We start from the raw sequence: 144179 nt of genomic DNA, 5'->3' as shown, positions 1-144179 counted from the left end.
CAACTCAGCTGAGCTGGCAGCTGGGTTCTGGGAGGCATCCTGCACAATGCACAACTTCAGATGGCAGCCAGCCAGCCCCTCTTGGCCAGAGGCTCCTAAACACTAGTGCTGTCCCTTTTCCCAGGTAAGCAAAACTCATCAGCCCAAGTTCCTGGTGACATATTGCTCGAGGCGCTTGAGACTCTCAAACGAGCTCAACTCGGCTGAGGTGGCAGCTTGGATCCGGGAGGCATCCTGCGCAATGAAGAATTTCAGCAGGCAGCCGGCCACGAAGGGCCCCTGGGCTCTGAACAGAAATGCTGCCCTTGACACAGGTAAGTGTAACTCACCAGCTCAGGTTCTTGATACAAGATTGCTGGGGCCATTTGGGACCCTCACAGCAGCCTGCCTCTGCGGTGGTGGCAGCTTGGGTCGGGGAGGCATCCTGTGCAATGCAGAATTTGAGCAGGCAGCTGGCCAGTAAGTGCCCCTGGGCCCTGGGCACCAATGCTGCCCATTACACAGGGAAGTGTAACTGAGCAGCTCAGGTTCCTGATGGCAGATGGCAGGAGACACGTGGCGAGGCAAAAGAAGCTGGAGTGGGAACTGGTGCCAGCTTGGGTCTGGGAGGCACATTTGGCAATGCAGAAATATCAGCAGGCAGCCAGCCAGTCCAGGCGAGGCCTCCTGAAGACCAATGCCAGCCCTTTGCCAGAAGAAGAAAACTCAGGAGCCCCAGGTTCCTGATGGCAGATTGCTGGAGCCCTTTGGGACCCTCAAACCAGCCTGACTTTGCAGTGGTGGCAGCTTGGGTCCGGAAGGCCTCCTGCACAATGCAGAGTTTCAGCAGAGAGCCGGCCGCTCCGGGCCACAGGTTCCTGAACACTAGTGCTGACCCTTTTACCAGGTAAGCAAAACTCAGCCCCCCAGATTCCTTGTTGCAGATTGCTTGACTCGGCTGAGGTGGCAGCTTGGGTCTGGGAGGCATCCTCTAACCCAGTAAGAATCAAAAAAAACCCCAACCCTTTCTTCTAAAAAATATTTAAATATATATATCCTTATGTTTTCATATTTACATTCACATTAATATGCATTATAAATATAAATGTATATTGCTTACTTATACATTTATCTTTATCAATGTCAATTTATAAATAAATTTTTATTCTATATTATATCTACTGCAAGCACTTATTTATCTATTTCATACATATTTTTATATATTGATTATCTATTCCCCTGTCAAGATTTTTACTTCTGTAACACTTAGGTTTTATTTTAAATAACATCTGCCTCTACTTAATTAAAAGCCTAAAAATTCCCTTTCCTTTGAAATATATTTACTTATATTTATATTTATATTCCTATTTATAATTTATAGTGCCGTATAATGTTATTTATATTCTATATTACAAATCTGCATTTTACTTACTTATGTTTATATTTAAATTTATATTCATAGTTTAGCAATTTCTCTTTATATAATTATTATATATTTCTTAAGATTCACATTTTTATAAGACTTATAGTATTTTAAATAAAACTCCTGCCTCTAACCAAACAAAAACCGAGGACACCCCTTGATTTAAACAATAGTTAAAATTCTATTCACATCTACATTTATAATATTTATTTATTATATTTATAGAGATATATTAGATAGAATACCTTTTATTATAATAATAGATGTATTATTTTTATATTATGTATTTCTTTTACTTATATTTATTCATATTAAATATTTATAGATATCGGTATATAAATTATATATTTGTATATCTGGATTTCTACTTTTATATTATTTCTATTTATATTATTTATTAAAAAAAAAGCCTACAACCTAAAAAAAATGAAAAAAATCTCCAATGTATTTTAACCTTTTTATATTTACATTCTATGTTTATATATCTTTCTTAATATATATAAATTATACTCCACTCTATATATAATGTTACAATTATATACCATATATTATAGTTTTATGTATGTATCTGTTATCTATATTTATGTCTACCACTCTAATTTCATATTTATTTTGAAATTTATATTTATTTCTATTTTCATGTATATATTAGACCATATAAGTTCATTAACCCGACACATCAGAAGCACAACAGTACTGTACCTTTGGTAGCACCTGTACGCAGCCCACGCTCATCCCATCGCAGCATATCAAAACAAAACCTATTTCTATTACTAATGGAACAAACATCCCACAACATTGAACCCTAATAAAAACTCAAATAAACCTAACTGTAAATAAATTTTAAATCCCACTATAAGCAGCCCAAAGCCTCCGTACATTCTCATCATAAACTTCCTCCTAAACCAATACCTCAAACACCCAAAAAACTCAAATACACCTTGAAAATGACACAACTGCTAATAAAAACAAACACCCATTAAAAATTAAATCAAACCAACTCACTAGACTCAAAACTGTACAACTGACCCTAAACAGTACTAACAAAAAAAAGCTCTACGTTTATGCACTAATAATAACCAATAATCTGGAAAAGTTATTTGAAAAAATTTTACAAATTAAGTAAAAGCATGAAAATAAAAAATCTAAACTATTAAAATACTAAAAAATATCACTAACTAAATTTAAAAAGTATTGCCTATAAAAACCCACCATATAAATGCCCCTCTCCCCAACAATAAAACTAAAAACACCTAATGAACCAGAAAGAACTCAGAACTTAGGAACACTAAAACCATAACACTCAAGACCTCACACCACATCCCTTATCATACACCAACTACAAACAACAGAAAACAATACAATGGATTCTTAAAAACCACCTTAAAACCACTACATTGAAAAACATTTCAAAAATTAAAAACTGCACTTAACAAAAGCCATCTAATAAATTCACACCCAAAACTCCAGCAGCCCAGCTGGCCCTACCAAAGCTGTATGTTTATACATACATTAAACAAAACCAAAATGCCAGTAATACCTATCAGAAGCCTATGAAAGAAACCTCTTGAAATTAATCCTACCTCAAATACAAACCAACCCATCCAGAAAGTCAGCTTCACTCAAAAAACAACTTACACAGAGTTAATAATACCAAGAAATAAAACAACACACCATATACCACCAATGAATATAATAGTGAAGGAAAAAAAATACTCCACGTTTTTTTTCTTTTTTTTATTTAAACTAACTTCTTTTATTAGCTAGAACAAAAGCTTTTGCCAAGACTGTAACAACAACTTCTTTTTCTTCTTCTCCTTCTGAAATATCCCTTCTCACTCCCAAATTCCTCATAACTTCTGAGTTTAAATCCAAGCAAAAAGCAAAATTCGTGCACTTGTGCGTTCGATGCTCCTGCCAGATTCTCTGTTTCCCTCCACATCTTCTTACACTTTCAGTCGTCAGGCTGTCCTGCCGTGATGAGTTTGGCGGAAGAATTGGTAAAGAGAGGATTTCCCTGCCTGCCTCCCCAGAGCTGGTTTCCTCATCCATTTCACTCAATCCCAAACCGGCAATGATGCACGCTCACCTGAAGCAGGGGAATAAATCTCTAAATGTCACTAAATACATAAAATGTACATAAATAAAAATACATAAATGTCACTAAATACATAAAAGCGCATCCCCATTGTTCCAACACTCAGCAGCCCATGCGGCCAAGGTCAGAACTCTCAGCCCCCCGAGGACACGGCAACCAGCAGGGCCCTTTCTCCCACTCTCCAGCATGGACCTGTGAAGCCAGAGAGGAGCTTACAGAGACCGGGAGGCAGCGGGACGGGGCGGGCGCACGGCCCGACCTTCCAAAGCTGGCGGCAGCGAGGGCGGGGAGCGCCACGGCCCCGCTCCGCCGCCTGCCCGCCGCCCCGGGGCCGCCCCGCCGGGATTGTCCGGCCCGCGGTCGCTCCCAGCGCCTGGAGCGGGGCGGGCGCGGGCTCGGGGGCTGCCGCCCTGTTCCGACGCCGCTCGTCCGCCCCCGCCCGCTGCCCCGGCCCGCGGAGCGCTGCGACCGCACCTCCGCCGCCCGCCGAAACCGGCCCCGCCCGGCCGCCCCCGCCGCGGCCGTTCTTCTCGGCCATCGCATCCCTTTGCATGACCGAATGTCCTTCACCCGTCCCCGCCATTTACAGACCCTGGGCCGACCGCCGCTGGCTCCCGCCCCTCGCCCTTCCCTCGCTCGGCAGCCGCGTCCTTGCCCCGCCCCGGCACTCAGCGGCGAGGGGCAGGGCGCTGGCTCGGGGGGGTGCGGTCCCACTCTGTGGCCACAGGGGGAGGAGATTTATCGGGGTGTGCGATTTCCCCGCCCATTTCACCGCCATCTTGAGAAGGTCAAAAAAAGTCCGCGACATTTGCGACGCGCCCTTCCCAAGATGGCGGCCGTGAGAGGACCCTCGGAAGAAATAGGGGTTGACGCAGATGCCTCTCAGCAACCCGCCTAAATCTGCCCACCCACGGCGCCGCTGACCACATAGTCCGTGTCTTATACACTTAAAATGCCACATAAAAATCCATCGGGGCCGCCATGGCGTCGGTGTTTCATGCAGGCAGCCGATTAGACCGAGGCAGGCCCTCGACTTCCCCGCCCTTCTCGCTGCCATGTTGAGAAGGTCAAGGAAAAGTCCGCGACACCCGCGACTCGCCACTCCCAAGATGGTGGCCTCGAGATTGCCGGTAGCGACAGAGCTGCAGTACCGCGCTCTGCCCACAAGGCGGCAGCACTGCCGCCCGCCACAGCCGGGGGCGCCGCGCGCTTCGGGGCTGCGGGCAGGGAAGGCGGCAAAAAAGAACAGGGGCGACCCCCGCCGAAAACTGCTCTGAAATAAATGCCCCAAAACAACCGGGAAGAGGAAAAAAAAAGTTCTGCCTCTAATCTAATAGGATAAAAGACAAAACAAAACACAACACAAAAAAAAAAAAACCAGAACATCAATTTCTTTTAAAAAAGATTTAAATAATATTTAAATATTTAAATAATAAGTATATATTTGTGTTACGATTTGTACTTCTGTAACACTTGGATTATTTAAAATAAAACCCCTGCCTCCATCCAAATTAAAGACAAAAAGAACCCCTTTCTTCTAAACTGTATTTAAATATTTTATAAAATTCTATTTTTCAGGTTCATATTCACATTTACATTTAAAATGTATACTTATGTATACTGTTATTTGTATTCTTATTGCATCTCTTCCTATTATTTGTATTTATTTGTATTTTGTGTTTATATATATATATTTATATCTTGATTGTGTCTCTCAATATTTAGAAACATATGACAATAATATCTACATTCATATTATTTAAAATAAAAACCCTGCCTCTAACACAATAAGAATAAAAAAAACCCCAACCCTTTGTTTTAAACAATATTTAAATAGATTTTATCCTAATGTTCAATTTTTATATTCATATTTGTATTTATAATGTATATTAATGTCTATTGCTTACTTATACATTTATCTTTACCAATGTCAATTTATAAATAAATTTATATTCTATATTACATATGATGCGAGTAGTTATTTATATTTTTTATATATTTTTATTAATATTTTTTTATATTTGCTTAAATATTTCTGCGTCAAGATTTTTACTTCTGGAAGACTTATAATATTCAAAATAAAACCCCTGCCTCTACTTAAGTAAAAGCCAAAACATTCCCTTTCTTTTAAACTATATTTACATATTTTTATATTTATATTCCCATTTATAATTTATACTGCCGTATAATGTTATTTATATTCTATACTACAACTCTTCATATTACTTACATATATTTATATATAAATTTATATTCATACTTTAGCAATTTCTCTTTATATATTTATTATATATTTCTATCTTAAGATCCACATTTCTATATTACTTATATTATTTAAAATAAAACTCCTGCCTCTAACCAAATAAAAACCAAGGACACCCCTTTATTTGAACCAGATTTAAAATGTAGGAAGTAAATTTATTTTTCAAAATTATAATGATATTTACATGGATATTTTTATTTATTTTATTCATAGATATTATATATATTAGAGAGAATACCTTCTAATATAATAATGGATATATATTTTCTGTATTATATATTTTTTTACTTATATTTATTTAAATTAAATAAATATATACAAATATATATACAAAAACAACCTGATAAGAGACTAAGAACTTTTTCAACAGATAACCACAGTACTAATTTCAGACTTGGAAAAATATTTAGGCGTAATCAGTACCACAAAATTAACCCAAAGTAGAAAAATTACCAGAAAACCAACAAAACAAGCTAAACTCATTTCTCAGCACCATAGTCCTTCCTCACTCACAATATGCAATTAATTCTCTCCTGCCATTTACATCCCCAGCATCATCCCCTACTGAGCATTCCTGGCACCAGAAGTCACTCGGAGCCAATTAACATCCAACTTTCCCTTCCTCAGGACTGTGTGCTTTCTGTGTCTTTATGCACACAAGGAGCAGCTGTCAGACCCACCTCTCAGCAGCCTAACAAGCACTCAGATGTTCTCTCCAGGTTCAGGGGCTGCTCACAGTGAGGCAGCTTTCAATCCAGCCAGGATTGTCTCGCTTCTTCCCTGGCAGTAGCCTTGCACAATTACCTCAGCTGGAAGTCAGACCCCACTCCCTGAATTCTCATCTCTGCCTTTAAGTAATGCGTTGTGTGGAAGACTGTGCAGCAGTTTCTGAAAGAAAGTGATTTCAGGAGAAATGGGAAATTCATGGTCTCCAGTTTCTCAGTTAGTTCCTGAGTGTCAGGGGTCATCTAATAACAGCACCATCAACAGTTTCAGCACTACCTCTGTGCAACCAACACTTGTTAGGACATGAAGTGCAGTGCTGTCATGGCTAAAGTGAAGAGAAGTGTTGTCATGGCTAAACGCTTTCAGGGATCAGGGAAATGGGGAGGAAGCAGGAAGGCAGGAGATCAGGAGTTTCACAGTGCCTCTCACCATAGCTCCGTGCCAAGTACTTGACACTGGCAGGGGTCTGTGCACAAATCACAAACAGGGCAGGGCTGCTGGGAACTGCCTTGAGCCGTTTGATTTTCCAGCATCAGCCTCATTCCATGGTTATGGCAATGGGAAGATGCCACCAGCTCACATCCCAGGCAGCAGACCAAGAACTCAATGTCACAACTCACTTTATCAGTTTTTTGCCCAATCACACAAAGCAAAAGCACATTGACAGTAGCTCTATCCAACCACTGTAAGCACAGGTACCTTTGGTTAAACAATGCTTGCTTATTTCAAATACAATACCTGCTTGTGAGCCTTAAACACAATGCACAGAGCTCCAGTATTAAGCCTAGAACTTCCTAATATCTTGCTAGATAAACTTTCTGTAGCTTAGGGAGTTATTCCAGGCAAGTGTTAATACACAGACCATTGTTCTATTTGTCCTTGCTTTTCCACAGTTTAAATAGTTTTTCTGCTGACCAATCTCATGGCTGCTGCTCAGCTGTGATCACAGTTCTGCTGTCTCTGAGGCCTGCCTTTTGCAGCTTTCCCAAACCCCTCTGATTTTACACATTCCCACAGTACTCAGTGCTGGATGAACCCTAGTGCAGAAACAGAGGAAGCAGGATTTAGAGTGAGTCTACTCACCCAAAGTACTGGGAGAGAAACTCCCTATCAGATGAGTTCTGCAGATCACAGACAGGAGGAAATGCAGTTACAATGGGTTACGCCTGAGAACTGTGCTCACATGCAGTTTCCCTGGGGGTTTTTGGCCCTGCTAGCAAACGTCACCCTTGGAAGCACATGAGCAGAAACAGATGGGTCCCCCAGCGAGCACCTTGCTAAGATAACCCTCACAAAAAAACCATTCCATCCCCTGTGGTAAATTATAACTGCTGAACTGCCAGCTGATGGCATTGCTGCCCCAGGGCTCTGTGTTTGTAACTCTGCACACATTGGGAGCGAGAGCAGCTGAGCTGACACCTTTCTATGGGGAAGAGCCTTCAGTTTGCACGTCCTTTTCAACCATTTCAAGCAAAGACACCGGCCCAGGGTTACAAGGAATAACAGCTGTGGAACTTCTCCTTGAAAATGCTACAGCTGAAATAAAGCTGCCAAGGTGTGCTGATATGGGCCATTCTTGTTTCTCACACAGAACCTGTCACAAAACTAAATGCTGCAACAGGAGCAGACAGCATGCCAAGCAGGCACTGCTGATCTGAAATGTATCCAAAATAACTAAACCTCCTGAGCCTGGAAATCCTGGCTTGAAATTCCATTACAATAAACTTTCCAGCACTGGCACTCTGGGATTTGGAAAGTAGAGTCTGTTCTCTTGGTCTTGTTAATTCCTTGATTTATCCTCACTTTTGTGTTCAGCCCCAAATAAGTCAGATTCTACTCAATTACAGTCTGAACTGGACAATATTTCCCTACTCAGCTGAGTGGTGTTCCATCACAGTGAAATAAAAAAAAAAAGGCTACAAAGATGCAGCATAGGTCTTTTCTTTCCTTAGTTTGCTATGCCTACTTTTTTATTACTACTCCATCTTCCTAGAAACCTACTTAGACTGGGAGAATACTACCAGTTACCTGCCTATCTGTGAAAGTTATCACAAATCCAGAAGAAATCATCCAGATTAGGACCAAAAACAACCCCCCCAAATTGCCACATCTGCAGAAGAGAATTCCACCAATAAGCCTGTTCTGGTGCAGATATAGCAGGCAGAATTTTTTTCCAAGCAAAATACAGCTGGACCTTGACTAATCCTTCACATTGAAATGAAGTTGTATTTTTGTACCTGGGAAAACTCTAATAAGTATAGTCAAAGAAACTATTCTGATAGAGAAGGGAAATACCTCCTGTATTCACGTTTAAAAGTCTTGGATTGGTTCCTCAACATTTTGGAATTCACTTCCAGTTTTCTTGCCCAGCACAGCAATCACTGCCAGTCTCAGTCACAGGTGCATTGACAGAATCCTAAAAGATGCTGAGGACCAGTCCTAAATTCATTTATGAGTTCAGTTCTGTTATCAGAAGGATAGCATCAGTTTTCTTTGTCCCTATCTAGTTTTCTTCCTCAATTTTCAATTTCCCAGAAGGGAAGCCCCAGACTCCCACATTTGTCCTTTCCTTACTGGAAGCCTCCTCAGGGAAGATGAGGCATTATCAGATGTCATTTCTTCCCTTGTCCTGGGGACCCTCAAACACCACCACAGTCTGATTACTTGTTTAGAGACAAAACCATTCGAATTAGTGCTAGGAACCTTGTCCCACCTCTATTGGACCTCTATTTCTGCTTCTCTTGTATTTTTATTTCACCAGACTGCAACTTGTTCAGATTTGTTTGTCAGCAAACCTGGCATGTCAAAAAATTGTTCAACTGAGAAGCTCCATCTCAAAGTGCTTAGGCTATCAGATAACCCAGGCAATGTTTTACTCACACCCTGATAGTTAAAATTATTAAACTTGCATCCCACCTAGCATGTTGACACAGCATTACCAGGAAACAAAGTTCATTTTGTCTACACATGCAAAAATCATGAGGTGAAAGACGTGGCAGAGCATTTTGACTGATACAGCAAAGTTCTTACGACAGAAAGTAGTGTGTGTGGTTTTCCTGGTTGGGTTTTTTTTTGTTGCTGTTGCTGTATCTTTATTTTTTTTTAATAATACACAAAGTTCAGTCATTTGAGAAAATCATCAAAGAGTAATTGCCACACCAGCGCTATTTAGCATGTTCCTTTCTCCTTTTTTCCCTGACTGAAACCCACATCAAGTAATTACATGCAATTAAACATATTCTTTCCAATGCTTTTGCCTTGTTTTCTTTTTTCATTTCACTACAATTACTGTGAATTCTCTTTTACTCATCAACTTGCACTTTTCAAGCAAATTTTCATGCATTTTATGCATCAAAAGGGCCAATACCTCAAAGAGGAGGATCTTTGTAGCCTGCCCTGATGGAGGGCCATTTCATCCAAATCTCATCATTTTCATCCAAATCTGTTCTGCGCCTCATCAAGGCTCTGATAATGGGCTCTATGCAGCAGAAATAGTCAAATTGCAGTTTGAACCAGAGAAATTTTTTTTATTTGCTGCAAAGTAGCAATTACACGAATCTTCAGCTACAAAAGGGAACCTCTTAAACAACAGTGCTGTAAATCGAGCAGTTTGTTCACTTGAGATAGGAACCTAATAAGAGAAAAATATTCTCCAAAAGAATTCATCCCATCATTGAATTTTTAGGCTGTTTGAGATACAGACTGTGTCTGGATGCCTAAGGGGGTCTTAAGAGCTACACAGGCAGTGGTATGGTGCAAATAACAAACACATGTGAGTCAGCACTGACAAACAGAAAGGGCAGGATCCCTGTCCTTTATCAAATCACTATGGATAGGATCTTCCTTGTCTCAAATATTTTAGGAGCACAAACACTCTTCAGCCTCCATTAAATAACATGGTATTGACTCCTCTCTATGCCAAGGATTGAAGAAACATGCTACAGCCTCACCTAGAGGAGTTATAACAACTCCCAGTCCTATGCACAGGTGACCTGTCCAATTACTAACTAAAACAGATTAATAACAGAAATATAGTCAGAGACCAACAGAACTAATAAACCTTCTTCTACAGAACATCATACTTGTTTCTCATCCTCTCCATGAACCAGTCGCCACCAAAAACATATTGGGAAACCAGAGAGCCTGAAGGAAACCATTCCTCCATGCACTCCATGTTCTTAGCACTCAAAGCTCCAGGGAATTTTCCTTGAGCAGGTAAGGATATGGTGACAATGCACTTTGAGACTATTACTGCATGATGCTCCCAGGCAATCCATTCAAACAGACTGATTCACCTCAGCCCAGCTGAGCACACCACAGGAGCAGAATAACTCTGCTAGAGCTGGTTTCTGTATGGAACAGGCTGATGAGCTCCAGCCACTGTGCTGTGCCCAGTGATTCCAGCTCATCTCTCCGAATTTCTGCTGAAATGGGAGGGCAGGTTGCCAACACAGGCTGGGATTAGACAGAAGGCAGCACTGGAATCAGCTGGGGGCTCAGGACTCAGGAGCTCCCCACCTGAGAGCTCACATGTGTTTTGTTCTGCTGAAAATCCAATTTTGTCACTGGTCTGGAAAGAGGAGTGTTCTTGAATCATTTTCATCTGAGAAGCAGTTGAAAATATGTATAGAAATATATAGTATACGTAGAAATATATGTCATATAGAATATATACTTTATATGTAATATTATATCTATTATTATATATAATTATATATTTTATATATTATATATTATTAATATATATTATATCTAATTCTATATATCTAGAGCTATATCTAGAGCTATGTGTTAAACCATCCATTTTTGCCTGAACATCAGTTCCCTGTCTGAAGTTAAAATCATGAACAGTGAACATGTTATGGACAGTGGAAGCTGAAAGCCAAACTAATTTACAGATGGATCCTGAAAACTCAGCAGAGTTAGACTACTGAAGTCAAAAGGCTCCAATATTTTATTTTCTATTTTAACCTAAAAAGGATAGTCTGGTGACATTTCAGGTTCAAATTGAGGTTGGGATAACAATTAAAATTGTAGAAGTAAAATGCCACAAGTTCTGTACATGACTGGAATCAACTTAGTCCACACAGCTATGAAGGGGGTGATACCAGCAGTAATCAATTCCTAATGTTGTTTCCTGTGAGTACAATGAATTGTATAAACATAAATGCTCAAGAGTTAAGTTTATGTTTGGATTCTTCAAAACACAAACTTTTAGGGATTATAAAAATGCATGGCTTTTCCTTCTTCCTCAGAGAATTCTCACCTGGTATTTTGCTTTGACAATTTATGCTTCTATTCTGAATCTGAAAATAATCATCAGTAACTCAAACGGGCATAGGAAAATACATTATTTTTTCCCAGTCAACCCATGATACCACTGCACAGTTTTGTGAGGGAAAGTTTCATTTGCCTTCCAGCCATCAGGCACTGGCCAGCATTCAAGCAAGCACATCCATTCAGATGAAGGACCGGCTTGTTGCATGACTGAGCAGCCAAATTCAATTCATCCTTGGAGTGAAACCAATTAATATTTGTAAATAAAATCTATACTTTATATATAGTATTATATATATTATATAGAATTATATATTGTATGTATTATATATTATGAATATATATTAAACATAATTCTATATAACATAGAACCATACCTAGAACCGTATCCAAAACCATACTTAACATATATCTAGAACATATACAGAACATACATAGAACTATATCTGGAACTTATCTAGAACATTCTAGAACGCACCTAGAACTGTTACTAGAACGTACCTAGAACTTTATCTAGAACATATCTAGAACGTACCTAGAACTGTATCTAGAACATTATCTAGAACATGCCTAGAACGTTGTCTAGAACGTACCTAGAACTTGATCTAGAACACACAGAGATCGTTGTCTAGAACTTACCTAGAACTTAATCTAGAACATACCTAGAACCACGCCTGGAACATTTTACGACAGTTGTGCTTTGCGACACCTTTTACGACAGTCGCGCTTTACGGCACCTTTTACGACAGTCGCGCTTTAGGCCGGTTTTACGGCAGTCGCGCTTTACAGTACCTTTTAGGACAGTCGCGCTTTACGGCCAGCTTTACGACAGTCGCGCTTTACGACACCTTTTACGACAGTCGCGCTTTACGGCACCTTTTACGACAGTCGCGCTTTACGGCGGATTTTAGGACAGTCGCGCTTTACGGCCGGTTTTACGACAGTCACTCTTTACGACACCTTTTACGACAGTCGCGCTTTACGACACCTTTTACGACAGTCGCGCTTTACGTCACCTTTTACGACAGTCGTGCTTTACGGCACCTTTTACGACAGTCGCGCTTTACGGCACCTTTTGCGACAGTCGCGCTTTACGGCCGGTTTTACGACAGTCGCGGTTTACGGTCGGCTTTACGACAGTCGCGCTTTACGACACCTTTTACGACAGTCGCGCTTTACGTCACCTTTTACGACAGTCGTGCTTTACGGCCGGTTTTACGACAGTCGCGCTTTACGGCACCTTTTGCGACAGTCGCGCTTTACGGCCGGTTTTACGACAGTCGCGCTTTACGGCACCTTTTACGACAGTCGCGCTTTACGGCACCTTTTGCGACAGTCGCGCTTTACGGCCGGTTTTACGACAGTCGCGCTTTACGGCCGGTTTTACGACAGTCACGCTTTACGACACCTTTTACGACAGTCGCGCTTTACGACACCTTTTACGACAGTCGCGCTTTACGTCACCTTTTACGACAGTCGTGCTTTACGGCACCTTTTACGACAGTCGCGCTTTACGGCCGTTTTTACGACAGTCGCGCTTTACGGCACCTTTTGCGACAGTCGCGCTTTACGGCCGGTTTTACGACAGTCGCGCTTTACGGCACCTTTTACGACAGTCGCGGTTTATGGCACCTTTTGCGACAGTCGCGCTTTACGGCCGGTTTTACGACAGTCGCGCTTTACGGCCGGTTTTACGACAGTCACGCTTTACGACACCTTTTACGACAGTCGCGCTTTACGACACCTTTTACGACAGTCGCGCTTTACGTCACCTTTTTACGACAGTCGTGCTTTACGGCACCTTTTGCGACAGTCGCGCTTTACGGCCGTTTTTACGACAGTCGCGCTTTACGGCACCTTTTGCGACAGTCGCGCTTTACGGCCGGTTTTACGACAGTCGCGCTTTACGGCCGGTTTTACGACAGTCGCGCTTTACGGCACCTTTTTGCGACAGTCGCGCTTTACGGCCGGTTTTACGACAGTCGTGCTTTACGGCACCTTTTACGACAGTCGCGCTTTACGGCACCTTTTACGACAGTCGCGCTTTACGGCACCTTTTACGACAGTCGCGCTTTACGGCCGGTTTTACGACAGTCACGCTTTACGACACCTTTTACGACAGTCACGGTTTACGGCACCTTTTGCGACAGTCGCGCTTTACGGCCGGTTTTACGACAGTCGCGCTTTACGGCACCTTTTACGACAGTCGCGCTTTACGGCACCTTTTACGACAGTCGCGCTTTACGGCACCTTTTACGACAGTCGTGCTTTACGGCCGGTTTTACGACAGTCGCGCTTTACGGCACCTTTTTGCGACAGTCGCGCTTTACGGCCGGTTTTACGACAGTCGCGCTTTACGGCACCTTTTGCGACAGTAGCGCTTTACGGCCGGTTTTACGACAGTCGCGGTTTACGGCACCTTTTGCGACAGTCGCGCTTTACGACACCTTTTACGACAGTCGCGCTTTACGGCACCTTTTACGACAGTCGCGCTTTACGGCGGATTTTACGACAGTCGCGCTTTACGGCCGGTTTTACGACAGTCACGCTTTACGACACCTTTTACGACAGTCGCGCTTTACGACACCTTTTACGACAGTCGCGCTTTACGGCACCTTTTGCGACAGTCGCGTTTTACGGCCGGTTTTACGACAGTCGCGCTTTACGGCCGGTTTTACGACAGTCGCGCTTTTCGGCACCTTTTGCGACAGTCGCGTTTTACGGCCTGTTTTACGACAGTCGCGCTTTTCGGCACATTTTACGACAGTCGCGCTTTTCTGCACCTTTTACGACCGTCGCGCTTTACAGCCGGTTTTACGACAGTCGCGCTTTACGGCACCTTTTGCGACAGTCGCGTTTTACGGCCGGTTTTACGACAGTCGCGTTTTACGGCCGGTTTTACGACAGTCGCGCTTTACGGTCGGTTTTACGACAGTCGCGCTTTACGGCACCTTTTGCGACAGTCACGCTTTACGGCACCTTTTGCGACAGTCGCGCTTTACAGCACTTTTACGACGGGTTTTTCTTGCCCATCTTGAGGTTTTTTTCTGGGTTTTTTTATTGCCCATCTTGGGGTTTTTTTCCGGTCTTTTTCCCTTTTTTTTTTTTTTTTTGGCTTTTTTCTGGGTTTTTCTGGTCCATCTTGGGGTTTTTTTCTGGGATTCTTCTTTCCCATCTTGGGGTTTTTTTTCTTGGTTTTCGGTGGGTGTTTTCTGGGTTTTTTCTTGCCCATCTTGGGGTTTTTTTCTGTGATTTTTCTGGGTTTTTTGTTGATCTTTTCCTTGCCCATCTTGGTTTTTTTTTTTTCCTGGGTTTTCTTGCCCATGTTGGGGGTTTTTTCTTGGGTTTTTTTGGATTTTTTTTGCCCATCTTGCGGTTTTTTAGCTTTTTTTCCTGGGTTTGCTCTAGCTCCTCTTGAGGATTTTTCCCTGGGATTGTTCTGGGTTTTTTCTTGATTTTTTCTTGCCCATCTTGAAGTTTTTTTCCTGGGTTTTTGTGGGGTTTTTTTGTTGCCCATCTTGGGGTTTTTCCTGCATTTTTTCTCGGTTTTTCTTGCCCATCTTGGGTTTTTTTACTAGGTTTTTTGGGTCTTTTCTAGCCTATCTTGGAGTATTTTTCTGGGTTTTTACTCGGCAGGGACCAAAAAAAAAAAAAAAACCAGCCAGGGTGGAAGGCGGCTGGGGATTTCTTATTCTCAATTTAACAATGAGTTGCAAAACCTGAAAAGCAAAAGTCATATTCACAAGGTTAAATCCAGTCAGCATGCGCTCACACACGCAGAGATGAGCAGATAGACACAGCCACGTGCTCTCACACACCCTCACACACTCCTTCCACTTACACGCTTGCTGCGGCCCTTACCTGAGATGCTGAAGAAGGTGCTTTGACACATCTTCTGGCTGCCGCTCCTTGAGGTAAATGGCAGATCCTGGGGAAATCAGCAGCCTCGGGGACCTGTGAGACGACAGGAAGGGTCAACAAGTGGCTATTTGACAGCTAGGACTTGTCCCCACTCTGGACTGATACATTTTCTACCCAAAATCCCGCAAAACACAGATGAACAGTAAAGTTGTTATAACTGTTCTACCTAACTGTGACTACAGGCCAGGGCAGGGCAGCTCCGATCATAAGTGGTACAGTGTAAGTACACACAATATAAGCTGACGCATACAGCACAAGTGTACATAGAGTGTAAGTACACACAATATAAGGCGACATGCTTACATACAGTGTAAGTACAGACAATATAAGGTGACGCACTTACATACAGTATAAGTACATACAGTATAAGCCAGCATAGGTACATGCAATGTAAGTACATACAATATAAGCCAACATAGGAACATACAATATAAACCACAACTTAAGATAACTCTCTGAAAGATTACTTATTGAGCCCTATACCCTTGGAGAAGATGGAACCTATAGAACTACTGCAGTCACGTGAGGAGGGTGTAAGATGCTCCCTCTAGAAGTCCAAGAAAATGGAAAAAAAGGCACTACCAAAGCTGGTATTGAGAAGGAAGATGGATGAGAACATCTTGTCCCTGTGAGACATTCCTGTCTCAACGAGTAAAAATGTAAAGATGCTGGAATAAGGGATATCTGGAAAGGAATGTGAGTAGAACACGGCCTATATGGCACAGAAGAGAGCCGATAAAGCATCAAGATGTAACAAAGGCCTGTGACGTGGAAGACAATGGACACGCACTACGTAACACAGGCACCATAACATAGACACAGATGACATAACACACAGACAAGTTGCAACTGCTTGGCACTTTCCCCTTAGGGACCCGAGAGTCCTAGCACAAGACAAGCCAGAGGCCAATGAGGCCAAGGGAAAGGAAGCCCTATGATGACAGCACGTGATGATGAAATGTAGCTCATTAAAGGAAGTTAGGGCCAAAGCAGTTAAGAGGATGCCCTAGAGGCTCGGCAAGCCTAGAGAAGGAAGCGGACTGCCGGGTGACCGCGGCTATAGCTCTGGACCTGAAGGCAAGCTCCTCGGGGGAAAGAGCCGTGACAATGCTGAGTCGAGGAAGGCTGACGATGCAAAGTTCATGACACTGTGGGGATGGGTCGGAACTGCCCTGCCCAGCAAAGGCTCTGGTGAGGCTAAGGAGAAACCCTCTCCCTTTACTTCCAGGGAGCCCGTCTCACTACAGACCTCTCCATTAAGCTGACATCAGATTGCCTCCTGTGACAGTAAAGGTTTTTCCCCTTCTCCCAACCACTGGCACCGACACTTAGCTTTTGGAAGACGAGCGGACAAAAGCCATCGTCGGTCAGACAGGGACGTTGAGATGTTCTCAATGTGTGTGCTTTGGTGCTGTCGCTTCCAAGCTGTGGCTACAAGCCTCCCCAGGGTACCTAAGGCAAAACAGAAAAGGTGACTATTGCCCTCAAAAACAGTAGTCCCCGGGACTCCTCCGCACCCCTGCCCCAGCTCACCTCAAGTCTTGATTTGACTCTGGAGGCTGCCCAGAAGGTATCTGCAAAAAGAAAAGGGACACGCTTAGCATGCTGCTGCATAACACTCGCCTATGAGTCAGCCTGCCTAAACCCCGAATCACCTGCCCTCCTCTGTTCCTTGGCATGCCTAGGGCAGCGACAGAACCTGCAAAGAAACAAAGCAGAAAAGCATTATAAGATACTGTGAAAACACAACCTCCCAACCCTGACAAGTATGCCACACCAATACCTTAAGCTTGCACCCACCTGGCATGGGCATGCTGGGCTAGGATAGATGGCAAGCAGAAAATCTAAAATAAAAAGAAGAATAATACATACTTAGAGCAGCACCAAAAACTGAGACCTCAGAAATAACAACAGCTTCAGTACCCTACTCAATGCTCACCTTGCCCACTCAGCCTTGACAGCTGCTCTCTGCCTTGACTTCCTAAAAATAAAGACAAAGAGCAGAGCGGAAACAGCCACCATTTATGCTTCCTCTGCAGAGACAAACAGCGACTGACCTCCACGGGGGAATCCCCTCACCCAGGATGGGTGGATGGGTGGCTCTGCCCTGGATTTTATCCTTCTGCAACTAAAAGAAAGTTAGGATGAAAGTCAAAGGGCTGCAGGATACCTTATGGGCTCCAGATATCCTGTGTCCATCTACAAATCCCATCTAGAGTCCACCTGCACCCCACATTACAAATTCCAAGTCCCCAGGACTTCTCCTATTGCACCAGGCTATGCGGCAGGGCAGAGCAGCCCCGGCACAAATGTGTGCTGACACCCGTGACACAGGACAGACAGGATGTGACAAACAAAGGGCACAAGACACAGACAGAAATCTCTTTGCAAGGAAAACAGCTGCCAGGACTGAGAGAATGCAAAAGGAGATGACCGAGCTGAGACCGATGGTGAGCTGATGAGGCTCAGAGAACCCTGGTGGAATAAGATGATAAATGAATAATCTCTTCCAAGAACTGCAAAGATGGATGCCTAGGAATCCTACAGTCAGAATCCTCTCCCTAACCTCGCATTCTTACAAGTCCTAGTCCACCATAATGGATCCTGGTGGGGCATAGCTGTCCATACAGCTCAGAACAAGAACTGACAAGACACCTGACTGGATGCTTCCAAAGAGAGATGGAAGTCTGATACCTGTCTGAGCTCCCGAGTCAAAAGTTCTATGGCCTGGGTGCCAGGCCAAGGAATGCAGAGATCACAGATGCTAACAATGATGCAAAGGTTTCTGACAGACCCCTCAAAGGGCTAAGGAAAAAGACATGAGATACACAAACAACAAAAAATACACAAAAGACAAGTGACACGAGACACACCGGGACTGCTCTGCCCTGTGGCACACCTCAAAACTGTGACCAAAAGTGAGACTTTGCTTTTATGGGGCCTAAGGGGCCACTTCATGAACACTCCCCACCTCCAAATTGGACTCAAAAACCCCTCCCAGTAATTCCCAAACCAGCACCATGCCTTCATCCCCTCTGTGGGTCACAGCCCTCTACTTATCTCTCAGACATCTGGGGATGCCAGTCTGTCTCAGGTGCAAACAAAGGCCACCTCGTCAGCTGGGAAGGTCCTGCTGGCACCGGGCTGGTGTCTCTCAGACAGCTGTATTAAAGAGAACCAAACATCAGTGCCTGAGCTTGGCACCGCATGGGCCAAAACCCCACCAGTCTGCTACTCACAGTGCTCCTTAGAAGGCCCGGCACCTCCTAACCCTGACCCTCTGCCACACATGGAATGCATCTGCACCTGAAAGAAAGTGAGAACATATGTCAAACACCACCAGGATAACTCACAAGCTGCAAACACCTTATGTCAATCTAGGAATAGCATCTAGAGCTCAAGTACAGCCCACATTACAAATGCCAACTCCCCAGGCCTGTCCCCATTGCAGCAGGCTATGGCAGCAGGGCAGAACAGCTCCGGCACCAATGTGTGCAGACACCCGTGACACAGAACGTGACAAACAGGGGGACATGAAACACGACACATCATGCTTGTGGTGAGGGCCTCGAGGGGAGAAGGCAAAAGGGACCCCAAAGACACACCAGGGAACACGGCACACCGGACAACACGACACAGACCGGAGCTGTTCTGCACTGCCCGCCTGAAAGCTGCCATCAAAAGTAGAGCCTCTCCCTTTAGCTGTCCTAACAGGCCCTTGGAGAAGAACGCTTTCCCCTCTGCTCATTTTTAAATCTGCCCCAAGAACTCCCAACCTGCTACTCTCCCATCTCCAGGCCACGGCCCCCGACTCATCTTTTGGATGGTCGATGATGGGAATCCACGTTGCACCTGAAATGAGTCTGCCTCGGAGGGCCCCGTGATGGCCTGTGAGCCTCTGGGTCAGCTACAATAAATAAAACCAAAAGCAAAGTATGAGTCCAGAGTTATGTGGGCCAAATCCCCTCAAGGCAGCTACTTGCCCTCTCCTGAGTGGGCCTGGCTCCCTCAGGCTCCAGCTTCATCCTGATTCCAAGGCTGTGGCCTTTATTAGGAGTGGCACCTGGGTTAGAGAAAGGCAAAGTTAAATGGCATTCCTGTGAGTGCAGTGGATGACCTTGTGTGCTGTAAGACATGGGAATGCCTCTGCTAGGCTTCTGAACAGACTTGTGTGGGGGGGGTCCTCAAATAAAGAAATAAACACCCTTTCTCACCCTGCTGCCTGCAAACCTCCCCCTGCCCACAATAACTCCTAAACTGGATACCTGATCACCCTCCCTCTCCCAGTCACAATCCTCAACTCACCTGAAGCCTCAATCTCAAACATCATCCTTGACACTGGGCAGATCCCTCTTGTGATATGATGAATCTGCTGAGAAATTGTTGTGCTTGACACAGCTTGGAATTTCAGGGAGTTGCAGTCATCAATTAAAAAAAAAAAACCAAAAAACCAAAAACAATCCCAAAAACAAACAAAGAAAAAAAAATATACAAACAAAAACCCACAAAAACAATAAAACCCAAAACACCTAACTCTCCACAGAAACAAAAAAACCACAGAAACCATCAAAAAATCCAAAAAACCAATGAAAACCAACCAAAAACCCCCAAAAGAAAACCAAAATAACCAAAAATTCCACCAAAAGAAATCCAACCAAAAAAAAATCAGAGCAAAACTAAAAATTACAAAAGCACCTTACCACTCCTAAACACAAAACCCAAAATCACAAACCTAAATACTCCCTGTATTCCATGCTGTTTACTACACAGAATCTTCCAAGCCTCTGTGCTTTAGATGCCCAGAAACACCTGCTGAAAAGAAGCTGAGATCAGCTGAAAGAGCCTCTTCTGGCTCCTCTGACTCACATTCAAGGGCAGTAAAGGGCTTGTTATAGAAGAAAACTCTTCAGAATAATTACAGTGCTTTCTTTTTTGCAACAACTCCTTGGAGCAGAAGAACAGAAAAGTGGCAAGATATAAAACTTTGTGGTAAGGTTACATAGCTGGATCAATTGGGTTATTGGGTAATTTGCTGTTACCTTACATAATTATTCTGTGTTTAACAAAAGCCATCTAATAAGTTCACACTCAAAACTCCAGCAGCCCGGCTGGCCCTACCAAAGCTGTATGTTTATGCATACAGTAAACAAAACCAAAATCCCAGTAATACCTATCAGAAGTCTATGAAAGAAACCTATTAAAATTAATCCTACCTCAAATACAAAACAACCCATGCAAAGTTAACTTCACTCAAAAAACAATTTACACAGAGCTAATAACACCAAGAAATAAAACAACACACCAAATACCACCAATGAATATAATAGTGAAGAAAAAAGAACCCACTTTTTTTTTTTTTTAAATTTAAACTAACTTCTTTTATTAACTAGAACAAAAGCTTTTGTCAGGACTGCAACAACAACTTCTTCTCCTTCTTCTCCTTCTGAAATGTCCCTTCTCCTTCCCAAATTCCTTACAACTTCTGAGTTTAAATCCAAGCAAAAAGCAAAATTCGTGCACTTGTGCGTTCGATGCTCCTGTCAGATTCTCTGTTTCCCTCCTCATCTTTTTACACTTTCACTCTTCACGCTGTCCTGCCGTGATGAGTTTGACGGAAGAATTGGTAAACGTTAAGAGAGGATTTCCCTGCCTCCCTCCCCAAAGCTGGTTTCCTTAGTGCATTTCACTCAATCCCAAGCCGGCAATGATGCACGCTCACCGCAAGCGTGCAAGGCTCACAGCTGCTCGGCTAAATTCGGCTGTAATCGTCTAAACTCAGCTATTGTCGGCTAAATTCGGCTGGACTCGACCCTTCGGCACGGCTAGGCTCACTTCGGCTGAACTCGGAGCCGCTCAGTGCGCTCGGCGCGGCTCGGCTTCATTCGGCCGAACTCGGAGCCGCTCCGTGCGCTCGGCGCGGCTCGGCTCGCTTCGGCCAAACTCGGAGCCGCTCCGTGCGCTCGGCGCGGCTCGGCTTCATTCGGCCGAACTCGGAGCCGCTCCGTGCGCTCGGCGCGGCTCGGCTCGCTTTGGCCGAACTCGGAGCCGCTCTCCGTGCGCTCGGCGCGGCTCGGCTCGCTTCGGCCGAACTCGGAGCCGCTCAGTGCGCTCGGCGCGGCTCAGCTTCATTCGGCCGAACTCGGAGCCGCTCCGTGCGCTCGGCACGGCTCGGCTCGCTTCGGCCGAGCTCGGAGCCGCTCTCTGTGCGCTCGGCGCGGCTCGGCTCGCTTCGGCCAAACTCGGAGCCGCTCAGTGCGCTCGGCGCGGCTCGGCTCGCTTCGGTCCAACTCGGAGCCGCTCTCCGTGCGCTCGGCGCGGCTCGGCTCGCTTTGGCCGAACTCGGAGCTGCTCCGTGCGCTCGGCGCGGCTCGGCTCGCTTCGGCCCAACTCGGAGCCGCTCTCTGCACGTTCGGCTGAGCTCGGCTCGGGTCGGCTCCCTGACGGCGGGCAAGCGGCGCCGCCTCACGTTAAACTCGCCCAGCTCGGGGCTCTCCTGCTGCCGCGCCCCGCGGGCGGCCCGGCCATCGCACGGACACGACCGGGAGCGCGGGGTGGCACAGGAGCTCATTGGGCTGTGACCGCACTCGCGCTAATTAGCGCGCACGAGAGCAGCGGGCTCGGTTCGGCTGAGCTCGGCTCGGTTCAGGCAGCCTCACAAGCCTGGCCTCGGTTCGCTCAAGGCCGTCAGGTTCGGCCGGTCTTGCCTTGGTTCGGCTGAGCTCCTTCCATTCGGCCGAAGGAGGCGTCGTTCAGTCGTGTTCTTATAAATACCTTTCTTTATTGATTGTATATTTCTATATTTAGTTTTATACTTCTATAATACTTCCATTATTCCAAATAAAAACCCCATCTCTAACCAAATAAATTTAAAAAACTCCTTCTTTTAAAGGATATTGAAATATTTTTTATTTATACTTTGTATAATTATATATTCATATTTTAATTTATCGTTTCTTTGGATGTATTACATTAATAATGATATATTATATATATAAAATTTTAAAATAGATTTAAATTATTATTTAAATTATATATATCTACTGCTACAACTAATTTTTTCTTATATTTTTAATTTTTATATTTATCTGTATGTATTTATTATATATTTCTAAACTTAGATTTCTACCTTTATATTATTTGTATTTATAATTTTTACAATCAAAACCCTGTCTATTGACAAATAAAGAAAACCCGCTTTATTTAAGTATTTTAAAAATATTTTCATGTTTATAATTTTCATATTTATATTTATAATTTGTTCAATATTACATGAGAACACACCTGCTCCTGCACCGCAGTGGGGCTCCCTCTCCTGGGGACCTTGGGGTGCCCCAATGGCATCAGAGCCCCGAGTCTTCACCCCCTTCTCCTCTATTTAGAGAGGAAACAAAGACATTTTTTACTTTTCTCTGGAAACAAAGACATTACCTAAATCCTATCCCCGTGTCCCAGACAGATGGATATTCAGTTATTAGTTGGCTGGGCAGCAGTTTCTTAAATAGAATGATAAACAAGATGTGAACATTTTAGCTACAAGCAAATAGGCAAATCTGAACAAGGTACCGATGGCCAGCCACTGAAGTTATTTTGAAGGAATTTTTTAAACAATAAAATAATGATACCACAAAAATTAAGCAAAAAGCTAACTACTGGCTAAAAAAGAAGGAAAAATTAACTTTTGACAGCAACAACATTCCAACCACACAGGCTTTTTCCCCATGTCATACCTTGTAACTACCTCTCTTGGGAATTCTCATCATGTATCCCAAAAGGAATAAATACCTCAGAGCGTCCTAAAGCAAAAAGTAGCACACGTGAGCTCCTCACACTCCCGGGAGGCCGGCACAGTGTGCACTGAGTCTGCAACAAATTCTGCTCACTGAGGGTCTGCAAACAAAGGTTCAACTGATGAATTGAACTGATTTTAAAGAGAGGTTTTCTAAGCGCTGAAGCACAACAAAGAACAAGCAAAAACAATTCTTAAAAAAAACCTGCAAGTTTTGTTTAGCATATATGCGACTGATTTCCACCCTGTGGCTTCTCACTGAGATTCGTCTGTAGGTTCAGGAAGATGACAATGCACACTCTGCCTTCCCTGAGCCCCCCATGGCAGCGGAGCGCTGCTCCGTGCGCTCAGATCATCAGGAACTGGATTACACGTGCCCGGATGGACCGGAACTGCTCTGCTGCAGATTCAGGAGACGATGGCAGAGAGGGGCTGGCCGAGGCGTCATCCCAATTCCGTTTCTGTGTGACGAGAAGCGGTTTGTTCCCAGCAGCTGCAACAATCCCCAGCTCGCTTCCATGGTGAGTGCCGATGGCACACAAATGGCAGCCCGAGGAAATCGTGTTCTGGGCTCTAAGTGGTTGGGACAGGGTCCGATTTTTTGTTTTGTATCTGTATGATGATTAGTACGACAGGGCCCTGATCGATGACATGGCAGCACAGAATTAAAAACTCCTTGATAGGATTACATTGACTTCTAGGAAAAGACAAAAGCCTAGGACGCTTCTGAAATCTACTTTTAATGCGAAGCACATGGATTGTCACTATGCTGCGCCTTCCAGCTTTTCAAAGGAGCTTACTTCTGAAGACCAGGAAACATTTATTTCTACAGAAACAATGGGCAACCCCCAGGCTAATCTCAGCACTACTGTTTAATAGGGGATCTGCCAGCGTGCCAGTCCAGCTTCAAGTGTACTTTATTTCAGTCTAACATCCCCACAAAATTCTTCTCACATCTCCCAACCCTGACATCTTATTTTCCCCTAAAGCTTCTCATCATTAGCAATTTCCAAGTAACATGGTATTTTTACAACATTCAAAAATGTCATGCTGGACTGTGCTAGAGAGTAATCTGCAAATATAAGCTTAGCAAAGTTTGAATTGACTTGTCCAGAGAAAAAACCTACAAGTGTACACCTGCCTACAAAGAGCTAACAAGCCCCTGGCAGCTGCCAGCATCAAAGCACAGTGGATGTTTCTAATACAGGGTAAGGATAACAATATCACCTTTTGTTCTCTCCAGCTTGTTTTCCCTGCAGTCATATTTTGCTTCTTATGATTTTTTTAGTCTCTGTATCTTCGTGGACAGCACCGAGCCTGACGACAAGGATACGAGAGTCTTTCCCTGCCATAGGGAGAGAACCAGGAAAACAGTTAAAAAAAGAACAGAGTAGTTTGAAATTCATACTTCCAATGAGAAGCAGCGCCTAACAAACAGAACAAAAGTAAACAAAGCATGATACCTCCCTGGGGACAGAAGACTTACAAACTCTCCAGAATTTACAATTCTAGCGACCAACCCCTTCAGGACAGCAGCCAAGTGTCCCATGAGGTGGTGCTGCACCAAAGAACGATCTGAGAGGTTCCAAAGAGCGAAATGCACAATATTTTGCAAAGACATAAAATCTTGCAAAATAACAAAAATACAATAGATGTAAACTACAGGGTAAGAGTACAAGTGCTCACATTAAGAGCTGGAACCATCCAGGTGAGCACCTGATAACTGGATCCTCAGCAGAGTTTGAACCCTTCAGGACACAGAAGGGTTTTCCCCAGAAATTTCACAGACTGAGTTTTGATAGAAGTACACTTGCCAGACCCTCAGAAACGTCACCCATTCTCCAGGTGTGTGGAGAGAACTGCAAATGGCTCTCACGTAGTTTGAGCTAGTTCTGTAAGGTCTCAGGGTGAATTTCACCAGATGCAACCAAACAGGGCAACTCCCAGTGGGACAGAAGGAACCCAAAGCTTGGGTTCGCAGAGCTGCAGCAAATACTGAGGAAATAAACATAACAGCGTAAAAAATAATAAATCATCCTTTTTTTTTTCTCTTGCTTTTGCTTTTTTCTCATTCAGATCAGCATAGCAATTAAAGAGAAGGTGAAAAACTCACCATTACTGAACATTTCATCATCTGTAAGCTGAGCATCCTTAGCACAGAGGACTCCAAAGTTAAAATTCACCGATCCCTGGGAAATAAAACCAAATATTGTATGATAAACGTAAAAATTTGTTTCCTTTAAGGACTTTCGGGTATGTATGTATCTTTGCATACATCCTACACATTAGAACATACACTTTATACCATCTCCTAATAGGTAAAAATTTACCTTTAAACAAGTGTCAGCGAAAAAACAAAGAACACTCTTTTCAATAACAATTCTCATCACGACAGAAAAATGGAACCAAAATAAAAGAAAATCCTATAGAAACACACACAGCAAATTACAAAAAGTACTAAAAAAAGTCAAACCAATCTACTAAACTCAAGACAGTGCCACTCACCCTGAACGTTACTAAAAAAAAAAAAACCAACAAAATTCTACCTCTACACTAACTCAAAGAATAAACAATCCTCTGTAAAAATAACTTTAAAACCTGAACTAATTAACAAAATGGAAAAACATCTCAACCACTAAAACCTAAGAAATTAACTACCCAAATAAATAAATACTTTAAAAACCCACCATAAAAATACCCATGTTCCCAAAAAAACACTGATAAACAATACTCAAATACATTAAAAGACAACAACAACAAAAAAAAGGAAAATAAACAAACCAACAACAAGAATAATACCAAAAACCAGATAAACTTAAATCTGCAACAAAAAAATTATTCCCAACTGAATAAACCCATAGTGCCTCAAGCTATCAAAATAAAAATACCACCTAGAAACAAACACAAAGCCTAAAGACAAACGTAACCATAAACAATGTCTCCCAAATTACCCGTAACCATAAAACATACACTACAATCAAACAAACCAAACAAATAAAAGCCCTGGAAGACGATAAACACACATACAATTACCGAGATTAAAAACCCGCTGCTGTGAACGACACGACGCTACCCCAAGCCCCCCAAAACAAACACTACACACTCACGCTAATAAAAGCCGCCGCTACAGAATTAAAATCCGAACCGCTGCTTCACGCTACGACCCGTAAAAACCATTGCACGCCGGAGAGCCCCGCCCGCTGCCCCTGCCCGGCGGGGCCGGCACCGGGCCCGGGGCTACCGGCGGTGCCCGAGCCCGCGCCCGGAGCGGACGGAGCGGCCGGCACCGCCCAGGCCGGCGCAGCAGCGCCCGCGCCGCCTCTGCCGCCCTCGGCCGGCCCGGCACGGCTCCCCTCAGCTCCACACGGCTCGCACCGGCGCGGCTCCGCCACTGCCGCCCTCGGCCGGCCCGGCCGCGCCAAATCCCCCGTGCGCCCCGGCAGCTGCCCGGGCCGTGCCAGCAGCGCTCCCGAGCGGGAACGTTCCAGGCCGGGCCGCGGGCACGAGAAGCGCCCTCCAATGCAGCGGCACAGCCCCATTGCAGCCCTGCAAACGCTGCCAGAGCTGCGGCTTCCCGCAGCCGAACCCCCAAACTGACGCCGCAGGCGGGGCTCACCTCACTTCAACAAGGGCAAAGAAATGCGTTCTCCCCTTCAGTTTCGTCCCCTAGGAGAGCAGAAAAGAAGGGGCGTTCCTCACATGAAAACCTTCGACTCATGGGAAAGGGCGATTTCAACCTCCATTCAAACCCTTGAAAAGGAGGGACACCAGGGCTGCCCCCTCCATTTAAACCCGAGGGTGATGAAAATGGGATAGGCTGCCTTCAAATCAAACCCATAACACCACAAGAATACTTTTCCCATTCCCCTTAAAATAGAACAGAGGGATTCCCTGTCACCCCCGGGATACCCCTAACAGCCTGGAAAAGGCAGGTTTTCCTGCAATCAACACCCTGAAAACCCCAAGTGAAGAGGGATCCTCTCAGTTCAAACGCAGACAATAAAAGAAGAGTAGCTGCTTCCTTCTCCTTAATCCCTTTTGTCCTCATAAGCTCCATTTTTGTTCCTGGGGATCCGGGGAGGGACTGGCAAGATGAAATTGCAAAGGGGAAGGACAAAATTCCCCGCTCCAAACCCACACGGGCTCACCTGTTCGGCTGCTGCTCCCCGGCACAAAGATTCATCCCTCGGCGCCTCCTTTAAGCAATGCTCCACGTATCCAAGCGCGGATCCAGGTGTTCCCCCCGACCCTGTGAGAAGCTCTCGCAGTCCTTCCATGAGACAGCGCCGGGAGCGCCTCATAAACCCCTCCACTCAGCAGCTCCATGCAAAGGGGAGCTGAGGCAAAGTCTCCCCCTAAAACAGCCTCGCCCCGGCTGGAGCCGGCCCCTCATCATCCTCACACTCACACCTGGGCTACTCCGAGCCCCCATCATCCTCACACTCACACCTGGTGCTGATCTGAGCCCCCATCATCCTCACACTCACACCTGGGCTGCTCCGAGCCCCCATCATCCTCACACTCACACCTGGTGCTATTCCGAGCCCCCATCAAATGCCTTTGCCATTTTAATTCAAAGTGCCAACCCTGCAGTCCACTTCCCAGCCCCACAGTGATTTCAGCTGCGCCTCAAGAGGTGCCATCACAGGCGCAGGCAATATTCTAGCATCAACAGGGTTTTCAGGCGCAAGCTGGCAGCCCCTTTTTCCCACTCCACACATCCTGTTCTACTGTTAGTCGCAATACCCAGCCCCTGCATCCATGTCACAGGCCTACAGTGATTTCGGCGCAAGAACACAACAGTCCCTTTACCAGCCTTAAGGTCACTGTGATATGTTAAGCCGCAATTCCAGTCCCACATAGATTACAAGTCCAGGCCCAGTGATTTCAGCCTTTTCAGATCTTGACCCACAAGCTTTATTTTACTGCCAGCTCTTTTCTTCCAGCTCCAGCTCTGTGTTTCTCCAGCTTCAAATGGCAGCATCTGGCTCTTGGCTCCAGCTCAGCAACAATTCAGCTTCTGCACGAGCCTCTGGAAGCCCACCCCAGCATCCATATCCGAGCCCTGCGGTGATTTTAGCTCCCACCGAGCAGTCCCCAGTCACTTTGCCAACCCCTGCATAAGTCCCCCTGGATGTCCACAGCCCTGTTCACAGGTCCAGTGCCTTTGCCATTTTAATTCAAAGTGCCAACCCCGCAGTCCACTTCCCAGCCCCACAGAGATTTCAGCTGCGCCCCAAGAGGTTCCATCACAGGCGCAGGCAATATTCTGCCATCGACGGGGTTTTCAGACACAAGCTGGCAGCCCCTTTTCCCACTCCACACATCCTGTTCTACTGTTAGTCGCAATACCCAGCCCCTGCATCCACGTCACGGGCCTACAGTGATCTCGGCGCAAGAACAATACACTGCCTTTACCAGCCCCAAGGCTGCTGTGATGCGTTAGGCCGCAATTCCAGTCCCACATAGATTACAAGTCCAGGCCCAGTGATTTCAGCTCTTGACCCACAAGCTTTATTTTACTGCCAGCTCCAGCTCTGTGTTTCTCCAGCTTCAAATGGCAGCATCTGGCTCTTGGCTCCAGCTCAGCAACAATTCAGCTTCTGCACGAGCCTCTGGAAGCCCACCCCAGCATCCATATCCTCATCCATATCCTAGCCCTGCAGTGATTTTAGCTCCCACCGAGCAGTCCCCAGTCACTTTGCCAACCCCTGCATAAGTTCTCCTGGATGCCCACAGCCCCGTTCAAAGGCCTGGTCCCTTTGCCATTTTCATTCAAAGTGCCAGCCTCGCAGTCCACTTCCCAGCCCCACAGTGTGCCCCAAGAGGTTCCATCACAGGCGCAGGCAATATTCTGCCATCGATGGGGTTTTCAGACACAAGCTGGCAGCCCCCTTTTCCCACTCCACACATCCTGTTCTACTGTTAATCGCAATACCCAGCCCCTGCATCCATGTCACGGGCCTACAGTGATCTCGGTGCAAGAACGCTCCAGTCCCTTTACCAGCCCCAAAGTTGCTGTGATGTGTTAGGCCGCAATTCCAGTCCCACAATGATGACAAGTCCAGGCCCAGTGATTTCAGCTCTTTCAGCTCTTGACCCACAAGCTTTATTTCACTGCCAGCTCTCTTCTTCCAGCTCTGTGTCCCATTCTGTGATTAGTCCTCAGATCCACAGTGAGTATCCCTTGTAGCAGTGACTGTTTCTGCAGCACTGCAGTCCTCACCCCGTCCCCAGTGATTTCAGCTCCAGTCCCACAAGCTTTATTTAACTGCCAGCTCTTCTCTTGCACTTCCTGCTCAACATCTTCACAGCAGTGCCACACAATACTACTTTACTCCTTCTCAGGACTGGATCTTTGTTTTAGCTCTAGTTCTTGAGCTCAGATCACAGCCCTTACAGCAATTTCAGTTCCAACCATGCAGTTCACCTCCCCGCTCCACAATCCCTATCCCAGCCCCACAGGTGTTTTACACCAAACCCTACCATATTTCTGTCTCCTCCAGCTCCGCTGCCTCAGCCCCAGCTCCTCAGCTTCCTACTGGCTGCAGCTAAAAGCTGCTCATGCTTCTCACTGCACCTTGGGGCTGTTGATAAGGCCACAAATCAGTTACTGCCATCCTTTCAATTTCAATATCTCTAGAAGCTGTCCCATCCACCCACCCACCCACCCCTAAGTGGCAACCCTAAGTGGCATCCCAACTCTGGGGACACTGGAGGCCTGAAGCTCAACATCCACCTTCCCCCTCACCCTGGCTCTCAGCCCAGCACCTGCACAAGGGCTCCCTCACCTCCCCTCAGGCAGCTCCAAGGGCTGGGAATAGCCACTGGACTCCTGCCCTCCCATCCCAAAAGGCACTCTTGGGCTGGTTCTTGGGCCCTAGAACCCTCTGAGCCCCCACACCCTCAGCCCCTCGTGGGTACCACAGGGCAGGAGCTGGGAACCCCCAGGCATAACCTGCAGGCCCTGTGCTGCAGCTCCATGCCTTCCTCCCATGGCATTTATCTGGCCTCAGCATTTCCACCACTCCACATTGTTTTGGGCCTGACTCATGCCAAAATCATTATTCCACACCCTGGGGTTTTATGTCCCCACTGCTCTCACAACTGGTGTTTCAGCCCCAGTCCCACAACCCTTACCGAATTAACATGAGATATCTAATAAAGAAAACAAATCAAACTAAAAAGATGTATTAAAACGGGCAATAATACAATAACACAATTAAGAAAAAAAAATTACAAGTAAAAACAAAATAAAGTAACAAAAATACAAAAAGCAAGCTTTATTCCTCGTATTCTGAACATATCTTTAATTCCAGAAACCGCGAAGCGGTTACTTCCCAGCCCCCAGTGACAGCAGGCGGTCCGTCCCCCCCCGCGCCACTCCAGGCCCCACCCCAGCCGCCGGCTACCCGAGCCACGCAGGGCGCGCCAGAAAGAACTGGACACGGCCGGCCTCCAGATACCGCCGCAGGCGTCGCGTCCGTGCTCACCGGCGCTCCCCCGATCAGCTGCCGCGGGGGGCCCGTCCTGGCGGAGCGCCGCTCCTCGGATCGCGCATCCGCAGCTCCCGTGACTCCCCGCTTCACCGCCCAACTGACGCCATTGCCGCCCCAACGCACGCTATTTATGCCCACGGGCAGACAGCCAGCCAATCACAACCCGAGGCAGCGCCTGCCGCCTCCACCAATCCCAGCCCGCCCATTCCCGCCGCGCTCGGCTCCGCGACTCCCCGCGGTCCTCTCAAGCGCTGCTCCCGCCGCTGCCATTGCAGTGGCCGCGTCCGCCCGCTCCCTGCCGCCTGCCCGTTTCCCTGGACCAGAACCTGATCCCGACCAGGACCTGAACTGGAAGCTCCCGGCCGCCCTTCCCGTCCGCAACAGCGCCTGCCGAGGCAGCGGCAGCGGGGACACTGCTCCGCCGGCTCCCAAAGCGGCGGTGGCGGGAGAGGCGCCTCAGACGTACGGGCGAGCGGGGCCAGTCTGAGGGGCCGGGCCGCGACTGAGCGGCCTGAGATTGGCGGGACCGCTTCCGGATGAAAAGGGCGGCTATGATTGGACAGGGCGGACGGAGAAAGGCGGGCCGTGATTGGCAGGCTTGGGAGCCGTCAGGATGCGGCCCGTGGGAGCGTGGGGTGGAGCTCGGGCTGCCCGAAGGGCTCGCAGGCGGCGGCGGTGCCGCTCGCGAAACCCCCGTCCCCTTCTCCGGCCCTCTCTCGTGCCCAGGTCCCGGCGAGAAGACCCCCGCAGAGCCCCTACCGGAGCGCCCCATCGGCACTCGGGGCAGGAGGCGGAGAGCAGTGTAGCCCGGGAGGGGTTCCGGGTCGTCTTTGCGACAGCAGGGCGGACCGGGGAGCGGCGGCGATTTGGTGAGGAGAGGGCTCGGGAGCGGGGAGGGCGTGCAGCGCCCGCTGCGGGCTCTGGGTGCCTCTTCTACCGCAGTGCTTCCGCTTCTGCGGGGACTTGGCCTGCCCCGACTGGCCGAGATCAGCACCCTGGCCAAAGTGAAGTGCCTGCGTCCCCCTGCCCGCCCTCCGCCTGCTGCGGGCTCGCTGCTCACCCTCGTCGTCGGATGTTATAGATGATAAAACAATATTGGCTTTCACATTCATAGATTAGCTTTTTGCATTACAAGTATTTTGATATGGTAAAATTATACTTACTTTTATAACTGCTTTGTATAGTGTAATACGCCAGTTTATGTATGCACTGTATATTTCAAATGAATAGTAGCGTGATAAATATATCGTAGGCTTTAGCAAAATGTTGAAATAGAAACTAAAGTACTTCTATGTAACTAACTCAGAAAATGGTGTAAAGCAATTATTCTGTTTCTTATAACTGCAGACTGCCCCTACCAAGTGATAATAGTGACAAAAAGAGCTTAAGCATCCAGGAAGCATTTATCGACTCTTATCGGTGTTATCAGGGAGTGTGAAGCAACAGGATAAAACTACAGGAAGAAATAAAATACGTAGACCTCATTTACAGAACGTTCTGCAGACAAGTCAGAGGTTAAAACCAAACAAGAGAGTTCCTGGAACATCAAAAAGTCAAAGGAATGCTTGAATAATGTGTAAGTTAATGAATATGCATATAACCTCAGCAATGTAACAGTATATAGTGAACATGATTTTAAGCTACCTCTGTGCTCTTTGGCTGTGTGCTAAAAGCATCCCAGTGCCGGATTATTTTCTCCTTTTATCCTTTATTAAACTTTTAAAAATTTTAAAGAAGGAACTCTGTTTATCACATCAGTGAAGCTTAAGCTGATCTGCATCCAGGTGTTTTGGGACCTGCTGGGGGAGGCCATCGAGGTAAGTGTGGGGCTACTGCAGTGGAGGCCAAGTATTTCAACACAATAGCATAATCAGCAACGTTAATTAATTTTGTGTTCTTCATGCAAGCCTCAGCATTAAGAACGCTACCAGCCTCTACTAGGATTAATAATACGCATAGTAAGTGTTACTAGTATTAATATTTAGGTAAGAATTGTTAGTGTTAACACTGGTAGTCAGTATGTTAGCTGGTGTTTACTGTGAAGCTCTGCTCTCCCACAGTATGACAAGGTCCTGAAGCTGTCCTCAGGTGCAAAGTTAGGTGAGCACTGCTGTCCTTACCACAATCCCCTGATGGAGCCACGCTCCAGAGACGGGCAGCAATGAATCTGCAGATGCCTTCCCAAGGTGACAGCGCTCGCCCTCCCTCCCACCTGCAGTCAGGGGATGTGAAGGCAACCATTGCTGTCCTCGGCTTCATCATCTCCAGTGCAGCCAAGCACAGTATAGACAATGAGTCTCTGTCAAGTGAGCTGCAGCAGCTGGGACTGCCCAAAGGCAGGGGAAGCCCTCAGGGTGGCACCATCAGCCAGACCTGCTGGGATGTTGCTTACAGTTCCCAGCCCTGCCTTCTTCACACCCAGATGGAGGGCAGGCTGCCTGCTGTGCTGTCCTCCATCACCTCCCTTCTGTACCATCAGTCCCTGGGGGCTCCTCAGGTGCTTTGGTGAGGTTTGGCAGCGGCAGGTCTGGTGTGAGCAGAGGGATTCTTCTCTTGTCTCCCCTCATAAGCAAAGCATGTCAGCCAGCTGTGCTGTTTTACATGTGACTGACCCACAAAATTGCAGGAGACTGAGGACTCGTAACAGGTGCAGGACAGGTTCAAAAGGAACTTGGGACAAAACCTCTGTCTTTGTCAGTCCAAAGGGACAGCAGAGCTTACATCTGCTCACAGTAATCCTCTGGAGAGTGGAGCAATGTTTGTATGGAAAGATGACTGGGGGTAAAATCAGTGGAAACCGAGTTACATTTGTATCCTAACAGGAGCTATAATGGGACAGAAATTTTAGGGTAAAATACAGATGCTGTTCCCAGGATGGAGCTGGGTTGGCATGCTCCACGATGATTCCCCATACAACCATAAGGACCTGCGAATGGGGGTGGAGTGGAATGGGGCACCACAACCAGGCTCTGCCAAAATCTTTGCAGGGGCAGCAACTCCATGGTACTTTGAAGCTTATTAACTGCATAGCAAGGGCTATTTGGCATATGTAGGAACACTTTCCAACCTAATTGGTCTGAAGACCAATTTAGAGGAGGCACCTCTAAGTTGAAAGCCAGCCAGACCTTATGTTCTTAGCACCATTCATTTAGAAGAAATCCTGTGACATTTGCAAATTTAAGAGGTGACACCCCCATTCAGACCATGGCTCCTGGATGCGAACAATAGCTCTTCAACAGCAAGGAAATCTGCATGCCCTAGTGTCTCAAGGTCACTTCACCTGCGAGTCCAGAGACCCAAATCCAGCCAGAGTCCTAGTTCCCAGAAAACTTCTGCTATAAGAAATCCTTCAAAGTGTGTAATTCTAGGAGTGGAAATCCTACAGGAAACACGAGGCTTCAGGCTGCAAATGGGATCTCTTTTCCACACAATGGAAAACTCAGCAAGCCCTTCTGGCAAGACCAGTTCACAGGAGGCCCACAATTCTCAAGGGCCAGGCTTGAGAGATCCGACTCCATGGAAGCTTTAATCTGAGAAAAATCCTGTGATGTTGGTACTTTTAAAAGGCAGAATGGCACATTTAGACCCTGGCTGATGCTTTGGAGAGTGATTCTTTTACACAGTAAATAATGATTTCATTCCAATGTCTGTAGGTCACTTTGGAAACAGCCCCTGAAACCCAAGACCAAGAAGAGCCATACTTCATGGCAGCTGCCATCTGGGAGGAATCCTATGCATTTCTATGAAGACAAAGAGGATTTCACCTTTCAGAGAAGAAGTATTTTTCACAGCTAATTTTATTTCCAACTACACCAAAAACAAGTGTTGACAATTAGTGTCTTAAAAGCTACAAAATCAGGATTTCAACCCAGCAAGAGATTTAGCATCAACTCTATGTTCGATTACAAGTCACCATCCAACAGGACCTTCTCTAGAATGTTGAATGTTAGCAATTTTCACTCTACGTACTCAAGGTGTGCTGTATCTCAAGTATCAGTGGAATTTTGTCTAAGGGACTCATCAATAAATGAAGGCATTTGTATATTTAAAAGAACCACAATTATGGTATTACTGGTATCAATTACTGTGAGAAGAAGCAGCTGTTTCTCAGTATAGAAAAGTGATGGCAAATGTGAACAGGAATAATTAAATATGTAAGTGTGGTATTAAGTGCAGGCCTCAGGTAGGATTTTAGTGGTTTGTGGGTTTTTTTGGGGGTTTGTTTTGTTTTGGTTTTTTTTGGTGTTTTCTTTTGTTTGGTTGGTTGGTTGTTTTTTTTTGTTTTTTTTTTAAAGTGCTTTGCATGATCCACCATCAAAAGAGGCCTGTATGAAGATCAGTACTAGCATGGTTGATATTACAGGAATAGAAAAGTTAAGCATTCACACAGTCAAGCTCTGATTTGAAAATTATATTAAAAAAAAAAAAAGCCAAGGCCCATACATTTAGATACAGAATTGAAATGTTTCTACACATCTTAGAATACAACAAAATAACGTTACACTCAGATTAAGAGAACGAGCCTGTTCTGAAACAATTTATAAAGTCCACAGCAAAGCTATTGCTTCACTTCCATAATGTAAACACATCTGAAAGAAGAATATGCTGACAGTTTCACAGATGAGATTATAAGTCAGTAAAACCAAAAAGCAATTGGTCATACAAAGCTTTTGTCTTTTACAAGGCTTAGCTTACAAGCTCAGGCTGTACATTTATTCTTCGAAGGACGTCTTCTGGCATACAAAAGACAGGATTGACAGCCTTAATTTGTTCTTCTCCTAATAAAGATAGTCCAGCAATACCAAATAAGGTGTGAAATGGATCCACCTGGAAGAAAAATGAAAGCTTGTGTCTGTTTCCAAAAGTCAACTTTTATTCACTTGTATGGAATGAAATTTTCATTTGCCAGCAAGACAACAGAAAATCTCCATGGCTTCTCTGGGGAAGACAATACAACTGAATAAATTTTCATTTGTGCTAACATGTGTTAGGCAAGAAATTTCCATAACCAGCAAATACAATACTGTGATTTACTCAGGCATGTTTGTCAATTATCTGCTGCTGATAATTGACAAGCATGCTGAGATGATTTTCAACTCCGCTGCTGAGATGATTTTCAACTCCGAGTTAAAAAGCACTCACATTTGTCTATTAGCATGCAATATCACAGGGTGGTAGACGCAAAGACAATTAACATTTTAAAAGTAAACTGGATCATCTACAGGTACCGCTTCCATAAATTGCCCATTTGTTCTTCAGAAACATCATAATGCTCTTTATTGGTCTCCAAATACAGAGCCGAGGTGTAAAACCTTGAGAGGGAAGCAGCAACCTATTCTGCTAGAAAACCTCCCAGAACTATAAATAAAAACAACCCCCTCCCAAACCTCTACTCCTAAACCACAGGACCACCACCCCCTCTCCCCCCTACAAAACAAACAATGAAAAAACAACCCAAACACAAAATACCCCAAAACAACAAGGTCTGTTAGGACTGAGTTTCTGCAAGAATAAAGCAAAAACCTGGGAGCCAACATTTCTTCAGGAGTAGAAATTTCTACACTTCAGCAATTGAAGACAGGTAAAAATAATATTAAATGACTGTTAATGTAACATAGAAAAACTGTCCCAAAGGTGCTCTTAGTTATAGAGAAAAGGCTCTTCAGAGATGCTCTTCCAAGAAGATACACATAATTACTCAAAGATAGAAAAGCATTTAAACTTAAAATTCTGGAGATTTCTTCAAGAATTCTGAAAACAGAAAAGGTCTTCCTGTAAGCTCCTTAGAAATACAAAACTCTTCCTATTTTAAGAACACAAAAACACTTTCCAAATGACAGACTGGAGTTAACAGATTTCTCCCCCAACTGGGAATAAAGTAGCTGCTTGCAAAAAAAATAAAAAGTTCCTTTATTCTTTAATGCGTTTGTGGAGAAGGGAGCAGACATGGGCATCTGCAATAAAAACCTTTCAAAAACCTTTCAGCTGCAATAAAAAGCCAATACGTTTCCAGACCATTAACAAATAAGCCAAGTGTTCAAAAGGAATGAAGTCTCACAATACTTTTTATTTTATCTGTCCAGCACTCTTGAGAGATAAAAACTTTATTTGCCATTTCACTGGGACAGTATCAGTTACTTCCACTTGAAACCAAAGAGAACAGACTGGCTAAATTTGAGAACTGCTTTCTCAACAAGCAAAAAATCCATAGCACCAGCCTCTTGACAATGTTATCACAAAAGCTTCTTCCTCTCTCAGCTAGACAAATGTCAGCTACAAGATTTATTCAGTGGCTGGGCTAGCAAAGAATGAAAGTTAGTGTATAGGGATTCTTAATAAAAACTCTTGATTTAATTAGATCACACAAAACCACCAAGAGAGCTGAAGACTATTTAACCTACACCAAATTTTAGCTTGCAGACCATTTCACAAAACAAAATAATAAACCCAAAGAACCCACACATGCACCAGAAAACCCACCATCAAACAGAGCGTTTTTACATACATCTTCCAAATGGTCTTGTGAGAAATGGTTTGTGTTGAGTGTGTTATGAGGGACCAAACCAGATTTTGTAAGGAATGGAACTGACTTCACTGGGGGATACATGTGCGTTATAAAGAATGTGCTCCCCAAGTACGCCTTCAATGGCAATTCTACACTATTCTTTCTTCAGAGTAAACTGCAGCCTCTGCAAAACCCACCTAGACCATGAGCTGAGTTACACTCAAACAAAAGTTGATATTTCCAATTGAAATTTTCATGTGTATTTTATTTAGAAAAAATATCACTTACCATATCTCCTGGTCTGTCAGCAAATCCTCCAGACTCCTCATCCTGGCACGCCAAAATAAAGCAGCGCAGTTTCTCTCTGTCAATCCACTGTATCCTACCAATCATCTTCAAAGAAGCTAGCACCCACCATGAATAACATACATCAGGTAACTGGCAAGCAGAGAGGCAGATTAAATATTTGCCTGGGTTTTAAACATAATGTTGCAAATTTTACTGGTAATTCTGCACATTATCAGATGTGCTATCATAATACTCTTGCAGACACAACACTTTAGAGTGTCTTTGGAGTAAAAGAATTTCTTGACAGAGTCTCTTTTCAGCGGACTTCTGTTTTCAGGAAAGGAAACTATCTTTTTCAAACTTCTTCAAGAAACAAGATGACAAGAATGTGATTTTTAAAGACTTCACCTTCTGTGAGAGAGGCTGAAAATCCACAGCATTTCTTTGAAGAGGAAATACAGAGAAGTTCATATCAACTATTTGTATTTTGGGGGCAAGGGGGGGAAGCAGGGAATCTGTTGGTTGATTATCTATTTGCCAGACATTATTCTAGGTTACACAAATCTCTAGTGTGATGTGGAACACTGTGACACTCAGGATTTACATCCAGTAGAACAGCAATGTTTATACAAATCCTACAGAAAGCTTCCCCAAGTCAGAAAATATTAAAGACCCAGTATAACAGGATAATGGTTCAAATGGCCAGCAAGATATCCTTCAACATGTGTACTTTGCTATACTGAGGACTCAAATGAAGCATAGCTAAGGACTGCATAACAGGTGTTAGTAACAAGAGAAAGAATCAGGATGAAGGCCTGACTTCTTTGAAAAGTTTACTAAATGTTTTATAGAAGTCATAACATTTTGCAGTAGTTCAGCTTCAGAAAAAGCAATCTCCATTGAGGTTTGAACAAAGAAAAGAAGCCATGAAATACCTTCTCTGGTCGTCCGTTGAGACCTCCAGATGGTAACTGACGTTCACAAAGCCACCAACCCAGCAAGTCAACATTTACTTGATGCAACTGGTCTGTTATAGCCAGAAATCCTGTGCAACAATAGATCTAAAATTACAGACATAAATTTTTTGTGTATTTAATAACTAAATACAGTTTAGCAGACTAAATGCAGGAAGATCTCAAAGCAGCAATACAGTCATATAAACAATGCAAAATAAGCTCACACACATTTCAACTTTTAAAGACTTTTCCTTTAGAAAACCATGTTATTGTTATAGTTCCTTTTGTAAAAAGGTACCAGTAGCACAATTTGTAATATTTCACTAATATAAGACAGTAATGCAAGGTTTGGAACGTAATCCTAGGAGATTCTGAAAGAGCCATATGATTTTATTTTAAAAACACAGACTCTCAAGCCAGAGTAGTCAAACCAACTTCTGCAGGCTGGATATGGCATTTATAAAAATTTTACATCCAGTCTATGGTTTGTTCCTGTGTACCTGCCTTCTACCCTAATGCTTGCAAACAGTAAACAAAAGACCAAATGAACTCCCTAACAGAAACAGGCTAACTCAGATCATTAACTGTCTTTGCAATTCCCTATGTGTACGGTCAGGCTTACTTTCAAAGTGCCATGTAATGTACCTGCATTGATTAATCCCCTTTTAATTTTATTAATCTCCTAAATTAATTAGTTAATAGAATTAATTGATAAAATTAATTGTATTAATTTTAATTTAATCCACTTTTAATAATAATTTTAAAATTAATAGCTTTTTCCTGGGAGATACATTTACGATGCAACAGCATATTTTGGTCACATTTTATGCAGTCGCTAAGAAAGCAGTGAAGCACAAAAAGCCAAGAATCATGGAATCATTAAGGCTGGAAAAGGCCTCTAAAATCATCAAGTCCAACCTTTAACTGAATACTGTGACTGTGGTCACAAGGGTTTGCAGGTGAAGAGAGAGGCAAGAATGTTGATTCTATGATCAGAAGGCTTGATTTATTATTTTATGATATACATACTACATTATAACTATACTAAAAGGAATAAAAGGAAAAGTTCTCAGAAGGCTAGCTAAGCTAAGAATAGAGAAGAAAAGAATGATAACAAAGAAGCTCTCTCCGACTCTGTCCCAGAGAGAGCTCGGTCCTTGATTGGCCATTAATTATACACATCCAACATGAGCCAATCACAGGTGCACCTGTTGCATTCCACAGCAGCAGATAACCATTGTTTACATTCTTTTTCTGAGGCCTCAGCTTCTCAGAAGGGAAAATCTTAAAGAAAAGATTTTTATGAAAAGATGTCTGTGACAGAATACCACCAAATAACACTACACTGTATCAGGAAGTGCCACATCTACTCATTTTTTGAACACTTCCAGAGATGGACACTCCACCACTTTCCTAGGGAGTCTGCTGCAATGCTTAACCACTCCTTCAGTGAAGAAATTCTTCCTAACATGCAGCTTGAATCTCCTGCAGTGCAACTTGAGGTAATTTTCCCTCATCCTGTAACTTAATGACTGTGAGAAGAGGCCGATCCCCCACCTTGCCACAACCTCCTTTCAGGTAGTTTCTCCTGAACCTTCTTTTCTCAGGCCTAAACACTCCAGTACCCTCAGCTGCTCCTCACAGGCCTTATGTTCCAGACCCTTCTCCAGCTCTATTACTCTTCTCTAGACATGCTCCAGCACCATAATCTCCTTTTGGAAGTGATGGGCTCAAAACTGCCTACAGGACTGGAGGCGCCTCAGAAGTGCCAGCACAAGGGATACCACCTGCCCTGGTGCAGTGACCACACTGTGGCTGGTACAGGTGCCAATGGCCTTCTTGACCACCTGCGCACACCTGGGCTGATATACAGCTCCTGTCGACCAGCACCCTGAGTCCTTTCCTGCTGCTCCAAACCTGGAGCATTCCACAGGGTTCTTGTGACACAGGACCCGGCACTTGGCCTTGCTGGACATCACACAGCTGGCCTTGGCCCATGGATCCAGGCTGTCCAGAGCCTTCTGCCCATGAATCAAAACTCCCACACAAACTGGTCCTTCCTGTGACTTACTGAGGATGCACTCGATTCCTTTTTCCAGACCACATGATGAGGATATCAAAAAGGACTGGCCCCAAAACTGAGCCCTGGAGAATCCCATTTGTGATCCTTCACCAACTGGATTTAACATCACTCCCCAATACTCCCTGGGTCTGGCCATGCAGCCAAGACTGCACCCTGTCCAAGCCATGGGCTGCAGCCTCTCCAGGAGAATTCTGTGGGAAAGCATGTCAAAAGCTTTACTGGAGTCTGGGTAGACATATCCACTGCCTTTCTCTCATGTACTAGGCAGGTCACCCGCTCATAAAAGGAGATCAGGTTTGGCAACATTCCCAGAAAAATACTGAACCTTCATGGAGGTGAAAGAGAGAGCTTTTTAAGGGGTATGTGAATATGCATGATAATCCTAATCCTCACAGAAAATGCCAGCTGCAAACAGAGTGGGTTCAGCTGTGGAACTGACTTCCTCAAACACTAGAACATGGTCCAGCCATTTAGACTATATGGGCAATGCTATTGTACATTAAAACTATAAGGTAATTACATGTAACAGATTTAACTTTTTTCCTGATTTAAAACTAAGAACGGGCAGGAAACCCAACACTTATCAACAAAATGCCTTTAATATTTTCATGTGATGAGGTGAAGCCTAGATATGGCATTACTCACCCTAATTATGCAAAATTAACAGGTAACTGCAACAGCATTTAAAGTTGATTTTTTTTCACATATTCAGGTTAAGTGCACTAAACTTTTCTATGAAAAAAAATACAGGAAAGGTAAGTTTAAATTTATTTCCATTATGTAAATTTCTTGTTGAAAGAAGTTATTTAGATTGTCTTCCTCGTGAGATCCCTTAATTTTTTCTAATTATACTACTGCATTTTTTTCTCAAGTGCGCTTTATTGAGCTATTTTCAGAATTCACTGTCACCAGTAACAGTGTGTAGCACTAGTGATTCTAGCTGAGAAATATGCCCATTACTAAGTTAGGTATGTCATCTAAAACTGGCTTTCCTCAAAAAATTAAGTAATTCTTTACAGGATTCATGTCTGATTTTTATTTGGGTTCATTGGCTGATAAATTTTAAACAGACTATACAATTAACGTTTATGTCTCATTATGACTTCTGTCAGAAAGAAGTGATAAATCTTGTTCACCGTCTCCATTGATACCCATTTCAAATTCTCTAAAAATCCTCATGCTAGCAATTTCAAAATCACTACGTGAAGACTCAAATACAGTCCTAAAAGCTGTTCTATTACTGTCTTTTTTCCTACCTAAACTCTCAAGTCTCGACTCACCTTCCCAGATTAGGTTACTTATCTGTTCATTTATTTTAACTAAGACACTAGAATCAGGCATTTGGGAAACAAGAGGTACATCCACTGTCATCACTGATACATGTTGTAAAGAAACATTTATAGCCAGTATGTGATGCTTGCTAATTTAAAGTATTTCCATATAAAGAGAAACTCACCTGTCCTGCATGTGATTCAGAACCTGGTCTACAACCAAATCCTCCATCGAAGTTCATACAGGACAAAACGAATTCAACTGCTTTTCCCACATCAATAGCATCCAGCTTTCCCTGCAAGTCAGAAAATAATTAATGCACTTGATCTCCTATCAAGCTGATCTTCTGCAGAAACTTCAGCAGTACCAAAGAGCAGTACCAATTGATTCTCTACTTATGCAGGTGATGGTTTAGGACTTACCAGAAGTGCAAGAGTTGCTGCAGCACAGAAAGAGAACCTTGTATCTATTTCTCCTATAATGTAGGGGATAAGGAATGAAATAAATTATTTTTTCAACATACATTTAAATCACTACTGAAAGTACAGAACAAAATGCTAAAATCCTAGGTTCTACATCAAAAAACAAAAATCAGCTAAAAAAAATCTCCCCATACAATTTAATTTTCCAGCTTACCAATTATTTCCCCAGTAATTTAGAAAATATACATTACCATTTAAGTGATCTGTATGTTTTACTGTGCATAAAAGTCAACTCATTTACAGCTGGACAGCTATATATCCAAATCAATTCAGCTAGTGGTAATTTACAAACAGCTGTTTAATTTTAGAGCTTTTCTGTAGTGCTCTACAGACAGTTGCAGAGCAATGGAAATAATGCAAAAATAATCAGACAGCTCTTGCTTTGCCTTAAATCCAGCCGGAAGTAGAAGCCATTTCTTGTTTTAGGGGAAATCTAATAAATGTTACAAGGCTTCTTTTGCATATTTGTACCTGGAAGAAAAACCTAAGCTCCTACACCTTTAACAGAATGATTGCTTGTCACGTCCAATATAACTCTTTTAGCACAAACTCTAGGCAATTAATACTTGAAGTCACAATTTAAAATTCAACTGAGCTGCAAACATTCTGTTTCTTGGTCAAACTTTTGCAAGACTTCTGTTCTTAAGAAATTCACAAGCTGAAACACAAAAACCAAGTATCTGCTGCTCCATCCTACATCAGAGATCACACTCCCTCAGCTGCGCCTCTCGGAATATTTCAATAAAAAGGGCGCAGCAAACCATGAACAATTTAGTGCACAGCATATTGTCTACCTTTACAGTAGCATACATATACTGCTAAGATCTCAGTTGCTGAATTTTACCTTAACAAGAATGATACACAATAGATTTTCTTAAAATTTAGGTCATCCATGGTGATAAATACCTTGAGAGTGACTAAACATTTATGCCACAGCTTAAAAATGCTGTATTTGTTCATAAAGAATTTATATGCAGAAACAAAATCAGTATTAAGGGAAGTTAATGAGTACAAACCCAGTTTTTCTCACTCGCACAAAGTGAAAAATCCTTTCATATTTGACATGGATATAAGTCATTACTAACTACCATCAAATAGCAAGTATAAAACTTTCCTTTATGAAAGAGTGTATCTAGTATTTCAAAGTACTGTTAAGTTAAAAATGCCCGAAAGTTTTCTTCGTCAAGACATTTTATTCGTAATACAAGAATGGAACTGAAGTTGAGAATATTTAGAAAGGAATGAAACATAATTCTGTCCTTCACAAACTCTTCTTTTTCATGACTCAGAAAATAAAAGTGTTCTCATATAATACTTATGCAAAAAAGACCATCCAAGAAAACTTTAGTTTATAGACTTACACAAGTCAACCTAGACACTACATTTAGAAGATCTAAAAATTACCCCATTCATCTCCAGCAAACGATCCATCTTCTTTCTGCAAGCTCTGTATATATTCAACAATTTTATTTACATCAACTACATGGAGACTATCATATAAAATAAGAATCTGGGAGGGGAAAGAAAGGACACAGTAATAATCAAAGAGGAGCAAAAACTTTAAAAACTTATTTCTTAACAAAAAAAATCAGGGATTTATAAAAGACATGATTTAATTAACTCTGAATACTATTTGATAAGGTTTATTAAACATTTTTCCCACTTTGGTAGTTAATCTCTGCACTGCAGATTATCTTTGTCTAAAACCTTTAGGACATTCTCAAAGGGAGACAGAAACAATTCAAACTGAACTCTATCACGCTTTGTTACTTTACAGTGTTGAGGTCTCCTTTCAAAAGCACAACCAGGTTTATTTATTTTATGTCAGCAATATGTAGAACAGATATTTGATTTTGGTCAATATTGTGATGGGACAATGACACCTAGGATACACCATTTTGTAGTTTTGCACTGTGACTACTTGGATATGTGTATGTTAAGTTACTAACTCCACTTACAGGGCAAACTTATCAACAATAACTTGTTTCAAATTATTAGATTTTTATTTAGATTAAAATTTTAAATTTAATTAATAGAACCAAAATGCAATAACTTAAGTATGAACAATATGATTATCCACCAACTGTAGAGTGAATATATTCTGGAAGAAAAATAAAGGTTATAGCAGGGAATACAATTTTCCAAACCAATTTCCAATTTCCACCGCTGATTTAAACCAGCAAATCTGTATGACACAATATCATGTGAAAACAACAGTACTGTTCCTGAGCCCATCTGACTTTATGTTTTTACTCATACCTTGCAAATCAGTAAAGACAGTAAATAAGAATTTATTATACAGCACAAAATAGAAAAAAACCCAGCTGAAACGAAGCAATATTATAGTACCAATCTGAAAAACACTAGACACTATGACTTTAAATCTAGTTAGCTGGGATCTTTCAATTGTTAGATAAAATTGAAGTCAAATAAAATATAAGTCTTACGGAAAATTCCAAAAACAAGAACCTACAATTCCAACAGAAAATATGTAATCACAACATGCACCCTAAATGCAAACCTGAACAAATTACTATTGAGAGAGATCACAAGAACATATGATGTGACCCTTTAAACATCCTGGATACGCAGACAGCACTAAATGCTGTTTGTTCACTAAGACCATGCATACTCATTAAGATACACTGGTTAGGTTTGCCACAAAAACTTTACATCAGCATTTGTCAACACTTTTTCAGTTTGGAGAGCTACAGCTCAATTTAGTTAACATGAAAATATCTCCTAGTAAAATCAAGTCCATATTTAAGAACTAACATATCTAATAGGTAAGGTAACAACCTCAAATTGTATCCCCTTTATACTGAATTGGAATTTGTGAAAGGAGCTGGATTGGACAGTTTGGAAAAGTTCAAACATCACAGCCTGGAAAAACTTTAGTGGCCTGGTTCTCACAGTGTATTCAGAGTAATTCTAGTGCTAAAGTGGTAATAATGATCAACCTTAGAGCATCCTGTCCTACCTAAGGGGTTCAAACCCAATATCTTAAATCCATCATAGTTTCTGCCTAGAAAAGAATGCCATTTTGGTTTTTTTTGTAATGCCATTAAAATACTTCATCCGTAAGACTGAATGAGATGCACCCTGCAAGCAATCTAGCTAATTGTTCAGAAGTGTTTGAGCCTTTTCAGTACTTTTTCACAAAATTATTTGCATCAGCAGAGCAAACAAAAACAAAAAAACAAAACAAAATAAAGGAATGAGCAATAGTGAAAAACAAGTCTATAATGGAGATAGCTGCAGTGAAAAAATAAGATCGAGAGTTCCTTCTTATCAGGGGGAGCATATGCACCAAATAAATTAAATGTTCAGCACACTAGTACAATTTTTAAATTACACGCCCCCAAAAAACTCATATAAAAATAAAAAATTTTGCTCTCGTTCTGGTCATACTTACCTGTCACCTCAACGTACACTAAGAATAATTTATAAAATCAAAAATTATCTATAAAATGCTCCAGTAAAGCCTGTAGCTAAGTATACCAAGACAACTTACTAAACTGGCAACAATGCAGTAACCATTAATTGACCGTTAAAACATTCCCAAATATGTCAATTTTTAGAAAGTAATACATCTAAATCCTACAGTTTTGTCCAGTAGATTCTTTTCTTATTAAGAAACCGAAATAATTTTTGTCACGAGCCTCCAACAGTAACTGCTTCATAAATCTGCAATCATCAAAATCTTAATCACAAACACTTTTTTGTAAAATTACCCTCCAACATTTACCTGGACAGCACTGAGGGTATACAGAAGATGAGGATCATGACCTATGCTGGCACTTATTCCACCACACTCATGTTGACATGATTTGATGAATGACAGAATTTCTTCTTTGTTCATTCGGTGCAGCTGCCCCATGAGATCCATTGCTGTCAGTCCCCAGTACACACCACTCATCCTCAAATACTCCGACATACAGTATTCCTAAACAGTGCATTATTTTAGTTCTTGATCAGATAAGCACACCATCAATGCAGGGTAATGAAAATACATTAGTTAACTTTCACAGATAGCTTCTAATTAGTCAACCGTTTTCCAACCATTTATCAACTACACATCAGCCACTCACAGATATTCTGTACATCATGCACGTGCGTATATACACGTACATACGGAAAAATGCACACGTAGATACCAAAACATACTACACTCCCTCCCTGTATTTTTCTAGTTCAAACCATCAAGCTCAATGTCAAATTAGCCACAAATAGTTGTGCACCAGTTCACTTCACATCACTTATTATCTTGACATTCAAAGAAGCCCTCAAATTGCCACCCCAACTAGTCTCAAAAAATAACAAGTCTATTTCCAAGTGCCAAAACTCACACAATTTAAAGTCACACTAGGGAGAGAAATTTCACATTGAATTCTCTTACACTGATTACATCACCCGCACTACATAAACTTTTTCACATGCACTACAATTGAAAGCAACGGTGCTTGGCATGCTCTTGTGAACAGTTAAGGTTACTGCAAGTTTTCTTCACGTACACAGTTATTGACAATTTTTACTTGCTGGAAGTGGAATCCCATTGTTGTGGACTACATCCAACCACTTACGACTGCAAGTTGTCCCATCAAAAGAGTAACATGCAAATACAACTCTACTTGTGCATTCTAGTGAATGAAGAAGCTAGTAGCTTGTTTCTCAGGTCTCAGAGTAATTACAGAGCTAAAATGATAATCTTCAAATTTATAGTCAGATAATACATGCCAAAACTCATCACAGACCTAGAGACATTAGCAAGAGCACCTTTATTTCACACTTTGGATTGCAGGGTAAAAAACTATTAGCTTTTTAACATGCATCTAACCCTTAGCTCTGAGCCAATAAATAAAGGTTATTACTGTTAACAAAACCACAGCTGTACTGTAACAAACTGATACCTACATAATCATCTTTCTTTGTTCCATATGAAGCTATATAGTCCGCATGTTTTTCTGAAAGTAATGTGCTTGGGGCATCGGGTTTAATTATAACATCCTTTTGCGGTGTCCCCTGTAAAAAGCACCAATAAGTCAGTTGAAATGTCAGGTCAAAACGTTTTAGCAACTTGGCATAAAATAGCCAACACCGGTGACTGCGACTCTGGGAAAAAACATCTCTCTAGCTATTTTGAGCCTAGGTCAGGTTGCGCATCTCACGCCATCACCGTTCAGCCTGGCCAAACCCTTCCCCAGGAAAGGCTACGAACCGAGCCTTGCAAGAAAGCTAGGAAATAACACCAACTCGCCAAGAGGACCCTGAAGCGCCGGACGCAGGAGCCCTTCCCCAGGCCCAGCCGTGCCGCCCCGCGCCCCCACGGCCCGGCCCAGCCCGAGCGCTCCCGCGGCTGCCGGAAAGGCGAGCGCCATTCCCGTCCCCCCGAACGGAGCAGCGCGACTCGCGTCTCTCCAAGGCCGCGCGCTAGCAAACAAAGCGATCCCGCAGGCGAGAGGAGCCGCAACGCCGACCCCGCTACCCACCATGGTCTCCGCAAGCACAGGAACAGGGGAAGCGGCAAAGCGGCAAAGCGGAAGGCGGCAGCCGGCGGGGCCTCGCTGTGCCCGCCCGCCGGCGGCTGCGCAGAACGGAGCGGCGCTGCGCACCCGGGGCCGCGGGGCTGCGCTGTGCCCGCCCGGCCTCGCTGTGCCCGCCCGCCGGCGGCTGCGCAGAACGGAGCGGCGCTGCGCACCCGGGGCCGCGGGGCTGCGCTGTGCCCGCCCGGCCTCCCTGTGCCCGCCCGCCGGCGGCTGCGCAGAAGCGAGCAGCGCTGCGCACCCGGGGCCGCGGGGCTGCGCTGTGCCCGCCCGGCCTCGCTGTGCCCGCCCGCCGGCGGCTGCGCAGAAGCGAGCGGCGCTGCGCACCCGGGGCCGCGTTCTGCGCTGTGCCCTGAGGGCGCGCCGCGGCGGCTGTGGCCTCCTGGCTTGCCGCAGGTAAAGTCTACTCCGGAACCGATAGTTTAAACTACACTAACTCCACCTGTGCACTTTCTTGCATCACATCAAATAAAACAGCGTTTAGAAATAACTTCGGTTTCCTTCCTCAGCTCTATGAAAAAGCAAATCCAAGAATTTAGTCGCAGGTAAAATGGGTAAAGATAACTGTGCTTTTGCTCAAAACCGTCTTTCTTGCTTCCTAATTAAAACTGCCTTGGGTGATTCTGTTTATGATTACCAGCTTTTGATTCCCCCTGAACTATACCAGGCAGAAACATCAAAGAAGTTGTAGTATGTATAATGTTGCACAGGACAGTCAAAAATAAGGTCTTACATATGTCAAATACTTACCAAAGATGTTGCATTATGACTCTTCCTGGAGGAAAGTCAGTAATTTATAGACACTAAATGCTTTCTTTACAGAACTGATTTTCCAGCTAGCTTACCCAATAAATAAGGATTGCAGAGCTTATACCTGATGATAGCATTAGTACCATCCAGTAAATTCAGATTAGATATGAAAGATACCAGACACAGGCAAGGACATTTTGGAGTGAAATTGGAAATGACTTAATAGATTAATTGAGGTTTGAAGATACCTCTTGGAATCATGGAGCACAACCCACCTACACCAAGTAGGCTTAGCTAGAGCAGGTTATTCGAGACCACTACCTGTTGAGTTTTGAGTGTCAAATGGAGACTCCACCACCTCTGCCAGCATATGACAGCCCTCACAGTAAAAAAATAAGTTGTGTTCCAGTGGAATGTCGTGTATTTTAATTTGTCCCCGCTGCTTCTTGTCTTGTTAATGAGGCTGGCTCCCTCCTCTTCATTACATCCCATCAAGAATTAATGCACATAGATAAAATTACCGGAGCTTTCTCTTGTCCAGGCTAAAAAGTTAGTCTCGTCTCACATGACAGATGCTTCAGGTCCTTACTAGTTTTCTAGCCATGTGCTAGACTCCCTCCTTTAAGTCCCCATCTTTCTTATACAGGGGAGCCTAGAACTGGATGCAGTATAGCCTCACGTATCCAGTAATTTGTCCAAAAACTCCAGGGAATGTCTATTCTGCCAGCATTGCCAAGAAAGGTCTATCCAAGGTTAAAAAAATAAATCTCCAAATTCCTTCTTCTTGGCTGTTCTTGCTGCAAGCATAGTTAAGTATATGCATTGATGGAAAGGAATAATAGGTTTATATATACAAGACATGAAGCTATTAGACAGCATCCTAAGGAGGGCAGTGAAGATGGTGAAGGGCCTTGTGGGGAAGCTGTATGAGGAGCAGCAGAGGTCATTTGGTCTGTTCAACCTGAAGAAGAGTTGGAGGGGAGACCAGTCACAGTCTACAACCTCCTTGTGAGGGGAAGAGGGACAGACACTGATCTCATCTCTCTGGTGCTCAGGAACAGAACCTGAAGGAATGGTTGGAGCTGAGTCAGGAGGTTTAGGTTTGGCGTTACGGGAAGGTTTTTCCCCCAGAGAATGGTCAGGCTCACCAGGGCAGCGGTCACAGCTCCAAGGCTGTGAGAACTCAAGCAGCATTTGGACCATGCTTTTGGGCACAGAGTGGGATTTTTGTGCAGGTCCAGGAGTTGGATTTGATGGTCTTTGTGGGTCCCTCCCAACTCTGCATACTCTCTGATTCTGTGTTTAAATATACTGGATTTTAAATAAGAAACATATTGTAAGTAATTGTTAAGGGAAAGCTACACATTCTCATTTGAAGTGATTCATCCTCATGTAATATGTACATGCTTCAGAGTGTAAAGGCCAGAATCTGACTAGTATATAAATCCCCAGCACAGACAGTAGCAATGCAGGCTTTCCTGCTGCTCAACTGGAATGGCTGTTCAGCTGCTTGGGGCAAGAGCATAGAGAAACTGAAATACAGCTATTACTGTACTTCAGAAATAGTATTTTGGGTTAGTTGTCCAGTGAAAGTGATATGACAAACAAAATTAATACAAACCAACCACACTTCTCTTAAAAATATTTTATTGAAATGCAGCATTGACTGTCAAAAATTACACTCTGATTATCTTATTTTATACTGAGAACAGAATCAGTGCTTAATAATGAACAGAATAAAAATATTATGAAGGAATTTTATCTCTTTTTAATTCTATTGAGAAACACATTAAAATCTTCTTCCATAAGAACACAGAACACTACAGCAGCACCAGACACACTTTATACATTTCTTTAAGCCTTATATTTGCCAACATGTTCACGAGCTATGATCATCCTTTGAATCTGAGCAGTTCCCTCATAAATCTGAAAAGAAGAATTGCAATAATGTTACTGGGTGATTTTTAAAAAGGTTTTAACGGGTATACATTTGTAAACCTCCATGGCACTAATCCAGTGTGGATTAGGATGTGCAGGAAGACAGAAGAAAACAGAGGAAATTCCAGTGTACCGGAGTAATCACAGTGGGCTAAATTAAATGTAAATCATACAAGATACTGAGAAAGTCTTGTTCTCTCAGGTGCACCTATCTAAAGCCAGTAGGGCTCTTATGAAAATAGGTGACAACATTCCTCTTATTTAAGGAAGAAAATACATTATTGAGATTTTTTGAAGTAGGATCTGAAATCATGGGTAGAAGGGAAGAGATGATTTGTCCTAAAGTGTTTTCTTTAACTAGCCTTTCAAGGTCTGTTGTCTTTGATCCATTTATTTCTATTGCTTCTTGTCAACTAGTACTCTCTCCCACACAGTTTTGTTTGTGGTTTTCTTTATTCTTGCATTTTCTTCTAGAAACAGCCTGCATCATCCCTCTCTTCTGTTTGTTTGCTGGCAGCAAAGTCAAAAATAGATAAAAAAGCACCTATAAAGTTCTAAAGCCAATGGAGGACATATGCTCCACAGGCATACTGCAATGTAATGCAAGGGCTGAGGCAACATAGTCTAGAGATTTTAATGTTTCAGCTCCCAGTTCTGCCAAAACTTGGTTTGGCAAAATGCCGGAAATCATGCAAATTCACTTCTAGGAATAATCTTTCCAGGAAACTTAAAGAGCATTTTAAAAATAAGAATCCTATCACCTGTGTTCACATTAGTGTTCTGGTTCAGAACAAGCTGTTGATTCCCTGCTGCTGCTTACCCTGTGTTGATCCAGTCCACAGAGCAGACTGTGTTTTGTGAGTACCAGGTGCCTTCTGAAACCAACTGAAATAGAAGTCTGCTTTCTCTCTATACTAAACATTCACCAATCCCTAGAAAAGCCCTAATGGTACAAGCCTACAGCTGGCCCCTAACAGCTGGATGCCTGTCAGGGACACACATCCCAAGGGACGAAACAGGCTTGCTGTGAACCCGGCCTGCTCAAACTGCTCAGAGTGCGGCTGTCAGAGTCTCAGCAGCTGCTCCTGCAGTCTACCAAACTGCTCCTACTGCACTACACTTGCACTTGCTGGTGGGCACAGCCATGGAAATCAATCAAAGATATCACAACTCACAATCTCAGTAAGTTATTACAGGAAAGGTTTTGGCTTGTAAGCTGATGGAAACAGTTTCAAGACTCTCTGACAATTAAAGAAAGGAAGTTTTCCAAATTTAAGAGTTTCCAAACCTAAGAGTTTTTATCAAAGTAGCCAAGATTTCTACCCGGACAAAACTAGGGCACAGTAAGGACATGTAAAAATGTTATCAGTAAACACAATAAAAGGATTGTGTAATACCAAAAACGATCAAACATATGAAAGATAATTTGAAAAATCAAGTTTTTCTGCATGCAATGTATGGCCAAAAGTATATACCATCTGGAATTGAGCAGTAACACAGCAAAGCACAGTGAAGCGTAAGATATAATCAAGAGACATGGACAAAATGATTGCAAGACAAAACCCCTTCCTGAATTCTTTTGGGGATGAAATGGAACTGACAAGTCATCAAAAATTTAATACTACATCTGATTAATTACAAAAACAAACCTACTTAGCCATGCATTTAGATCACTGTAATGAAAAAACTACGTAATAATGGAATTTTGTCAAATCAGTCTCAATCAATCTGAGTTTCAACCCTTGCACTATCATTCTCTAAAAAAGCATGCAATTTGACAGGAAAAAAATCCCAATCATAGATTTCAATTAGTCATTCATTTCCTCACTCACAGAAGTGAAGTTAGTTATAGGGACCTTTGGATACCAACATAGCAGTTGTCTTTCCTTAAACTGAGAAAAATAAATTCTTGGCTAGTGGCAATATTAGTTTGCATTTGCAAGTCAGCTGTAAGACAAATATTAACTGCCTAGAATCTTGGACTGACAGCTGTTATAGCTAACAATCATTAGAGGTCATGGTCTATGTGCATTTCTTGAAATCCTCTACTTTGGATTTCAAGTAGAGGATTTCAAGAAATGCAAAATCTTGACATCTAACACTGACTACAAAAGTGTAGTCAGTTTTGTAGTCAGTGTTAGATGTCAATGAAGATTACTGGTTTTGCTGAATGAAATTAAAATATTCTTGCTGAATTAAGAACTGCAGCATAGTATATGCCAATATACTAGTTACAACATGACATGGAATAATTTCTTGACAGTAACACTGCAGTAAAAAACCTGGGTGATTACAGCGAACTATGGGCTAAATACGAGTACAAAAGGGTCTTGTTAAAAAAGTGGATGATCACTCTAGTTTGTCACACTTCTATTGATACAACACATGCAAGGTAATCATTTTACATGTCATATTTCCAGCTAGGATAGGGTTAATAGTTTTTCTAGTAGCTGGTCCAGTGCTGTGTTTTGTGAGAATAGTGTTGGTAACATGTTCATGTTTCAGTTCTTGCTCTGTAGTGCTTACTGGAAATTCAGGACTTTCAGTTTCCTGTGATCTGTCAGTGAGGAGGTGCACAAAAAGCTGGAAGGGAGCATGGCCAGGAGTGCTGACCTGGAATGGCCAAAGGGGCATTTCATGCCATAGAGAGTCACAGCCAGTACATAAACTTAGGGGGAGTTGACCAGGAGGGTGCTGATTGCCGTGGGTGGACAAGGTGGGCATTGGTCACCAGGTGGTGAACAACTTTATTGTGCATCTTGTTCTTCCTGGGTTCTATTCCCATCTGCCTCTCTCTTTTATTATTATAAGTTACTTTATTTCAATTATTAAACTTATTATTATTAAATTTATTTCAATTATTCTCTATGCATGAGATTTAGTTTTTTTTTTTCAAATTCTCTCCACCATCCCTCAGGAGCAGGGAGGAAGGAGAAGGGAGTGTGCAGCTTCCTTGTGTGGCAACTTAGCTGCCAGCTGGGTTTAAACTACACAACCATGATACCCAATACTGTTCATACATCAGCCCCAGCATTCTACAAAGCTTTTAATACCAAAGTTTCAAACGGAAAGTTTAATGGAAAAGTAAAACAAAAACCCTAACCAAACAAAAAACACCTCTTCCCTCATAAGTCGTTGGGGTAAGAAACTGCTTTAGTGTTCAGGCTAAGAAGACAGCTGAACTATAAAAAGACATCAGTCCAGGGCACAGACAGATGGTCAAAAGTTTTGCATCTCTAGAGATTTTCAAGAACAGTATGATATGTAAACCAATTCTACTTACAGAATCCCAGAGCAAGCACTGGTATTTTGATCAAGATTTTTTCCCTAAGAATTCAAAGACTTCAAAATTGACAATCCAAGAATTGCAACGAGTTACCTCATTAGGGAGGAAAAAAAACCCAAAACCCACAAAATATGATTTATTTCTCTTAAGCGGTTTCAGTTTTTATCAAGTGCAATGACTTTAGTATGAAGTAATTTCCTGATGTGAATGATTGTTTCTTTAAATGGAAGGATTACTGCTTTAATTCTCAAATTATTTTTTTTTTAATATGTGCATATCATGATTTGAAGTAAGTAGTCATTACTTTATTCTGTATAAAATCTATGCATTACCACTTTCTCTTTTACTTACCTGATAGATTTTAGCATCTCTCATTAGTTTTTCTACAGGATATTCAGTATTAAATCCATTTCCTCCAAAAATCTGTACTGCATCTGCAGCTACTTGGTTTGCAATGTCACCAGCAAATGCCTTTGCAATGGAAGCATAGTAGGTATTCCTGCGACCGGCATCAACTTCCCATGCAGCTCTCTGGTAAGCCATCCTAGCGAGTTCAACTTTCATTGCCATTTCAGCAAGCAAGAAAGACACTGCTTGGTGCTGTGATGAAATAACCTAGGTTAATATTGCCTGCTTAAAATTCTATGACATGAAGGAAAGATAAAATCTTCTTAATGCAGTGATCTTTTTCAAAAAACTCAGTAAGTCGTACAAGAGGAGTTATACAGAACATGCATCACGCTCTCGTATAGGTATGTTGAATTATACTCTTTAAGTTTTCGATTTCCAAGTCCATTTAGTCATAGGGATTAAATACTGATGAAACAATAGCTGAAGTTGTTCTTTCCTATTTGTTGGTATTTCTCTTGTTGTTTATTCATATTTTTTCAGATCTGGTAAGCAGCATGATGGGCAATGTATTCTATTGGTATTCTAATGTACTCTAATACAATATATCTTGTTCCACACACCTCAGATGTTTTCTTCTTTCCTGAAGATCCCTCTTTATTAGTGCTGAAGAACTTAAGTATGCCCAGTTGGTATGTAAGTTCTGAGCTTTGGGGCAGAGTTTTCTTTCTGGTTTTCCTACTATCATTGATAAATTACCAAAAACTCTTGAAGTTACCACATAGCTAAGTTTACTTATAGTGCAACCTATATACTTGGAAACCACAAAATGGCTGAGGTATAATATAAAAACAAAGGAATTATAAATATATAAATATTAAGGAATAACCTTGAAAAATCAGTAGTAGTACATCTAGTGTGAAAACATAAGCTTTTATGCATTGTCTGCCCCCACACTTACTTCAACAATTGGTTTCCCAAAGGTTTTTCTCTCCAAAGCATATCTAGTAGCTTCATCAAGGGCTCTTTTTGCCAATCCAACAGCACCAGCTGCTACCTAAATTTAATACAGGCCAGAATAAAAAATCAGAAATTCCTGCTATATTTTATAACCTATTTTTTTCCTGATACTTACGGGTGGTCTGGTCTTATCAAAAGCTCCCATTGCGATTTTAAAGCCAGCTCCTTCAGCTATCAATACATTTTCTTTTGGGACTCTCACATCTTCAAAGACAATGCCTCTTGTATCTGAGCAGCGTTGACCCATATTCATTTCCTGAAGTGGGAAATTTACAGATGTGCTACTAATTTGGATTATTCAAAGGTACATTATATTTTCATTTTTTTGTTCACTCAAAGCATAGTTTTTCTTCCCCAAAACAACTAATCTAAAAATTACCACGTGCCAGACACATACTAGTTTTGTATTTGCAGACCAGCATGCCCTTAACTTGTCTAAGTTGGGCAGCTTACTTTCTCCTTAATATGAAATTAGTTCTGTCACTGTAATCAGTGTTCTTGTGTTCTTCTAGTTCAACTATCTTTTAGATGCAAGTGGAAAAAGGAAAGAATCTAATATGCAGGAAGTACAGGTATACTACAAGTGAATAAATAAATGAGTTTTTCAAGTTTTCAGATTTCTTGACTAATGTTCCACATTCAGTTTTACCTACTATTAAAAATAGCAATTTTTGTAAAGAGAGAAGTAGCATCAGTATCTCTAAGGTGTCTTCTTTGACCAGCACTAGCTAAAAGTAAAACTCACTAGATATGTATTTGCGGTCAAAATTGTCCAGCTTGCTTCTTAGTTTTTCAAGGCATACTACTTCTCATTTATTGGCACCTGCCAATATAGTCGTTCTCAAAGACTCTTTGCAGACGTTCAAAGTAGTCATCTTACTTTAGACCATTCTGAATAATTCCTTTTTTGAATTAATAGCTTTAAAATTATGTTTCATGCATAGTTCCTCTCTGTTTTGAAAATTAAAAGATAAGCATACATAAGCACACAAGCATACATAAGCACATAAGCATATGAGACTGTTCAGTTGTGTAACAGTCTCTTTTCTTTAGTGGTACATTTGTTTTATTGTTGGTTTAGAACTGAACAACAGTTCCTGACTTGTCAAACAAGAAATACAGTCTTCACCTTTCTTCCAATTTGTATCCCTGGGCTATCTGCTTCCACAATGAATCCAGTAAAGGCTTTGCTTGCAGGAGTTTTTGGATCTGGATTTGTACGTGCTAGCAAAAAATACCTAGTGTAAAACAAAGTAGATGGATGCAGTTTATCTTCACAATTAACAAGATATATTTATCTAGCACTTTAAACATTTTTATGTGCATTTCTACCATATAATAAATTTTGTCTGTGAGTTAACAGCCTTTCTTTCTTGCCCATCCTGAAAATAAAATAAGAGGGAGCAAGAGAGTAGAAGTTTTAAAGATTCAATATTTCATAAAGTTACTCAGATCAACATGCAAATATTCCCTACCTTTTCCATGTATTGTAAGTCTGTATGATATTAACAGATTCCTATATAGTACAAAAGAAACCTATTCATACCATGTACATAAAAATTAATGCTTAGAACATAACTTCTTGGATGTAAAAGTTATAATCTGACTTCAAAGATCTTGATTTTATTTTTCTAAGTATAAGTTGTAGATAAGTATCTCTCTTAAAAATTAAACAGCTGTAAATCACTTCTGTGGTATTTAGTAAGGTCAAAAGAAATCTGACAGATTGTCTTTGGTGGGTGGTCTGCCTGCAACAAGAAAATAACAAGAAAATTCCATTTCTGGGTAAATGTATAAAGTTTCTTCCACTTGAATTCAGGGAAATTTCTGTGTTGTGAATCAACATGATGTAAGACATGATTTAGGAGGTTTACATTGTAAAAGCACACTCCAGACAACACAAGACATATCTGCAATCTTTGACAGATGGAAAATATTTTCTTTTCAGAAAATAAAAAGTAACACTACAATATAACAGCATTTCTAGCTTCACTAGGAGTCAGAGGTGTTTCTAGTAGAATCACATTTAATTTTGATAGCCGAAAGATTCAAGAGGCTATTACTGAGTGTGGAGTCATAATGTCATCACTCATTTTTCTTTTTAGGCTTTGCATAGCACTCAAGACTGCATTTTATATGCTATCCTGATAGCGATCCTCATAAACTGGGCAGAGATTAAAATGTAACACAGAGAAACATTCAGATTTGTGTCTGAAAGATAGGTTTTTAAAGGATGGGTCTTTAAACAATTTAACTGAGGCTGCAGGGGTGGGGTAAAGACACGGCATAGAACTGTGACACCAGTTAACATACCAGTTTGCTTTCCCCCCATTTGTGATCCACATCTTCTGACCGTTAATAACATATTCATCTCCTTTCTTCTCAGCCTTTGTTTTTATACCAGCCACATCAGAGCCTGCTCCAGGCTCTGTTACACAGTAAGCCTAAAAGAAATTAAGATGCAAATTCATGTGGAATAAAAGTTCTATCTTTAGTCAGCTACAAACTCATGCAGATTATGTGCATCAAACTAACTGTTGAAGGTTTAAGTGAACTGCATGGTAATATCCAAACACCAAATAAACAAAACTCCCCAATAAAACCCCAAAACAACTCTACACTTGGCCCCCTCCCCCCTTCCAACAGCTGGCCAAGTAAGGGTTAATTTTCTTTATAAATCCATAATAATACATAAAATTGGCTTTTAAACAAACAGAAACATTCTGTAATCCTTAAGTTACTACTTCCAGGATTCAAAAATTCTGATGTGAAAGCTGAGGATCTTCAAAGTCTGAAAATAGGAGCACTGAGTCGTTCAGTTTAGGAGGCTTAGTTGTAAATTGATATACATGGCAGACAAATCTTTACTTCTTTCTACATAACAAGTACTATTTATATAATATTTGAGATCACAAATCGGGTGTCATTCCCATCCAAGTTGAGGGTCTCCTTACATAAAGCTTGTATTTTTCTTAAACATCTACAACCCTTCTTGAAAGGGAAAAAAAACCCTATTATTTTTGGTAAGTGACTTAGGATGAGGATAATTTAATATCTTCTGTTTACTTACTGGATGTATCTCATTAGGTATTCGCTACCTTTCAGTAAATGTCACTGTTTACATATAAATCAAACAGGGCTAAGTTGTGAGTACATATAAGTGTTCAGGAGAAAAAAAAAATCGCAAAAAAAGGAATTAAAAAAAAAAAGGAGTAATACAATTAAAGTGGTTTAGAAACATTCTGCAATATAGCAGTTATACTTACACACATCATTGGTTCTTCTGTCATTCTTCCTAAGTATTTTTTCTGCTGATGCTCATTTCCTGCAATGATAACTGGCATTTGCTGAAAAAAAAATATTTAGACTGTTAATCTGGCTCTTTCAAGGGTAGAGATTATAGTTTAAGGGATGTAAGAAAAGACAGAACTTACCCCTAGGGAATTTGCTTCGATGGCGGTTTGAACCCCTGTACATCCGTAAGCTAACTCTTCTGTAATAAGGCACGCTTCAAAACTGCCAAGGCCAAGGCCACCTATGGTTGAAGTATTTAGGTTACTCAAGGGGATTTAAATTATAATGTATTCATATTAATGATTTATACAACATACTTATGAAAGTGTACTATTCCATATACGTTTGATTGTGTACTGGGTTTGGTTAGGCATTCTCACACAAGCTTTTTAAATAAATCTTCATCAGAAGAGTAACGGGCCATTTGAAAATTACGTGTCATGTGTCCAGAGTTATTGTTTGATTAACGTGGGACAACTTGCACAAAGTGGCAAGAATGTACCACTCACATTTTTTTACTACTGTACATTCAAGAATTAAGAGTTCCTAGGAAGCAGAGAAAGGGCCCCTGAGCCAAAAGCATTTGGGAACAAAAAAGTGTCCATATTAGTAGACAGCCAACACAGTAATCTGTTTCTGACAGAAGCCAACACGACGGGAAACTGGCCAACATTACATACAAGTACAATAACAACTACCTCAAAAATATTTTCCTGAACTTTCAGGTGACTTCCTCGGTCAAAGAAATAATTCTCTTTGGTATCTTTCTTATGCCAACCCCTGACAGACATCTGTTATATGCATTTAACCAGTGTCTTTTTGAATCTATGTCAAATTTTAGCACCTATATCCTACAGGGGCAATAAGTGGCAAATTAACTCCACACTGCATGCAGAACCATCTCCTTTTACTTGTTTTGAATCTAGCATCTGCTGACATAATTTGATGCCTTCTAGTTATATTGAAAGGGACAGTGAACCACCAATCCCTTTTCACATTCTTCCATGACACTAACATTTTAGTAATTTCTCCTATAGAGTTTACATCTCACACAGAAGATAAAACTTCTATATTCATTGTCATCCTTTTAGAAACCTTCTCCATTTCCCTAATACTCTCTTGAGAAGGAAGGATCTGACTATATAATGAGTTAAAGAAGCAAGTGCAATTTGCATTCAGGAGGCAGCATAATTATGCCTTCTTCTTTTTAATTCATTCCCTTAAGAGTCCCTCTTGACCTTAGATTTTACAGTTTTGACCACTTCTGAGCATTATGCTCATGTTCACAGGATCCAAAGATGTCTTTTCTGAGAGGCAGTATCTAGTGCACAGCATACCTTTCCTCTGTGAAGTTCAGATTGATTCTTTCCCTTCACACGTGCATCACTTTTTCTTTTTGGAATCACATTGCCATTTTAACTCTCATTCTCTTCTGTGACCTTTTCCTGCAGCTGTCTGAACCAGATCATCTTTTCTGTGCCGAATAACTAAGTATTACCAGCAAACTCTATCACCTTTGCATTTATGCCCTTCTCCGTTTATTTATAGACATCCCAAATAGCACAAGACCTAGCAAGGCTGTGCTGCTAATTTTGCCAGTATGAAACCTGACGATCTTTAAAACTTATTTTGGAAGTTCAGGCATTCTCTATCACCTGCTCACACATTTATTAGCTACTTCAGAGAACTTCAATGATTTTATGAGGCATGAGTTCCTTTCACTAAAACCCTTCTCTAGCATATCCTGTTTGTCTGTATCACTCATACAGCTTATGAGTCAGGACTCTGCTGTACTGCACTTAATCTAAACTAAAAAACTGTCCTTCTGGAATAAACTCTTAAATTGCTCCAGCCTGCATCAGAGACTAGAACAAAACATGACCTTCTAATTTCTCTGCCTAATCAGCTGACACTGCACCAGGGGAACATTAAGCAGCTGTAATCACGGTAGAAAAATCTGGTCATAAATTACTAAACCATAATCTGCCTAATTTGTCTCCTGATTACACCCATACCTAGTACCACACTTGTATGTGTCAACTTGCCTACTGATTAAATTTAGATTATTCAAATATGCAACTATTAACGCGACAGTACAGAATCCATAATTACACATAGGAATCTCATCTAATGTCTTTTCATTGTTTTATTTTACAGATTAAAAAGAATGTTTACGTACCACAGCTTTCTGGTATGTGTGAATTCATAAGACCAAGCTCCCAAGCTCGCTTTATAAGTGGAACAGGATACTGAAACAGACATGGTAAAATCATCTTCTGATTCATAACAACCAAAACTTTAAATTTTATGCAGGTTAAGATAAAAGTCTGTTTTTCCCCAAATTTTCCCTTACACTATGGTAGAATTTACCTCTCCAGTTTTGTCATATTGTGCAGCAACAGGAATAATTTCCTCCACAGCAAATTTACGAGCAGTAGCTTGAAACTCTTTCTGTTCATCAGTAAGTTCTATTTTAAAAGAGAGAAAAAGATCATAAATCCTCTGCTGTCTTTTATTTTGCCAATTGTCAAGACTATGATAAAAAAGAAAACAAGAGCATCCTTCCAGGATAACCCAAGCCACCACTGTTTGGGGCTCTCCAGGAAGCAAAAATGTTCAGATTCCTCCTCCTCCTGGGAGAAAACTTCTATTGTTCTCTGATCAACCCCTACATGCACTTACTTGTCTGATGAAATTATCCACAAAATACTGAAAACGAAGCAGAGAGGACTGTGTAACATAAAATGTATTACCAAAAGAAATAAGTAGAATTAAAAATGTGCTAATTAAAAGCATAAAAATACAGAGGTTGCCCAAAGATCCTGACTCAATTTCAAACATCTAGCTCTGATCCTCTAAATTTGCTTGTATATATATATTATACATAATATGCCAAGATTAAGATAAATTTCTTTTTTGCATTTCTTGACAACCAAGTTCAACTATGACTACATTTAGGTAGTGTAACATTGAAAACAGCAATATGAGGTAAGTATTCAAAGCTAAAACACTCTGGCAATAAAAAAAACTTATCATAGACATGAGTTAAAGAAAGAAGAAAACCTTAAGAACACTACAAACATATCTGCCTTGCCTCAGTTAAGAATAAAGTTACTTTGCTTTTCAAACTATTTTTTTACTAGAAATATATTTAGAACAAAGACCTTCATCTTAAAATCACGGTGAACTACAATACAGGATATGATTTCTTTTTAACTCTGCAATTTGCCCGTTATTGTTACATTTCTTTCAAAAACGGTACTACTTACCAAAGCTGAAGCCAGCTCCAGGTTTGCCTACATGTAAGTTTTGAGCAGGTTTACTAGAATAGGACCTCCATCCATGCCCTGTGATGGTTTGAAGCATTTTCTAGAGAGGAAAAGAACATGAGGTGTAAGATCTTTACAGCTCAAGCCTCCTAAACCTACTAACCTATCTGCAGCCCAACTTTAGACTCCGTCTCTAGAAACTGTGTCACATCAAGTAAAATACAATTACTACCATGATAAAACAATTACTGGCTACATTGTGTTTTCCTCCTGTGGCAAGCAGCACTTACATGAACTGACACCTCTACCAAGAATGTCAGGCTTTGACGGGACGAAGGATGAGTGAACTGCTGCATGCACTTTTAAGTATTGTGCAATTGAGTATTTAAAAATTATTAAGTATAATTAAAATGTATGCTCACAGAGACACAACAATATATATTTCTTTCATTTATACACACACTCATCAAACTTCATTTTCTGGCCCTCTAGTGAATATCCTATTACTCAATGCTTACCTACATTCAGATTTGGCAAGATTTTAAAAACAACCTACCTATTAGCCAATATATCAGAGTATTTTGATAATATCCTACACTAATCTCTGTTTTCTTTTAATAAGCTGCTGCCACTGACACTTGGTGATTATTACTGTCCTCCAACAGGAGAGACAGCTATCTGAAGTTTATTTTTTCTCCTAATACTTACCACAAATTCATTCTTTTTCATTGTAAATACTTTCTCTGCTTTTTCAAGTTTAGAGCCCCAAATATTGTGGCTACATTTTCATAATGTCTTAATACTGTGCAAAAATATGTCTGAATTTAAGAGGATGGTTTACTGTCTTCAAGAGCTATGAATCTCTGAAATGTTTGAAAATTAGTGAAAAATATGAAATTGGATAATTTTTAGGATGGCCCAAATCAATATTGCAAAACCAAATTTGCCTGAACACTAAGGAAAGGCTTCTTCTTGATCTTCTTCTGTGAAAATGTAGACCTCTTTTTTTTTTCAATTGTGATCAGAGCAGTCACTTACTTCCTAGCATAAAAAAAAATTATTGATAGTAATGCAAAAAAAATCACAGAAATTTTACTGGGAACTCTAGAAGACAAGGACATTGCAGAAAGTTACACAGCTGGGGAGGCAACAAGTACTTTCAAAAAAGTTATAGTAGATAAACTGTGCTCTTAATAATAATGCTATATGATAGATGGTTATAACACAGCTCAAGAAGCATGATGAATACTGCCAATAATAGGTATCAACACAGTGAAAAAAGTATTTCCAGAGGATACTGAAAACATCTATAAAGTTCAAAGGTGAAGAAATGCAGAAGGAACATTTCCAGGCAGGGAAGAGGGAGAGGCTATGACATATTTGCATACTGTGCTGGTACTGTCAATTTATTAATAATTCAGGATTGCATTTTGCTGTAGGTAATATATTATTAATTTCAAGTTTTTAGAAACAATAGACATTGCAAAAGAGTATCTTGCTAAGTTTTCTGTTACTGCTACCTCTCATATTAAAAGCCAAAACAATACCACAAAAATCTAGATAGACCTTGATACTTCAGAAGTATTTATGCCTTATTTTATCTGGAAAAAAGACAAGATGAGGTTGAAAAAAAGTCAGATGATTGAAAATTTTTTCTTTTCTTTTTTTAAGGAGCAGCTCTTGATAGACTAATGCATAGCTTTGCCACCAAAAGGTTTTGTTTACACTTGGAAAAGTGGATTCAAACTAATGCTGAAAGTGATACCCTAAAATTTAAACCAGTGAAATTATGTCTATTGTAATATAGTATGCAAGATAACACTTAAGATTACTCTGGAAAAACTCAACAATACCCCTGCCAAGAAATATGGACAGATGGGACTCATACCTGGAAGCTGCATGACTGATGAGATGACAAAGGATGAGGGTTTGCTACATGTAAAAATTTGGATAACCATCTGTCTGCTTGTCAACTTTCTCACTGCTTAACTCTGAGGAACAGTTAGATTCAGTGACAAACTACTGCTAGTGATGTTCAGATACAACTCCTACTGCATTTCCTTGCACTACTGTATAAATTCTGTCGCAATTACAAATGCAATCATCAGTGTAGCAAGACTAACACTGGAAGAATGTGCTGCCAGGAAAAGGGTATGACAAAGCTACTCACAAAAGTGATGCAATCTCTTTATTACCTTGATGACAAAAGAGCTATAGAACCTGTTTGAAAAGATGCACGTCACAGAAAACAGTGGGACAACTATAAGCTAAGGGTCGCTAACCTTGATTCTGCCTCATGTATCTCAGGGCAAAAAGGAAAAGAATTATCAAGAGTTTGTCGCAGGGGTAACATGACAGGAGGCTGAACTTGAAATAGTAATTTCCTCCCTATGGGCTTCCTTTGCCTAAAGCATTACTTTTGAGCCACAATATACCAACTTCAGATGGAGACTTCTTCCCTCACTGACTTCCCTCACTCTCACAGCAACACTCGGGACCAGCAGCCAAGCTGCATCAATTTAGGGCAAACCAACACTGCTACTAGGAGGCTGTGAAGGGCCTTTCAAGTAATTCAGACTCATGAATGCCTCTGGAAATGGGGAATCTAGAAAAAGGCATGTGCAGTGCTAAATGAGTTTTGAATGGTTTTAATTTTCTAGTTTGAAGCTGTGAGGTTATTGGTGGTCCAATACAGTAGAAAGTTTGTACTTTAGAAAACCAACTATTATATTTCACACATATTTTTTAAAAATAACATACGTAGTACAGCTAAGTACGCTAAAGGAAATGCATTGGATAAAATACTCTGAACTCTAATCCCGGTGTTTTGAAGCCGTCTCCACCGTTAAATGGAGAGGTGCCAGACACACTTGGCACGACGCGGCCTTTGCCCCATGAGGATCCCCAGGGCTGTGCAGTATCGCCAGTGAAGAACATCAAATGGCAATACCCATTCGAACCGTGAGGATTACGGCCATAAACTCGGGTAATACTGCGAGGCAGGAAAAGCGGCACAGCGGGTGGATTCCAGCCCCGCCAGCTCTCCCCACCGGAGCAGCCCCCATGCCCGCAGCCGTCCGGACAGTCACGGCGGGCGGAACGCAGGTTGGCCCTGCCTCTTCCGCCCTTCGCCCTCTGCGATCCCGCCGCCCTTCCCCGCCGCCCGGGCTCCCCTGGCCGCTAGCACCGGCAGCGCCTCGGTCCGGTCCGGTCCAGTCCGTCCCGTGCCTCTCCCTGGGTCCTGTGTCCCCCGAGCGTTCGCCCGCCCTGGCCGCTCACCCGCGTCGCCCTCAGCGCAGCCATCTCGGCGGGAGAGCCCGGCGGCCGCAGCAGCTCCGGCGGGGCGGTGCTCGGGGGCCGGGGCGGTGCCACGCGGGCCCGCCCGTTGGGCCGAGGCGCCGGGACAGCCCTAGGCTCGACCGCCCCCCCTTGCCTGGCTCTGCTCCTGCGAGGAGAGCCTCCGGCGAGCTCCTATTGCTGCCCTCGCTCGTGGGAGGAGCGCCGTGCCCCGCGACCGGCCCGCCCCGGTCCGCCGGCCCGAGCGTGGGCAGTGTCCGTGCCCCGGGTTGTGCTGCTTCGCTGCCTGTTTGCTGGGTGTCCTACGCTGGTTCCAATCGCCTGCATCATTCACCTGTTAGCAGAAAAGCCCGTGTAAGCATTTTACTGTAATTTGTGCTTCAGGGAATCATAAACTCATGTTTCGGAGATGTGCCAGGAACTGGAGAGTGACTGGGCCTGGCGCACGGGAGTTTTAAGTATTGACTGTATTGATAGTTACCTAAAATGTGCTTCTAAATGCTCTTAATTCCAGTTGTATTTTAAAGGAAAAGCAATGCTTTTGGAAATTATCTGTGGCGAATAAAATATATGCTCTTGAATAGTACTGTTTCAAAGCGGTGTTGTTTAGGGGTTTATTAAAACAAGGATACCGAGAAAAATGGCAGCCATTGATTTCTCTGTGAATTCCTTATTTGATGTGAAATTTCAACAAAATTAACAAAATAAAGTATTTTTCTGGAAGCTAGATTTTTAATAACATTTTATTTTGCATAATAATACAAAATAGTATGCAACAAATATTTTTGTGTCATTATTGCCTTTTTATATTTGGCTCTTAGTTGCTTGTTTTGTTTCTGACAGTTGACAGTATTGATTTTGTGGTTAATACAAAAAGAAACAGTTTGATAGAAAACTAGCCATATGAAAGTTATTTACAGACATATTTATCAGTTGTCTGAAAGGAGATGATTGTAATGTTTTATAGACTTCATACTGTTGTGATTGCAGGTGATTACCTAAGGAAGGCAAGTGGACAGCTTTGATTCAGTGTATAGGCTGCTGCTTTTTCACTCTAAATCAGGAGATTTTTTTTTCCCTGTACTTTAAGGGCAATGGAGTAAAAGACATAAGCATAGCTTAAAACTCTGTGTTGTTTAAGTATTTTTGAAGATTCTGTATGTTCCTGTTTCAAGTACACCATACCTTTGAATGTAAAGCTGCAGTGGGGCTTTAAAATACCAGCACTCAAAGTTGCATTTTTGTGTTCCATTTTATGTAGGGTTCCACAGATCATGGTTCTGAGTATAGAGAGGGAATTTCATGACTGAGCAGTCCATTTTCCACCTATAAATTATTTAACTATTTGTGTAGTATGTGTGTACACAATATCTTTGTATTCTTCAGTTTATTTCTCATCGCAACACTGTGTTGTGATCGTATATAAGGAAATATGCTAATCTCATTTGAAAGCTTTAAACTTTTAATTTTTGATTTCTGGCATGGATTATACTGTGCATATTCTAAGATGGCACACATCAAAATCTAAAGATGCATAGATGGGTTCAGAGTATGTATAAAAAGCTGATGATGTATGTAAGGCATCCTGTCATATGTAACAAGCAACTTCACCTGACTGATCATGATTAAACACCTGTAAGAATGCTATATAATAAACATAGTTGCTAGCTGCAGGAAGTGCTTCAAATCCTACAGTGATCAGAAATGAAACATTATTTCTAGATGCTTTTGAGATTTAGAGATTTAGAGATTTTTGAGATGCTTTAGGATCCATACCCCTTAAGTAGTGAATGAGGTCCTTTTTGAGGTGAAGAGACAGCTTTGAATGGGGTTGAGGACATCCCTAAGGCAGTATACTGAGGGAATGTTGACATCAGGAAGTAATGCAAAACACAGCTATTTGGTTTATGTAGTGAAATCTTGTATTCAAGACCTCAAGAACATTTTGGAGTGTTTTTAATCCAGCTTGACTGAGTGTTCCCTAGTAAGGGGTTGGAACACTTTGGGTGCACTCCTAGACCATGTCTTTGAGTAAATTTCATCCAAAAATCAGTCCATGTGCTTTGAGATCTCTCTGTGAATCAAGTAAGACACCGTAAGTAGGGACAATTTGGAAACTTCATTCAAAACTACACTCCTCACCTGATCTGAACCGCTCATGTAGACAGAGACTGAGAAAGTTGTTGTCTGAAACTGTCAAATTGAAGAAATTGAGTCAGGAATACACAATAACATTTGATGTTGTCCTGGTTTGCCTTACACTAGAAGCATCTTTGCATGTGAAATTTGCTACTTGCTTCTGAAGACAGATGTCTGTACTTCCTGGAAGCAAGCTTCTGTAGTAAAAAGCTGCTAACCATCTGCGATCTCCTGCAGGGTTGTAGACATTAAAGAAAAGAAATTGTTCCACAAAAAGGAAGGAAAGAGTGCATAGAGCCAAGACAAAGGTATTCCAGGACATTTCCACTAAATGATAAGGTTAATGTTCTAAAATCAGCTGCTCAGTATGCAGCTTTCACTGATAAAGCTATACCTTTGCTTACCTTCCTTCTCTCCTTCAAATTGGTTTTTTTTTTTTGCTACCTCTCTTCACATCTCCTTGGGTAAACAAATGAGAATTCTTTTGGCAATATGTTGTCAACATAGTTTTCCCAAGGCCAATCTGGAGGAGAAAATTCAAAACCCAGATGGTCCATTTCTGCTAAGTGCTTGGGATTAGAGGGGTATGAAGGATGGCAAGGTTATTGTCAAAGCCTGAACTAGTAGAACTTTGAGGTTCAAGCTTATTTACATGAGGAGTGAGAATAGATAAAAATTTCCACAAGGTGTAGTTAGATTTTTTTGCCTGTCTCTCTGAAGCAGGAAATACAGCATCTGCCTTTCATTTTTCAAACGCTTAATACTGTGTCGTATTTCTTAATTCATATTCCTCTGATAACTTTTACTGCAGTAAGAATTATATACTGCTCAGTATGTTTCTTTATTAACCTAGAATACTCTCTTATATATTAACCAGCAGAATGCATGATGCTTATTGCTGAAATGCATAATTTAGCATTTCAGTAAGTAAATGTAAACACAGCATTTACAGTAAGCACAGTAATATTATTACATTACAAACTACTGCTCATTGTCATGGTTTAGGAATGGTGTTCCCCAATATATTGCTGATGCTGAGAGTCTTCAAACTATGCTCGCTCGTTCCTTCTTCCCCTCCTCCTGTGGCAGGCTGAAGAGAAGAATATAGCATCTGTTTCTTGGAAGGGTATTCAGGGCAATAAATCCAATGATAAAACATGGAGGGAGACACATTCTTACAGGAGCAAACTAAATGGATTATGTGCACCAGATTTGACACTGCTTATTCATAATCTGAGTTTGTGCAGTCAGTTAATAACCTGATCTCTGAATTCCATTTCTGCAAATTACATATTTTTCCATGCTCCTCCACTAAACATATAAAAGTATAAATTGTATTGTGTAATGTTAGATATAGGGTTGCTTTGTAATGTTGTGGTTCAGGAATGGTACTCCCTGATTTACAGCTCCCTCCGTGACTCTTCAAATCACTCTCACTCCCCCTATGGCAGGCTGGAGAGCAGAACTGGAGACACATAAGGTCATGAGTTAAGACCAATTTACTGGAAACTGCAATGGGATAAGAAAAATACCAGTAACTGTAACAATAATAATAAAAGTATGCAAAAGAGACAGAGTGATTCATATGCAAAATGCTCATTAATCCTAACTACTACAACCAGAAGCAGCCCCTTCCTCCTGCCCCAACAATGGTGAGGTGGCAAAGAATAACCTCTGGGTCCTGGCCATGTGCCTCCTGGCCACTGCAAAAATGAACCTGGTCCTGGCCAGAACCAGGATGCTTATCCCTTAAAGTTAGCAACTGTATTCTAGGCTGAAGTGTTATTTTTTATTAATTAGCAATTATTACTAATTAGTAATAATTAAGTGTTAGTAATTACTAATTACTAATTTTAAGTGTTTTACTGGTTGGGAGTTTTTTAAATTGTTAACAACAAACAGGATTTTACCATTTTTTAATGAACTTTTGTTTTAGAAATGGAAAGCAAATGAAATTTTTTTGCAGTGATTTATATATTAAGAGTTACTGAAGTTACTACACAAAACAAACGTAGTAAAATTTTGTGTGTAGGTTCTGAATTCATGATCTCTAAAGTAGAATAATTTTTGATGTAGTGCAATGCAACAAGCATGGCAACTTCTTCATAGTTATGACCTATTTTGCTTTTCTTTGATCCCTGATACAATAGTAACTTAAAACATCTTAAATCAAACATTTTTTTCTGAATTTCTGTTGCAAGCTCTTGTGATTTTTTTTAGTTTGTCTTGAGTTGTCTTGGGATTTAGTTGAGGAGCTCGGGGTGGGTGGTTAGGGTTTTTTTCCTAGAGTTTTCATGGTTTTTAAAACAATAAATTTATTGGGGAAAAATAAAAAAAAGGAAAGCATCTCTGTGGAAAACTCTGAATGATCTAAATCAAGACAATGTGATACTTGAATTGAAGTATTTTGAGGTATATTTTAGATTGTTTAATTTCTGGGTATCACAAACAGTACTTAATGTCAAATTTTCAATATCATTTAATCACAAAGTCATAGCTGCTCTAAGTCTTGAAAGTTTTATATTTAACTACTATTTGTAAACACACCAAATATTTTTCCTTAATGTCATCAAACCACACTGGGTTACACTTATGTGACTATCAAACATGAACCATAAGGAAAGAGAAGGGACAGATGTACAGAGCTTGAGAAAAAATAAAAAACAATCTGTGGCATCCTGTAATAATTTTGCTCTCTATTGACTTTCTGAAGAAAAAGAAAGTCAGTAGAAACCTGAGAAGATAATTTTTGAACCATGCCTTAATGTAAAAATCACCTGTCCTAATTTTTTTTTAAAGTACGGTGAGACTTTTTCAGGACTAGCTGCGTTAAGAAACAAGTGCTTAGTTAGACAAGCACGGCTTTTGCTTGCATGAAATATGAAAACAAGTTGATCATTAAGAAAGAGAGGTAGGCCTAGCCGTGTGTAAAGGAAGTAACGAGGAGATTTTTGCACTAAACATGCTGTAGCTGGCACTTTAGTAGCCTAAAAATCTTTAAGATACATTGTTTGGTACATTTCTCCTTGTAGAATCATATATTAGTAAAAGTCCAGTTGTAGTGAACATACCTCTCGCAAATGAATTTAACACTTGCTTGTAGGTTAGAACCCAGAACAGTGAAATTACAACTCTGCCAGCCCAAGCTGACTAAAGGTGAGGTACCACATAAGCACCACCGTGACACTATGGTAGGTGGGATTTTAATAAAGATTTATATTGTAAAACTCCATTTGTGGCTCTGCAAGACTATACCAATGCTATTATTTAATACTATACAAGAACCAAACCATGTGTGTTGATACAGTGTTGACACTAATTTTATAGTAAGACATGTATACTGATTTTTAGTAAGTGCAGCAAATGACAAAACACTAAGCAAAATATGCCTTAAATCACAAGAGTTCAGTTTCTATAACAGCTGACAGAATTTACGCCTGCGTAATAAAGACAATTCAATAATTATGATAGCTGTTGCTTGTTGTTGAATTGTACAAGGTAGAATTTAGAAACACTAGCTGAGGTATAGCCCTATTGAGGCACATGCAGTGCAAAACGAAAGAAGGGGAGATATCTTGGGTTGGAGATTCTGGAAGAAGAATGCTGGGATTGAGAATATGAGCACAAGAAGGTGGCAATTGAGATTTTCATCTGACCTTCATGTGACAAACAGTGAGGCTCTTTACAACATGAATAGCTGAAGCTTATTTTTCCGTGGAAGTAACAAGACTTGTACTAGGTGAGACCAAAGATCCATTTGACATAGTCTCCAGTTTATGGGAGTGCAACAAAGAATGGTCAGGAAATGGTTCCAGGTCATTTACCAATAATGTAGTGATTTTATAAAATTTTTTTTTCTAAATTTTTTCTACCCTCCAAAAATTTTTCAATTTATAAGTTTCCTGAGCTGGAGGTGATGCCTTTTTGTGTAATAATGCTTCATAAATGTCTCTTCCATTAACTTGACTGGTTGCTTTTTGAATGTGTTGGGAACCACAGCTTAGTTTCTGCAGTATGAAGAACCACTCCAGGTTGCTTCTTTTTAATCAGACATCTGATAATTTCATTTGTAGTCCCTACTAGTTGAATTCAAACAGGCACATTGAAACATAACATCTTTGAGGCAATCATCCTCTTTGGGTCTAAGATTTGATTAAAAAGAAGTGTTGATATCCAAATAGCAATTTTTTTTCCAAGCTGAATAATCATCTTTGAGTACTTCCTGCAATGTCTTAGCTTTGTGTCAAAGAATCAGAATCATAAAGTCACTCATGTTCTTGCAAAAAGATAACAGTGTAACTTCCATGGTCTTTTTGAGTGATTTTCTGTTACCCTTTTTTAAAATTCCTCTGAACACCAAAGTGAAAATTTTCGTGTATTATCTATGATAACAGGATGTGGGATGTAATGGTCAACTCAAAGCTCATCTTTGTATGTACTTATTTCTCTTCACCCCTTTTTCCATGCCATTTTACATTTTATTTGTCCTGAGCTTCTCTGAAATTCTTTCAGCCCCATAACTATTGGCATAAAATTTTCCTTCTTCAGTATTCCTCTCCTTTTTAAAATCTTTGATGAGTATCTGGAACAAGAGTCCCAACATACAAGCCTTTGAGAATCTATGGGTGACCCCACCAATTAAAAAACATTTTCATGAGGTTATGTGGAAGGAAAATGTGTGCTCCTTTAAGGATATCTGGTCATGAACCTTTTCAGTGCAGAAATGGAGGAAGCCATAAACAAGAACATGAAAGACCTGACTGACAAATGATGAGGGAGTCAGGGATGACACACAAATCAGTCGTACTAACTGATGAGGAATGTTTATTTCAGTACCATTATCTGATCAAAGGTCTTGTCAAATGAGATAACAACAAAAGGTGGAAAGCCATAAACAAAATGTGGAGACACACACTTGACAGTCAAAGACAACAGTGATAAAGACAAGAAACAAACTGCCTCTCAATAAACTGCAGACAAACTGGGACTTTGCACCTGATAAGATGCAAATGTGAGGGTCCATGATGTTGGAAATGGATCTGTGGAGCTATTCAAACTAACGAAGGAATGTGCAGGGGAACTGCACCTGGAGGAACAGAGGAGAAAGTAAAGAATGGACTATTAAATGGACCAGTCAATGTTAAAAAGGGCAGTAGGTACACTTGTCTGACTGAGCCCAATCTCACTCTCCCATGTGTATGTGTGTTGTAAGGATAAAGTGGCAACTACTGAGGGTCCTCTATGAGTGGATTTGGTACCAAGGTTACATTTGGGGATGTAAAGTGCCCACTGGTGCTGCTGGTGTTGGGGAGGTCTCGTTATCTGCTGCTGGAGTGGTTGGAGGTCTCAGCTGCCAGCTGCTGAGGTGGGCACAGTGAGTGCGTGTCCTGAAATTCTCCTCCTGGGAGGGGCTGCTGTGGGTGAGGTGAGTGATGGGTTCAGCACCAGTAGCTGGAGTGTGACCACATGTCACAGCTCGTGTGTGGTGCTGGATTATCTTCTCCATAGTGGGTGTGTGCATTTCTCATTTCCTGGCAAACTCCAAGCTGGACTTGCCAATGAGTAGGAGACATCAGGCCGTCAGACAGGCAGGGATCCATTCTGCCCTCCATGGCAACCTGTGAGTGTGGAGTTCCTGTGGGATATGTGAGTGCAATATGTTTGCAGCAAGCATCAAGCTGAACCAGCCTGGAAATAGGCTCTCCTGAGGCAGGTAAGGAGCCTGGGGTCTGGCCAGGAGTACTGGGGGAATGTGCTTGGGCATCCAGGGAGTCTTGTGCGTGCCTGCACTAGTGACCCTCTGTCTCTGCCAGCCCAGAGGAGGAGAGGACGTGTCTGCCTGTGCTCTGTGCTGGGGCTGAGGGCGAGTGCTGCGTGTGGGTGCTGCTGAACACTGTGCACCACAGGCAGGGAGGCAGCAGCAGCCACGTCCCTGCCTGGCAGGGACCCTGCGTCCCCGGGCACCGGCGTGGCCTCCAGCGGCAGGGCAGGGCAGGAAGGGTCCTGGTGCTGCAAGGAGTGATAGGCCATTCTAACACCCTTTAACAATTTTCAGCCATAAAATAACTTTTCCCTCTATGGTAGATTATTTTATTTAAAACTTTTTTCATGAGGAGCCTTGTGGAATGTTTTCAGAAATCCAAATAACTTGAAAATCAGCTGTATGCCCTCATTTTCATGGCTCCTTGGGAAGTCTTCAGTAGTTCTCTGAGCCTTGACTTCTCTTTACAAAAATTATACTTTTCCAATATATCACAGAAATCTTTCTGCATTATTGTAGTTTTCATTATTTGCAACATTCAGAGGCATGGTCAGCAATTTTATGGATTTTTATTGGAAGTATTTTCAAAAAATTGTGAAAATGCTTATCACCTTCAAGTCTATATGTGCATAGAAGACTTAAGGAAAATATCCTATTAACTCTACATATTCTTTTCCTCCTCTTGGCCTTTAGACAAAATATTCTTTTTGGCATCCTTTTTTGCAATTAATAGTCAAATTCTTTTTTGGCCTGCCTTACTGTTCTTTCACACTTAACATGCCAAATTTAGTGATCCTTTATGATTTACTCACTTGATCACAATTGTTCCCTATTTTGGTAGGTTATAGGAGTATGGGTATATTACGCCTTGTTTGTAGCTACTGCCCTTTTCATTCTATCTAGTCCTGGTGACTTCCTTCTGCCATATCTCAGGCCCTTCAGAGAAACATGAATATACAAAGATGATCTGCTATGTCTCAAAGTGGTCTCCTTACATAGCCTTCTATCTATCTGAATAGCTGTCTTGTAGTTTTTAGCACTATTCTAACATTTTGAATGCTTTTTAGCAAGTTTTCTCTTTATTTTAGTGTATTTTTTAGTAGTTCCTTGGTTCTGGTAGTCAGAACCAAGTAAAAATTTACTTCTCCTGGAGGATATAAATACTATATTATATAAACTGTATAGTATAGACACAATATAGATATTGTATAAGCTCTGTATTATATATATATATAATATGTGATACTTATGTATCATAGATATTTATTTGTAGAACAGGCTATACTACCTGTATTACCTATGTTTGTTTTTGTTGAGATTCCAATATCCATTCTTGAAGGTAGGCTGTTGTTGTGGTTTGACACTGCCCGATGCCAGGCACCCATGAGGCCATGCCAAACAATACAGCTATATACTATATATCGATACATTCCCCTGCACAAGGGGTACAAGCTTCCTCAAGCATGCCACTAAAGCTCTGACGATCAAATCCGGTCATGCCTGCTACCTTTAGGTTGCCATGCCTTATCAGAATGAGCCAGAATACATTAATACACTTCCTTCCTTCTTACAAAGCTGTCCTACGCTGCATTTCTCATGTTCGACTCAGTCTTTGACACAAGAAGATCTTTTTTCTGCAGGTGAGATTGTCAGAATTGTTTTCCTAGTCAGCATCACTGAGATTAAATAAGAATTTCTTCTTAGCAAAGTACATCAACCCTTTTCCACATCAGGTGTTTACTTGAGGTCCATTTCCTGGAACACAAACAGGCATCTTGGGTAGCTAGGCTAGGTAAGTGGCCTAGTGGTTAGGGAGACAGGTTAAGAAGGAGCTCTCAATAAATTTGTAGACTATAAGCAGTGCACAGAATCATAAACCTCTGCCCAAATTTATGATCATGAATCAAAATCATAAACCTCTGCCCACTGTGATAAAATGGGATGAAAGGAAGGAAGCAAGTACTCATTTGAAAATATATACTTAAAAGTATAAATTCTAACAATTCTATATATGAGGGGGAGGAGGAGTGATTCCCCCAAGTATTTCCACTACTACCAGACAAAACTACATCAGACAAAACTACATATGTATTTTTAATATAAAATTTTAATATGTCCCATTTCCGGTCAAACCACGACATACATATACTTCATATTGGAGTGATTGGCCTGAACTGAGACCGCTAGGAGGATAGATAAGGTCATAAATATGCCTGATTTAATTTTCTTGAAACTAGCCAAGGCAGCTACCTCTACAAGACCTGATGATGCACACACCTTGTATGTAAAAGGCACATACTCTCACTAATGCACAGATGATTGGTTTACATTTCCATACAAGCAGAGCAACAACTTCCATGATCTATGGACATTAACTTACTCATCAATAAATGAGCCATGTGCTTTTGAGGTCTTAAGCCAATTTTAGGAAGGATATCTTTATTTGCAAGCCTTGGAAAGTAACTTTTCCTCCAAAGCTCATGTTTGAAAATACAAGTAATGGCTGATAGGTGCACTTCTGTCATTTCAAAATGTTTTGTCTTATAAAATACTCTGTTGTCTTGGACTTAGTGACAACAGATAATAACATCATGACATCTGCATATAGTGGCCTTTTGCTGTAGTGATGATTTGTGCTGTCACGACTGTAAAAGAATCTCAGCAATTGGACTGATTGCTCGTAAGTGGCCTTTGTCCCATTCAGATAAAACGCATGGAGGAGGATGGCAACTGAAGGAAAGTTTATGACCAGAAATGAGTATTTCTCAGTATTGAGGGTGTTTTTTGACTGAATCATGAAAATGCCCCAACCCAGGCCCAACACACTTCCCCAGTCAGGGACAGACGGACGGCTGTCGCTGAGCGCGTAGCGCTTCACCTGCTCCAGCCCCGGGAGCTCGTGCTGGGCAGGAGGCCGCTGCCCGAGGGCGGCCCGGCCGGGCCGGCGCTCAGCACGGGCCGCACGGACAGCTCCGCCAAGGGAGGCGCTTCTCGGCGGGGCCCGGCTCCACGGCCGGCCGGCCGCTTTCCACCTGCGGCAACAGCTCCGGCCTCTGCGCAGGGCACGGGCACAGACACCCCGCTGCGGTCAGCAGCGGCTGGCGCGGGAGGATGGAAACCGCCCTGCCAGGTACGGCTCGCTGGGTCCGGCCCCGCTCGCTGTCCTCAGATGCCGAAGTTGCCGCCGGGCCCACGCGAAGTCGGCGACCCGTCTCAGCACCCCTCGGCGCGGCAGCTCCGCCCGCACCCCCCCTCATCTCGACCCGGGCAGCGGCACCGCCCCCGCGGGTCGGCGCAGGCGTCGCCGCGGAGCCGGCGGGACGGGAGGGTGGGCGTGGGGTGCGGGCGGTGCTGCGGGCGGCCGCGGCTGAGCGGAGCGGGAGGCTGCCCGGCCGCCGCCGCCTCTCATGCCTTCGCGGCAACAAAGAACGCGCTGAGCGGCGGGGGAAGGCGCCGGGCCCCTGGCTGTGCCCCGGCAGTGCCGGCGTGGAGGGCATCGAGAGACGATGGCGAGGAAGGGCGAAGCCTCCGCACATCTCTACGGTGAGCGCGGGGCACGGCGGGGCGAGCGCCGGTGCTGGGGCGGGGGCGGTCGGCGCCTGTACTGTCCTCCGGCCTGTTTACAGCGTAGATCCGCCCGGCCGAACAGCGGCGGCCGGAGGCAGACGGAGTTTGTGCCCCTTGGCGAATGTGGGGGCGCGGTGGCCGCAGAGTCCCCCGTGTTGGCGGTAGACCCCGGGACGCCGGAGCGCCTGGCTCGGCCTGGAGCAAAGCAGAACGATCGGTTCAGGGAAAGAGCCGGTGGGCGCAGAGATGGGGGCGGGCAGACCTGGAGCTTCCGCCGCCGCCCTCGCCGCGGGAGCAGGTGCGTTGTGGCCGCTTTGTCCGCGTTGTGGGGCAGAGAGGGGCAGGTGCGCACGCCGGGCCGGGCCGAGCCGACTCGGGTGTGGGGTGCCTGAAGCGGGGCCGGGGGGCGCCGGAGCGGTGCGCGGGGCCGGAGCCCGCTGAGCGGCGGTACCTGTGGGCTGCCGGCGGTACCTGTGGGCTGCCGGCGTTCGCGGCGTGCAGCGGGAGCTGCCCGCTGGTGCTGCCGGCCGGCGCCGCGGGAAGGTCACCGGGGGCACACCTGCGTGTTCGGGCTCTGCTGTAATTGCTCCTTGGAAAGCCATGCATTTGCGATGAGGGGCACGGGGTTTGCAAAGCTGCTTAGCTTGTTTGAAGGTGTTGCTGCAAACTGATTTCCTCTTCCAATGTGCGTGATATTTCCGTGGCAAAACAAACGTGCAGAATGAGCAAACCCCCCTCAGGACTGGTCTGCTGCTCCAGGAGCCTCGAAGGCCTCCAGCAATGAGCCGAAAAGCACGAAAGCATAAACGTGGCTTGGTAAAGCAGCCTTTGCCTCGGTACCATAGGCATGCTGGTTTGCACCTTGGAAAAATCTGTTTGTTAATTCAATGACATGATGTAAACCTTGATCTGACTAAACGAAAAACCATGGCTTGCCTTCCTTCGGAAAGGGGAATAGGAAAAAAAAAAGCCTTTAGGGAGGGAAGACAAGCCACAAAGCTATGGTGAAATAAAAATTGGTGAGTCTGAAATAATTTAACTTCTGAGAGAATCTTTTTCTACTCCTGTGGAATTCAAATGGTTTTGCAGATTACTGCAGTGGGAGTGTAGGCCTAAGATCATAGATACTCAGCAGTGATGGCAGAAAGAGTGGAAGTATTATTCTGGAAGAAGAGCGGGAACACAGTATTCAGAAAGGGAAAAATAGCTTTCTAATAGAGTTCCATAAGTACTATGTATGCTTCCTCATTTGCTATTTGTAAGCAAGAACCCTCTAATAAAGTCATGATCAGTGATACTAAGTGTTTTACTGTCATTATATAGTAATCTTTTAAACTTCATTTTGAAAGTATGTTACATGGGTAAGAAAGGGTGAATCTTTTTATTCACCTTAAGGGAGGAAGGCAGCATTCTGAAGAATTGTAGAATTTTGTCTAATTGAGCTGTTTCATCAGTGGGTTTACTTCCTTTTAGTTCATTTACATGTATGGGTATTAATAGTGGTGATGTTTATTGTGTTAGTACATTTGCAGAAATCCTGAGCAATTACTCTGCTCTTGTGTGTTGGGAAGCAAGGTTTTTTCCCTTATTAGATTCCATAATGTTGAGGACTTACAAAACGGAAAGTGGAGCATTTTCAAATTGAGCATATGTAATATAGTTTTCCTTTTAAATTAGATTGCTGTAATAGTTATTCTCTTGACTTTGTTGTCTTTGTCGGCAGCTAGTTAGTTATTAGCCTGCAGGTATATTTTTCAGAGGAATAGATGTCCTAAACTTCTTTCCTTGGAATCTCAAGGATTCCTCACAGCATTTATAAATGACAAAGGCAAATACTTCTCAAAGCTTTTTAACTTGTGTCATCAGTCTGATTCTTTAGAAGAGATTAGTCAAGTGCATGGTTTAGGAGTGGGGTTTTGTTTGTTAAAGAAAGCAGTACTTTTCGTTAATGTGACTGCAGTATTAAATGCTGTCAGGTGACTGTTGAAATGAATGTTGAAATTATTTTTTACTTCATTGTAGAATCAGTGATTGTCCCATAAACAATTTCCTGTAGCAGTGAACTGCAGTTCAGTTTTACCTTAGAAATGGACACTGAAGGCCAAAGGGATGATGAAATCTTTAACAAAAACTTTCATCACTATTTTGAGAAACATTGAGAAGGCTCAATTTATTATTTCCAACTCAAATTCATCTAGCTTTTTTATATCTGTGTTTTTAGATCTTCTCTAGGAAGAAGTACTTACCCATGATTTTTTTTGCCAGTAATGGATGCAACCAAAACTTGAGTTTATAATTGTGATTTCCTAGTAACTGCTGTGATCATGTTAGGTTTCTCCTAAGAAGAATTCTATTTTTTATGTTTCCAAGCTAGGGAAGTTCTATTTCACTTGGGACAGCTTTTGAGGAACTGTGACACTACCAAGATGTCATTTTTGTCACTTGGCCTGCATTTACCATTCTTAATTTCCTCCACTTATGTATGTGTACCACCCAGGAAGGGCATCCTCAAACTGAAGAAAATGGGCTATTTATCCTCAGCAGTGTCGTACTATATGGAAGCTATTGGCTGTGACACTACTGCAGATAAAACTTCCCTAGCTACTGCTGGTAAATCCTTGTGTGTGTGTACGTAATTAATTTTGCCTTCTGAGGTTCAAATTTCCTACCAGTGGGGTAGGTTCATATCAAAAGTGAAACTCAATTTAACACTTTATTAATATTTTAATATACTCAGAAATGTTGGAAGTAGTGAAATGCAGATTCAGATGGCTTATACCTTTCTTCTCTACATAAGTTAGGTCCACTTCATTTAGGCTTTGTTGTGCATGTTTTAGGTGGGATAAATAATTTACTCTTTGAGTAGATCTGCTAAACCTAGTTACAGAGCTTCAGCCATACCTAATTTTGCCAGCATCCTAGTTTTACATAAAATGATTCACTGTGGAATAAACTTGGGAGACTGGGAACAATTTTAAGTCTTTTAAACACTTTGTAATATGTTCCCTGTTGTTTTTTACTGCAGACAGGTCTTTCTGAGTGAAAACTCTCTCTCTCAGCATGCTGCTTCATTTTTTGTCTGGTTCTGTCGTAAAGTCCTCCACACCATCCTTGTCCCAAGAGTTACAGTCACTAGTTCAGTATCCATGTGAGAACCAGTAAGGAGTAATGTTCGCATTGAAACCAGTGCTATTCAGAATGTGCATCAACAAAATAAATGAGGTCAAGTGCACCCTCAGCACAGGCTGCAAATGACACCAAGGTGGGTGGTTCAGGTGATGCACTAAAAGGAAGGGATGCCATTTGGGGTGGGGGACGGGGGGCATGGCAAGCTGGAGGATCTGCATGAAGTCAAGCAAGGCCAAGTGCAAAGTCCTACACCTGGGTCAGGGGATCCCCATTATCAGCACAAGCTGGAGGATGAATGATTTGAGAGCAATGCTGCAGAAGAAGGACTTGGGATACTGGTGGATGAAAAATTGGCTGTGGACTGTCAATGTGCACCTGCAACCCAGAAAGCCAGCGGTGTCCTGGGCTGCATGAGAAGAAGTGGTACAACAGGCTGAGGGAGGTAACTCTGCCCCTCTGCTCCACTCTGGTGAGACCCCACCTTCAGACCCTGGAGGTACTGCATCTGTGTCCAGCATTCCCAACACAAGCACGGCAGGGATCTTGGAAGATGGTTAACAGGCTGGAGCACCTCTCCTATGAGGTGAAAAAAGGAAAGGTCAAAAGAGTTAAGATTATTCAGCTTTTTGATATGTATAATGGGGGTTTGTGAGAAAGATGGAGAAAGATTTTATTATACCTTTTTTTAACCCCTCTTTTTTTGGTTGGTTTTTTTTTTTTTTTCCCTTTTTGTTTCCCCCAAGATTTCTATTGACAGGACAAGGGGCAATGGTTTTTAACTGAAAGAGGATTTTGGTTGGATGTAAGGAAGAAATTTTTTATTCCAAGGGTGATTAGATGCTGAAAAAGGTTGCCTAGAGAAGCTGTGGCTGCAGCATCACTGGAAGTGTCTAAGGCCAGGTTGAAAGGAACTCTGAGTAACCTAGTCGAGTGGAAGGTGTCCATTCCCATGACAGAGGGTTGGAATGAGATGAGCTTCAAGGTCTCTTCCAACCCAAATCATTTTGTGGTTCTGCGAAAATATGAAAAGTACTCCATACCAGAGATGATTTAGTCAGTAAGTGAATAGGCAATAAAACTGGTAGGATTTAAGTAATACGATTTTTCCTCACCTAGTGGTCTAGCACTTTTTTGTATTCTTAAGCCAAATTAATTACTGCATTTTCAAGTCCAATTAAGATTCTAAAGTATCTGAAAGTATCCAGGTTCTACATTTGCTATCCTTTAGCACTCGAGTGTTGTGCATCTTTTAGCTTATTGACTTAAGCTGAGCCATGCTTAGTAGTGAGGTATTGGCTCAGCCATGAGCAAGGACAATACAATCAGAACACCTATAATCAAGGAGATTAATGGAACTGTTATGCATAGTTATACTCTATTGAGTGGGTTATGTATAACAGTCACTGGACATTATCTAGAAAGAGTTTAATAAGCTAGGCTTCTTGTTGACTAATTAAACTTGGTTATATTTTTTAACAAGCAGGATACTAATGTATAGTTGAGGGGAAATTCTCTCTACTACCATCCCAAGCCTGTATAGTGTATTATCATCCAGTCTTGCATCTCTGCTTCTCAAAGTCTCTCCTGTTCTACTAGGCCTGTATTTCTCTACACTGTATCCTTATATTAGAGTCATAAATATCTCATTCTGCACAGGTTAAGTAGTTGTTACTGCTATGTAATATGCAAAAATAAAATAAATTGGCCATAATCATCTGGTCAGAAGAAAAAATGCTGTTAGAGTTAAACACACAGAAATGTGGAGATGATTTAGTAAATTCGATAACTGATCTTCACTTGGATATGAGAAAATCTGTTTGTTCTGCATTCACTCCTGAAGTGTAAAGGCATGTCACATTCACAGTTGCTTAACTGTATTTATTTGAGTTTTCTGTTGCTAGTATCTGACTCAGGCAGTCAGATTTACAAAATCTGCTAATGTGATTCCTTAGCATCTGGATATTATGTCAGGGAGTCTGACATAACATTATTGTCTAATAATCTAATAAAATAATGCAGAAGCATCTAGGAATAGTGTAAATTATGTTAACTTAGGACTATTAAAGCACATAAACATAAGAACTTTCCTGTGAGCTTAGGAACAAGGTTTTATGGACTAATACTCTGATTTGTTTAATACAGGGAAGATAAATACCCATATTTGTTAACAACCTTACTTTGTTACAGTGAAAGTAAGGAAAATGTGGTAGCTGTGCACTGTACAACATATAAGTGAACCTGGATGTTTAGATTTCCATATATGGAACTTGTACTGAATCATTTGAGACTTTGAAGGAGGTATTTCAGTCAGAGGTTGAGGAAACAGTGAAGTACCCAAGAAATCCTGGAAGAAGACTAATTCAAAGTTCTTTTCAACTTTATTTTCTGTGAGCACTTACTTGGGAGGTGGTGTGATACACAGGACTCAAAGTCCATGAAGATGGTGTGGGAAAGTGGTGACAAGTCAAATAGGTAACTGGGGGGGGGGTTTAAGAGTTTATTATAAGCCTGTGTTTTAGTTTTGTTAGGATGACAGGAAACAAATGCCTGCCTGTTAGAGTTAAGTGGATTTCATTGATATCTAAGTATTCTTAGGCAACAGATCCCAACAGTGACTGAGTATAATTTTGGATAAAAGACTTGTGCAACTTAAACTTTATGTGAATGCTTCTGCTTTTTTTTTTTCCCTTTTCATATTGTCAGTCTAAATTTGTTGGTACCAAGCTTTTACGGTACTGGAATTCCAGTCTCTGGAATTCACTTCTCTCCAGGTATAGATATAAATAGCTTCATACCTGCCATTCCAAATAATAGAGCTGCAATCCATATGAAGCATCAAGAGTTTTTATCACATTAATCTGCTGCGGCACTTTGCAGCATCTGGGATGCTGCACCCCAGAAATAAAATATAAGCACCCAGAAATAAAAGTAGCCACAAGGAAATCTCTCTCTCTTGTGGGATAATCCCACAGAGTCTACTGCTGATGTAGAAATTCAGTGCTGTCCACATGCCAATACAAATTATAGGCAACTTTTCATGGGCAGAGATGGGATACATCTGACTGTTCCTTCTAACTAAGGGATATTTGCATTTTTCCAGCCTCATTCCACATAAATGAAATCATCCTTTCCCTCCTAGATTGTGCTGAACAAGAGAGCTGTACAAGTGACTGTACTCTTTGAAGGTACTGTGTTGAGCAGTCACTTTGAAGTCAAAGGTCTTCTGTTTTACTAAAACCTGGAATGATACCTTTGATTGACCTCTGACATCTGCCAAGAAAAAAGTTTTGCCTAGAATGATCCTCTCCATAAAGAGGACCACTTATTAAGGTTCCCAAAAGATTTTTGGTGGGTTACTTCTTCAGCAGGAAGTCCCATGCTTGTACCTCCATTAAACCAATAGATGTCTGTTAAAATAGATGATTTAGTGTGTACTTCTGATGTGGTAAGAGTGGGAACCCATTTGTACTTTAGGAGTATGTTTCACCAGAAAGAGGAGCTCTAACATGAGTGGGCTGGGATACCACATAATTTTCTCTTCTGTACAGCTGATTATATATGGAAGAAAGTGAGTATCTATTGCATGCAGATCATCTACACTTGTACAAGCTGATGTGCTTGAAATTTGGTTGCTGAGTAAGTGTCCTTTATACTCAGTGTACTTTGAAATAAATGAATATGTGGAATAGTAACTCTGGTATTAATATATAAATTATTTTAGTGGATATTACATTAAAATTAACTGGGTTTTTTCATCATTGATATTTTTTTATAAGAGTCATAACTTCCTGGATACGATCAGGTTGCTAAAAACTAGCTAAATGTAGCAAAATACAATATTTATTTTTAGATTCCTCCCACCCCCCCAGCAGAATGATAAATAATTCCTATGCTGTGTTGCTTTATTCTATCAGACAAAAGGCAATAAGCTGTATCTGTGAATGCGCCTTTTTCTTGGTTCCAGTACAATGCAATATCTGTGCTAGCATCTAAGCAACTGCTATAAACAGGGAAGTGATGTGCCCTGTGACCAATACTCTTGAACTCCTATAATATTTACCCCCATATGTAATTTAAAGGTTTGTGTAGGATTTGTGAAATAATACAGTTCTTTCACATGTATATATATGTGTGTGTGTGTGTACTTAAGTAAATATGCATATAATAGGTACATATATATTGCTAACAGATTTATTATAACTAGGAATGCATAATTTCATTTGGAAAGCAAGTAACATAATGTTATATTATATTGTATTTGTAGTTATGCAGTTCATGCAGAGCAGATCCTTTCTGATTTATGCTGATAGGCTTTTCACAAATGACTAAGTGTTGTGGCAAGAGCCATGGACCAACAGTCCACAAACTTGAGGTTAGGCACTGTTTTGGGCTCCAGTCTGAGGGAAAAAACCATCTTGGCAGCTGTCTGGAAGCTTATTTTGGAATTGTAGAGAGGATACTAAAGAGAGCTCAGCTACTGGGAACTTGGCTTTTCCTTCCAATCCTTTTATAATGAAAGGTTTTCCTTTCAACTGGGGGAATCAAAAATCTGTAGGTAGTGAATGAGTGGTTTAGGATACTGACAAGCAGAATAGGAATAGAAATCAGTGAAAGTTTCTTAACAAAGTGAAAGTAACCCCAAATCAAGTGAATCTGTAAGTGGAGATGGAAAACAAATTAAGAAGCGCACTAGAATTCTGAGTCAATGACAATCGATGAAGTTGTATAGTACACCTGGAAATGTGGCTCTGCAAGCAGAAAAAAATAAACCCCCCCAACTGCCAAGAGCCTTTTTCCAAGACTCTTCCCTGTTATGTACACTGTAACCACTGCCAGAATAAGATAGATGAGAAATCCTAAAAATCTTGTTTATTTATGTTCTTCTCCCTCAAAAGTATAAGAAAAATATCGTAAGAAAGGATGGCATGGTAAAGGAACAGTGTGGGGAAGTGTTTCTTTTTTTCCCCGCAGAGTGACTCTTGGGGGATGTGAATGGTCAATTAATGTATATTTGGTCACCTGTTTTTTGACTTGTTTTAAGCTGTTGGGTCAGTTCAGTTAGTGGGATCAGTTAATGATAATACTGCATTCAACATGGGAATTAAAGTTTGTTAGATTTGACTAGTCCTTAGGGGCTTGTGCTAAAATGTGTCATTGTCATCTCTAACCATTTTCTGTCATACTTTAAGGCAAAGTATCATAGTTTTATGTCTGTACCAAAGATTATCTTTAAAAGGCATCCTGCAGTGAATTTTAAAGTATTGAATTTGCCCTGTATTAATTTTGCCTTTAAAAGAAGAAGTTGCAGTTGCGCAACCAAACTAGGGCTCCTGAATGACAGTGGTCCTTAATACAGACTGCTCTGCATTTGGAAAGAATGTTGCCATGTACTATCACATTACAAAAGATGAGGAGATGTTTATTTAGTAAAGGAAGCCTCTTATTTGTTTGGTTTTAATGCTTGTGTGTTGCTCAAGATGGGAGACTTGCACAATGTGTGAGAAGTTGTTCATGCTTCAGGACCATTTCCCAGTAGCACTCAAAGCAATTGAAAATGTAATTGCACAGATATTGTGACAAAGTGTCAGAATATCCCAGAAATTATAGGCCTTAATACCTAATGCAAGCTCTGGTTGGCTTGATGTATTTATTCCTGGTGATGCACTGTGCCAAACAATTGAAACACTTCTGTTCTGGGAATACCAGTAGGATGGAATGTGCACTGTGGAATACTTTTTTTGTTTGAATTCTCTGGTGGGTGGGAAGTATTTGAAGAGTGGGGGGCCAGTCCACTGCCATCTTTTTTTTTCCTTTAAGTCTGAATGATGGCTTTTATATGCTCTGTGAAGATGCATAGCTGCTTCAGTGTTCCAGCACAAGTTGCTTAACAAAGTAGGGCTTAGCAGGGTAGGAATCCAAATCACAGCGAGGGAAACGGGGACTTATGTCTTGGCATAACATAATCAGGAAACACATAGTAAAAAGTGTTTTGCAAGACTATAGAGTCACTGGTAAACTGATTTAATTTTCAGATTTTTAGGACAGTAATCCACAAGTCAAGCATTTTTTTTTACTTCTTTTCCTAGCCTGTAGTGAAGCAGGAAGAGAGACTGGGGATAATTATTGGTATGTCAAAAAAAGCCTGGGATTGAAAAGCATTGGCTTCCGTCCTTAGAATAGAATACCAATTTGGAACAGCCTTCTGGCATGTGAGACTAGAAAGTCAGTCTTCTGTGTCCTAGTGTTCCCAACTTGTCCCATTTAATCTATATTCATGCTTTCAGGTTTTATAGAAGCTTTGATTAGGTTTAGTGATTGAGATCTCTCACAAAAGATACTCCAGGAAGAAAACCATATGTTAACCTTCATTTTGTCAATTAATAATAGGAAAATACATAGCTGTGTTTCAGGTAATTTTCTTTTGGTCAAGTTGCTTATTGCATTTCTTAAAACATTCAGGATATATATCTACTGTCATCTCACTCTGCATTTTACCAGTACATGCTCATTATCTTTAGGGTTCTGTCTTTGTTGTTAGCATTCAGGAATAATTTCATTAGTGTATTATCCAGAAATCAAGATAAAGTTATAACTTATTGTGACTATCCAATTCTCATTTTATCAAGATCAAGTAATAACTTATTGTCACTATCAAATTCTCATTTATGCACAGTTTACTACATAGTTTACAGTTATCGTTTGACTTAAATGGATTCAATGGATGGGAGTGTACTGTTAACTAGAAAATGTTTAGGTGAATTAAAAGAAATTATTGCTGATGGTTAAGATTCAAGAAACAACTCTTTGTATGTCATAATATTAATTGTGTCTTGAAAACATGCTAGGATTTGAACTTCTTTCAGTTCACACTTCTTAATTACAAAATCGCTGTGCTTTACATTCAAAATTTTGATTCAGAAATCGACTTTTTGAATAGTTTATTCAATTTTGCAGCTGTCAGGATAACCAAAGTCCCATTTTAACTCAATGCTTTTGATTACTTACTAAATACAACTTGTGGTGGACCTGTCTTCAGTGAAGGACATATGGATAATTTGCTGCTGTTCCTGGATACCTGATCCATCTTATAAACTCTCCTGCACTTATGCTACAGATTGTTCTTCAATTTACCCTTCTGCATCATCTTGTTCCTGTTTCCCTTGCTTACCTAGTTGTTTCCATTTCCACTTGCTTTCTATTTTCTATTTTTTTTATTACTTCATTTTTCCCCTTTAGAGGATTTTTTATTCCACTTAATCATTAATCAAGCCCTGTTAATCACAGTTTAGATGGACATCTGGTATTGTGCCTTTTAAGCTGAAGAAGAAATATTGCTATTGCTACATTGACAGGGAAGGAAGTCTGGGATGTCAAAAACATTAGCGTTCTAAAACATTTGATCAGCCCTATTTAATACCAACCAACCCAAAAGCCAGCACCAAACAAAAAACCCCCACAATCCTGCCATCCTGGAAGTAGCACTCGTAAAAAAAAGAAACACTGCTATTGCTCAGACCACATATTTTCTTGGCAATAACATGTCTTGTTCAGGCGATTGGGAAGTCTGAATGGGCAAACATTCAGAAGAGCTCTACTGCTGTAAAAATCTCAACAGAGTGGTTCCTGTATGAGGATGCTCTGGCTAAGAGGCCAAGGAAAATCCTGGATAAGTTGGTTTTGGTTTTTTTGGTTTTGTTGTTTGGGTTTTTGTGTGATTTTTTTTGTTTCTCTGTTTCTTTTGATTTGTTTTTTCTGAGAGCTCTTTAACATAAAATTAGTACTCTGAGATTGGAAACCAAGCTTCTCCCACCAGGCAAGTGTATTTGTCAATCAGTACTGTTTTCCCCTTGGCTTACTGACAGTGATCATAGCTTTTAAATACTGTCCGTGTGGTTTGCTTGTAACAGGATCCCATATATCTGCTTATTTTCATTTTTTTTATGCCCCTAGTTCAGTTTATAAATCACTCTCTTCACCTTAGGCAAGCCCAAACTGGGTTACTAGAGTAAAGAAAACCTTCCAGAAAATACTAAAAGGGCAGTCAAAAAACTTCTGATACTTTGGCATCAGTTTCTGTGGCATGAGGTCTGCTGCTTAAAGCATGAGAAAGTCAAAATTTCTTGCTATTTTTAATGCATATGTTTGCAGCTTTTCTTGGAATTCTGTAATAATTGCCACATAAATTTAGGTTGCTCTTTAAGAAACCCATCTGTCTTAAAAAAAAAAAAAAAGAAAGAAAGAGAGAGAGAGAAGATACAATATAGAAGCAGTAGAGAAAGATGGAGTTTCTGAACCATTATTTCAGACTAGTTCAACTAGTTCAAGTCTCATTCGACTTACAAGAAAGACTTAACCCAGGACCTTTCCTGTGGAACCCATACAGATACCTGTCTTTAATTGAGCAAATTAAAAAAGATTTGCAAGATTTAGAATCTCAACTTTCAAATTCATAATGCTGAATTATACACAGGAAAGGAATATGTATTGAGTATTTTTCCTCTTGTAACATAAAGTCTTTTTCTGGACATTTCCTTTTATTAATCTCTCTGTCAACACAGTTGTTTCTACAAGACATCTCTCTTTTTTCAAATTAGTTTCTAGTTACCTTATAATTTACAATATTATTGGAATGTTGATGTCACTCTTCACAGTTATCTTCTGTGACAGGCTTCCAAACAGATTGATTCTTGGCTGGCAAAATGTTTTAGGAGACACGAAGAGCTGATTTTGTTTTAATGGGTGATGGTGCAGTGTAAATGACACAATTTCAGAGGAGACTAGACAAATGCTACTGCTCACTGAGATATTTAATTAGTGCTATGTATTCAGATATAGAAAGTAGATTTAGTATGCACCAGTCCCTTTTTTTGATTGGCCTTTATGTACCTTCTTACATGGCCTTTTGATTTTGGACCAGCTCTTCACATTAAAAATGTATAAAACATTTTTATCTCTAAGGGTGAACAGAATGGAAATGTCACTCAGGAGCAGTCTTGTTTCATAAATGGCAGCAGAATGGTAATAAAAATGTGGTTAGGAAAAGAAGGGAGAATAATTTGGGATTCAGGATGGAGAATTACTTAAGAATGTGAACTAGGAAATGAGGGTTGAAGGACATTGACAGAACAGAAGGAAACAGATTACAGGACCTGGGACCTTGGAGGTTACAGATAATGAAAATAGCAGTTATGAATCCTTGAACACGTTCTACTTAGTTTTTAGCCAGAAGAATTCCACGAAGATGTCCCTAGTATGAAGGGATTGCTCTCTTAGCAGAACAGTGAATGTATGTAGCCTGCTAGCTAAATATAGGTGACAAAAGTGTTATTATTCAATAACATGTGGACACGTCACCTTGAGTGTTAAAACCTTGCATTTTAGAGTCACAGTGAAAAAAATCCTTCCAATTAAAATTTAAAATCTATGTGTGTGCATGCTCACAGACTACACATGGAAATAAAAAGTAGGTAAAATAAAACTGTTGCAAAATTGTTAGTTAATAGTTTGGGGTGTTTTAGCATCTCCAGAGATCTGGAATATTTAGTGAGTGCTGATAATAAATTCACATATTTCACATTTATACATAATATAGTACAGCTATAATGTCTTTCTCCTCACTTTCTGTTTTTTTAAGAGAGGGGTGGATTAACGGAACATAGGAAAAAGTAAGGTACAAGCATGCACTGTGAAATCTTCCCTCTACACGCTGAGGTTTTGCAGTACCTTTTGTTTGCATCAACCAGAGGTTGATCAGAATGAATTCTGTGGTGTGGTGTCTCATTGGAGAAGGCAAATTCAGACTGCAGACCATAACATTTCTGTTGATGTACAATTCCTTCAAGGTCCCAAGAGATGAGATTAGGTGTCCTGTGGTAATGCCTTCTTAGGCATTACCTACAGAGTTTAGACACAGTATCTGAAGGTACACGTGTCCTGAGGGCATTTGCTTAGAATACCATTGGGAAAGACAGAGTAGAATTCTTCATGGCACCAAGAGCAGAATTACTAGCCACGGAAACCTTCCTGCTATAAATTCCATGCAGCAAAGCATGTTAGCATGAATGTTAAGCTTACCTGTTTTCAGTCCACCTCTTTGGTATCTGTGTACTAGCAACTGGCTTCATACATTGCACAGAAAAGTCTAAGTAACTTGGGTGTTAATGTGTACCACTTCAAAAATTGCAGTTTTAATGGGGACATGTAACAACAACAGCAATAATAACAATGTATTAGTTGTTTATTAGTTGTATACTATTTCATGACTGTTCTTTTCAGTGGCAGATGACCCTAAGAAAAAAGCACTGTAGTTGATTCAGCAATAAAACTGTAATGCTAAAAGCTCAAATTGCAAAATTTATTTTGCCTCCAGTTCCTAGGATTTCACAGTTTTCACAGGATATTACAACCTTATCACATATATGAGCAGAAATTAATTTCCAGTTATTATTTACGTGATGATTAATATTTACCAAATATAAGACATCAGTTTCTAGGAATGAGTGGGAGATTAAACCAGAGATGAACTTCTGGGCATCTGGGCCTAATATTAAGCATTTTTAGCTAAGAAAATACTACCAGAACTTCCAGTCAGCAAGTTCTTATATAATTATGATTTTATTGCTTACTTATTCTCAAGATATTAAGGTACATCTGCAGTGTATAAAGCTGAGCCTAGGATTGTAAAATGCTTGGGTTTTGTAAGATTTTGTGACTTTTTATAAGGAGATGAGACTTGTTCTATTTCTGAGATTGGGAAGGAATTTTCTGATCTTTCATCGCAGTAAACCAAATTCTTATTCCTACAGCTTCCATCTTCTCATATTTTTTCACAACTCTCTTAAAAACTTTTTTGGTGTTACTAAGATTAATACGTATTCTGAGAATCTTCCCCAAATCTTATTTTGCCTCCTATTTTGGTCTGGTTTTGATTTGTCTGAGATGTTTCTTCTACACATGTTCCTTGTCAGTCTGTTAAACATTCATGTGTTAAACATTCCAGCTGGAATACACTTTTCATGTCATTTATGTATAACGAGTGTGGTTTATTCTGGCACTGCTGCAAAGTCTGTAAGAATATCTCCTCCCTCTTACAAAATAGTGAGGGTCTGATTCAGCATCTATATTTAACCAAATGTCCAGTTTTTGGATCCTGAACACTTGTTAAGATGCAAGGAAGGCCCATGGCCCATTCCTGTAATGAAGCAGATACTGGGCTGGGTTATCACCAAGTACCCTTTCTTTTGGACAATAAGAAGCATTCCCAGAAGATTTTATCTTTTGTGGTCACGTCTTCATTAATTCTACATATAGCTGATACACATCTAATGATTCATATATATGGGCTTTAGTCCTATAATAATTTCAGTCTAGATGTGGATTTACATCTAGGATTATACTTTTCAGTTGTTTTGTTCTAAATTGATACATAGCAATAGAAGACAAGTTCCAAATTAGGTTTAGGTTACCCATCACAAAATGGAAAATCTTCAAACGAATTATAATAAACCTAGTCTTATACAATGAGCATATAATGTATTTTTCTTTTGAAATGGAGGGGGAATCTGAGCCAGTTCTGTGCTTTAGACACTAACTTGACACCTGCTTCTGCAAGAAATGGGTCATTTCCTAGAAAGACTTTTCTCATAATGCACAGCGCTTGGTATAGTAGCATCGCAAGTCAGTCTGTGTACAGGTTTAGGAGTCACTGTGTATCAGTTTTTACAGATATCTAGCTGACTTGAAATTTTCCAGACTTAAGTCCTCTTACATCCAAAATTATTCAGTTTTCAGATCACCATTCAATTAATAATTTCATTGTTGTAACACCTAATAACGAAATGTATGGAGACATTGTTTTCTGCATTAGGGTGTAACAATCTCTCATTAATTGTGTATGTCGGAAATGCCAAGAAGTTCTTTGAGGAATAAAAACCTGTAACTAATAGTGGATTATTTATTTGCTAACAGTTCTAGGAATCAAACCTGGTTCAAAGGATGCACACCAACTTAGCATAATATGTTGTTCCTTTAGAAGCCTATAGAAAACAGAAAACATCAGTAGTCACAGTCCTCTTCTTTTGTCTGAGGACACAGTAGGCTTTGTGTAAAGTCAAGCTTTTGATTTCAGAGTATTTTCTTTTATGAAGACAAAATAGAGAATACAGTAGAAGTCTGTTTTTATTAATAAGTGAAAAAACTTGGAATAAAGCATTACTTCTGACCCTTTCTGAGCAACTGTATTTGCTTAAATATATTATTAAATTGAATCTGCCTGTATTATAATTTAGAGAATGTGTTCACTGTTCCAGACACAGAGCCACTGTTAACACTGCTAAGACTACAGAGCACATCCTACAGTAAGTGGCAGAAGTTTCAGAAATTAAGGCAAAATAAATGAAAATGTGCCTGCCTGTTAAAATACTGCATCTAGTTAACATAGCCTTACAAACTCTTAATTGTCACTGCATATCTAATGGTTCAGAAACAACCAGGAGCTGGTGCTTTGTTCATTATACCAGACAGTATGCTGTACAGAGACTGTACAGAAAGGCAGGCATTCATAATAATAATGCATTTTATGTACAATGTTAAATAAGCATAAGTACTTATGAGTCACCAAATCCCCATCTGAATGATTTTATTTCTGTATTCTAATAGCATACTGAGTATAGTAACCATGTGCAAAAGTTGGTCACGCATTTGGGCAGTAGGTCTTTCAGTGAAACTGTGGGTGCTTGCTTCAAAGAATGCCCTTTTTAAAGGCAAAATAAGACATTTTCGAGCTTTGAAAATGCCTTGAACTATCAACATGTCATATGTTAAATTGTGCAGCTTTATGTAGGGTAATTTACCAGACACTGCTCTGCAGACATGATCTATTGGTATTCAGTAATGTTTGAGTGAAACAACCCTTCAGCTGTCGTGGAGAATATTCTTTAGAGGGAAAAAGTTTTACTAATGTTAAATATGCTTGAACTTGTGTTACATTGTTCTTTAATAAAAATCAATTAGTCACTCTATATGTAACCATCCCGCTGCCAGATCAAGGTTTGCCTTGGGAGCTGGCCTACCAGTGGCGGGCTGGGGCTGGCCGGCAGGGCCTATTGTACGGTGCTCAGTACCGCCGGCAGGTCCGAGCGAGCCCGGGGCTGCTCCAGCCTGCGGCCGGCAGGCAGGGCTGACGCTGGGCCGGTGCCGCGGGCAGAGCGGTCAGGCTCTGGGCTGAGTCGGGTCGGGCGGCTCCGTGGCGTCGGGCAGGAGCGCGAAGCTGTTGGGCCGTGCATGGTGAGGGCCCGGCCGGGCTGCGGCTCGGGGATCAGGCCTGACTGAAGCCTCCGGCCTGGCTGAGGCCTCCTCGCGGCGCTGCTCCGGAGCTTCTCCAGAGACGGCTGACGAAGGACGTCCCGTGGCTGTGCTGAACCCAGGCCTGGGGCAGAACAGAGAGCTCATGGGGCTTGGCATTAGCGCTTCTCTCACTCACGTGTGCGCCAAAAGGGCATGCCTGAGGCGTAGACCTGAACTAGGGCAGAAAATGCCTTGCTCTGCTTCCAGTTGTTCAATCTCTCTAAGCAAAAGAATGGTTTTATTTCAGAGATGGAATGCAAGAAGAATGGTGGTGACACCCACAGAAAATGTGTTGCAACAGCTTGTCATACAATAATGGCATCCAGGGACTTGTTAAAGAAATTGATTAAAATTTTACTAATTCTCTAAGCTATACTAATTCTCAGGCTGCATTTTTAAATGTTTAAAAAGGCTGTGCAGGGAGGAGGGGAGAGAAAGGATAGAACCTTATCTTAACTTTCTGAAAATTGCGTCACTAATACTGACTGACACATTTTGGAATTATGGAACAACTTGAGACCTGTGATAGCTATGTTCATTTTATACTGGACATTTCACTAACATGTTGCATTAGGATTTTGATATCTAGCTTTCAGAAAAAACGCCAACTCATTAAACAAATACAGGCAACCATTGACCATTCTTGGTTTAATATGCAGCTTTTAGAAAAGGCCTTGGTATACAGAGAAAGATGCATCTTCAAAATTATTGCGGTCAAGGCTCTGATTACTGCAGTTTCAACGTGGCTTTTGTGAATTAGACACTAGTTTATTCATAAGGTTGTGAGTCGGACTGTTCTCATGCTTCCAAAGTAATTAATGCATTTGTACAAATTAAATAGTGGCATATAGATGGTGTACACAAAGTCCAGAATAATCCAGACTTGTTTCATCCACCTGGCATTTTTATATATAAAAAAACATGTATAGTTGCACTTCTTTTCCCAGCAGCAACAGTGCTGTGTTGTGATTATAAATGGTAGATGCTGAAGTTAACACCCTCCCTCTGAGATGATAAAAGTGCTATTTTAATGATTTATTGAAAAGGTCTTGGTACGGCATATGCATGCAGCATTTTACTGCATAAGAATAACTAGAAAAAGTTACAATGATATGTTATGGTATAAACCATTTGGGGTTAGAGACTCTGCTAGGAGAAAATATCATTAACTGCCGTCTGTCATTCTAGATCAGCTGGAGTAAAGCAAACTAGAAACAGAAAAGTGGCATTTTCTGATCCTTGGTAGAAAGCATCTGATTATTTCAAAACACTCCTTTTTCTGGGTAAAGCATTGTCAAGGCTGTATTTTAGGTGCTGTTTTTTCTAAAGCATGAGAGTGTGTTCCAAGATTGAGCCCTTTCTAACTGAATTAATATGTCAAAGCGTGGGGAAAAGGAAATATTTAACAAAACAGTTGCATCAAACATAACTAACAGACAGAACTTGCTTTGTTTTAGAGTTCACCCAGTCTCCTGGGCCCAGCCTCACTTTGAAAAAAATGTCTTGCAGGATAGTTGAGTTTGCAGAGAACTACTCTTCCCACACATCACACCATTTCAGAAGTATCTTGGTAGCTGAGTCTTTGCTTGTATATTCCATGAAACTTGTTGCTGCATTAGCCGCAGAACAAGAATAAGAAATGGAAGCTGGGGAAAGAAAGGACAGACAATTTCAGCTCCAAAGAAGAATTTGAGGGAACAGCTAATAAGCACATTGAAATGGAAACTAATGAAGTGCTGTGTGTGACCCAAACTGCTGAGAATATTTTGTTTGTTGTTCAGAGAGCTGTAAAAGTTCCACTAGCTATTGATGTTTTTGATCACATGTTAGAATAGCAGTTAATTGATAATTCGCTTGTAATACATTAATATTATACATTTTCAGTCCCCTTTCTGAGGGTAATTGTTTGACAACTGGTATGTTTCAATACCAGCCTAATAGCCTGTGCTGTCACTAATATTAGGAGAATGTTAAATGTGGGCCTTTGACATGAGATTATATCATGTTGGTCATGTTTTTTCTAATGTTAAGTGAACATGGACAGCATGTTAATTGTATAGTCACCTTCAGGAAAAAATATTGCGCAGTCTTTGGACTGATAGTCATCTGGGAGTATGACGTGTTGTCATTCACTTTGTCTTGAGGCTATGACATCATACTTTTTCGGCTACATGGCTAATTAGGAGACTGCAATGGTAATAATTTTATTCTTAGAGTTTGAATTAGTGCTTGGTTTTTGACCCACAGTAGAAAAACGGTCAGCTTTCTCCACTGAACAATCACTGACCTCAGGATTCCTGGCCAATTCTCTTTATGTTGTGCACATGCCCTGGACTTCTTTGGAAACAAAGGAATCTGAAGGATGGGTAAAACTAGATAGTTCATAGTAGTTTGGTCTGCTTGAAACCGTAAACCCTTGCCTTTCACTGTGTTGTGTTTTTACCCCCTCTTCCTTTATTCTGTCCTTTGGTAAGACTTGCAGCAATGGCACTTGGTTTGTGAGCAGTGTTGAATGCCCTCAGCTTCACTGTAAGTCAGCAACAGTCACTTTTGAAATATAGACTGCAGGTGGAAGCTGACTTGCACGTTGAGATCTCTGTCTTTGCAGCTTCGTAAAGAAAAGGACAGCTAAGTGATGAGGTGACTTGTTTATCTCATCTACCACTCCTCTTCCCTCTTCACCCTTCCATTTTTTGCAAGTCATGAGTCAGTATCCGTAGCATAATGGCAGTCTAGAAACTTATACTGGCACATAAAAGATATTTCAAAGGCAGCTACCATTTAGTATGATTTATTACACAGGAGAGGAATCATAAGTGTGTTTTTCTTATAGTTGCAAGTTATGTGTGCATGATTGTGTGAAGCAAAGCGATGCAGAGTCCCCAGGCAGGTGTGAAGGAGAGTCTCTTAATTGCAAAAAGCAGGCCTTTTTAAGCAGTTAACCCATTATCAATTACATAGTTTTCAAACGTAACAAACATAATCCAACCAACCACTATAAACCATGATGTGAACATGTAATGGTTATATAAATTGTTTTTCTACCTTCAATTCAGCTGAGTCACTTTCCCATAGTCCTTTTTTTTCTTGGCCAAAGTAGCAGGCCTGAGCCATGATTTTACAAAGATAACAAGGCCCTTATTTTATAAGGTTTTTCCTATATGCAACACATGATGTTATAAGAAATGTTATACCTGAATCTTTCTTTCAAAGAGGAAAAAAGCCCCAGCATGCCAGTAAACCAGACTTACTGAAAGAGATGTTTTTGTGTCAGTGTCAATCTTTGAACTTATCAGAATGCTTCAACACGTGTATCTTAGAGTAATAATGTATTATTTTACATTACTAGGATTATTAGACTGTGTCTGCATAAGGAATATTGCATGGGGCTTAAAATGTGCCTTAAGTTTGCCTTAAAAATCTTCTAAGTATAATTAAATTGACTACCACTAAACAGCAGTACATTTCAAATATTTATTTGGATTCTTTACAAAATTAAAGCTGTAAAATTTGAAAATTTTAGGCTTTTATATATGTTCAAGAAGTTTCTGCCTCTGAAGGGGATAGATCAGTTTTGCAGGAACTTGTGTTGGGATTTATTATCCTCCTGAGAACACATCAGAAGAATCAAAATCTTAATGTGATTTTTTTAGAGAAACATAACTGGGATGAACCTCTTTCAATCCTACTACACCCTGTACATTTGGTAGCAGCCTAATTTATTGTCTTGTGCGCTTGCATCTTTGAACATTCAATTAGCAGCTTGAGTACGTGGAGGCCTTACTATTGCTGAGGCCTTTTCTAGCAATATTTTGAATTACTTGAACTGACTGATGTGCTCCAGTAGAGGGGAGCAGTGCGTATGCATGCAGATCCAACGGCTTGGTAATAAAAACACTGTTTTCTTAAAAAGCTGTACCAATTCTAGTCACTGGCATGTGTAATTGTTGACCAAACACCAGGAAGAAACCTGAAGAAATTAATAGTTATCAAACCAGAAATAGCAGTTTATTGTAGTTGAGTCATATATCGCTGACCAGATGCATGTTAGTTAGTGTGCGTTTTTGCTTAGCACTGTCTGTTCAGTGCCTTCTGTTCCTTTACTATATTGAGATTTCATGAAGCAGCCTTTCACAGAGGTGCAAACTTGAATGGGAGCACAGTAAAATCAGTCATTTGGCCTCATGCATTTCTTTTTTTTTTTCCTATATGCCTAAGAATAACAGGAGGTCTTGGGAGGTAGTTGAGTACCAGGGTTCAGTCAACAGTTAATATTTTGCAGGAGATCAGTCTGCATCTTCAATGTTTGGTTGCCTGATACTGGTTATACTAAATTTCTGATTTGGTAAACATTAGAACATTGCTGCTAAGTTCTCTAATAACAAAATGGGCTTTGACTTCATATCACAGGCATCATTGGTTAAACATCATATGAGATTATTCTTCTTTGTCATTGCATACTATGCAGTGACAGGGCTGACTTAAAAGTGTTGTTTTTGTCGTTCCAGCTTGCAGTTCAGCCATGTCTTGTCCAGTATCACAGGAGTGCATATGCAAGCGTACACATTTTTCATTGCAAAATTCTACAATTGGTGTTTTAATCATATTCCACAGAGAATGGAAATTTCATTCTGGTCAGGATCACCATATATAGATTCTGTTCCTTTGTGGCTTCAAAGGAGAGATTGCCTCAGGCTTTCTGATTCACACACTGAGTACAATGCTTTGTACTTGGTTTCACTATTAAAACATTACAGTATCAAAGTAACAATGCTGAGACCTTCTAGCATTACCTCTTCTGTTCTGCACATTTGTGCTGTGCAGAAATACAAAAAGTACATACTAGTAAGAAATAATTTAGTAAATTATGACTACTTCTGCAGATAGATTTCCACTTGACAAGACTGGAAATGCAGTATACAAAAGACAGTTTACATTTTAAACTTATATGACTTGAACTTTGGAGTGCTGGTCATATGTGTGGAGGAGGAAAGATGTGGCCATCTGTTGCATGTAAAGACTATTTACTGTCACAGTAGCACAGGCTACAGAAATGTAGCCAAGAGTGTTTTACCTTATTTTGAGTTAGCAAATCATCAGGATTTTTTTGGGGTTATATTCACTTCATATGCAGGAAGGTGCAGGTGTTTCCCTTAATGTGTGTGCAGTGTAGGTTAGTACAAGCTGATAAGAGTCATTCCTCTTTGTACTGACTGGCTTGGGGAGGTTGACAAAGCACTGAGTGATAACTCTCTATTCAGAGAAAGGCCTGCCTACTTTGTGAATTTCTGTTCTAGTTGGAGAAGTCCTTGACAATCACCTTTATTTTTAAATCTATTTAAATAGTATTTTTGTGTATCTCTGCTTGCTGGGTTAAGTGTGCTAGCTAGCAACACAGAAGTACACAGTTGGTATCTCATACAGACAGCTGACTCAGCTGATCCAGGTACAGTAACATGGATAGAGATGAAGAAAACTACTATGGAAAACATGGTAATTTACTTGCTTTCTTAGAACAATTCAAAACACCTTATCTAAATCTTACATATTTCAACTGTGTAATTTCAATGGACTTAAATGGGCTTGAATGCAGACTCAAATGGTTTCCTGTAACTTCTTCAATTATTAGCAATATTGTAATTTTTTCACGCATGCCATTTGCTAGTTTATTTAAATTGCGCATCAAAGGTAAGTTTTATATGTGTATATTGTCGATTTTTACTTTAGGTGAGTAATTTAGAGTTGCTCTTTAAAATTATTACAGTGATAAAGTGTAACAATTAACTTAATATGCTATTTGGAGTCAGAATTTGTAAATACCTTGTCAGTTATTTCTGGTAATGATATTTTACTTCAACATACAAAAGTTTCGTATTATAAGGCAGCCTGTAAAATAGATCTGTCTCATCTGCAAAGAAAAAATATAATCCCAGTTTTTAATTTTAGCGAAAGGTGTAAGTCTCCCCTCACCACTGCTTTCTTCCTCATGTCTACCAAACTCCTAAAGCTTGGAATTTGCTTTCTAAATATATTTGGACTTTTATAGCTGGGGAAGTGGTTTGCTTTTACCAGGAGCAATGTAGATACTAGAAACATAAATAATTCCCACCTCACCCCCCCCCCCCCAAAACATCTTCTGAATTTTTAAAGAATAGTAGTAATAAAGTAGATAATTTGCATTTAATTTAGAATTAAGCTAGAAAACTTAGATTAAACAAATGGCATTTTTCTTTTTTTTCTGTTCCATGAAACTGATCACAGTTGTGATCAGCTGTAACAAGTGTTCCAGGGATCCAGACTAATTCTGACAGTGAAATCAAGTGTATTTTGAACTTAGAATGTTGTTACTGTTTCTTACCATATTCTGTAATGAATTTATACCAAGAGCTCAGTGACAGAGGAGGTGGTTTGAGCCGTGTTGTCCAACACTGTGCCACCATAAGCATGCAGACTGCTGGTGTGAGGAACAGCTCTTGGAAGGAACTTGCAGTACTGCAGTAATTTTACAGCTGTTAGTGGCTGTTACTTCTGTTTCTCAGCATCTGTCTTCTGGCTTGTTGGAGATGAGAGTCTCCATTTGAATTAGATCTCCCTTCCTGTAGGGCTTTGTTTTTATTCTCTTATTTATTAGATCCATTTGGTTCTCTGTGTGCTGAGATGTTACATTTTCCTGTTCTCAAGTGGTATTTGTATAATCCTTTCTTAAAAACTTAGTGTGATGAAAATTCCAGTGTGGGATTCAGTATATGATTGTGAACCCTGAAAAATTTCCTAATGCCTAATCTAAACCATCCTTGCTGCAACTGAGGTTAGCTTATCTAAGTGGTAGAGGAAACAGAACTACTGATCATTGTAAATTTTTCATGGTGATTGAAGACTGTTATTTTGTGCTCCTTTGCTTAATCGCAGGCATTGAAGTTGCATTCATTTACTGCTTTCTCTAAACCTCCTAGTATCTTCTTTCTAATGAGTCCCACTACTCTCTCTATAAATTTGTTTGTATCTTCTGAATATACAAGAAGATATTGTATATCTAGAATATTTCTATTCTATATGTAGAATAGAAATGACTATTTCTATATCAGTGCCATGATCTAGAAATAGTTATTCATTTGAGGCCTCACATGCTCCCAAGCACAAGGAATAATGACTTTTTCAATCATGTTCGTACATCTTGAAAGAGTGGTGCTTTTTTTGCAGACATTGCTTGGCTGACTCATTCTCTCTTTGTAGTGTGCTCTAATCCTTTAGGAGTCTTCTCAGCAGTGTTTTTGAAATCAGTTGTTCCTTATAGATTCCTGGATAGAGTTTGCCTTTACAACTTTTGTTACTTTACAAAATTCGCTTTGAAGTGTTGTTTATAAAAATCCTTTTTGATAAATACCTCTGTCTCCAGAAGTATTTTAACACTTGTCACCTGCACAGTTTCAAAATGATCATTCTACTTAATTGTTCTAATTTTTAAGGAGAACATTGAATAACTTTGGAGACTAGGCTCCTCCAGTACTGGGATTGAGCTAACTACTAAAATTCAAGAGTGAGAACTTGGAGTCTTAATGGGTGACTCAATAAAATGTTTGCCCATAAAAGCAAGTAGACTGCTAGAATTGTTAGGAATGGACTGAAGTCAGATAGAAAGAGTCATTATGGGATTATATAAATCACATCCAATGTTTGTGGTGAATATCCTGTGCCATTCTGGCCCCTCCTTTTCTAGTGATCTGTAGTAGCTCTGTAAAGGGCAAGAAAAGGAATATAAGCATGACCAAAACTATGAAATGGCTTATGTCCAAGAAACATTTGAGCAGACCAGGACATTTGAGTATAATAATTTGTAACATTTTTGTTAGCATAACATGCTGCCGTGTTACACAGTACAGTAATAAACTGATTGCAAGCTTAAAACAGATAAAAGGAGGTAGTACTTCAATGTTTGATTGACTTGTAGTACTCTGTGATGTAGAGCATTGCAGATTGTTAAAGTATATGCAAGGTAAACAGAGATTCCTTGAATCTCAGTTTTTCAATGAATGAAAAAGAAATTCACTCAGAGCTATTAAATGCAAAGTCAGTACTTTTAGTTAAGAAAAATGCAGGTAGAATTCTCTGTGAAATCAGTGTTGGGGAAATACTACAGTGTTTGCCTTGGTGCTGCATTCCTCCTCAGAAATGGTCCCTTGTAACGTTCAGGGTGTGGATTCGGTGGGTTTTTTTGTGTGATCTGGTGTGGCTGTTCTTATGTGCTCAACAGATCCTGTAAGAGCAAAGAACTGAAGTTCAGCTTCAGTGTGCTTAAAGCCAGAACCTGTCTGTGGGGTGTGATGTTACATATGGTTTTGTTCTGGTGGGGAATTATTTTGTAGTAGAAATACTTGTTTTGTAGGAATTTCTGTTCAGAATTGTTCATTCAATATACAGGTGTTTGCCCAACATTAGGTATTGTGTATGGTACATTTGCTTTCCTGACCATGCATCGCAGCATAGCTTGTTCCACTCCCTAGCAATGCTGTCATACATCACTTTTCTAAAGTTTTAATTTTTTTGGTCTCTTCTGTATTAAGATATTTTTGTTGCAGGAGCTTGCTCAGGTGGATCTGAGTACCTCAGATGAAGGGCAAATAGGATTTTATTAACTGCTGTGTTTATTGTACTGCTCTGTGTGAGTTTTGATAAGGTTTTTCTGATACAAACCAAGAACAAAGTCAGGCATGTAGTTAATAAGCAAATTCTGCTTTTGAGAAATTGCTGACTTGTTCTCTAATTGACAAGAATAAGTATTTTTCTTTGGGGCCGTGGGGAGGAAATTTAGGCTGGTAGCACCATGTAATACCAGGGATATTCAGATGAGGAAATCCTTAAGAAAGCAGTGAAAAAGCACTCTGAAGCAGTAATTTGTGTTGTAGCTTTGACATTTGAATGAAGGAGTAATTTTTCATTGCACAGAATTTTGTTCACTAAATCTTCACAATCACTGAACTTTGTAAGGAAAAAGTCCCCTAAAGCTGAATAGCTAGCTTCAAAAGGAAAAATCCAAATTCTGGTCTGCTGAATGAAAAGCTGCTTGTTTCTCTTCATACAGTAACCCAATCTTGAAAATTTTTATTTGACTGTAATTATTTATTACGCTTTACCAAGTGAGATCTACTTTAATTTCTCTTATTCAGGTCCCCATGGGAAGCACTGGTTGGTGGGTTAGTATTTGGTGGGTTTTTAATATAGGGTTTTTTTAATGTTGAGTGAATCAGTTGGAACTGTGCTAACCAGGATAGCCACATGAAAAACAGATTGCCAATGGACCCTGTGGATGCCCCAACCCTTGCAGTGTTCAAGGGCAGGTTGGATGGGGCTCTGAGCAGCCTGGTCTAGGAGGAGGTGTCCCTGCCCATGGCAGGAGGTGTTGGGACTATATTATATTTAAGGTCTCTTGTAACCCTTTAACAATCTGTGATTCTGGAGGAAAATCAGAAGCTCTTAGCCTGTAACTGCAGAGAGCTGGGTTCGTTTACTTGCTGTCAGACACACTTAGCATGTGACTGGGAGGCATAATCCTTGTCTCTCAAATACATTGTGAGCCTGTGCATAGGCATAGTGATAGGATGTACATTAAAGGTAACTTATTACATTGTAAATGTGAGGCCCTCAATATTTTTAAGTTGGAAGAAAAAAAGCTTTAATCTCATATACAAAACCTAGGTAATTTTATTGGTGAATTACTGGTATTGCCCATATGAAATGATTTTAAGAAAAATGATTAAATATTAATATATGGAAGATGCTCTTCAAAGGCTGGTGTTAACATCCCCTTCTGGACAGATTTTATTTTAAATAATGACATGCTTTTATACTCTTTTGTTTTAAATGCAGGTGAACCAAGGAAATTTGACCCGAAGTTCAGAGGACCTATTCATAACAGGTAAATATCATAACCCACTCTGTTAAATTCTTTTGGTGAACAGGAGTTAAAAATTTTTTTAGCAAAACTTGTGAATTTGATTCTGCAAGTCTTCTAAATCCAGACCACCATCTTTACTACCCTTGAGGATGGATGATTGCTTGGGAGTATTAAGCTGTGTGCTCTTAAGTCCTTTTAGTTTGAATGCCAAGTCTGTGTGCCTTGCACTGGCTAGTATCTGCCGTCTAACATGTGTAGTAGTTCTGATACCCCTCTTTGTGACAGAGCCACCTAACAGAACAATCTGGCTTGACTTCACTTAGTTTTATGAAATGCACACGAAAGCATGTCACCACTTAGAAGGTTCATTACTTTACAAGCAGAGTGAAATTGCTCAGAAAGCATCTAAGGAAATCACGGAATCATTAAGGTTGAAAAATACCTCCCAGATCATCAAGTCCAACTTTTAATCATGGGCAATTTTTCAGTGTTTTTCCAGATGTAGAGAGCTAAGTTCTAAACTAGCATTTAGTGCTGTTACTGAGAAGAACAAATTAGAGAACCACAAGTTACTTCAGTTTTACCATTCTCAGGAGAAAATTTATGACAGAGAAGCACACTACAGACTTGTCATACTATCATTTGAACACAAACACGCTATCCTTGTCTACACAGGATGTACTTCCTCTCTGAAAGCTAATAATTTTAGAAATAAATAGAAATACTTGTTTACGGAGTTTGTCCTAATTTGTGAAGTATCTTTATGTTATTGCCAGTGTATCAAGCCAAGCTTGAGTGGTGTCAGAACTGCTTCTGGATGGAGGATGGGGAAATAAGAAGCATTGTTTTAGCATTGCATCTTCAATTTTGAGCAGTTGTCCTATCTTAGGTTACTGTCATATTGACCCTGGATCCTGTACCATCTCGACCTCACCAAAAGTTATTTCAGTGAGATTATAAAGCTGTTACTCTCTAAAGAAGTGTCCACACTTGGAAACACATTTCAAGTTCTCCAGTAGTTTAAAAAATCTGTTCCCGTCATCTCTTTTATGTTAAAAATGTTTCTCTGTAAGAGAGACATGGATTGGAAAACAGAAAGAATGGCAGATTCTAAAAATTAATTCTGAGGCAGATGTCCTGTAGTATGTCTTGCCACTTATATCATCACTTTTATGGTAAGTGATCTCATGGGTTCAGTGTTGTAAGGTATTACTTGTTTCAACATCTGTTCTTCAATATGTTCCGTTGTCTGCAGCAAAAAAAGCATACACATTTATTTGCTGGTCTTGCTGCAAAAACAGGACTTTACACCTCAAACGTGAATTTGTGACTAAAATTTCTGCAAAGTGCTTGTGCAGATATCTTACTCAGATGTTAAAATACCATATGACAATCAGTGGTTTTGAAGGGTCATATTAAAGATTTTATTTTTAAAAAGTGTTTCTTGCCCCTAGGCACTGCACAGATATTATTTGCTGTGTGATCTTCATAGTTGTCATTCTGGGTTACATTGCATTAGGAGTTGTGGGTAAGTAAATAGAGGTATAGTAATGCCTTTTCATATAGATGGGAAGCAGCTTTGTGAATGTTGGAATTTTTTTATTGAAATGTCCCTTTTGCTAATATTAGTGCAAAGCTTTCCAGTCAATAAGTGATGCCTTTCACAGAAGCAAGTAATGAATTAACATTCAGTATCTATTGTAATTCACAGAAACATAGACTGGGTGAGGCTGTAAGGGACCACAGTGTGTCATCTGGTCCAACATCCTCGCTCAGAAGGGTCATCTCAGAGCGTATGGTGCAGGATTGTGTCCAGATGGTTCTGGAATATCCCCTGTGAAGGAGACTCCACACCCTGTTTGGGCAATCTGTTCAAGTGCACAGTCACTGCACAGGGAAGAAGTTCTTCCTCATCTTCAGATGGAACTTGCTGGGCTCAGTCCCTTCCCGTTTCTCTGGTGCCATTGCTGGGCCCAGAGCAGAGCCTGGTTCATGCTCTGCCCCCTCCCTGCAGTGCTGACAGACAGGGCTGGGGGCCCTCTCAGCTAGGGCTCTCTCCTGGCTGAGCAGCCCCAGATCCCTCAGCCTTGGCTGGGCACAGAGATGCTCCAGGCCCTCACTCAGCTCTGCAGCCTCCACTGACCCTGCTGCAGGAGCTCCCCTTGTCCCAGTGAGCCCACAGCAAGCACTCCAGAGGTGCTTCACAGGATCAAGCAGAGAGGCAGAGCAGAGATCCCTCCCTGACCTGCTGCAAGTGCTCTTCCTGAAGCATGGCAGGATCCCATCACCCTCTTGGCCCTGAGGTTTAACTGCTGGCTCAGAGAAAGCTTGTTGTCCCCCAGGGCCTCAAGGTCTTTCTCTGAAGAAGTATCTTTATGTTGAGCTGTATCTTTATGAAGAGCTGCTTTTGTGCAGGTAATTAGGGAGAAGTTCAAAGCCATGTGTTTACTGATAAAAAACCCCACTCAAAATTAGGTGTGTTTAAAAAAAATGACACGGTTTGGAAAGTTTGCAATTATAAAGTAACTGTGATGGAAAATTTCAGGTAGCAGAGAAAATTTCAGAAGCTAGAGAAAAACAATTTGGGTTGAGAGGAGCCCTGAGGAGAAGGAATTGTCAATGCGAATTGGTAAGGTTTGGGCATGAGCCAGCCACGTACACTTGCAGCCCAGAAAGCCAAATGTGTCCTGGGCTGTGTTGAAAGAAGGGTGGTCAGCAGGGCAAAGGAGGGGATTCTGCCGCTCTTGTCAGACCCCATCTGCACTCCTGCATCTGGCTCTGGGCCCCAGCACAGGAAGGACATGGACATGGAGCAGTGAGTTCAGAGGAGGAGTGCTCTGAGGACTGGAATTCCTCTGCTGTGGAGGCAGGCTGATGAGTTGGGGTTGTTCAGTGGGGAGAAGGGAAGGTTCTGAGAGCTCTTAGAGCTCCTTCCAGTGCCTAAATGGTCTCCAAGAGAGCTGGAGAGGGACTTTGCGCAAGGACAGGAGTGACAGGGCACAGAGAAACGGCTTGTAAACTAACAGAAGGCAGAGTTAGGTTAGAGATTAGGAAGAAATTTTTCCCTGTAAGGGTGGTGAGGTCCTGGCCCTGGTTGCCCAGAGAAGCTGTGGCTGCCCCATCTCTGGAAGTGTTTGAGGTCAGGCTGGAAGGGACTTGGAGCATTGGATTGCTTTCTTACAGTTTAATCCATATCTTAGTAGAACTTACTGTGCTTTGCATTTTCATATTTCATTAGGAAATCTACTAATCAGTACTCTTCAGTGTTGATCTACAAAGTGTAAAATGGTACTTTACAAGTGATACATTTTCATACTAGCTAATTTTGATCATTAACTATGAACAGTTGACTAGTATCTTAAGAGGTATTGTGTATTTTGCAGCTTGGGTGCACGGGGACCCCAGGAAAGTGATTTATCCAACTGACAGCTATGGGCAGTTCTGTGGTCAGAGAGATACCCTCAATGAGTGAGTACTAAATCCATTCACATGCCTTTATTAGTCGTGCACTGTGAATAAGATGTGAGGTTTCAAGTCTCTGTCAAATAGACAGTGACACTCTTTCTGTATTTATTCCAAATAAAGCTCAGAAATGTATTAATTTCCCAGTGCAAATCCAGATCCAAATTATTACTGTAAGGCAGTTGTTTCTGTCCTTTAGAGAATATTTTTTGTAAGGTTTCAATATAACTTAAAGATTGTGTCAGCAGTTGCATAGAAGGTGACTAGCTGGCACAGCTTGTAACTGCCAAAGTTTGGGTAATTCATAACCTGTTGTGTAATTCTTCATCCACCTTGGGATAAAAGAAGTCTTAAGGCATTTTAGCCTGGTCTATAGTTTTTGTCAATATGCACCAAATAACATAAAAGTCTGTAGTGAAAGGCTCTTGTTTTTTTTCCTGTGCCAGTAGAAAGGAGACTGAGTGGTCTGGGAGATGAGCAGCCGTAACTACATCCTCCTTGGAAAACAGGAGGAAAATAGAGCTAAATGGCTCTATTTACTTGTCTCTGTTTTTGTCATTTTAGATTTTGAATTGTAAGAGTTAAATTAGTTAGTTGATACCAACAGAGTAATTACACATGAAAATAGTTGCTCAGGGAAGAAAGGTGTTGCATCTATGTTTTCTTTAAAAATCTAAATGGTTTATGAAACAGAATTTTAAAAAGGTTTGCTTCTTCACCCACTGTCTTCCTTTCAAAAGGTAAGTTGTAGGCATGCCTTATGCCCTCATCACTGTCAAGAAGCTGGATGCTATGCTAGTGTTTGATAACAATCCTTTGCTGCTTCTTTCTTTCTCCATTTAGTTTTCTGTGGAAAAAAATTTGCAAGCCACTGTCCAAAGAGCAGTTCAGAAGGGGAGGAGCAGGAAATAGAGACTAGCACAGAAGTAGAGCTAGGCCTATATATCCTCTCAAGTTTTTTTTACAGGGGAGACAGGCTAGTGAAAGAAAACCTGTTCCACACTCAGGACTATTCTTCATAGCAATTGTTGGAGAGTCAAACTTCCTGAAGAGGAAAAGCAAGGAGGAAAAAGTTGTAGTGGCGTGTGTGTTCCCCTCACTGCAGCACTTCTATGCTCCCTACCATGCTGGCAACTTGTCCTTGTCCCCTCTGTCACCAGTAGGAAGTAGAGGACAAATGACTTTGGGAGTTCAGACACACAGCTTCAATATCCTGTGTGATGTGGAGCCAGGTGTTTCTCTCTGATTCTTACCATTCACTCCCATTCCATCTTTCTGTATGTTACTTGAGTCTTCCCTTTAGTTATTTTTTACACTGTGAGTTTCGGTTTGTATTTACAAGTGACCCTCCCTATATAGGATTGCTGGAAAATAATACAGCTACTGAGACTGCATTTTGGCATTTGTTTGGTACATTGAGGAGATTCTTATAAAAATCTAAAGAATACACATAATACAACCTACCAGAAAAGCAAGAGTGTTTATGGCAGTAGGCCAGGATGCTCCTCTGAAAGAGTCCCTCTAGTCCCCGGAATGGGGCTGAGGATGTGCTTGTGAAGCTTTTGTCAATACCACTGTTTTTCAGATCTCCTGAAAGTAAGCAATGTGAAAGATTCAGCCAGAGCTGTGGTATTCTGAAGTCTCCAAGGGTTTAGTCTGAGACATTTTTCTTGGAAAATAATCACAGTCTTTGTGTTTTGAATCTTGTCCTTGTAACAAGTATTTTCAGTAATCTCACTGAGTAGAAAAGGCAAGTTAGAAACAAAGCCAACATTCACGGCTTGTGCAAAAACCCATTTGAACTCCATAGAATGCCATGCAGTCAAATGAATTATTTTTGTATCATCATGAAATTCTTCTGTTAGACCTCTTCATGTCTTCCTGTGATCTCTCCATTAGTTGATGTGTAATCTCTGAACTCGTTTTGCATTCTACAGAGCATAATGTACTAATGGAATACAACACAGTTTCATTATACAGAATACAGATCTAATTCTCAGTGTGTGTTTTCATGTGTTATGTATATATTTAAACTTTCTTTTCTGTTGTCAATACCAGCAAGTGGGCTAAGAAAAAAAAAAAGAATTAATTAATGGTTTTGAGCAGCTCACAGATCATAAATACTATCAAGAAACTATTGAAGAATGATGGCATTTCAGTCCAAAATTGTATTCTACTAATTCAAAGAAAGAGCAACTAGTGGTGGTGAATTAGTTTTGCCAGAATGTGTCTTTTCTTAAACAGTGCATAGCAGAATGAATATACCTCAGTGAAAACAAGTTAGCATTGTAAAAAATGTCAGGCAGTTGAGTTGATCCCAGTTTTAAACGGAGTTTGAATGTGCAGTGGTGCTAAATAGTGTCTTTGATGGTATAGCCCTGTTTAGCAATTGGTGGGAGTCACATGCTGGTGGGAAAACAGAAGATATGAACCAGTCTGGGGGATACAATGAGATGTAGAAGCAGGACTGATGTTGAACCAGGACAGATAGAAGAGGGGCAGCCTTGTTAGCCCAAGCACTCTTCATTGTTAATATTGCCATCCTGCTCACAAGACAGAGCTGCCACTGTGCTGCAGTGCCATGGTGAAGGTCAGTGGGGCTCAAGCACTGCTTTGTGGAGTCTCCTGCACATCACAGAAGCATAGAATAGCCTGAGTTGGAAGGGACTTCAAAGCTCATTCCAACCCTCATTCCGCAGCCAGGGACACCTCCACTAGACCAGGTTGCCCTGTTCAGCCTGTCCTTGAACACTTCCAGGGATGGGGCAGCCACAGGTGCTCTGGGCAACCTGTGCCACGGCCTCACTACCCTCACAGCCAAGAATTTCTTCCCAATATTCTATATGAACCTACTCTCTGTCAGTGGGAAGCATCCCCTGTTGCCCCATCTCTCCAGGCCTTTGTAAGTAGCAACTCCATATTTTTTATAGACTCCCTTCAGGTTAAATGTTTTGTAGGCTCCCTTCAGGGAAAGCCACAGTTAGGACACCCCTGAAGCCTTCTCTTCTCCAGGCTGAAGAATCCCAATTCTCTCAGCCCTTCCTCATGGAAGAAGTGCTCCGTCTCTCTGATCAACTTGGTGGCCCTTCATAGTCCATAGTGGAGAATATGCACCATTTCTTGGGGTGCATGTGCAGGGGCACTGCGTAACCCAGACTAACTGGCTTTCAAGTTTTGTTTGAAAAGGGCAGGTCTACTGCCAAATTATCTTCACTAGAGCTATCTGATAATTTTCTGATATAGCCAAGTCTAACATGACATTTTGCTGTCTTCAAAACCCAAGTCTTAAAATCAAGAGATCTTGGGGTCCTAAGCTTCCAACAAATCCAGACTTAAGTGACAGCTGCCACAAGGCTCCAAGTTCCAGTAGATGTCAAATATACGGGACTGACAGACTGACCCTTATTTATATCAAGGGGGATCTTGTCAGTGTTATTAGTAGATGATATTATATTCTATTTTCTGGACAACTGCTTTTGGTTTCCAACCATAAAAAGCTTCTGATTGATTTTGGTGCCACCTTCTGATCAACAAAAATTAGGCAGCTTTTACAGTGAAGCATTTGCTGATGGTGAGTTTGCATGTACTTCATATGCAGGATGTTGGTGGCGTAGAGACTGTGATGTTTTTGCAAGGTTATTCTACAAACCTCAGCCTCTCAAGGCAGGACTACAGCTACACAGATTGTTTCAGCTTAAAATCATGCTGCAGATAAAAATGTGTCAAAATTATCATTCTTTAGAGCAAATACTTCTGGTTTCATAGATGTCTTGATGTAAAACATTCAAGGTCTACTTGGGAATTTTTTTGTCTTGTATTTGCAATATGGATGTTCACAGTAATAGAACTTAAATATCAAGGTATACTACAAATTTTGGAATGGTAGGATGTATAAGCACCTATATTTATGGTGATTATTATCTTATATCCATTTCCATAGGAACAAGACCATTTTGTTTTACTTCAACATCCTGAAATGTGCCAGCCCCGTAGTGTTAATAAACCTACAGTGCCCTACAACACAGGTGAGTGAAAATGTAGAGATAAAATATTTTCCCTGCATCTTAATCATGGTGCTTAAAAATGAGACATGTATTTGTTTAGATTTAAAAATTGTTGTTCATTTCCTTCAAAATACAACATGGTTGTTTTATAAATTACTTGTAGCAAGCACACTCTCTGTAGTGTGTGACGGTCAGAAAAATGAAGTGGAAATGCACAAGATTGTATATTTTGGATAAGAGTAGACAAAAAAAGTCCGCTGACTTGAACACAACAATTTTTTATTTATGAATTCATCACAGCAGCTATCCAGTAGTATTCAGTGCATGCAGAAAATATTGATTTATACCTAAGATTTTTGGAGCTGAACGTGTTCAAGAAACTGTGCATATTGCCATTGACAGGATTATCTGGGTGTGATTGAAGCCTATGGCTCTTTCAAAAGTGAAGATTTTGAAAGCTTATTCTTCCCTTATGTCACAATTTGTACTCTGTTTGTTGTGTTGTGGTTCCTTGTGAAGTTGTGAAATAAACCTAGTCACTGCATTTGTGTGGGTTAAGATTAACCTCCTGATCTTTCTTGCAAGACAATTTTCCTGATCATAAAACATGAAAATCTCTAACAAGAAAGAGCAAGAACCCTCTTAAGACTGGCTAGTTGCTGTCAGAATGAAAACTTGCTCCATCAGCTGCAGATTTGCTTCAGGAATCCCCATCTGTCCACATGCACACATTGACACTGTTGCCCTGCAGTCTTAAGACTCTTTCACTAGAACAGTTCAGTCTGTTCAGAAATATGAGGTCATTATGTGGGATTTGGCTGGTGCTGTGGTCAGGTTGGCAATGGCCATGAATCAAATTGGGTGAAATATTTGCTAAAGGAGAGTTTTTGGGACCAGAGTAGTTACTTTGTTAATTTTCAAATATGCAACATCTCCAAAACAAAGAATACTGTTTTTGAATGCTGTTTGTTACTGCAGATGGTTAAATGACTGGTCGTTTCGAAAAATGCTGAAGAAATTTTTTTTGATGATTCCTCTTTTGAACTGCAAACAGGATCCTTCATTCCTGACCTATACATATAAATATCAGGAGGAAGAACCCCCAAGAACTAACATGAGAGGAGCTTCAGTTCTTGAATAAGGCTGGATTTGAAAACAGTTAATACAGTCCATTGGATCCATAGACAGCACATTTCACTGCCTGTTTCCTAGATAGCAAACAGTTTATAGGAAAGTGTGTACTTGTTAGTCACCTGTTGTCCCAGCAAGAACAAAACTCTTCTTTCTTTGTTCCTTGGCCTGTGGGTAGTCCATAGGACTAAAATACTTCTACAGAAAGACCCTCTTGCAGTATCTGCTGTGTTCTAAGGATTAGTACAAGACCTCTTCCCAAAATTCTTTTTGGTGAATTCCTTAGGAACGGAATGCCCTTGACATGAAAGACAGTTTTGGTGCATGATGTCTCTCTGGTACTTGGACAGCAGAGCTTTGCAAAGGGTGTTTGGATAGCACAGCTTTGGAAACAAACTGCCTTCTAGAAAAGGTTCAAGCTTGCTGTAAAGGTTGAATTCAAACCACCTCACATTCTTAACGCTGAGGAGTCAGAATGTCTGTCCTTGGTGTGATTCCAGGGACCAGCAGAACCTTCAGAGTCTGTTCATCGGGGCAGCCACTTCTTCTTGTCCTAAATCTAAATCTCAACTTCTCAGTGGATGCATTCAATAGACCCCAGTCCTCACCTGATTTCTCACATAAATCTGGCTTATAATGGCTATACCATGAGTCATGTGAGCATGACTACTTGTCATAGGCATACCCTGGCTTTGTAAGTCTTTTCTTAGTCTACAGTTAAAAGTCACTTTTGAGTGATTTACACCTAACTTGACAATATTTGTATAGATGTAATTGACTGAAGAGGTTGTGTAGAAGGATTGAATAACAGTACCCGAGACTTTGGATTTTAGTGAGACTTTCTTTAAATACAGTTCCTCTTATACATGTAGTAGGAAAAAATTGTATATATCCTGTAGAAGTAGCTGTCACACCCCCTTGCTCTTATATACTGCTGATGATAGATATAGAGGAGGACTTCAGAGGTTTTTTCTTGCTGCCCAGAAAAATAATATTCTTTTCAACAGACTGAAAGCTCTTCTTACCTATCAGAATGTGTAGAACCTAAGAAGATACAGAGAGGGACTTGATATGCCAGATATGAGGAGAACACACTTTGAAAGTATTTTCTATCAAAGAATTCTAGAAGCATTCATTTAGGGAATCAAAAGGAGAACATATCTTTTCTAAATCCAGCAGTAAACATTAATGAAGGCAGTGGCATTTTTCTTGCTTTTTCATTACACTGACTTTCCTTACCCTTCTCTACCCAGATTGTGTCTTTACTTATTTTTTTCTTTTCTTGCAGCTTTGTGTCTCAAAGTGCCCAGACAGGTTTGCAACCTACATTGATGTTCAGGCTTCCTACAGATATAGACCAGATCAGTGGAATTACTTCAGACAATTCTGCAAACCTGGCTTTAACAATCCTCGCAAGGTGCGTATGTATCTGTAGATGATAAAGTACATTTTTTCTTCAAGCACTATATAATATGCATGATTTTACTGAGCTGCATCAAAGATTTGAATTATTCTGATTTCAGCATATAAGGAGATGTCCCATTTATGTGATTGGACAGTTGTTTAATCTAGGCTGAAGGTCTTGAATGCACACTAAACCTCCACTCTTCAAATGATTGCTGTTAACTTAAAAGACTACCTGCAGCTACTCATTCAGTTGCAGTACTGTGGCAAGCAGTATCCTTTAGTACTTAAGTACCCCACAGCAGTAGAGTGTCTCAAACCAATTCTTAAGGCTCTTAAGTCATCTATAGCTACTTGGAAAGTTAGCTAAGAAAATTAATCTATCCTTCATATAACTGATTTTGTACTCAAATGTACTGTGTTACTTTTCCCATCTTTAAAATGTCTTGCAATTCAGTACATTAATTGGATTAAAATCTTACTTTTCTTTAAGAGAAAAGATAAAGGGTAGGCAAGGAACAATTGTCCAGTCAGTTCTGGCTTAGATGCTGATCCAAAAGTCTTTTATGTCACTAGAAAAGAAAAGAACAGTCTTTTCCCAAATCACAATGACAGTTTGGATTCTCACTTAGATATAAATGTATCTTGCAGCTCCACCAGTGAAATTTGGGGAGGAGGCTACAAAGCCCAGTTTGGGGCATTCCTTCAGACTGGGTGAAAAGCAAACATACTGTTACACTGTTATTCAGCATTCCTATTTTTTCCCTTTTTAGTCTGTTGCTCAAGTCCTACGTGATGAAGATTGTCCTTCAATGATCATTCCAAGCAGGCCTTGTGAGTGATTCTACTTCTTATACGCATCTTAGCAGATTGTAAGCATTCATATTAAAGCACAACTCCAGTCTGAAATGTGTTTTGCGGCAACATCACTAGGAGCTGTTTATCTGACATTCACATTCATTCAGTTTTAAAGCATAAATCAATTCAATTTGAAAATACAAATATTTATTAATATTTTTTCTAACAGTCGTCTGGGAATATTCAGCATGTGATCAGGTCAAGTTGAGCTCTTTCTTTCTCTTGAATCATCACTGATAGCAAAAGCTCTTCACCTGAAATTGTGCTTTCCAAAACAAGAGCAAGCGATGCCATTGGCATGAAGAAAATGCTACAAATGTTGGAAGGATCATATGGCCAGGTGTTGAAGTTCAAACAGTACTTCAGCCCAGTTACAATGCAGCTCTCCTTTCAGTGCAGTGCTGGCTATGCAGGACATATGGAGGAATTCCAGAGCAAAAAATGTCACTATGGTCAGCAGGTGTTTCTGAGTAGATAACCACTGATCCCAGAGCTCATCTCAGCCGCACAAGTGTAGTATTGACCCAGAATCTTACAGAAGAAGAAATTGCCATTTATTTTTGCCATACTTTAAAGTAGGGATCATGTAAACCAGGAACATGTCATTAAAAGGAGAAGATACGGATTAAATTTTTAAAACATAGTCTGAATTGTATGAAAACTGAGATACTGACCCAAAAGACATAAAATAACTTGCAAAGAAGCTCTTATATTCTTTTACACTACATCAATGAGCAAAGATTACAGTTGGAGGAAAAGATATGTTAAGATATGTTGCTTAATAATTTATTCAGAATAATTGCTGGGGGAGATAGATCAGACTGAATATTGAGCCCTAGCATCAATATTTGTTGCAATCTGGTAAGGAAAGCACTGAATAGTTATGTGAAGTACACTTCTGAAGGAGGACTCACCTGCTCTTCTCTTTGGAATGAAACCAAGGATGTTTTGCAGCCAAGAACAGGGCAGAGTAAATGAGTATGCAAACACCTCCTTTTCTCGCTTTTTTATAATCTCCTCTTCCCTCTCTCTAACCAGCTCTTTCTGTCTTTTTTCCATTGCTTCATCTCCAAGAATATCTAGTGATAGTGCCTGGTACTGGAGCTCATCTGGCGTATAAGGAAAACAACACTTGCTGTTATATATTGACTGGGGCTAATATGATTCATGATCAGTCAAGTTGAATCTGTCCTTGGGGGCTGGTCTCATTATTACCATAAAATGGCATATTTGAGAAGCTGCAGTTTTTATAAGCTGCCCAGATACTGACAGAGAGTAAGTTCCACATTTATTACAAATTCTTAAACTCCTGTGTATAGTACTGTTGTTATTTGGTAGGACCTAGAATCTCCAGTTGAAATCTATGATCCGACCCTGCCTGAGCTTAGACAAAAAGCCTCCGAGCATAAAAATCATAATCTTGAATGCAATGGCTCTTCCAAGATTTGTCAAAGTCAACATATTGCTATATAATCAGTTGAAAAACAATTGACTGTGAATCTGAAATTATTTAAATATGTTGCAAAACACACATGATGAAAGCAGAGCTTGACATGAGATGTAATATGCAGGCTTTGTTTTGATATTTTGAATAGTTCTGAAGAGATGCTTCCCAGACTTCTCCACGAAGAATGGTGTGTTGACCGTGGCAAATCAGACTACATTCAAAGATGGAAGAGGGAAAACAAGAAATGTAACTGATCTCAGGGAAGCTGCAAAGTAGGTTTTACCCTTCTTCAGTGTTTGTTGGATTCTGAGATTGCACAATAATTTAATAATTTTAAAAATCAGAATCTCTTGTAGCAAATGACTGAGGGTACCCAAGCTAGACTTGGTAGCAAATGGTTTCTCTGTGCCTGAGCACTTCCAAAGTTCCGTTAAGGAAATCCAGTACTGTGGTGTGCAGAAAGGAGCAAAAAGTGCAAAAAGCCTAAGTCTGATGGTCTCAGTCATTTTTTGGAAATAATTATTGCTTTTTCTAACAAAAATAAGTTTTGCAAGGAAAGTTACCTGAGGTTCAAAATGCAATCCTCATGCTGCAGGACTCAGGCCAGCCAGGAATGGCCTTGGCTGTGCTGTTCTGTAATGACCTTTCCAGTGCCATGGGCTGGCCTGGTGCTCTGGGCATCCCACCTCATCCGAGTGCTCCTGCTTCTGGTAAAAAATAATGTATTGGGCTGTTCTTCGGAAAACTGTTATATGGGTGAGCATTCTGCAGAATAGAAAAACAGTTCCATCAAGTTGCTTCACTGACCTGTTTTCTGGTTCTATGCTTTTAGCAGTTCTAGAGTCACTACTGTTTGTCCCTTGCTACATTGCATATACTGATAGTATACACTTGCCTTGTGACATAATAAGCAATTCTGACAATAAAGCCTTTTTAATTAATTTTTTTCAGGACTTGTAGAGACATTCTTATGCAGATTTTTCTTTGCTGTACTTGACTGTAATTGATGTTGATTTGGTGACAGAACTGGAGTATAGTTGTAAAAAAATTTTAGTATACTCTTATCACTACCAAAGATATTTCAAATTCTTTCACTGATCATATTTGTTGTTTAAATAAATTCTCCTTTTCTACCTGAAGCAAGCTTTTGTTTGATTTTTCTTTTCTCAGTGGCATCAATAATGTCCTGGATGCAAGATCAGTTGGAATGAAAATTTTTGAAGACTATGCCATTTCTTGGTATTGGATTTTAATGTAAGGGTTTTTTTGGTATTTTTAGTGTTTCGAAACTCATTTTGGAATGTGCAGGAAATAAAAAAAAAGATTGTGTATGTATTTGGTACATATTCTACTTTAAAACTCGATAAACTGTAATTTTCCTTTCATCACATGTGATAATAAAATAGTTACAGTTCTGTGGATGGCAAGGACAGTACAGCAGACATACATAAAGTGTCAGTTGATCTGGAATAGCTTTTTAATGTCCTGCCAGTCAGAAAATCAGGAGGAGCAGGGTTCTGTTGCAGCACCCATGTGTGTAGCAATTCCAAAACTGAAAAATCTTAATTAAGTAACTTTCAAGCCAGTTGCACTTGCCAAGTATCAATAGTACATATATAAAACAGATAGTTTCTGAATTTCTGCAAGCAATATTCAGTTAAGCCCATTATAATCCCTAAGTTCAATATGAATCCATAAATCCAATGCAGCAGGCAAAGCAACATCAAGAACAATTACTGAACAGTATTAACTTTATCTTGCAATTAATATTAATTAATCACCAATTAATTAAAATGCAGCACCAAAACAAGAGAAGTAGCTTCTTTGTTGAAGCAAATATGTAAGTATTTGTGAACTCCTAGCCCATTAATATTGATTATGATGGACCAGTGTGTTGATCTATTTGAACAGGAACTGAATTTGTTGCCAGGTGAGAACCTTTAACATGCACATGTTAAGCATACATTAGTCAATCCTGAATGCAAACCCACAGCATTTAATACATACTTTAGATAATAATGTGGAGATTTGGTCAGTTCAGAAACACAAGTTGTCAGCTTTTAAAGGTGTTCAGACACTGGTGGAAAAACAGCTTTCTCATAGTCTGATACTCAGCTCACAATATTTAGTAGCAGGAAACTCATGGATATTCAGCAAGCTTGGGTCTCTCTCTCTCTTTCTGAAATCAGGCTTGTGGTACAGAGTCTTTCAAAGGAGATACCACTGGACACACTGGACAGAGAACTGACCATTGTTTTGAACAGAAATTCTAAATATTGAAGCAAGTTTCCACATTTCAAATATGGTATTTTTTTGTAAGGAAGTCTTACCACTTCAAAGTAGTTGGATATAATTTTCCTCACACTTTTCACCCAATGATAGCATAGATCAAATGATTTCTGGACAAATGTATTTAAGTGCCAGAGGTTGGGTGAAGTTTTTAACAGTAAAGGCTTGACACTGAAGGGAGGCTGGATTAGAATTTAAATATGGAATTGCTGTAGTGTTTTTAGCATACCTCAAAAGAACTACTGCCTCAAGCCTCAGTTTAAGGGAACTAGTCTGTTGAAGGCAGTTGCTACTGTGTACTCAGTTTTGGTGTTACTAGGACTCATGTATCGCTAAAGATAACTTCAGATAAAGGTAATTTACTGCTTTCAAGATGGAGCCCCAAAACTACAACTTTTCTTGAGGAATATATTCTGAATTTCAGTAAATCATTCAGAAAGGGAAAATACATCAGGCTAGGAAGCCATTAAAGATATAGGACTTAAGGCAAAGTTAGAAAGGTTTAACTAAATAAGCTGATGTGATTCTTTTATGATCAGGCTGCCCCATTTTTTAGCTTTGGTTATTGGCTAAATAAGCTGGGAACATTCAGAAGAAAAGTTACTGAACATAGGCGAGAAGAGGGTTTAAATTTTTTGGGGTCTGTACTGATACAAAATTTGCATGTAACACCTACTAAAAATAATGAGACATGAAATGTTCTTTAAAGCATCTGAGCTGGATATTTGTTCAATGGGATTAATATTCATATTGCTTTCTTCATAATTGTTTAGAAAGCCATGTGGAGTGAAAAAGCCTTTTGCAATATTTTTTTCCTTTCTGACTTGCTTTCTAGGAGTGAAATGAAAACAAATATTACACTACATTATATTACATTACATTACATTAATTATTGTCTTGATGAAAAAAAGGCACTGTAAATGCCTTTAGGGACTTCATAGAAAGGCTCTTAACAGTTTCTTTCTATGCATCATAGTGCCCTGATCATTTCTTCTTCTGATTAGTAGAAGCGGTGATGAGTAGAAATTATGTCCTTCTAACCTCCTGATGGTTTTTCTCCTAAATGTAATTCTTTTTTTTTTCCCTAGGAAGCTTCTAGAATGTTGTTTACTAACATTGTTTCTTTGCAAGCAGGGATTTTCTGTGGAGGACATAAACCAGCAACTTCCCCACACATAGGTATCCCTCCAATTTAACTTTCTGTACTGTAGATTAGACTGTGGCCTGAAAAAGGCAGTGAGTTTTTCAGCTGGTGTAAGTGACAAAAAAGGCATTCTATTAATCCCATTCAACCAGCCTGAGAACCTAGTACACATATGTGAGATCATCATATATAAGCTGTTTGTTTGTAATGGCAGATAACAGCCATGAGAATGTATTTCATAACGAAGATTTTGAAATACTTTTTTACAAATCATGCTATTATGTGAGATGAAGTGACCCTTATTTGAAGTAACAGGAATGCAAGAATGTGAATAGATTCTTACACTCATTTTTTCTGTGTTTCTGTTTCTTCACTTTCTAGTGGACTGTTCATTGCAATGATGTTGAGTCTGCTGTTCCTTGTGTTATTGAGGTTCACAGCTGGGGTTCTCTTCTGGATTTTCATCTTTGGTGTGATTGGAATTATAGGTTATGGTAGGTGTAATTTTCTAGCCTCTGAGACTATTTTTTCTTACTGCTTAAGTCTGGAAAATCAGTAGTTAACTCAATGAAATGGTACAATTGGGTAAATTAATGCCTAGTTTTAGACACAATTAAGTGAGAAGGACATAAATGGCAGCACAATGCAGTAAGAATCCAGCTGTGCTGATACTTAGCAGCAGATGTAGTAACCTGCATTACCTATGCACAGTATGCTTAGTCTGTAATCACTTGTACTGATATTTCTTTCCCATATATATGATATCATAACTGGCTAGTCTCACAGTGATGCATTTTTGGGCTTTGCTCACCTGACAGGCTTATACAAAAGCAAAACATTTGGCTTGTAAGATTTTTTTTTTAATTTGCATCTTTGCGCTCTTCATACACACTCCTATTTTATTGATTGTTTTTTAAAAGGCATCTGGCATTGTTACTGGGAGTATGATCATCTAAAAGGAATACCTGGATCTGACCTCACTGTTTATGATATTGGATTCCAGACAGACTTCAAAGTGTACCTGCAACTGAGGCAAACATGGTTAGCATTTAGTAAGTGCCCTTTTACATTTGGTATCTGTTAATGGATATTCAGGAAAATCAGTCAGTGTCTTAATACACTTTCTGCCTTGTTAAATCTCCTCCTCTACACATGTTGCTCAGAAGAAAAAGCAGAATTCCCTTTCTCTGTATTGTGTAAAAATATGCTTTTTCAAAAGAGAGTCGTATATTTGTAAGGGGAGATAATGCAATCACACTAGTGATAAGAATGAAAAAATCTTTTCTTAGGAGCATTCTACTTCCTGTGTGTTCAGTCTTCACCATGGGGAAAGCAGAAGGCAGTAATTAAGTTCATCATGATGAAGTTGTGCAGGGAAGTGTACTTTTCTCTCTCAGATTATTTTTTCTTCCTCCTTGAGAGCCCCAGAAATGAGATTAATAAGTCACATTAATAACTACACTTGTTTTGTGTCTTAGAATCATAAAATGTGCCAAGTTGGAAGGGGCCCATCAGTATGATCAAGTCCAGCTCCTGGCCCTGCACAGGACACTCCAACAATCCCACCCTGTGCCTGAGAGTGTTGTCCAAATGTTCCTTGGGCTCTGGCAGCCTTGGGGCCATGCCCTTTCCCTGGGCAGTCTGTTCAGTGCCTGACTCTTGGGGAAGAACCTTTTCCTGATCTCCCACCCAAATCCCCCGACCCAGCCCCAGCTGTTCCCTGGAGTCCTGTCACTGGTCATGAGAAGGAAGAGGTCGGTACCTGCCCTTCTAGTTGCCCTTGTGAGGATGTTGAGGGCCACAATGAAGTCTCCTGTCAGTTTACGCTTAGGTCACTGAATTTTCTTGTTGTCTGATCTAAGACTGTGAAATAAACAATTTTAAACAAAATCCTACTGGAACAAGACAACCTGCAGCATATACGCTCCCCCCACCAAGAAAGGAAGAGCAGAAGAGGGAAGGAATACCTGTCGAACATTACTTGCACTCCTGTTACTGCTCTGTTCGAAGGCACACAGACTTGTAACTGATGATGAATGGGTCATAACCAAAAACACTGCCTCTCCCTATTGGTAGCTAAATTAATAGAGCAGTAGCTCACTGCTTAAATCTCCTATCTCTTATTTATGTCTTCATTTACTTCTGTGTTGGATCATTGAGCTTATGAGACATCTTCTATATATATCGTTGAGGCAAAGCTTTTTAGTGTGCTCTCCATAGAGAATATTAGGACTTTATTATGCATTTTTTCCCCTGTAACTCTTCAGGCTCTTCCTCTGCCTGATTCTTAGCAGCCAGTGTATAGTTTACCTAGAGTTTAGTGTCACTTTCACAAGAGTAAATTACGGTACACAGGAATTAAATTGCTTTTCCAAAATCACCTAGCAAAGTATGTAGTTACATATCCTTGAAGAAAACGTAGTCGGAGTCCTAGTCTAGAGCTCATCATGTACTGACAATGCTTGCCTTTTTCACAATGTTTTGGACAAGTACATTAATCTAACAGAGACAAATTGGAATGAGACCAACTTCAAAGAAACCTGTTTTTATATTCCTTCATGGGGAAATGGCACCTGCAGTTCTGTTGCTAGGGGAAATACTTAGGATTGCAATTCAACATCATCTGTGACTATTGGGTCTGATATTCTGAGACTATATTTAAGCTGTGGGACCTAAAGCCAAATCTCATCTTCCTTTGCAAACCTTTATATAAGTTTTTAGATACTTAAGGGTATACTGTCCCTTCTGTCTTCCTCTCCCTCCACAGAACTTCTTGGTCTCAGCTGGAGGACACAGGTCCCGCTGCATACAATAATCTGCCCCTACTGGGCTGGTTTAAGTGTTGTCTAATGATCTGAAGCACCAAAAATAAATGGATATGTGTCAGAGTTGGAGGATGTGTGCTTCAGGCATTAAAGACTCAGTCTTCTCTAGGTGAAGTTCCCAGATTTTTCTTACTTTCTACTGCAGAAGTAGGTTTTGAACCAACACAAATAGAAAGCAGACAGAAGCAGACTCTACTGAAATCAGAGTTATGATTCAAATGCTGCTTATAGTTAAGAGCTCTCAGCTCTCTAATATCAGAGCATGATTCCAGCAACGCAACTGGAAGGTGAAAGTAATTTGACCAGGATGGTCCTATCTTAGTCTCTTTTTTTTTTTTTTAAACTCAAATGAGGTGAAAGGAGCTCATGCCAGGGTAATACTCAAACAAACCTTTTGATTTTAGTACATCTACATTTTAGAACAATGTAGATCAGAAAAATGCACTCTCCATGAAAAACTTGACTCTTCATCTCCTATTTTTTGTTATCTAAATACTACAAATGAGCAACAGTATAGCATGAACAAATGCTTGTATTATGAGCAAATTTCTTGTTTATGGGAAGTACAATTGGTAAAGGATGAATTGTATCTAAGGCTAGATACTGCAGTCACATTGAAGTTAATATTTTTCTGAGAATTGTATGTTCCATTTTTCTGTTAGAAACATAAATATCAGGGTCATATACATTCTGACTAACTCACTGCAAATAGAATTTTTTTTCAATGGGACTTAAAAACCTATGAAATGGGATTGAAGTTTGGCAGGTGCAGTTGTAGAAAGAACTCCTCAGGCACAGAATTTTACAGAGTTCATGAACAATAGTTCAAATTACAAGGAAAAAATTACAGAAGTAGCATATTGGTTTTGTTCGTGATAAATCTAATTTCTTTATTTGCTTGTTTACAGTGATAATACTTTGTGGTGTTGAAGTCATAATCATACTGATGCTGATCTTCCTAAGAAATCGGATTCGGATTGCTATTGCACTGTTGAAGGAAGGTAGTAGGTATGTTTGTCTGATTTTAATATATGTTGAATTTTATTAAATGATCTCTAGAGTACACTCTTCTAGAACTCTATCTTGCATTACCAAGGGCAGAAAATTGGGGTTTAAAATACAACACTGCATTTGTTGCATGAAACAGGTTCAACAAGGAATTCACAAGAGGTGTTCAAGGAATATCAATTACCTTTTAATGAGGTCGTGCTTAATAGAGCTTTCTCTTTTAAAGTAAGGTATTTCTTATCTTTCTGCTTCTTGCCTTAAGAATTCATACACTCTTAATGTTACCACATACACTTAGTGCAAAGAAGATGTCTCAGCAGAAAATGTAAGTGTGGTATACTGTTTATAGGAGGCTGGGACGTGTAGGTGCCAACTTTTCTCTGACATTGGATTGTTCCTTGAGTCTTATACTAGTGGTAGAGGATTAGTGTTGTTTGGGCTTTGGCTTCTATTTAGGAAAGACCAGGAGATTCTACTGGGTCCAGTCGAACTTCTGTGTGGACAGGCATAAATCTGCAGAGAGAAAAAGAAACTTCTGTTACCAGACATTGTAAGAGGATGTGGTCTATGTCTTCTTAGCTCTGAGTAAAGAAGAAGGCATACCAGGATATGGGAGTTCAGGGCTAAAGGGACCTCTTCGTTGTGTGTTTCCTGAACTCTGCATAGGCTTTGTTCACAGTGGTTCCTATTTTACACAGTTTTGCACAGAACATTTGGTGGGGTTTTTTGTTTTGTTTGGGATTTTTGTTGGCTTTTTTTCCTTTGTTTGGTTTGGGTTTTTTTTGTTTGTTTGTTTTTGGTTTTGGTTTGAAGTTTGGATTTTTTTAATTGAGAGTATTACAAAGGATAAACGGACTTAAAACGGACTGACTTAAAATGTCACTTGGATTTCACTACAAATAGGCTATGGTCTCATAGGTCCTGAAAGCAAGCCTGTGTTCTCAGAGCACATAGTGTTAGCTCTAAGTTTATCTATGAGCATTTGCTTGTGGTTTTCTGCCATCTTTATTGCCACTGCGGTTCCCAGGAATCACAATTTGGGATTTTTGTCATGGGATTAAGAAATACTGAAGTTCTGCATTTAGCCAGGTATCTGTTTCCTGTCTTATGCTACTGTGCAATTAGAACATAGCAATTAATTTAGGCAGGACTAAATTATACTCTTTAATTCCCATTCATTAAAATCCAGGAACACTTTTAACGTTCTTCAAAACCTTTGTTCACAACCTTGACAGGTGGAAGGATTTTAGGAAGTTCATAAACTTCTTGCTGATTAGTAATAACATTCTGTAGTTTGCCAGCAGCATGGAAAGGTCACTTGAAGGTGAACTTCTTGCTTTCATGCATAATGGATGAGATGAAACACTGTATGTAATTACTGTAAACCTAACAGACCAGGTCATATATTTAGGAAGATAAAAAATAAGGTGCTAATGATTGGAAATCAAATTATGTTTTTCAATACCTTTTAGCTACATTTTCAAAAATATTAGTTATAATGCCAGTAATTGACTTGAAATCCATAGTTAGAAACAAGAGTTGTTAATCAGTGTTTTGGAATAATAGGGTGTGGTCTTAATGGTAACTAACTTAATGGTAACTAAGTCTCCCTGTTTTTCTAAGTTCTTCTAAGCCTTTTGATATTTACATTTTTGTAATGGAGTTCTTATGCACTTTATGTAAATAATGATTGTTTTTGCATTCCTTTCTGGAGGAGGAGAAATTTCATGGACTGTTGATTTGACCAGTGTCATTGAAGAGGTGGCAATTTCATCCTCCAATCCAGGATCACTTTTCCAATTCTATATATATCAAGGTCGAGAAATAAACTTCCCTTTTTTTTTACCTTGGAGGTTCCAGCGTGCGTGTTGTTTTATTTCATGTCCTATTGTTATACTAAGAGGCCTGCCAATAACTGCTGAACACAGCCAATTTGTTGTGATTATTTCTCAAACAGCTTAAGTCTGTGTCCTCCTGTGTGATTTGTAATAGACTTTTTTGTCTCTGTGCTCAGACAGCAACTGATGTTTGGCTCAAAGCCTCTGGATTGGACATGACAGTTTCCTTGAATTCCCCCCAGCATTTACTACTTTACCTTTAGAAACTGAGTAAATTTTTCTCCTTTTGCTGTCTGGAAACTGCATCCTATAAAACAAATGACATCAGAGGCGCCCTAAGTTATAGAAGAAATACTGTAAGAAATAGTACTAGACAAAAAGGCTTTTGATAAAGAGAGCCAGCCTGTAAATTTGAGTAAACAAAGCACATGCTTTCTGAATTTACATCCAGTGAGATACCCAGTTGGAGATGTTCACTTCTCGGATAGCAGCAGGTTTACCAAGAGGGTTGGTATCAACTCCCACTTCCAGAGAATGAGTCCCTGGCCGAGTGGAACTAGCATGGTCAAGTTCCTGCCACTAGTCACATTCTAGCCACAGGAATTAGCAGTAGAATATCAGGCTACATACACCTTGATATTAAAAGAAGCTGTCTAAGCTGTCAACAGAAAAAGGCAATTATTAATTTTGCCTTCCATTAGTCATAGGTGAGCACCAGTTATGTACAGCATGTGCAAGGAAAGGCACATAAGTGCAGGAAGGTGCAGTCTGTCCAGGCATTGCAAAGACAAGCTGACTGTCTCTGCCCTTACATAGCTAGCGCTTGAGGCAGGAAAGCTGCTGGGAACAGAGTTGTCAAATACAAAATAGAATAAGGTCGTTTCAGTTCTGTAGGAGTGAAGGAAGAACACAGGATGAGCAGAGTGGGAATTAGGACATAAAGGGTCTGCAGCAGCTGGCAAGAAGATGTCATGGAAATCAGTTAATGGCCTTGGAAAGAGATAGGTCTCTGAAGCAATCATGAAGAAGGAGAAAGTAGAAGATAAGCTGGAACATGGCAAATGGAAAAAGTTCACTCTAGTACCATTGGTAAAAGTGGAGTGGTAGAAATGACAAAGTCGAGGCTTGAATACATAAGAAAAAAATTCCTGTAGTATTCTGAGATCTCAGTACTAGCTTATACTATGAGTGTCAACAAGTTTCTGAAACTAAAATTGCTAGAAGAGGACTGATAAAAAGCTAGTTTCTGGAATTGTTACAGCTTATTGATATATTTTGTTTCTTTTATAGGGCAATTGGCTATATAATGTCTACACTGTTCTACCCAATCGTCACCTTCTTACTCATTGCAATTTGTATTTCCTACTGGGCTGTGACAGCTGTGTATCCTTCTGTCTGTGTACCTATCTGAAGCAAGTTTTCTGGTCTGCAAGACTAGATAATTTTCTGCTATTTCACGTTAATTAAACCAATATTCAGAGGACTGTTTGGTCACTTAGCACTTACTCTTCTGATACAGTCTTCTGCACTGCACATCTACATGTGATGCACAAACCAGACAGTGATTTTATTATATTTAAAAAAAAAAAAAATGGACTAAAAGTCAGGCCAAGGCAGGGGAGTCATACAAAGCCTTGTGTACTGCATAAGGTTGACTCTTGGGGGTGAAATGGGCCCTCAGTGAAGAGTGAATATGGTCTTTAATGTGCTGTGTGCTCCACAGGCCTGATGTTAATGGTTTCTTAGTTAACTGGAGGTGGAATGGGTTATGTATGTGTTTTGTTCAGAATGTGAGAAAGGAGTGTGTGAATATACAGTGCACTATCTCCTCTGAATTGCCTAACAGCAATCACTGTTTGTTCCTCAACAACGAGGGCTTGGTAAGGATTAAAAAAGGGGAAAACTGCTGATTAAAAAGCAGCTGTTATTTCATATGCAAAGAGTGTCAGTTGTTGCTGATCAGGGCAGTGTTAATTCATCCTTATGCTCTGTATCTACTTCTGCCAAAATACAAGAACTACTGTATAATCTGCTTTGTCAAAGATAGATATGGAGGAGAGATGGGGATGGTTTTCAATGTTATGTGCCCTGCCCATTACAGCTCCAGGGATGAGTTTGCAGTAGTCCTTTAAGTAAGGAGAGTGCTTGGTCTTGTCTGCCAACCCTTCAGCTATATCTCTGCAGAGCAAGAGCAGTTTTTCTGTTACATATACAAGTTCTTTAGAGCTAGTGGTTACCCACTGCAGAGTCCTAAGTTGCTCAGAAACTACAGTTCTGTGATTCCTCCTTAAAATATTTCATTCAGTTTTCTGGCCACATCAGGAGAACCTGTGTATAAAGTAATGGCTAATCAAACACTGTGCAAGTATGCAAACCTGACTTGTGACCCAGAGGTAAGTGAAACAAATATTTACCTGTAGGGAAAGCTATACTGACTGCATTTCTTAATCACTATTGAATGCACTTCTAGTAAAAAATGTGCATGTTTTAGGTAATGAGTCCCCATGTTAAATCTGAAAATATTACCCAATGTTCAGATAACACTTCTTTATTTTACAGACATAAACTAGTTTTTCTGCTAAACTGTCTTGTAAATGTTAGCATTCTAATTTACAGAGTAAGAAAGGAAGAGACAAAAATAAAATTTTACAGGAAAGATGTTCTTGAATTTGTGAGGTCTTCTGAAGGCAGTGGTAAATGTTGAAAGCTGCACCTCAAAGTTACTCAGGGACTAGCCATGACTTGAAGCAGAAGCTTAGTTTCTTCTGGCACAGTAATTACCTTTATGAAGCTCAAAAAATATTTGTCTTTTTTTTTTTAATTTTGCCTTCAAATTAAACTTTTCAAACTAAATTTGCCTTGAAAGTCAATTTTTTTTACTTGGCTCTGGGTTTGAATTTAAGGATTCTTTAAAAACTAGCATAAATCCTTGACATGAATCCTTAAATATGTAAACAGGTTACGTAGTGTTGCAGTTTTGAATGACATAATGGAGCATCAAGCAGAGTTATGTTATTTGTATTAACCTGCTAAACTTCAGACGCTATGAATATAGAATTCATTACTTATGATTGTTTATTTTTCTTTCTATTTAGACTTTTAACACAACCAATGTGACTAAATTGTGCCCAGGTGCTCAGTGTACTTTTGCTTTTTATGGAGGAGAAAGCCTGTACCATAAGTACATCTTCATCTTCCAGTTAGCCAATGCCTTTGTCTTTCTCTGGCTGGTGAACTTTGCAATTGCACTGGGTCAGTGTACCCTTGCTGGTGCCTTTGCCTCTTATTACTGGGCTTATAGAAAACCAGCTGATATTCCACTGTGGCCACTCTTCTCTTCATTTGGACGAGCAATACGGTAAGACTGTGGAGCTGGAAGCGAGCCTTGTCATGTATCTGACAAATGCTCTTTTTCAATCTAGGGAAGCCAATCTTAGAATATCATAAGAAAATGATTAGTCAGCATTATGGTTTCATCTCAGTGGCAGTCAAGCCCCCCACAGCTGCCTGCTTGTTCCCCCACAGTGGGATGGGGGAGAGAATCTGAAGGGTGAAAATGCGAAAGCACATGGGTTGAGATGAAGACAGTTTAATAGGTAAAAGAAAGCTGCATGCACAAGCAAAGCAAAGCAAGGAATTCATTCCCCATTTCCCACTGGCAGGCACGTCCCCAGTACATCAGGGCTTCTTCATGTGTAGCAGTGTTTAGGAACAACAAACTCTGTAACTTGAAATGCTCCCTCTTCCCCCTCCTTCCCCCAACTGTTACTGCCTGGAACAGCACAGTGTGGTGTGAAGTGTCCCTGGGGTCATTTGGCATCCGCTGTCCTGGCCATGTTCCCTCCCAGCTCCTCATGCACCCCCAGCCTGCTTATCAGTGGGGCAGGGTGAGCAGCAGAGCAGTTCTTGGTGCTGTTCAAGTGCTGCTCAACACTGGCTAAAACATGGGTGTGTTATCGTAATTGTTCTGGTCAGAAATCCTGAACGAAGCATAGCACAAGCTACTATGAAAAAACTAACTCTAGTCCATCCAAGCAGCACAATTGGGAAGATGTAGTGATTAGGTGAAGACTGCATCCTGTAGCCCTACAGCACCAAGGCTGCTGCAGCTCCCTGCCCCTAGATCCACCCAATTGTACTGCTGAGCAGGTACTCCCGCACGCGCACAAAATACATGTACACAACATGTGTACACAGATTGAGAGACAGACACTCACAAACACCAGCGGCACCTGTGGCTTCATCCTGTTCCTCTGTGGTGGATCGGGATAAAGGTCCATTCATTTTGTGTAACTGCCGCTAAAGGACCTTCCTTCACTTCTGATTTTATTTGTATATACGTGCATATATGCATACATATATCCATGTACGTAGGTACATGTGTGACATAAGTCAAATATTTTGTTTTTAGATACCATACAGGTTCGCTGGCATTTGGAGCCTTAATTCTTGCAATTGTCCAGCTTATTAGAGTAATACTGGAATACCTGGATCACAAACTGAAAGGTGAGATTTATTAATCTGCCCTAGGTTGTTAAGACCTTCCTTGCTATATTACTTCCTTACTTTCCCAAGCTGTTTTTTTGGCAAGGAAAAGAGACTGATTCCACATTATCCATTGTAGTTTCTTTGGAAGCCAGTAAATTTGTGTTCATTTACTCAAGCTGCGTCTATGTTCTTGGGAACCTAATGCAAAGTTCAGATGGGATATGAATGTGATCTAATTGAAGCTAGTGAGTTAAATTTGGTTGAGAGAGAGAGTTCATACCTAGAAATGAAAAAATAATGTCACAATTTAAGGTCTTCTTCTGAATAGCTTTCTACATTCTGAAGACTATTAATGAGTTCTATGTATGATGTACTCTCTCCTGCTCTTTTCAGGTACTCAGAACTCCTTCACTAGATTCCTACTCTGCTGCCTCAAGTGCTGTTTCTGGTGTTTGGAAAAATTCTTAAAATTTATAAACAGAAATGCCTACATCATGGTATGTCCCGTGTCTGCATGTTGTCTCCCCTATCTAGAACATTAAAATACCCTAGACACCACTAGTTCATCAAAAGCCAGCAGTATACTTAAATCTGCTGATAATGGGATTTATGGGAGTTTTCAGTACATGTGTGTGGTTCTACTATGAAAAAGTACAATTTTTTTTTCCTTCTAATTTCAACTTCTTTTTTTCCCTGTCTTTGTCCATCACCCTCCCCCCCAAAATGAGTGGGAAGGGATGGAATAACTGGTTAACTGCCCTGTAATTCAATAATTGATACCCCGATTTCAACAGGAATATTAGCTTATTTCATATTGCGTGTTGATGACATTTCTGTTTGGAGGTGATAGTTGAATAAGGAGGTCAGAAGGCATGTGATGATTGTATTTCCACCTGGAAGTTAGAGGCACAAATTCTACTAGCAGAAGCAGTGATATTCCTCTCAAATAAGCCTTCTTAGCTTCCAGATAAGAGAAGTTTGAAATCTTCACATAAATTAACATACACAGATTTCAGCCTAGGATGTTCTGGCTGGAACATTCTAGGCTGAAATCTGTGTATGTTAATTGATGTGAAGATGTTGTGGTTTTTCCAATTGTAAGCAATTTTGGTGATTGAATGGTACAGTCACAGGCTTCTCGTCTCAGAGGAGGTGGCTATAGTGGGTCCATTACAACCTGTGTTGATGCAATTGATATTTCAAATTTTTGCCATCTTGAAGAGGAAGTGTTTTTGACAATCTTCTTTACAGTTCATAAACTGTCTGAGCTGAGAGCTGTTCTGGTATATCTTACCCTGGTGAACACTATTCCAGGAAGAAGTAGTTTTGTTCCTGAATAACTTTTGCTGCTTTATTTTATGCAGATTTCTTCTTCAGGGAAAGCAGCATCAGGTCCAAGGAGATAACTACAGGGGTAGTTATCTCACTTGGGCTCACTTCAGCTCTCCAAGTGCCCATTCTTTTCCAGTGGCTATAAATCTAGTTTAGGTAACTAGCAAAGGGAGAAGAACGCCTTGACAAGTACCTTTTTTGCTCTGCTTAGCAAAGTAAGTACTTAGTCTAGTACCTGTGAGATCACAAGGGGTAGCATGCTCATTGTCAGGTGATTTGAAGGGGAAAGATGGATAATATTCTGTCCCAGCCTGATGGGAAACATTGAGAAGTAACAGGTGACTGAGGAAAGCGTTTTATGTTCATCTGAGTTTCAAGGCCACAAATTAGGGAGAACTATGCATTACATGCAGATGGATTAACAGCCACTGTTATTTTACAGATTGCCATATATGGTAAAAACTTCTGCACCTCAGCAAAGGAAGCATTCTTTTTGCTCATGCGGAACGTGGTGAGGTAAGGGACTGTCTCCTTCCCTTCCTGGAAATGTCAGGAGTTCCTACTATTGCACTCTGTGGGCACCCTTCTTTCCTTTCCCGTATCTTCTCCAAATACCGAGTGCCACTTCTGTCCTCAAATGTGGCCCTCACTTCTTACACTCCATGAATAACAGCTGGCTGGCCAGTATAGTAACCTATGCAGAGTTGATGGAATCTCATTGTTTTGTTGTGATTGGTCCTTTAAATTCCTAAGTACCCAGTACATTGTAATAATGCCTCCAAGAAACAAGTGGAGCCCCTGAGAGGAGATCTGCAGATAGATGGGAATGGGGTGCTCATCATCTGTCATATGTTTGTTTTTTGAGCTTTGGTCCACTTGGTCTGAGAAAGGGAAAGGAAAAAAAACCTGAGTCTTCAGATTCATTCAGAAATCTTATGAGGTGTTGGAGAGTGGAAGTAACGAACACAGAATACTTTCCTTTCAAAAAGATTGTCTTTAACATAACCAGATGTCCTCTGATGCTTAGAAATTTCCTGGCCCTTTTTTCCACTACTGAGTGTGTTGCCAAACTCCCTGTTCTCATCAGTACTTTCCTTCTTTGCTTCTAGCTCCTCCTTTGCTACCGTAAGATCAAAACGTAATGGGAGAATAACTTAGGAGCAGGCCATATTGATGCAATACAACACAATCTAATTACCAAGCAAGAGACTCAGTAAAACTGGTTAGATGGTTTAAAAGCATTAAGTGAAGGACTGGATGAGGAGGGAAATGGAGGCAAGGGCTGAAAGACGGAAGTGGAAATGGCACTTAAGAAAGAAGATAAAAGGACTGGAGCTGGGAGATGGAATATCTTCACTGTGTTACCCTGTACTAATATCAGGACAGTGATGTCCATACTGAGTAATGCCTGTGCAATAGGAGAGAAGCTGCCTTCATTTCCTTACAGAATATCACTTCTCTGCCCTTTATGGTTTTGCTCTTAATAAGAGCAATAGTGAAGAGATAGACATATAATTCTGTTGTTTCAAATAAAGATGTTTTTATCTTGTGCATTTTGCTAAATCTGAATTCTGACTGGTTAATGATGATTTGTCTCTTTAGTAGTTCTTAACATTCATTTTTCGCAGTAGTCAGTTCTGTGTATTACCACATCCATAGTGGTAATATGGTCCTTCTGTGCTGTCAAGAGGTTGAAGATACAAAGTTAATTTTTCATCCCGTTATTTATCTACAGTTTATGATAAGACAGGCTGGCAGAACATTGAGCAGAAACTCCCTGCTGTGCTTCAATGAGAGCTGCAGATTTATTATCAGCTTTTCTGTCTGTCTTTGTTCATCTGTGATTATCTTCCCGCTCTGAAGTTTCCTGCCTTCCATGTTGTACCATGATGTCTTAGAATAGTAGATGTGGCATATTATGAGGTCATGAAAGATGGCCTGATAGGACTAAGTGAAAAGGCGGCCTATCAGCAATCTACATAAATACGGCTTTTTGTTTTGATCTGTACTTCTCCTATTCTTGCCTGGCTTATCTGTGCCCCTAGAAGAAAGGCTGAAATAAAAATATTTTGAAGTTTTGGGTTGTTTGATTTTTTTTAAACCAACTTGAGGAATAAACAGTCTCCATGTCAGTCCTGTAGCAGCATTGCTCCCTTAAGGCCTTGCCCAACAGAGGCTCAGTGCTTTTTTGCCTCCTGAGATGATGCTGTAGCAGTACCCATCTCAGCACTGCCTGTCTGTGGTGCTGTGTTGTCAGCCTGTAAAACCAGCAGAAGACAGCTTCTGCTCATGTTTTACAATTATCCATAGATTTAAGGAGAAAGAATAGAAATGTCTGGTTGTGACGATTATGTCTCATTTGTCCTTTGCTAAACAGGGTTGCAGTTTTGGACAAAGTTACAGACTTCCTTCTATTTCTGGGGAAAATCCTTGTTGCTGGTGGTGTAGGTAAGCTGCTTGTTTGTTTTCTAAATGGTATGCTTTATTTTCTGGTACCCACAAGCATGCCTGCCATATTCATATATGCTTAGTTAGCAGCTGGAGGTTCTCATTTGTCTAACTATTTGGAAATCTGTTTCTGTATTTCTAGGATTTGCTAGATTGATCTAAAACCAATTTTTTCCCTTTCTCCCCCCTGCCCAGCACTTGGTTTGCCTTGACAGTGTCTTTTCCATAATTGCTTTTACAGCTTTTGAATGTGTGGCTGGTGCAAGGACTTCTGCAGCCACATCATCATAGTTGAATCAAACCAAATTCACATCCAATAAGTCAGCCACAGTCAGTTCTCCTTCTATAAGAACTGAACAAAATTGCAAATGGTCACTTGGTAACAGACAATTGCCTATAGATGTGGTGGTACAGGTCTGCAGGACCTGAAGCTTTGCTGAATTTGAGCCCCTTATATCTATAAGCTATGGTAAAAGAAACAGGGTATTTGTAGCATCCTTATAGGGTTTTCTTTGTTATCTGTAGATGTCAAATAGATTATTCAGTAGAGTAGTTATCAAGTAGACTATTCATGGTATTTTGTGACAGAAAAGTGTTTTTCTATCTTTTAAATGAAGCACTTTCAGAAATTCAGGTTGGCAGTGTTCTGTTGTGGTTTTTCCAAATTGTCACAGCAGTTTCACAAACCTATTTTACATATAGCCATATTTTGCATTCTGTATACTTTCAAAGTTAACTAATTAATTCTATTTTAATCAAAAGTAAAACTAGTACAAGAGCTGATATAAAGTGTTTTGTCATCACTGTAGAATTACAGTATTTATTAATTTTGCTGTTAAATTCAGTAGAATAGTGAAACAAAACAACTCATTACAGTCTTTCTGGGCCCATTAATATCTTTATGGTAATTGATTAATTTACATATCTCTTCTGTTAGATAATTGGTATTGAAGAATGTATTGTTTACAAACTTTTATTGAAACCAGCCCTGGATCTGTTTTCTGTCTTATCCATTCTTTAGATCCTGGGAAATTAGAGCTAGCATGGAAATAACTAATTGCCTGTGCTTCTTGCAGGTGTTCTTGCATTCTTTTTCTTCACACAGAGAATACCAGTCTTTGCACAGGAAGTGCCAATGCTAAATTACTACTGGGTACCATTGTTGGTAAGGCAACCATTTAATTTCCTGCATGCCTGGGGCAGTTTGAGGTGCTCAGACTACTCAGGGCATGGTCTGGTAACAGCTTCTCTGGTCAGCGTCTCAGTGGCCTAGTATCCACTCTAGTGAGAACTGAGCTGCTGCCCTCCAATCCTTGGGATCCTTCAGGCAGAAGTGGCACTGCAGTGGCTCTGAATCTTCAGAAAAATTAGGTTTCACATTTCCTCAGACTTCCCAGACAGCAAGACACTGATGACAGTGTGGCTTCTAATGGAAGGGACTTGCAATGCATCTCTCTCTCCTTTTGTAAGCCCCCCCTTAAATTTCAGAACATCTCTGAGTGATTCTTGAAGGAGTTTAGAATATTCTTGGCATGTATTCTCCTCAGAGGTTGAAATAATTTCAGTTTGGAGCTATTTCCAGCTGGAAAACTAGAAGCTACTACATGTTAGGATGCAGTGTCTTGAACTTGTGATCCCTGTCCACAGCACCGGTAACCTTTGGTAGAAATACAGAGCTGAGATTAAATTCTTCTAAATTTGCATAGCAGACTAGGCTTCCAACTTGTGTTATTACTACCACAGTGGTGCTGAAAGAAATTTGGGGGTTTATTGTGGTTTGTTTTTTGTAGACGGTCATCATTGGCTCCTACTTAGTTGCACACGGGTTCTTCAGCGTCTATGCAATGTGTGTCGACACACTTTTCCTCTGCTTTTGTAAGTACTACTTTTCAGTATTACCTGCAAGTCATGGAAAGAGGAGTAAAAAATCATCTTATCCATCCTTCCAGACTCAGAAGTCTGGTGACATACTAGCAAACTCTATGAAAAATTAGCAGCCTCTTTTCATACTGGCTCTGTGATACGGTCTTCCATGCTTTAGTGTTCAAATTTAATTACTTTAAGAAGTGTAAAGTAGCTTTATGGTTTATAGAAATATCTGGGTTTTGTTTTTCAGATGTTCCTTAAATTTCATTAAGTTTGCTTCTGGGTGCTTTGTGAAGAGTCAGTCCTGTACAGTATTGATTTGCTTAAGTGTCTTGACAGTAACGAATATATTCTTTGGTATATAGATGGCACTTTGTTTTCAGTTTAGTAACCCTGAGCAAAGTATTATGCTGAATTACCTTTAAAGATTCTGTGAAATACCACTTGAAGCTAACTGTCTCTTGGACTCCCAGTGGCAACCAATCAAAGGGACTGCTGTTCAGGCTGCCCAGATAGAGAATACTAAAATTACAAAAGAAATCTGCTGCTCTTGAATTGGGATATGATTATAAGAAGCAGGTGTCCTTAGCATGTAGTACCTTCCATGTGCTTTATTTTTCTATAATGAAAGCCATTCTGGTAGGTCCAAGTGTGTTGCCATGTGGCAGGACACAAGTAGAAGTTAGTTACATGGTAGTGGTTGTTCTTGCAATTTGAAAATTATTTGATAATACTAAGGGAAATAGTCATAGGCTTCATCTTCAATAAATGTACACTATGGATTACTGAAGTGGGGCAAACATGGTAATACTGATTCTTTAAACACTTACTTAACCTCACTTCCATAGAAACTAAGGTTAGCAGGGATTCTGAAAAACCGGGTTGCCAAAGAATCACAGGAACAAGATCAGTTAGAAAACTCAAAATTGGTATTTAGTTGAGAGCTACATCCTATTTATCTCATTTTATGGGCTTTGGTTCTAAGCAACCATGATCACAGGCAAACATAGCACTAATAACACTCAGCTCCTACTTTTCTATACGGGAAAAAGTAATGTCTGCCTTGCTTATTCATATTCTGTTCTACTTCCAATGCTACCATTAAGTAATGAACAATAGATCAGATAGAATATTATTAATTCACGGCAACAGGTTCTCAAATAAACTTTATCTTAGGCAGTGAAAAATGGTCCAGTTTTAGAAAGTGCTTAACTCCATGGCGGTCTTTGTGACACATTTTCTAGCAAGAGATTTCCAAAATAGCAGGGTTCATTGAAGGAATGAGAGTTTTGAAAGTTTCTACCTATACTGCCAAACCAAAGATCTGGAGAATAAAAGGGGTATATTGCTATCATTAAAAAATGACAAGATGTTTGTGTCTCTGCATCATGTGAAACCTCTTGTGGTCTAAGAAAATAGAAATTTTATAATGTCATTCATCAACCTAATAATAAAGCTAAATTACCTTGATTGCATTTCTTTTAATGTGGGGTCTATTGCTCTCTCCTTTTTTCAATTCTTTTTGTGTCTCTGTGTGTGTGGTTGTACTGCTGTTTCCTTTTTTGACTGGTCTGGCTGTGTAAATTCAGGTGAAGACCTGGAAAGAAATGATGGATCTACAGCAAAACCCTACTTCATGTCAGCTAGCCTCCACCGAATTCTAGGGAAGAAGAAACTAAGCCCTAAGAAGGCAGCAGGATAATGAACACTAAACCTCAACATCAAAAAGTGTCACTTTTAAGCAAAACGTGTATAAAGTAGGCAAAAGTAAAAACTGTAAATGATGCTTCTGGTTAATGGCTGATTCTTTTTTCCTTTTGCTTATATTAAAAAAAAAGAGCAACATTAGTAACATTTAACTAGTTTAAATGTTTAAACTAACAGCTGTGAAAACAAGGCCACATTTTAGTTTATAGAGTGCCTATGAAAAGGAAAATGTAAATTTGAAACTTTTATAAGTGTATGATGTTTTAATAACTTTTGTAATACAAGTTGCTGCCTTAGATGACAGCAGTTTTGATAATGTTTCTTACAAGTGTATATTTGTAAAAGAAATTCAGGCGATTTTTGAAAGCACTAACGTATAACCTAATTAGCCATAAAAAAAGATAGTTTGAGACTCCAGTTAACGAGGAGATGGTACTAAATTTGTAAATATGGTGCTATGATTGTATTTTTTTGTACAAGCTGGTTTGCAGCTATTTAAACTGTGATTATACATGCATTAATGATTTCCTACACTGAAAAATGTAGTGATATTTTAATCACGTCCACAACTGCATCTTTTAAGACATGATGGTACCCTGCAGATCCCAAAGAAGGTAGTCAGAAAATACTCAAGTTGATACTGCTTAAAGTGAAGTTTTATGGGAGTTGTGCTTAAAAGATTATGTAACTGAGAGAAGGTCACACTGCAGCTGAAGTGATTTGTGGTTTACACAAATGAGGTTTCATCTGGTACAAGATGGTGAATGTATAATTTTTAGCTGATGTCTAAGAGAGATGCACATGTATTAACATCCCGCTAACCCTCACAAGTCTCTGATTGTGTTCTGTGTTACAGGGAGGTTGAGCTTCACTGAAAGGAAAACTAAATGCAGTCCTTTTTTCGTTGAACGAAAGCCTTCACTCTGTGTGCGTGCACAAGGAGTTCCATTGCCTCTGCCTAGCTTAGAAGGGCTCCAAGCCATTGGAATGACTTTGCAGGTGCAGAGGGCTGGGGCTGCACTTCCTGCACGTCTCCGTGCTCCCAGTGGCTCACACAGTGAGGTACTAGGACATTGAACTCAAATCTTCTCGTGGTACAGAATGAATTATTCAACTACTGAAAGATGCTCTGAGAGATTTAGTTTGCTTTTTGATTGTTAGATTTGCCCAGTCATCAGTACAAAGTCATTAATACACCTATTGGTAGAAAGCACATTAACGTTCGGTGGCGTTTGTGACCCTCCCAGTAGTGCAATTGTCACTGCCATTAGTAACAGCTCTGCTGATGGAAAAAGTCTTAACACTGGAGAGTTTATCAAGTCTGTTACTACCAAGATGGAGCTAAAAAGACTTTAATTTATTAGTCTCCTGGGGGAGCCAAGGACCCAGACATACTGAGGCCTGCCCCTACTTTTAATGGATTCCAGTGGATTGAAAAAGTTATTCCAGTACTTTCCAGGAGTGCCATGTGCCATACATTTGCCAGTTCTGTGACAGGAGTTTAGCACCTGGAAATACTTTTCTAACCCTAGATGTTCATTGGTGTCACAAAAAGAAGTGCAAATTCTTTTCCAGATGATTTGAAGGCAAATTTCTGGGGAAAGTTTACTGACCATCTACATCCCAATGGGATTTTGCTCTCTAACTTACAGCTCTGGTTTGTGATGTCTGTGATCACTGCAAAGGCAGTAATACTGTCCTTCATGCCATGGGTCTGGGGTCATGTTGATGCACAAGTGACCACCATCCACACCCTTGCAGTCATGGGCATGGTAAGATCTTGAAATTCAGTGACCTGAGGTGCAGGTGGGAGTATCCTTGTAAGCTTTCTCTTTGGTCCAATGTATGCTGGAGTCTTTTCCCTGAAGCAAAAATGAGGAGTTCAGTTTAGGACTCCAATAATGTAAAATAAAGGCATATGGTTTCAAATATAGCTACTGATTATAGGCAGCTTTAGATTTTGGTAACCCCTCCTGAGATACCCTAGAGGAAACTTGACTTTTAGAAAGGACTGGGATTTCCACCTTTGGGGAAAAGAAAGGACTCCCGAGAGATTAAGTTTTTCATCATTGTCATCGTCATCATCATCATCATCATCATCATCATTCCTTTCTCATTATGTGCATGGATTACACCCCCCCCCCCCCATGATTCTAATATTTTTTGAGAATGAAGTCAGTAACTTTTGGGGGTATGTGTAACCATTCTGTGATTAAAGAAGCTGTTGATCTTGTTACAATCCATGTTTTAAAACTTTTTTTTTTTTTTTTAAATACTAATGATTAATTTTCAGCTAAAGAAACTGCATTACATCATCTATATTTCTACTCGACTTGAGTGTCTTACTGGGAGCTCAATTGAAAAAGCATATTTCTGAATATGGCTTGCTTTTTTTATCATATGAATGTAACCACAGAGTTTACTAGGAATAAAACATAATAGGAAATAGTATACAGTTATTTGATTAGAAAACTTTTGTAACAAACCTATGCATTTACTAAAGGAATTTCTAAAAGTTAAAGTTTTAAATTGTATTATTATTTATATATGGTAAAAATTATATATATGTATAAGTTTGCTCCTCTCACTATTTTGTGAAAGTATTTAGAATGTAACTGATCATCATTTTTGAGAAGAAAATTTAAAAGCCATTTTCTTACGATGTAATTATGAGAACTGTGAAAATACAAAGCAATACCATGTAGATTTTGTAATCAATAAATTCAGTAAGTAGTAATTATTTAATATTAAAATTGGCTTTCTGGAAATAAATTACAAATAATTAGTCAAAATAATACAAATATTTACTTGGGAAAGGTTCGCCTAAGATATTTGAAGACTATCTTATTATAATGGTTCCTAATTAATCCTGTGGGCCAGAGTCTGCAGACGCACACCACAGAGGAGGTACTAATATTGACGTTTGTGGATTTGGACTTTTACTTTGTTGCTTGCTTTAAAATGAAATGAAAAATTGCTTTTTTTCCTGTGGAGAGTGGAACACGGTAAAATGTGCCGTGTGCTTTGCTGCTGAGCCCACCAGGGCTGGTGACACCGTGCCCACAGGGCACCAGTGCCCTGGGTCCGTGCTCACGGTTGGATGGATGTGGGCGTGGGAGGCCAGGACCAGCAGGCTCCAGGGCATGCCAGGGCCGTGCCAGGGTCGTGCCAGGCGCCTTCTCCCTGCCAGGAACTGTGCAAAGCAGGTGGATCTGAAGAGAGACCCTTTCACATGAGCAGAAAAATAAACATTCTCTAAATCACAAACAAGTGGAATGCAGAAACCAAGACAGTAGAAAGAACCTGCTATTACATCCATGTGATCACGTTTGTTTAGTTTGGTTTGGATTCGTTGTATCTCCCTAAAGCATATTACTGAATGGCTTTCATTTACATGTTTTATACCAAAGTTTTAATGTCAAGCCTTCAAATTTTGTAAGAAAAAAAAAAAAAACCCACCACAAAAAAACCCAGCAAAAAACCACCACACACACACACACACAAAACCATCAAAACAAACAAAAAAAACCCCGTGGAAACAAAACACAGAAACAAGAAGATAGAATAATTTCTTCTGATGAGGATTTTTTTTCCAAACAGTATTCAGCAGATGATTCTTGGATGATCCAAGGATGCTGAATATTCCTTTAAATGTTAGTATTCTATGAAATATTTCACTATTGCATGTTCTGCTGTAGAACAGGAAAAATATTTTGGTGGATGCAATGTCAGGCTGATTCTTCAATTGTAAGTAAGTGTTCTTCCACAAGTGGGCTGTCAGAGAAATGGTTATGAAGAATAAACTGACTGTTTTTGAATAACCTAGAATGTCTCCCTTTGACCAGTTGCTCAGCCTGAACAGCTGTATCCTTGCAGACAAAGTGCCTTACTGGCTGTTACTTTACCTGGATTATATTTTGAAATTCATTTATACCATGTAGACTACAAAACAGAAAAGGCTAGAGAGGAAAACCAACACTTTATTTCAAATTGACTAACAAAAAATCAACTGTAGTAAGGATGTCAGGTGTGTTTGCACTGTGTGATGCAGCACACTGTTGCTGTTGAGAGATTATGAAAATTGATGGTGTGGTCCAGGAGAAAATGTAACAATAGTGTTGCAAATAAATGAAAATAGTGCAAGACTGTTCCATTTTTATACAGTAGATTTTTTAAATAGCTTTAATTTGTGATATAGTGGACTTCTGAGTAGGGCCTATTCTGCTTTCTGTTTACAATGATCATGTGTATTGTAGCTGTGTAACTGTGGGTAGAACTGGGCTCTTACTACTTACAACACAAGGAGTAAAGCTAAAAATTGCATATATATTACTGTAATACATCTATTTGTGTGTTTATAAGCATAAGGTTCCTTCTCCATTTCAAGACTGATAATTTCCTATTCTGGAACTGTTTTATAAATTGTTCTAAATTTTTAAACTTTTGATACAGGCAATGATTTTTGGGGTAATTTGTAATTTGTACTGCACTGTAAGCAATTGAAAATGAGTGTTTCTTCATGTTCAAGTAATACTAGTACTATTAGTATTAAAATTATCTGTTACCCTATGCTACAAAGTGTCCACATGCATTTGTCCCAAATAATGAGTTTTAAAGCCATAGCAATGGCTCTTTGAGGTTTAAGAAAGGAAAGGTAGGTTTTATTAATATGATTCTTAAGTGATGTTTTGTCAAAACCGAATTAACACGAGCATGATGATTTGAGCTCTAAATCCTGTTGCTTCTGCTATGCAGAAATAGAATCCAATTGTTTAAATATCTTTGATAACGGAAGTGTTTAATTCTGTTCCACAGTTGTTGGGGATTGTTCTAATAAAGATTTCGATACAACCGGAGTGCGTCTGCGCCGCGCCGGGCTGTCCGCGGGGCCGGGAACGGGGACGGGGAGGGGGCCGAGAACGGGGCGGCTCCGGCTGCGCTGGGGCGGAGCGGGGCGCGGTTGGTGCCGCCGGGCGCGGTTGGGCCGTGCGGGGCCGTGCGGGGCGCGCTTGGTGCGGTTGGTGCCGCGGGGCGCGGGGCCGTGCGGGGTGCGGTTGGTGCCGCCGGGCGCGGTTGGGCCGTGCGGGGCGCGGGGCGCGGTTGGTGCCTCCGGCGCGGGGCGCGGTTGGTGCCGCCGGGCGCGGTTGGTGCCGCCGGCGCGGGGCGCGGTTGGTGCCTCCGGCGCGGGGCGCGGTTGGTGCCGCCGGCGCGGGGCGCGGTTGGTGCCGCCGGCGCGGGGCGCGGTTGGTGCCGCCGGGCGCGGTTGGTGCCGCCGGCGCGGGGCCGTGCGGGGCGCGGGGCGCGGTTGGTGCCGCCGGGCGCGGTTGGTGCCTCCGGCGCGGGGCGCGGTTGGTGCCTCCGGCGCGGGGCGCGGTTGGTGCCGCCGGGCGCGGTTGGTGCCGCCGGCGCGGGGCGCGGTTGGTGCCTCCGGCGCGGGGCGCGGTTGGTGCCGCCGGGCGCGGTTGGTGCCGCCGGCGCGGGGCCGTGCGGGGCGCGGGGCGCGGTTGGTGCCGCGGGGCCGCGCGGGGCGCGGTTGGTGCCGCCGGCGCGGGGCCGTGCGGGGCCGTGCGGGGCGCGGTTGGTGCCGCTGGCGCGGGGCCGTGCGGGACCGTGCGGGGCAGCCGCTGCCGCGGAGGAGCCGAGCAGACGAGGCCCCCGGAGGGGCCGCGGCTCCTGCTCGGAGGGGAATTCTGGGGTTTAGTTATAAAGGACGGTGGATTGCTTGTTGCATTTTTTCATTTAAATTTAGTTATTTTTTTAAACAATGTAATAATAAACTATACTGGGTTTTGTCTGAATCTGAGTTGAGATCTTACATGAAGCAAGGTGTATGGCTGAAATGATACCATAGAACTCAGTAGAAATCTTTTTTGGATTTAGGAGGCTCACAGTCATATTTTCCCCTGTCTTTGTGAGAAGTGAAGAAACCTTTACTGTACGCCATGAGTTGGCTGAGCATCACAGGCGGATGACCTGTGGCAGATGACTCCCAATCCGGCCAGTTTGCATATATTTTTCTGGAGGACAGAAAAAGAAAAAGGCCACCACCAAGCCCCATGCAAAAGCTTTTCGGGGATGGGGATGGAATTCAGCAGACATAGCAGTGGAGCACTTATTTTGAGTAGGGGAAAAGGAAGAGTTTGTACTCAAGGTTAAGGTATGCCTTGTAAATCGTTCCAGTCCCCGTGGGGAGCCTTGTCTGAGGTTGCTTCTGGCATTTAGCATTCCCTGCAATGAGACCTTGAATTAGCAAAGCAAGTTTTTGAGTTAGCAAAGAAAGCTGGTATGGCTGTGTGTTTGGGATTCAGTGGCTGGATAGTGAATATATGCAGACATAGAGTCTGTGTACGCATAGTTGCAGCATATATCATTTAAGGGAAAATGAGTGTGTATGAGGCTTATACTATATGATGCTATTTTTTGCAAGGGTTAAATGCTATCAGCTTTGGTGGGGAGACTGGTTGATTTGTGCTCTCCAGTCACTGACCGTGAGTAGCAGTGCTTGTTCGGCCCAGGCCTGTGCCACAAGGGGTGGTAGGCAGCTGCTGAAAAAGGGATTTTGTGACAAAGTTGTGGGTTTGATCCCAGTGTGGGCTCTTCACCTAAGAGTTGGATTTGATCTTTGAAGATCCCTTCCAACTCAGAACATTTTGTGATTCTGTGAAAGCAAATGCTTGTGGAGAGGAGAATGACACAGTCTAGGAGGTTTAGATGTGGGCCAGTTCAGTACAAATTACAGTGAAAGGTGAACAAGTAAAAGTGATCTTTAGAGGAATATTGGTGTTCCCTGAGCCCAGGTTAGCAGCTAGACTGACTGAGACCATGCCACATGGGAAGAGGTACATTACAGTTGCTTGGAAGAGATAAAAGACCCTACTGTTCTATGGTTAATCTCCATGACAGTGTAGTTACTTTTGTTTCCCTTTTATTTGTTTTGGGTTTTTTTTCATTTTAACATTTAATCTGATGCAAATTTGGCAAACAAAACCTTCATACATTTTGTTCTGTAAAGCATTTCTGTAAAGCTCAATTTTTTTTTCAGTCCAGAAAGTAACAATGGCAGTAAAGCATTTTGTAGGTTAAAGAATATTGAGTTCAAGTGATCATGTATAGCCTTGAAGAATCTAACATAGTGTCCCCAGACACTGGAAGGTAAATTGTAATATTAAAGTTATTTTAAGGGGATTCTGGAGCATAGAGGACCTTTACTATGTGTCTCATATGTATGTTGTTATTTTGATTAAAATCTGACATTTTTATTTTTTGAATTAACATCAGTGTCTCCTGTTAACACATGCAGCCTGTTGGAACTGACTGCAGCTATTAGTTATGTTGTCCTCCTTCAGCAAATGTCAGGTTTACTAAAAAAATTGCTTTCTTGCCTCTTTTAAAATTTGTTTTCAGACTGATGGGTTTTTTTATCTCACATGGGTTTTGTTTTTTTAGATTTAAATCTAATGTTGGCTGCATGCCATAGAAACTTTAATCCACATCCAGATCAGTTCAAAGGCTACATGGAGCTTTTTCTCTTGCACGAGCAGTCTGGTCTCCAGTCTTTTCTAGGGATCCTACCTTTGCACAGTTTGTTCTTTTTGGTTAGGCAAGAAGAATGTCATATGGTGGCGAGTCTCCCTGGCAGCCCTGGGCCAGCGACCCATGTCACCAGCTGGTGGAACACGGCCATTTTCAGTCAGGAATGTCACCAGCTGGTGGAACACGGCGTGGCTGCTCATTTTCAGTCAGGAGGCTTCTTGGGAAGCGCCGATGCTCTGAGCACCTTGCTCAGGGAGGCG

The 144179-nt window shown here is 40.7% G+C and overlaps 3 protein-coding genes and 1 non-coding gene across 5 annotated transcripts; 1 reads left to right on the top strand and 3 right to left on the bottom strand.

Annotated features, from left to right (window-relative positions):
* Positions 1-35560: 35560 nt before the first annotated feature.
* Positions 35561-48086, bottom strand: RABGGTB (Rab geranylgeranyltransferase subunit beta). Its single transcript, XM_054294572.1, has 9 exons — positions 48048-48086; positions 47473-47580; positions 46307-46504; positions 43963-44068; positions 42499-42551; positions 42261-42371; positions 38701-38826; positions 37766-37915; positions 35561-35799 (listed from the first exon to the last, which is right to left on the bottom strand). The coding sequence occupies exons 1-9, from the start codon at positions 48048-48050 to the stop codon at positions 35659-35661; spliced, it is 996 nt and encodes a 331-aa protein (XP_054150547.1). The 5' UTR covers positions 48051-48086; the 3' UTR covers positions 35561-35658.
* Positions 47231-47313, bottom strand: LOC128949666 (small nucleolar RNA SNORD45). Its single transcript, XR_008484225.1, has one exon. It is a non-coding gene; the product is annotated as a small nucleolar RNA SNORD45 (small nucleolar RNA).
* Positions 48087-50482: 2396 nt separating the features above from the next.
* Positions 50483-65361, bottom strand: ACADM (acyl-CoA dehydrogenase medium chain). Its single transcript, XM_054294570.1, has 12 exons — positions 65286-65361; positions 62007-62106; positions 61108-61205; positions 60917-60986; positions 58878-58978; positions 58710-58790; positions 57757-57887; positions 56573-56681; positions 55559-55699; positions 55385-55480; positions 54427-54675; positions 50483-50777 (listed from the first exon to the last, which is right to left on the bottom strand). Exons 1-12 carry the CDS (start codon positions 65307-65309, stop codon positions 50706-50708), a joined length of 1272 nt encoding a protein of 423 aa, XP_054150545.1. The 5' UTR covers positions 65310-65361; the 3' UTR covers positions 50483-50705.
* An 11199-nt stretch (positions 65362-76560) lies between these two features.
* Positions 76561-138465, top strand: SLC44A5 (solute carrier family 44 member 5). 2 transcript variants are annotated; one of them, XM_054294569.1, is made up of 22 exons: positions 76561-76746; positions 103108-103156; positions 104590-104663; positions 106519-106603; positions 110538-110622; positions 113021-113149; positions 113910-113970; positions 115590-115713; positions 116612-116695; positions 119256-119368; positions 119795-119926; positions 122608-122707; positions 125836-125928; positions 126851-126938; positions 127641-127903; positions 128957-129051; positions 129427-129530; positions 130808-130881; positions 132743-132813; positions 133890-133978; positions 134604-134688; positions 136269-138465. In XM_054294569.1, the coding sequence occupies exons 1-22, from the start codon at positions 76710-76712 to the stop codon at positions 136379-136381; spliced, it is 2148 nt and encodes a 715-aa protein (XP_054150544.1). In that variant the 5' UTR covers positions 76561-76709; the 3' UTR covers positions 136382-138465. The 2 variants fall into 2 exon arrangements, with proteins under 2 accessions (XP_054150544.1, XP_054150543.1); XM_054294568.1 differs by lacking the exon at positions 76561-76746 and adding an exon at positions 76821-77068.
* Positions 138466-144179: the final 5714 nt, after the last annotated feature.

The sequence above is a fragment of the Melozone crissalis genome, unplaced genomic scaffold, assembly GCF_028551555.1.
Source record: "Melozone crissalis strain CALT ecotype California unplaced genomic scaffold, PUWL_Pcris_2 ptg000254l_1, whole genome shotgun sequence".
In the NCBI taxonomy this organism is placed as follows: Eukaryota; Metazoa; Chordata; class Aves; order Passeriformes; family Passerellidae; genus Melozone; species Melozone crissalis.
The sequence above is the reverse complement of the archived record's forward strand: the minus strand, read 5'-3'. Positions and strand labels throughout refer to the sequence as shown.

Bases quoted from the DNA above. Each gene is read 5' to 3' on its own strand.
- ACADM (XM_054294570.1), bottom strand. From the start codon at position 65,309: ATGGCTGCGCTGAGGGCGACGCGG. The intron at 57,888-58,709 runs GTAAGTATAACT...AATTTCTTTTAG, and splicing joins CAGAAGAACCAATGATGTGT to GCTTACTGTGTAACAGAGCC. The intron at 55,481-55,558 runs GTAAGTATCAGG...TATTAAATTTAG, and splicing joins TTGATAAGACCAGACCACCC to GTAGCAGCTGGTGCTGTTGG.
- RABGGTB (XM_054294572.1), bottom strand. The intron at 46,505-47,472 runs GTAGGTATCAGT...TGCACTGTTTAG, and splicing joins GAACAAAGAAAGATGATTAT to GAATACTGTATGTCGGAGTA. The intron at 38,827-42,260 runs GTGAGTTTCTCT...CTGTAATTTTAG, and splicing joins CTGAATCACATGCAGGACAG to ATCTATTGTTGCACAGGATT.
- SLC44A5 (XM_054294568.1), top strand. From the start codon at position 77,017: ATGGGGGCGGGCAGACCTGGAGCTTCCGCCGCCGCCCTCGCCGCGGGA. The intron at 113,971-115,589 runs GTGAGTGATTCT...TATTTTGAATAG, and splicing joins GATCATTCCAAGCAGGCCTT to TTCTGAAGAGATGCTTCCCA. The intron at 119,927-122,607 runs GTAAGTGCCCTT...GCTTGTTTACAG, and splicing joins GCAAACATGGTTAGCATTTA to TGATAATACTTTGTGGTGTT.